General features: G+C 52.5%; 5 protein-coding genes and 2 long non-coding RNA genes across 21 annotated transcripts; 5 read left to right on the forward strand and 2 right to left on the reverse strand.

Annotated features, from left to right (window-relative positions):
* The first annotated feature begins 252 nt into the window (after positions 1-252).
* ZNF541 (zinc finger protein 541) lies at positions 253-37,503 on the forward strand. Its single transcript, XM_067718882.1, has 16 exons — positions 253-1,011; positions 11,073-11,477; positions 16,022-16,265; positions 17,930-19,802; positions 21,603-21,661; positions 21,868-22,027; positions 22,182-22,349; positions 23,230-23,554; positions 29,307-29,370; positions 29,986-30,128; positions 30,534-30,637; positions 31,872-31,947; positions 32,502-32,590; positions 35,847-35,987; positions 36,170-36,345; positions 36,463-37,503. The coding sequence occupies exons 2-16, from the start codon at positions 11,171-11,173 to the stop codon at positions 36,623-36,625; spliced, it is 4,092 nt and encodes a 1,363-aa protein (XP_067574983.1). The 5' UTR covers positions 253-1,011; positions 11,073-11,170; the 3' UTR covers positions 36,626-37,503.
* LOC137214738 (uncharacterized) lies at positions 32,565-42,241 on the reverse strand. The gene is made up of 3 exons (XR_010939019.1): positions 42,052-42,241; positions 35,797-35,890; positions 32,565-35,707 (listed from the first exon to the last, which is right to left on the reverse strand). It is a non-coding gene; the product is annotated as an uncharacterized lncRNA (long non-coding RNA).
* Positions 38,782-39,479, reverse strand: LOC137215348 (uncharacterized). The gene is made up of 2 exons (XR_010939268.1): positions 39,418-39,479; positions 38,782-39,106 (listed from the first exon to the last, which is right to left on the reverse strand). It is a non-coding gene; the product is annotated as an uncharacterized lncRNA (long non-coding RNA).
* Positions 42,242-42,523: 282 nt separating the features above from the next.
* On the forward strand, positions 42,524-68,672 carry NAPA (NSF attachment protein alpha). Its single transcript, XM_067718887.1, has 11 exons — positions 42,524-42,765; positions 53,482-53,561; positions 56,569-56,685; positions 62,058-62,104; positions 63,565-63,642; positions 63,837-63,892; positions 63,980-64,064; positions 64,907-65,011; positions 66,183-66,251; positions 66,689-66,739; positions 67,913-68,672. Exons 1-11 carry the CDS (start codon positions 42,668-42,670, stop codon positions 68,012-68,014), a joined length of 888 nt encoding a protein of 295 aa, XP_067574988.1. The 5' UTR covers positions 42,524-42,667; the 3' UTR covers positions 68,015-68,672.
* Positions 68,673-71,281: 2,609 nt separating this feature from the next.
* Positions 71,282-78,430, forward strand: KPTN (kaptin, actin binding protein). The gene is made up of 12 exons (XM_067718886.1): positions 71,282-71,598; positions 71,992-72,074; positions 72,178-72,262; positions 72,357-72,411; positions 73,643-73,718; positions 73,839-73,912; positions 74,125-74,234; positions 74,335-74,412; positions 75,202-75,277; positions 76,015-76,150; positions 76,237-76,419; positions 78,138-78,430. The coding sequence occupies exons 1-12, from the start codon at positions 71,376-71,378 to the stop codon at positions 78,264-78,266; spliced, it is 1,308 nt and encodes a 435-aa protein (XP_067574987.1). The 5' UTR covers positions 71,282-71,375; the 3' UTR covers positions 78,267-78,430.
* Positions 78,431-80,614: 2,184 nt separating this feature from the next.
* SLC8A2 (solute carrier family 8 member A2) lies at positions 80,615-110,569 on the forward strand. 3 transcript variants are annotated; one of them, XM_067718883.1, is made up of 10 exons: positions 80,615-80,773; positions 85,092-85,785; positions 90,287-90,951; positions 96,751-97,173; positions 101,715-101,818; positions 101,967-101,984; positions 103,299-103,423; positions 103,726-103,825; positions 107,898-108,176; positions 110,053-110,569. In XM_067718883.1, the coding sequence occupies exons 2-10, from the start codon at positions 85,108-85,110 to the stop codon at positions 110,427-110,429; spliced, it is 2,769 nt and encodes a 922-aa protein (XP_067574984.1). In that variant the 5' UTR covers positions 80,615-80,773; positions 85,092-85,107; the 3' UTR covers positions 110,430-110,569. The 3 variants fall into 3 exon arrangements, with proteins under 3 accessions (XP_067574984.1, XP_067574985.1, XP_067574986.1); XM_067718884.1 differs by lacking the exon at positions 107,898-108,176; XM_067718885.1 differs by lacking the exons at positions 80,615-80,773; positions 85,092-85,785; positions 90,287-90,951; positions 96,751-97,173 and adding an exon at positions 99,912-100,385.
* Positions 110,570-123,008: 12,439 nt separating this feature from the next.
* On the forward strand, positions 123,009-136,425 carry MEIS3 (Meis homeobox 3). Of its 13 annotated transcripts, none has more exons than XM_067721234.1 (14): positions 123,011-124,171; positions 124,484-124,583; positions 125,974-126,155; positions 126,375-126,534; positions 126,631-126,681; positions 127,838-127,888; positions 128,069-128,218; positions 131,009-131,120; positions 131,283-131,455; positions 132,397-132,473; positions 132,713-132,771; positions 132,878-132,961; positions 133,314-133,383; positions 135,953-136,425. In XM_067721234.1, the coding sequence occupies exons 1-13, from the start codon at positions 123,288-123,290 to the stop codon at positions 133,361-133,363; spliced, it is 2,133 nt and encodes a 710-aa protein (XP_067577335.1). In that variant the 5' UTR covers positions 123,011-123,287; the 3' UTR covers positions 133,364-133,383; positions 135,953-136,425. The 13 variants fall into 13 exon arrangements, with proteins under 13 accessions (XP_067577341.1, XP_067577335.1, XP_067577339.1 ...); XM_067721238.1 differs by having other exon boundaries at positions 128,120-128,218; positions 132,875-132,961; XM_067721233.1 differs by having other exon boundaries at positions 123,012-124,171; positions 132,875-132,961; positions 134,241-136,425.
* Positions 136,426-137,513: the final 1,088 nt, after the last annotated feature.

Below are 137,513 nucleotides of genomic sequence, written 5' to 3' on the forward strand. Positions count from 1 at the left end.
ACCGCGTCACGCACCCCTCGCACCGCGTCACGCACGCACCTTCTGCATGCCCGCAGCCCCTTCTCCCTTGGAGAAGACTCTCCTCAGAGGCCCCTGGCCGACTTTTCTTTCCTACCCCGTCCCCCCAGGCCCCAACTGCCCCCTCACAGCTCCCCAGCTCGCGCCTCGGGCCCTACCCGACCTCCGCACTTTCTGCATCTCGGCCTTGCATTCGCCCTTGGCTTTCTAGGCCCCTGGTGCTAAAATCTCCTTTCCTCCTGAAGAGACACCCCCCCACACACACACACACACGCCTTTAGGGGACCCAGATTTGTTTCCTTTTAGGATCTTCCAGCAAAACCAAAAAGCCCTCCCAGACTCCTTGATTACGCCTCTCCCCTCCTTTTAGGAGCTTCCTCTAGCAAAAAAATTATTTTTTCTTTCCCAGATTTCTCCTCCATTGAGGATCACTTTCCAGCAAAAATTCTTTCTTCCCACCAAGAGTCCCCCGTTTGGAAAATCTTTCCACTGATAACCAACTCAGTCCTTCCATTTTCTCTCTCGTATAATATTTATTTTTCCAACCCTCTTCCCCAACTCACCATCGAAAACCCCTTTTCATCACCAGTTCCACCCCAATTAGGCTTCTCCCAGCAAAGCTCTCCAGGTTCCTTCCCAAGGGAGAAAAAATAAGGAAAGAAAGAAAAAAATAACTCCTTTAACAACAAAATCCCTTTTCCGACCTAGATCTCCCCAGTTCAGTATTGCTTTCTTCTTTCTTCCAAAAATTGCCAATCTCCCTCAATTTCACACCTGTGCCCTTGCTTCTTTGGGTACCCAAGTTCTGACTGCCCCTGCCTTTCCACCACCTGCTTTCAGGGCAAAAGAAGTTGGATGAGTGTACCGAATTTATTATCCAGCATTCCAGGAGGAAATATCTAATGGTCTGTCACCTGAACCCCCTTCCCTGTGGGACCTAAACTGGGCCCTCCTGTTCCCTCGAGATTCTTTCATTCACTCGCACTTCTCCTGGTGAGTTTCCTCCCTTTGCACTTGTCCGAGGACATCCACTTTGTCAGATGGATTCCTTTCTTTCTCAGAAGGGTTTCTCGTCAATCCAAGTGTCTCTGTACCAATGATGAAACCATTAGAAGTTGCTGCTTTGGGAGGTCAGATGAGGAAAAGGGTTATTTATTGTACATGTTGACTGCTCTGTAGGAATGCAGACATTTATTAGATTGGTGTATGTTTTATCATTTATTGCAAAGAAACCCTTTTTTTTCCCTCTAGCTCAGAAACTTAGATACCTACAGGGGATGCGCAGGTAAAGGCCCAGACTGTGGCAAACCTAAGATTGTGTTCCCCATCTAAGCGATGGCAGCCAGTGGAAATGGCCAAGTGGAAATGTCAGGGCAGTGTTGCCAGAACTTTTACGTTCTTTTTTTTTTTTTCCAGAAGAAACCAGAACACTGTCTTTATGTGAAGCTTTTTGATCTTTAAATGTTGACAACCAATTTAATAGGTATTAAAAGACCTTTATTTAAATATAAGTAAATATAAGACCTTTATTTAAATATAAGACCTTTATTTAAATATAAGTAAATATAAATATTTAAATTAAATAAATATTTAAATATAAGACCTTTATTCAAATATAAGTAAATATAAATAATTAAATATTTAAAATTTAAATTATTAAAGTATTTAAAGACCTTATTAAAGACCACACCAGGGTGTGGGACCTTGCAAAACATGTTACTGGCCACAAGTTTGGAATTTGGGGTTTAGGTTAGACACATATACACACCTATTTGGGCCCATGCATACATGCTGGACTTTTTCTCTTCAGAGCAGCAGTTCTCAGACTTTTTTATCTTAGGACCCCTTTACGCTTAAAAATTATTGAAGACCTCAGGGTATTTTTGTGCATGTGAACTGTATCTGCTGATATTTGCTGTATTAAAAGTTTAAACAAAATTTTAAAAATTAATTCATTGCAATGAACATGCTTCTCATTGCAGTGGCTTCTCTTTTTGCAGAGCACGGGCTCTAGGCACATGGGCTTCAGTAGTTGCGGCTCATGGGTTTAATTGCTCTGCGGCATGTTCCCCGACCAGGGCTCAAACCCATGTCCCCTGCATTGTTAGGTGGATTCTTAACCACTGAGCCACCAGGGAAGTCCCGTTTTACATTTTTAGAGTCATCTGGAGTCTTATATCTGCTTCTGCATTCAGCCTTTTGAGATAAGTCCTGTAGCCCCTGGAAAGTTTCACTGAATAGGAAGGGCAGATAACATCTGAATATTGTTATGAAAATAATTTTGACCTCACACACTCCCTGAAAGACTCTCGAGGACCCCAGGGGTCCTCTCATTGTCCTCACTACGAAAATGTCTATTCTAGATTTTAACGATTATCTGCATTTTCTGGTAGGAAGAGCTTGTGGAGTGAGAAACTTTGATGTCTCTTTTCCTCGTTTAGTTAATTCTATGTAAGAAGTCTCTCTGGCAAGTGCAATCATAGCCTTCTGATTCCTCTATGTCGTTCTGTTTTCCAGCATAAGCTTTATATCTGCTTTTTAAATGAGCGATCAGAGGAAATGAGTTAAACTTATGGTTAAAATTATATATTGGTTACATGGCTAGAGGAGGAGTTTTCCTTGGTTGTTCAACTGAAGGATGTAAGTGCAGAGTATAGGGCAGGAATCCCAGCATCAAGCGTGGAATCACAGCACAGTGAGTGGTTAAGGGTGAGGGCTTTGAAGTCAGACTTCCCAGGGTTGAATGCTAACCTTGACTTGGGACAAGTTACTTAACTTCTGTGGACTTTATTCACCTCATCCATAAAGTAGGGTTAATAATATAGTTTATGCCTCAAAGGGATGTTGTGGGAATTAAATGAAGTGATATGTGAGTGATTGCAGTAATGCTTGGAACATGATAAAGCTTTGGTAAATGTCTGCTGCTATTCTTAGTATTACGATGGTGGTTATTATGGGGGCCAGGCTGGAAGTAAGTGGGGACTGTGGGACCTGGAGGCCATTGCCCCATCCAGGGATGGCCGTTGTCCCTCACTCTATCCTATTATTACCTATCCGGGAATATCAAATTAATCATTTTCAAGAGAAGCCAGAAATTCATATCTCTAGGTGCAATCTCCCCATTAAAAAATGTTGGTGACTGATCCAATTTTTTTTTTTTTTGGGTATTCAGGAAATCTGATGCAATTTTTTTTCTTTTCTTTTTTTTTTTTTTTGATCCAGTTTTTAAAAACACTGTGTAGGTTAAACAAAACAAGCCTGTAGTTTACAACAATGTTTGCAGTGGGAAAATAAGGAAAGAATTGACGTCGGCGGGGTAAAAGCTTCAAGTCTCTCCTACCTCCCAGCTCCCAACAACTTGATGTTACTGAGACATGATCACTGTCTCCCTGGTAACACTGATGCAGAGAGAGGAAGAGAAGGTGGCTCTTGGTGGGGAGGGAGAGGTGGCAAAGCTGACACACCAACAGGTTAGGGCTGCTCAAAGAGGAAGAGAGGTTGCCCAATGGAATCCTGTCACTCATAAGGAAAGAGATGCTGAGAGCCTTCTTTTATCAGAGTTCTGTGACCAGCAAGATGCTATAAGATGTATAAGATGCTATAAGAAGTATAGACACATAAGGCAGAGTCAAAGTCATCCTAGAGCTTATAGTCCGGGGGAAAATAGAAGAACCTGAAAGATAATTAAATTTTGAAGCCATTCAGGATGAGTGTTATGTGGATTGTCAGACAAGTGCTTATCAGAGTTCAGAGGAGGGGGAAATAATCTCAGACTTAGTTATGTTGGGAGTATTCTCTGCAGTAGAGGGGGCGTTTCAGTCTGATTTGGAAGCGTTTCATTTGGTAAAGCCGAGTAAAGAGAAGGTGGTCAAGGGAAACGGCACAAACCAGTGTCATAAATTCGGATGTCTTGAGGGGCTGGGCAGGGCATATAGATGAGTGGGATGGGCAGGTGTGAGAGGTTAGGGAGTGGTGAGGACTGTGGCAAACTGGAGAGTGCATGCTGTGTCTAAAGGCAGCTGTGGCTTCTCAGCTCCAGCCAGTTGTTGCTTTGTGGACTCAGTGTTGACAGAGCATCAGATATTTTCCCCCAGGTTTTTAAATAGAAGTTGGACAACCTTATTTTCAATGCAGTGTCCCAGGTGGTAGCCACAAGCCACTTGTAGCTAACTTAATTACAATTAAATAAAATAAAGAACTTAGTTTGTCAGTTGCACTAGCTGCATTTCTAGCGGCTCATTAACTGCATGTGCTGAGTGGCTATCATTGGACAATGCAGATTTAGAACATTTCCAGCAGCACAGGAAGTTCTTTTGGACAGTGATACTCTGTCCAAAAAAACTCTGACAGATTTTTCAACTTGATAACTAATTGAAAAATACTGAAATTTACTGCAGGCTGAGTAAAACATTTTTATAGAACAGGTAGATATTGAAATTGTTCTCTCCCTTCCCTCCAAACAAGGCCTCAGTAAATATTATTTACCTAATTGTGGATTTATGGCTGCGGTCTAGAATCTATGGTGGGTTACTTTCCCAAGAGGTTGTAGCATTTCGCAGGAGAATCTGTTTCTCCTCATACCCCACCAGTCGTGGAATGATAGGCCTTTTTTATTTGTATTTTTAAATTTTTATTATTATTATTTTTTTCTTTTGCAGTACGCGGGCCTCTCACTGCTGTGGCCTCTCCCGTTGCGGAGCACAGGCTCCAGACGCGCAGGCTCAGCGGCCATGGCTCACGGGCCCAGCCGCTCCGTGGCATGTGGGATCCTCCCGGACCAGGGCACGAACCCATGTCCCCTGCATCGGCAGGCGGACTCTCAACCACTGCGCCACCAGGGAAGCCCCGATAGGCCTTTTTTAAAAGAAAAAAAAATTAAAATTGCTTTGGATCCCCAGTGTCGACTTAAATTGTTTTTTAAACTATTAAACAAGGCTTAAATGATGATAAAATGAGGCACAAGTTCCTAAAGCTTACAGCTCTCGTGCCACCATAAAGCCAAAGTCAATTTGCCAATCAAATAGAAACAAAGCAACCAAACTAATGTAACTCAAATTACAAACATTAATTTAATGGGAGGGATGCTATTTTGCTGGAATTTAACTGCTTCCTTGAAACAAATACTTCGCAGTATTTGTTTGCCACACCGGGCCCTTTCGGGTTTAGCAGTCTCTGTGGTATCTCAGATCTCCCATCCCTTTTTTCAGTTTGAACTGCAGCAAAACCTCCACTTGTACCATGATGTCCGCTGTCTTTAGCTGAGCCCAAAAGCATTACCATGAGCTAAATCCACCTCTATCCTCTTCTCATTAGCCTGCAGCAATTAAAGTAGCCCTAGTCAGCGTTAGTGGCATTAGAGCAATTATAAACAAACCCCGGGTATTGAAACCAAATGGTAGCATTACTGGGTTATAAAATGGTAATCCAATAATCCAGATATACAGATTTTCTTGTTTTAGATTGTTCTCAAAACGAAAGCACAAGATTACAAAATTCTTGTAAAGAGTAGTTGGACGCTTGGGAATGTCTCCAGGGGACCAGAAACCCTGCCCTACAGAGACTAGCGGGGAGCTCTGTGCATAGAAGGTGCTAAAACTTGTTGAACTGAATTTATCTGTTGACAGAACAAGATCAAGTTCAATATTGGTTGGGGGGGGGTTGCTTTACTATCTGGAAAAGGATGTAAATATCAAAGCCCAGCCTTTGGACTTTTGGCATGCCTGCCTGAGGTTGTAACTGGACCAGTTTGTTCTATGGACTGTAGGAATATGTTGGAAGGAAGGCGATTCAGCATTGGGGAAATCCCGAGACATAATCCTGTCTCCCACCCTGCCCCCATTGGCACCTTTTGTGTTTTCTAGTATAATTGGTGCAGTGCAATCTACAGATTATAGGGAATCAGTATTGTGCAGCGGGTAAGAACACAAGCTCTAAAGTCAAAATATCTGGGTTTAAGATCTGGTTCAACTACCTGTTAGGTGTGTGACTGTGGACAAATGATTTACCCTCTCAGAGTCCCTTTTCTTCTCTGCAAAGTGGGAGTAATGATAGAACCGACCTCGGGGTCATTGTGAGGGGTGAGTGAATTAAGGCACGAAGAGCACTTGGCGTGATACCTGACAAGGAGAAAATGCTTACAGTTTTACTTTATAAGATGTTGCTTTATGTTACTTTTAAATAATGCTTTATGTTTTATATTATTTGCTTGTTTTTATAGTTGGGAGGTGAAGGAGATGGGTTCTTTTCCCCTTGGAGTGCTGGGAACACTTTATAGCAGCACTGTAGAAGAAACTTTGGAATTGGCAGAGAAATTCACTTTGCCTTAAAATATAAACTTCTGTCATCCACATTCCCTTGTCTGCAATTTAGAATCCCCGAAAGCTCTGAAAATGCTGAGGTGGCTCAAACCTCTTTGTGGCCATACCTGAACTCACATATTGCTCTTTACTGTCTTTATTTATTCTGTTCAGTCTGAGTTGTCAGGGTTTCAATGCAGAAAGAATGATTTGGTCACCAGGTGCTGCCCTGGACCCACTGGCGGTTACTTACAGTGTGGCGTATGCATTGATTTACCTTTCTGAATCCCTCAGATTCTGAATTCTGAAACTCACTTGGGTCCCGGAGTTCTGGTACAGAATTTCAGACCTGCACTGAACTTTAATTTGAGCGCCCTCAGTAGGCTACTTACACAGACACACAGGGGGACACATAATGTGACACTCAGACATTGCGCTTGCAGCTAGTCTATTACATTGCAACATGAAAGGTTTAAAAACAATCGAAACCTATGGCCTAGGAAACTAGCCCAAACTCCAGTTATTCTAGGATCCGCTCGATCTATCAGTGAGTCGTCAAGCGTTTATTAAATGTCTAGCTATGGACAGAATTACGCGTGATAGCCCAGAATGGAAACAACCCAAATACTCATCAGCAGATGAATGGATGAAGAAAATGTGTTCTATCCACACGGTGGAATAGTGTTCATCCATAAAAGGGAATAAAGTGATGATATGTGTCCCAAGGGGGGGATCAAACTCGAAAATGCTATGCTTCGTGAAAGCAGCGAGACAGAAAAGGCTGCATATTGTTTGATGCCATTTATATGAAATGGATGGCCCTCTCCATACTTTGCATACGTCATAATTTTTTGTTGAAAAACTGGACATTTTGAATATTATAATATGGTAACTCTGGGAATCAGATTCTCCCCTGCATCTCCACCCCAGGCTTTGCTGTTGTCCACTGTGGGTTGTAATTGTTTGTTCGTTTAGTGACTTCTCTAGGCTATTTTTATAAAAATTGTATTTTTTGTCATGGGTGGTCAGTGAAGTCTCTCTTCTGAGATTTGACAGAGATTTCCTTAAGTGTCCAAAGCAAAACAAACAAACAAACCCCACATCAAACAACTCACAGTCTCTACAGTTGAGATCTGGGTGAGTGTTGGGACAGGCCTTCAACATTCAGCAGGCAGCTTACAGCTTACGTTGGGTCTTCACTGCTGTGCGCAGGCTTTCTCTAGTTGTGGCGAGCGTGGGCTCCAGGCACACGGGCTTCAGTAGTTGTGGCACGCGGGCTCAGTAGTTGTGGCGCACGGGCTTAGTTGCTCCACGACATGTGAGATCTTCCCGGACCAGGGATCGAACCCGTGTCCTCTGCATTGGCAGGCAGACTCCTAACCACTGCGCCACCAGGGAAGTCCAATAGCTCTTTGCTTTTTATTGCTGGATAATATCCCATGGTATGATGTACCGCAGTTTGTTTATCCATTCTTCTATTGAGAGACATCTTGGTTGCTTCCAGTTTTTGGCAGTTATGAATAAAGCTGCTATAAACATTTGTATGGACATAAGTTTTCAGCTCATTGGGGTGGATACGTAGAAGTGTGATGGCTGGATGGTATGGTAAGGCCCTGTTTATGTTTAGCTTTGTAAGAAAGTGCCAGTGTGGAACCCTTTCAGAGCCCTTGTTCCCCAAAGCATCTCACTCTCCAGCTTTTCTCCCTGGCTTTCAGTGCTGTCTGTTGTCGGCCTCAATTAATATCCTTTGCCCCAGGCTGCAGTGACTGGTTGACTGCCTTGAATGTTTTTGACAAATGCCTTCCCCATGGCCACTCTCTGCTCTGAGCAAGTTCTGAGTTAGACGCAACTCAGAAGGCAACTCACAAAGGCAACACCTTTTCATTAGACCTTCAGAAGCTATTTGACAGGTCAGGACAGACAGCCTCAGTTCTTTGAGAACAAGGTCCTGTCTGCTCCCTCCCACACCAGGACCCCACAAGACAAGGTGGGTGCTGTCTTCAGAATCACTGCTGAGCTGGAGTGGGGAAGTGGTGGGGGCCGGTTCCTTCACCTTTCTCTTGATAAGTGTTTGCTTGGTTGCTGTAAACCTTACTATTTTCCACAGTTCAGGCAAGGTAGATTTTTTTCACTGTTTCTATGCTGGCATGGATGGGAAGTTTTTAAATTAGTAATTCAAGCTTTTTACCCTTATAGGTCTTTTCAGATAGTTTGTTTCCTCGAGTCAGTTTTGGTAATTTATATCTTTCTAGAAATCTGTCCGTTTTTCTCTGAGTTGCCTAATTTGTTGGCATGCAGTTGTTTATAGTATTCCTTTACAATCCTTTTAATTTTGTAAGATCCTGAGTGATGTCCCTTCTTTAATTTCTGATTTTAATATTTTGAATCTTTTCTCTCTTTTTCTTTTTAGGATAAATTCTACTAGTTTACATGTTACATAGTTTATTCCTTTTCTCTTGCGGTTATGGTTAGATTCTTTTAGTGTGAATACTTAAAGTATGAAGTTAATCTTCATCTTTCCTTTTGTTTTTACTAAATGATTCAAAACCTGTAGTAGTCTTTGAGCCAAAGTCTACAAGGTACAGTCTTATGGCTTGTCTGGAAAAGTCTGTGTGGACTCTTGAATACTGCTTTTCCTGCGCGTTGAGTTCTGCGCTGACTCCTGCCTTTCCTCAGTCTGCAGGTGGTGGTAGACCTTGTCTTCTAGCCTCGCTTCTGTTGAGAAGTTGTAAATGACCTGCCTCGTCTTCCTGGTAGTCTTTAGGGTTTTCTCTTGGTCTTTAGGGTTCTGCAGTTCTGCTTGTGTGTCGAGGAGTGAATTCATTTTTATTTGTCCTGCCCTGGCCTTGCAGTGCTTGTTCATGATTAACCATATACCTTCAAGAATCATATCTTTAAGTCTGGAGTCCTGTGTTTCCGCAGTTCTGGAAATCCCTCCACCATTCTCTCTAAGATACCATGTCTTCTCCATCCTCTCCTCTTCCCTTTCAGGACCCCTTTTAGGCATATGTTGGACTTTTGCATTTGCTTCTTCATTTGTATTTTCCATTTGTTTCTCTCTCTGCACTGAATTCTGGGGCGGGGAGGAATTATCTTCAGATTGCTCTGCCCGTTCATTATTTGTCTCTTCAGCACTGTTTAATCTGCTGTTTAACCCTCCCAGTGAGTTTTAAATTTAAAAGCCTTTCATTTCTAGAAGTTTCATTTGTTTCTTTTAAAACATGTCCTTGCCCCTTGTGTCCTCTTCTTTTCTCTGCTAGGTTTTGTTGTCTCTCATCCTATTTTTAACTAGTTCTTGTGATGCTTTTCAAGGCTTGTGTGCAGTGTTTTTCTTTCATTTATTTAGTTTTCCTGTGGATGGCTTGGCTCTTCCAGGGTCCCAGGTCTCCCTTTCCTGTGAACTCAAGTCCCTGTTTCCTTTTCCATGTGTTTGTTACAACCTCAGGTCCCAGCCTCCAGGGTAGTGCTCTTTAAGAGAAATGTAATATGAGCCATGTATATAATTTAAAATTTGCAAATAGCCACATTAAAAAATAAAGAGGTAGATGAAATTAATTTTAATAATGTATTACATTTAAGCCAATAGATCCAAAATATTATCATTTAAACATGTAATCAATATGAAAATGAATTATTTGGGGTACTAAGTCTTCCAAATCCAGTGTATTTGACACTCACAGCAGGTCTCAATTTGGGGCCACATTTCAAGTGTGTCATCACCACATGTGACTGGTGGCCGCCATATTGGATGACAGTTCCAGGCCCTGTATTGGAGTCTGACTTTCCCCTTGGGTCAACTTGTGCTCGCACCTGTGGCTTTGAGTTTCCTCATTGTTGCTGGCACTTGGGGTCTTACCTGTCTCTTGAGCTTGACTCTGTATTAAAAATGGTCTTTTCTCATATCTCTGTGTGTTTATAGTTGGAGAAAGAGGTCAGTTTAGTCCACTATGTTGCCAAAATCCTTTCATTTATTCCTTACAACAATCTTTTTTTTTCTTCTTTTTTTTTAAATTTTTATTGGAGTATAGTTGATTTACAATGTTGTGTTAGTCTCGGGTGTACAGCAAAGTGACTCAGTTATACATATACATATATCCACTCTTTTTTGAGATTCTTTTCTCATATAGGCCATTACACAGCACTGAGTAGAGTCCCCTGTGCTATACAGCAGGTCCTTATTAGTGATCTGTCTTATATATAGTAGTGTGTATGTCAATTCCAATCTCCCAATTCATCCCTCCCCCACACCATCCCCTGGTGACCATAAGTTTGTTTTCTACATCCATGATTCTACTTCCGTTTTATAAATAAGTTCATTTGTACCCCCCCTTTTTTTTAGATTCCACATATAAGTGATAGCATATGATATTTGTCTTTCTGTTTCTGATTTACTTCACTCAGTATGACAATCTCTAGGTCCATCTATGTTGCTGCAAATGGCATTATTTTGTTCTTTTTTACTGCTGAGTAATATTCCATTGTATATATGTACCACATCTTCTTTATCCATTCCTCCGTTGATGGACATTTAGGTTGCTTTTTCCTTGCAACAATCTTATGATGGAGGTACTCTTATGCTCAATTTACAGATGAGGAAACTAGGGCTCATGGAGCTTAAGTGACTTGCCCAAGGTCATGTGGCTGTTAAGTGGCCAAGAAAAAAACCCCCATACAGGTGTGTTTGAATTCCAAGTCCACGCTCTATCCGCCATGCATGTTGCCATCTCATAATTGTGATTCCTCCTCGTTCATTCTCAGGAATTAAACACCACCAAGAGCTCTCTCCTCCTTGACTCCTTACACGGCCTTGCTTGTCTAGAGAGTAGCTCTTGGCCGAGACCTGGTAGTGGAGAGCCATGGACCAGTGCAGCCTGGGGGACAAGGGCACCCTTCCATCTGAGATGCACCTCCCTTCGTTTCCCGAGAGCCAGGCGCTCAAATGCAGTGACACCCTCAACCGGGATCTGGGGCCCGGCTCACGAGACCTGCTATACGACGGCCTGAGCTGCTTGGACCTAGACCCCAGCCTCCCGATGCCCGATGCGCCCAGCGAGGTGCTGGAGGACAACTTGGATGCCCTGTCTGTGTATTCAGGGAAGGACAGTGACTCCATGAAGCTGCTGCAGGAGTATGCAGATCCAGAATCTCAGACTTCCTTACAAGGTGAGGCTGTCCACCCGGGTCCCTGGCCTGGCGGGCTGTTTGAGAGTTCCTGTGGCTGGTGAGGGGTTGAGTGTACCCGGAATGGTTAAGAACATTTTTCTCTTCCACGGGCGAATAGGGAACAGTCACTTTTTTCCTACTTGGAAATTGTTCCCAACTTCCTAGTCAAGGAAACTGAACACTGATCCTGGGGAATAACGTTGAGAAACTTGGATGTTTGGGGGTATCCTAATCTCGTGTGTGGTGTGGGCAGACCTTTGAGTTGATGGGACACTTTCCCATCCATCACCACATCTCAGAGCCTCCTTTCGCCTCTGAGATGTCCAGAATGACCCAGTATCCTGTCCACCTGCTCCTTGGTTGTCTAACCTACCTAAGCCTCATTGTCTCCATCTGTAAAGTGGGGGACAATAATACCCACTCTGCTTCCCCCCCAGAGTGACAGCAGTAAGAAGCAAAAGAAGAAATGAAAGTAAAAGCACTTTGCAGGCTGTGAAGCACTGGACAGATGGTAGTGGTTTTTACCAATACTGTTAGAATACCTTCCGACAGTCCATTGATGCAGTTCTAAGTCTTTCTCTTCCACAGCGGAGGAGCAAAGGGAGAACTAATGGAATAGTCAAAGACCTTGGTTAAATCACCTTTTGGTTTACCTTCAGACTTCCGCCATAGGATAAAGTTGATTTTTGTTTTTAACCCACTTCATGGGTTCTTGGGTAAGTTGCTTAGACGAGTTGACTAAGAGCTCTTTGATATTTATAATCACACCACACGCGTGGAAGGCCACATCCGGAACAGCCCTGCAGAACAAATGTCAATGTTAATTGGGATCAGCAGCTCAAGAAATGTCCTGCATACTCGCTAGAATGAAAAACTACTGAGGCCCGCACTCCACACAATGTAGACAAGCCATTAGCCTTGTCCCCGTGTTGGAACCATGGCTAAATGTGAAATCCTAGAAACCAAGGACATCCTTGGTATCGCAGATGCTGGGCGAGGCCTGGCTACAGTAATTAAGGTTCTCAACCTGAACCACAGAAATTACCTAAAAATGCTGCTAGGGTGAGTACGTGTGCGTTTTGCTGGGCAGAGAAACTGTGATTTTTCACCAGATTTTCATATGGGTCTGTGTCCCCCAGCGAATGTTACAAAACATTAATCTAGTTCAATTTTTCCTAATTTGTTTTAAACTTGAGGATTTTTTTTTTTTGGTTACCTTATTAAAAAAAATCCACTGAACGTTAAATTTTAACTCTTTACACTTCTCTAACTTAAATTCAGATTCATACAAATGGATATGCTTATATTTTTTAATTAGAAAAGTAATACATATTTATATAGAAAACTTAGAAAAGAAAGAAAAGTAATAACAAGAAAAATCCCCACCATGGCTCCCACACGTGGATTTTTAAAAAACGTAGGTGAAGCCACTAGGGTACGCATGGTTTTGCAGAGATGTATTAAGTGTCTAATTCATTTGAAGTTTCTAAAACTTACTGTGTCTGCTTTCTTATATGAAGGTAGACTATTCGGTTGTCATTGTGATGGTTATTCCATTGTATTGTCGGACCATATTCTTGCCTGATAGACTGTTATAGTGGATCTGTGAATAACTTTTCCATTGAGTTTTCTCTTGGATGAGTTCTTCGCACATATTCCTCCCTGTAGGCTTGCTGGTCGGAGAACACACACACTTTTAGAGCTTGTGCACATGCTTTCTGGGAAGAGCAAGTGGCTTCCCGGGCCAGTGACTCAGTGTGCCTGTTTTTCAGTGTCCCTGCCAATTTTTTTTTTTTTCTTTTTTTGCGGTACGCGGGCCTCTCACTGTTGTGGTCTCTCCCATTGCGGAGCACAGGCTCCGGACGTGCAGGCTCAGCGGCCATGGCTCACGGGCCCAGCCGCTCCACAGCATGTGGGATCTTCCCGGACCGGGGCACGAACCCGTGTCCCCTGCATCGGCAGGCGGACTCCCAACCACTACGCCACCAGGGAAGCCCCCTGCCAATATTTTTTAAACCACATTTTGTTCTCTAGTTTAACAGTTGCTTTAATGAGCATTTTATTTATTTATTTATTTTTAGAGAAAAACTTCTGTTTATTTATTAGGCTGCGTAGGGTCTTCGTTGCTGCACACGGGCTTTCTCTATTTGTGGCGAGCGGGGGCTACTCTTTGTTGCGGTGCGCGGGCTCTTCATCGCGGTGACTTCTCGTTGCAGAGCACAGGCTCTAGGTGCATGGGCTTCAGTAATTGTGGCACGTGGGCTCAGTAGTTGTGGCTCGCAGGCTCTAGAGCGCAGGCTCAGTAGCTGTGGGGCACGGGCTTAGTTGCTCGGTGGCATGTGGGATCTTCCCGGACCAGGGCTCGAACCCGTGTCCCCTGCATTGGCAGGCGGATTCTTAACCACTGCACCACCAGGGAAGTCCTAATGAGCATTTTATTTTATTTTTTTTATTTATTTTAAATACTCATCTTTTTTTTTTAAAGAATTAATTATTTATTTAGTTGCACTGGGTGTTAGTTGCGGCAGGCGGGCTCCTTAGTTGTGGCATGCGAACTCTTAGTTGCCACATGCATATGGGATTTAGTTCCCTGACCAGGGATCAAACCCAGGCCCCCTGCATTGGGAGCGCGGAGTCTTATCCACTGTGCCACCAGGGAAGTCCTCTAATGAGCATTTTAAAAGTAAGTTAGCAAGGCAAGGACTTTCCCACATGGGAGTCCTATTTTCCCTCATTTAAATTGTTAGAATCATTCGACCCCTCGACCCAGCAGTTTTTCATATGAAGAAGATGTAGACCAGGCAGGTTAAGTGACAAATGGCCAGAGACAGAGTTGGGATGAGAGTCGAGGTTCCTTTCTGCTGTGTCTCTCAAGCTACATCTCAGCCACAGAGAATTAGCATTTGGGGTCCTTTGGTGCAATATCCACGCCCTGACCCGTTGGATTCTTGGGGCCAGCCTCTGCTGCATCCTAGATGAAGGGCAGTTTCTAAACTTGCTGTCGCATGAGGCAGTCTAATCCGTCTTAAGGGGTAGAAAAATCTTCCATGATTCATCCACCCAACAGTTACTGCGTGCCTACAAGTACAAGAATGGGAATCCCAGGAGCTGGGAACACAGCAGCAAGCCTGCAGAGTTCTTAGTTCTTGTATCCACTGTCCTTACGTTTCTAGTGATTTAAAATCAGCTTCCCTATACTTTTCTTTTTGTACATCTTTTTAATATGAATTTATTTATTTATTTTTGGCTGCGTTTGGTCTTCATTGCTGCATGTGGGCTTTCTCTAGTTGCAGCAAGCGGGGACTACTCTTCGTTCCGGTTCATGGGCTTCTCATTGAGGTGGCTTCTCTTGTTGTGGAGCACAGGCTCTGGGCGCGTGGGCTTCAGTAGATGCGGCACGCGGGCTCAGTACTTGTGGCGCATGGGCTTAGTTGCTCCGCGGCACGTTGGGAATTTCCTGGACCAGGGCTCGAACCCATGTCCCTTGCATTGGCAGGCGGATTCTTAATCACTGCGCCACCAGGGAAGTCCCTCCCTTTACCTCTTATTCATCAAATCTAGCTCTGCCCCTTGTAGCAAGACAGAAGCAACCTGCTCCCTCCTCCACATCCTGTCCCTTCAGCTACTTGAAGACGTCTCCCTCTCCCACGTGGACATTCCCAGCCCCTTCACCTGTTCCTCTGATGACGTCATTCGTGGAAATACCTTTTATCATTTACCCAAGGAGTACAGAAACATGGAAAATTCAGATATACAGGAAAAGGAAAATTAAGTTGATCCATGATCCTACCAATCAATCCCATTCTGTTTGTTTCTATTCAAATTTATTTTTCCCTTTTAAAGACTAGATCATTCTGTTTTTCAACAGTCCTCTTGTTAGTGGCACAGCACTTAGTGGTACGGCATGAACATCCTTTCACGTCGTCGGATATTTTCCTACAGTTTTATCTTAAATGCCTGCGTCATAGACCATTGAGACCAGAATGCAGTCACCCACCTGCCCTTGTGTCAGTTATTAGGTGGTTTCTCACATTTCACCAGGAAAAACAATGCTGCAGTTAACTCACTTGCAGTTAACTGCAAGATCTCCGTTAATTTGTACAGATCTGCGTTAATTTCCTTAATTAAAAAACCCAGAGTGGAATTGGCTGGGAGAAAGGACTTAAACTTTTCTAAGATTTTGCATTGTACATTTCTGGATTGCACTTGCAAGTGTGCTGTTGATGTTACCGTCATGAAGCCCTGCCCGTCGTGTCACTCTGTCCTGGAAGTGCTCAGACTGTTGCTGTCCCTTCTCTTACCCCCCAAGTGTGGCTTCAAGATTGGGTGCTGCCCTGGAGGGGTGCCCTGACCAGGGTCCCTTCTCCCCCTCACCTGGTGCTAAACCTGGTCATCTCTGCGAGTGAAGCTGCTGAAGTTGGGGTTCTTGGCCAATTCCCTGAGTTGGACTCAGCTTCTGAAGTTGGTCCGAGGGTGGTAGAGTGCTTCCGCCCGGGCTCCAATGTCCCCGGATATCATAACCTGTGCTTTCTCCCTCTGTCTAGACCTGGGGCTAGGCGTGCTCAAGGTGCCCAAAGAGGCTGACAAAGGAGGCAGGGCCACGTCTGGGAGCACAAGGAAAGGAAAGCGGCAGCACAGTTCCCCTCAGAACCCACTCCTGGACTGCAGCCTCTGTGGGAAGGTGTTCAGCAGTGCCAGTTCTCTCAGCAAGCACTACCTGACGCACAGCCAGGAAAGGAGACACGTGTGCAAAATCTGCAGCAAGGCCTTTAAGCGTCAGGACCACCTGTATGTAGGAGTCTGGTCAGGACGTCTGTTTAGGGGGCTGCTGGGGGCTGGGCGTGTTCCTGGTTCTTTTGCATCCCCTCCCATCCACCTGCACCGCCCCCCACCGTCGGGTGTCCCAGGTGTGTGCGACCTGTGCTCCTCCCACGGCCAGTGTTTGGGGGCGCAGGGCCTACACTGCCCCGGACAGCCCGCCCTCCCCAGCCTCCAAATTCACTCCAGTGAGGAGAGCGCTGCTGCGAGTTGCAGACAGGACTCTTATGCTTTAAAAACACACTCCAGAGGCAATTTTGTCACAGAGGGAGTTGGGCTAACTCTGTAGAGAAATTTTCAGAGTCCCTGGTAGGTGTCTGAGCAGAACAGATATGCACTCCATGAGGAATATATGTTGGGAGAACACCAGGGCGTGAGGGGCTCTGAAATGCCTGTTTCTAGAACATGGCAATGGAGTGTTCACTCTTTCTTTTCCCTTTTTAATTCCCCCTTTTTTTAACTCGATTTTTTTTTTAACTTGACTTTAAAAGGCAATCTCAGTATAAGAGTTAGGAGCAGAATTCTGTTTGTTCTTCATGTCTTAGAAATGATAAGCTTTTCTTGCTGCTGAGGGAAGAGAGACAGACTTTCAAACCAAGAGACTTGTAAGTGGGAGAGGACGACCCCTTGCATTTTTACAGCTCGCCCAGCCTTTACTGAGGGCTTCGATGAATCCCGCTTTCATTTCATCCTCTCCCCTCTCCCCATTAAGAATGGGAAATGATTTACTCCTGTCACAAGCTGGTAACAGTTAGGGCTAGAAAGCGGGTCTCCGGATCCCCTCTCTGCTGCTTCCCTCAGATGGAGGCCAACGGTCCACATTTGGGAAAGGGTTTTATTATTTATTGGGCCACGTTGATTAGAACCATCCGGAGTAGGATTGTTGGGAACCCAGAGGGTGATTTACCCATTTGTTTATATTTATAATATATTAATGTAGATATAAGTATGATGTAAATATAATACATACTTGCATTCTTTTATATTTGCAGAAATTATAGGCAAATTTGGTGGGTTTTTTTTTTTGTTTTTTTTTTTTTTTGCTGTGGGGCTCCCAGGTAGCTGTCTAGAGGAATCCTATGGGAAGGCAAAGACTCCTTTGTTCAAGGAAGGATCATCCCCAAGTTAGCATTTCCTCAAGTGCGTTCTCAGAACTCTGGTTCTCTGGTTCTTGGGGATGCTAAAAGGGGCTATTTAAAAAAATGGTTTTGTGGGCAAATGAGTTTGAGAGACATGGAAATTTAAACAGATATCTCTTTATCTACTCTGTGGCTTTTCAGTTGGCTACTATGAACCTACAAGAAGTAAACAGTGTTTTTTCAAAACTTATTTGCCAGCTGAGCCCAAGTCCTCAGGGAGCAACTCTGGAGACTAGTGTTCCTTAGGAACCCACTTTGGGGAACTCCGACTTGGCTCCCACTGATTTTTTTAATCTCAGATTAGGGGTTTGCTTAAGGGTGGGGGAAAGAGCTCCCCCTTCCAGATGGCTTTGACTGTAGCAGGGGTCTTTCCTCATAGGGTCTGAGCACAGTTTCTGAGTTGCGATGCTGCTGCCCCCTGGGGACACGCCTGGGTTCCTGCAGTGGGTGACCCACGCCGAGACACCCGCTAACTTCCTCCTCATGTGATTCCAGGACGGGGCACATGCTCACCCACCAGAAGACCAAGCCCTTTGTATGCACTGAGCAGGGCTGCAGCAAGAGCTACTGCGACTACCGCTCCCTGCGCCGGCACTACGAGGTCCAGCACGGCCTGTGCATCCTCAAGGAGGCCCCCCCGGAGGAGGAGGCCTGCAGGAACTCACCCCACGCGCACGAGGTGGCCAGCCAGCCCGCACCCGCAAGCCTGTGGTCCCTGGTGCCCCCGGAAACCCCATCCCCCAGCTCCCTGTTGCCCAACCGAGACCTCCTGCGCTGTATCATGAACAGCATCGTCCAGCAGAAGATCCCTCCTTCCGGGCCAGCCCCGGGAGGGCCTTCAGACAGCGGCGAAGGGAGTAACACGGCCTGTTCCTGCCTGCCCTCGTCAGGGTCCTCCTTCTGCGGCCCAGCCAGCACCCCGGCGGCCCCAGGAGCCCTGGGCACTGAGGTTCCCGAGGAGCCCTGGCCCCCACGGAAGGAGCCTGCGACGGACGTGTTAACAGCCGTCCACTCGCGGGCAGCGGAGAACAGCGGCCCTGACCCAGCCGAACCGGAGCTGCCGCTGCTCCAGCCCCCATCATCCCTGGAGGGCTGGCCCGAGGGCGCTCCCCTGCCCACCTGCCTGCCTCTGTTCCGTGGCCAGACTGTCCCCACCAGTTCCCAGCCATTAAGCCACCGTTTCCAGTGGCTCCGAAACCTGTCGGGCTGCCCTAAGAGCAAAGGAAACAGTATGTTTGTTGTCCACAAGCCCTCTGCGGTGCCGTCCCGGGAGGGCTCCGAGCCTGGCCCCGGGCTCAGCAGCGACTCCCCTGCGGGGGAGCCCTCACCCAGCCGGGGCACCAGTCCGGAGGACACGCCGCCCTTCCCTCCCACGCTCCTGAAGGCACCGGAGGAAGCCTCGGGTGACCCCAGATATGCCGGCACCAGCGGGGAAGACGACTCCTCGGCTTCCAAGAAGAGCAAGTTTGACTGCAACTCCTTCTCGTGGCAGAACCCTGGTGAGTCTGGCCCCCAGGACGGCCTGAAGCCCAGCGGCCTCCCGTCGGATGCCACGCCGCTCTTGCGGCAGCTGTTCCTGAAGTCTCAGGAGTCTCTGGTGAGCCACGAGCAGATGCAGGTGTTCCAGATGATCACCAAGTCCCAGCGGATCTTCTCCCACACCCAGGTGACCGCCACCTCCTCCAAGCTTCCCACGCCCGACGGCAAGCAAGTTGCCCTGAAGTCACTGCAGGGGCTGTGGCCACAGCAGCCCCCGCCTATGGCGCCCACTGTTGACTCTCTCCATGCTGGCCCCGTGAACCCTGAGCCAGAGGGATCCCTAGCCTGCAGGAGAAAATCCACACCCGCTTTCCCCACAGAGGCCTCCCCCAGCAGCGTGAGCCAGGATACAAAGGGAAGACCAAAAGTGGCTGCCGCTCCACCTGCCCTCACAGCGTCATCCCTGGACCCGCCTGGGAACCCAGACATCTCCTCTCTGGCCAAGCAGTTGAGATCCTCGAAAGGGACCTTGGACCTGGGGGACATCTTCTCCCCCGGGGGCCTGCGTCAGACCCAGTTAGGAGGGGAGGAGCCATCCAGAGCCCGCCTCCCAGGGAAGCAGGCCCAGGCTGAGAGTGGCATGGCTTCCGGGGCCACGAAAGGTGAAAAGGGCCCAGCCTGCTCCCGGGGCGGAGGCTACAGGCTCTCCTCTGGCAACTCCAGGGCCCAGCGCTTTTCAGGCTTCCGGAAGGAGAAGGTGAAAATGGATATGCGCTGTGCGGCTTCTCCAAGCCAGGTAGCCATGGCTTCCTTCTCGTCATCGGCCGGGCCTCCAGCGGATCGCCCCTGGGACTCCAAGTCCAAGCTGACGATATTCAACAGGAGCCAGGTACCAGGGCCCTCTCACGGGACCTGACCGTGCAGGAGGCAGAGTCTCGTCCTTACCTGTTTCCGTGTTTCTAACTTGTCCAGGCACTGTATTTGACCTCAGCAAATCCTCAGATGCAGTTTGTTTACAGAGGGGGGAATGAAGGTCCAGAGAAGTGATGGTTCCTCCCATCACCCTCAGCCCTGCAACACACACACACACACAAAACAGAACAGGGTTTTAGAGTTGTCAGAGACACTTTGTGTCATGCTTCTTCACTAAACTTTTTCTATTTGCTTCCTTTCTGCCTTTCGCTTCCTTTTGGATTTGCCTCCTTCACTTCTTCAGAGAATGTAAAGGCAGAGCTCCTTTGCCGTTGACATTCATACGTGAAATGCTATGTCTTTTCTGGCTGTGAATCACAGGTCCACAAGTCCGACTTGGCCCCTGCTGCAGGCCTGGCGCCAGTCTGTCCTTGTGGAGCAGCTTGGGTCCTCCCACATCGTGCCCACGAGGTCCTGGGCGCAGAGAGCTTGGCCACTTCTCTTCGTGATGTTCCGAGGTCCAGCATCCTTCCTGTTACACCACAGCTACCTCCTCCTCTTTTTTTTTTTTTTTAACAGCTTTAATATTCACGTACCATCTAATTCACCACTTTGAAGTGTACCATCCAGTGGTTTTTAGTGTGTTTACAAGGTCATGCACCCATCGCCACTCTTTGCCAAAACCCTTTCATCACCGCAAAAAGAAACCCCACACCTTTGGTTGTCACCTGCAATCTCTCCATCCCTCCCAGCCCCTGGCAAGCATGCATCTACCTTCCGTCTCCATGGATTTGCCTCTTCTGGACACTTCACGTGATTGGAATCATAACGCTACATGGCCTTTTGTGTCTTTTGCTTCTTTCACTTAACAGGATGTTCTCAAAGTTCATCTGTGTTGAAGCATGGATCAGAACTTCATTCCTTTTTATTGCTAAGTAATTTGTCCATTGTATGGATACACCGTATTTTATTTATCCATTCATCAGCTGATAGATATTTGGGTTGTTTTCACTTCTTGTCCATTGTGATAACGCCGCTATGAACATTTGTGTACAGATTATTGTTTAGACATATGTTTTCATTTCTCTTGGGAAATACCTAGGAGGGGAATTGCTGGGCTATAGGGTAATTCTATTTGAGGGAGTGCCAGACTTTTCCAAAGTGCCAGACTTTTCCAAAAAGCTGTGCTGTTTTATATTCATACACCCAGAGTGTATGAGGCCTCCAGTTTCTCTGCATCCTCACCAACACTTGTTATTGTCCAGTTGGTTCTTTTTATTACAGCCACCTTAGTGGGTGGGAAATGATAATCTTATTATGGTTTAATTTGCATTTCCCCGATGGCTAATAATCCTGAGCACCTTTTAATTTGTTTATTGGCCATTTGTGTATCCTCTTTGGATAAGTGTCTATTCAGAGTCTTTGCCCATTTTTAAATTGGGTTGTGTTTTTATTATTGAGCTGTGAGAGTTCATTATGTATTATAGATACATAAATATACATAAATACATATAGATCCCTTATACATAAATATACATAAATATACATAGTCCCTTATCCCTTTCACTTCTTGATGATGTCCTTTGAAGCACAGAAGTTGTAAGTTTTGATGAAGTCCAATACGTTCTGTCTTTTGTTTGGTTTTGGAGTCATCCAAGAAACCACTGCCTACTCCAGGGTCACCAAGAATTACACCTGTGTTTTCTTCCACGTCTTATAGTTTTCACTCTTGCATCTCATTTCTGATATGTTGACTCAGATGTATTTTCGTCTTCAGGGTGGAAATATCTACCGGCTCCCCGACCCGATGAAGGAGGAGAACATGGCAGGTGGCTGGTAAGTTCAGAAGCCCCTCGGGAGTCCTCTGGTGGCTCTGATGTGCTGGCTGTGGGGGAGCGAGCTCTGGATGCTTCACTCCTGAAGGGGCGAGCACCAGGCCACGGAGCACCGGGGGCATCATCTCCATTTCTTAGGGTTCGTCCAGAGCTGTCAGAGGATCAGTGTTTGGGGACAGAGTCCCATTCTCCCTTTTTTCCCCACAGTAACCAGCACAATGGCGGTCCCACAGACTGGGCAGAGCCAAGGAGCACTTACGTCTGCAAGAATTGCAGCCAGATGTTTTATACAGAGAAAGGGCTGAGCAGCCACATGTGTTTTCACAGCGACCAGTGGCCGTCACCTCGAGGGAAGCAGGAGCCGCAGGTGAAGGGGCGCGAAGCTGCCATTCATCTCAGGATGGAGTCCTCCTGCGGGGAGCCTGGCTGGGGGCCAGGAGTCAGGGCTCTGCTGCTCTGGAGGGGCCCCTTGCTCCCTACCTATTGTGTCTCTTAAAGGGCTGGCTCTTCTCTGTGTGTAGGTGTGTGGCATGGAGTTTTGCAAGCCACCAAGACAGGTGCTGAGGCCGGAGGGCGACAGGCAGAGTCCCCCGGGAGCCAGGAAGTCCTTGGACAACATGACCGCAGCCCCTTTGGTGGTCCCTGTGTCGGTGCCTGTGGCTCCAGCGAACCATCCCCCGGGGAGCAAGGTGGGTGCACTTCCTTCCAGCTGCTTTCCACCTGCCAGTGGGAGCTGTGAGAAAAGCCCCCAAATCCTGACTCCAGAAGAGCTTGGTTTGCGTGTTCATTCATCCATTCAACCTGCAGTGAACTTCCTTTGTGTCTGGCCCTGTGCTGGGCAGGGCTGGGGACACTGCAGCGACCACAACAGGCCTGCCCCCGTCTCCTGGGGCTTCCAGCCCAGCGGAGTAGATAGACCCATCCCCGGACACTGACGACCCAGAACGGGCCGGGCTGGGAGAGGGAGCTGTGGGAGCCCCGGGGGCACCAGAGACCCTGCCTGAGGAAGCGGGTGTTGCAGCTGAGAGCTGGAGGATGAGGAGGGGTAAGATGGGCAGAGAGGAGGGGAGATTGCGTGGAGGTAAGAGAGAGTGTAGCAAGCTCAAGCCATCGTCTCTTCAGCCTGTGCTGGAAGACCCCACCTGGAGAAGTTCATGCTGGACTCGGGGACGGGGTGCATGGAGCCCACTGTTGGTCTCGCAGGAGCTGCTGTCATTTTGAGGAGAACAGGTTTTCCTTTTGTCATGCTGTTGCACCCGTCTGGCCCCCACACTTTAAGTGCCAGTCACTTTAACAACGGACATGAGTTTCCAAAATGGTCTGAGTGAGGGCCTCTCCTTGGGGGGTGTGGGTGCCTGAGAAGGCTCCAGCGTCAGAGGTCGCCCGGCTTAGGGTCTGGAGTCTGGCTCAGGCGTGGTGGCCCTGCCCGGCTTCCTGCGCTGAGGACTCTGCTGGGTGTGCGTCTGGCTGGTCAATACCCTTTCCCACTCTCAGGCCATCTTGAGGACTGAGCTGTGGGGCCGGTGGCCTCAGGTGACCCCCGTGGTTCTGAAGTCTCTTCTTCTCCAGGGACAGGAGAAGGACGGGGAAGAGAGAGACAGCAAGGAGAGCAGGCAACACAGGAAGCGGAAGAAGCTCCCCCGGCCCAAGGCACTGCTCATCCCTCCTCCGCCCTCCATGTCTGGGGAGCCGGGCCCGGGAGGATGCCGCCAGAGCTGCCTGCGCTCGCCCGTGTTCCTGGTGGACTGCCTCCTGAAGGGACTGTCCCAGTGCCCTCCCTACACGCCGCCCCCAATGCTCAGCCCCATCCGGGAGGGCTCTGGGCTGTATTTCAACACTCTCTGTTCCACATCTGCTCAGGCCCGTCCCGACAGGCTCATCAGCGCCATGCTTGGTGAGTGAGGTTGATCACCCCACGACGGGCCTGCGGGGGGCCAGACCCCCGCGCCCTGTAGAATTTGGTCCAGCCATTCTTTCTGGCCTACGCCTGGGTCTGGTCTGGGGGTCCCGTTGCTGTTCAGAACTATCCCAGGACCATCTGGGACCAGCAGCCTTCTAGGTGCTTATAATTTTGTAGCCAGAAAGAAAATAGACGCCATTTAGCCTAACCACCCTTCTGCCTGCCCTTTCGAGTAATTTTTTAAACAGCTTTATTGAGATATAATTCACACGCCATATGAATCACCCATTTAAAGTGTACAGTGTTTTTTTTAGTGTATTCTTAGGATTGTACACCCATCCCACAATCTAATTCTAGAGCATTTTCATCACCCCAGAAGATTATATCCACGAGCGGTTACACACAGGCCCTGTAGCCCCCAACTCCTCAGCCCTGGGCAACCACCCGTCTACCAACCTACTTTTTCTATGGGTCTCCCTATTCTGGACATTTCATATAATTGGAATCATACAATATGTGATATTCTGTGTCTAGTTTGTTCACTTAGAATAATGTTTTCAAGGTTCATCCATGTTGTAGTATGCATCAGTGCTTCATTTCTTTTCATGGATGAATGATATTCCATTCTCTGGATAGACGACATTTTATTTATCCATTCATCAGTTGACGAGCATTTGGGTTGTTTTCATCCCTTGGCTATTGCAAATAGTGCTGTCAAGAACATTTATGTATAAGTTTTTGTTGGACATAAGTCCTCATTTCTCTTGGGTATATACCTCAGAGTGGAATTGCTGGGTCGAAGGGTAACTATGTTTAACCGTTTAAGGAACTGCCAGACTGTTTTCCAAAATGGCCGGGTCATTTTAAATTTCCACCAGCGTTGTATGAAAGTTCCAGTTTCTCCACATCCTTGCTAACACTTCTTATCTGTCTTTTTTATTATAACCATCCTAGTGGGTGTAAAGTGGTAGCTCATTGTGGGGTTTTATTTTGTTTGTTTGTTTTGCGGTACGCGGGCCTCTCACTGTTGCGGCCTCTCCCGTTGCGGAGCACAGGCTCCGGACGCGCAGGCTCAGCGGCCATGGCTCATGGACCCAGCCGCTCCGCGGCATGTGGGATCCTCCCGGACCGGGGCACGAACCCGCGTCCCCTGCGTCGGCAGGCGGACTCCCAACCACCGCGCCACCGGGGAAGCCCTGTCTTGGTACCTTTATGGAAAATCAGTTGACCGTAAATGATTTGAGGCTTTTCTTCTTTTTAATACAGACGTTTTACAGCTATAGATCTCCTTCTGAACATTGCTTTAGCTACATTTTGTAAGTTTTAGTACGTTGTGTTTTTATATTCATTCAGCTAAAGTATTTTCTAATTTATCATTCCACTTCTTGTTTAATACACTGATTATTAAGGAATGGATTGCTTAATTTTCACATATTTGTGAATTTTCCAAATTGCTGCCTTTTATTGATTTGTAATCTAATTCTCTTGTGGTCAGAGAACATACTTTGTTTCTTTTTAAATTTAATTTATTCAATTTATTTTTATTTTTTTGGCTGTGCTGTGCGGTTTGCAGGATTTTAGTTCCCCCACCACGGATCAAACCCATGCCCCCTGCAGTGGAAGCGTGGAGTCCTAACGACTGGACCGCCAGGGAATTCCCTTAAATTTATTTTAAAATTTAAAATTTATTGAGGCATGTTATATGGGCTAGAATACGGTCTGTCTTGAAGAATGTTCCATGTGAATTTGAGAAGAATGTATTCTACTGATGTTTGGTGGAATGCTGTATTTTGTCTGTTTTGTCTAGTTAGTTTCAATTTCCTTGTTCATCTTCTGCCTAGTTGCCCTATCCACTGTTGAAAGTATTGAAATCTCCAACTATTATTTTTTAATGTTTTATTTCATCCTTCAGTTCTGTCGTTTGTTGCTTTGTGTATTTTGGGGCTCTGTTTTTAGGTGTGTATATGTTTGTAATTGTCACATCTTCCTCATGGCTTGACCTTTTATCATTATGATGTGATTGTGATATCATTTGTCATTATTACAATAATTTTATCATTATCTCTAGTAATATTTTTTGTTTTAAAGTCTAATGTGCCTGACATTAGTATAGCCATTCCATTCTCTTTTATGGTTGTTGTTTGCTTGGTATGTATTTTTCTCTTCTTTTACTTTCAGCCTATTTGTGTCTTTGAAAATAAAGCATGTTACCTATAGACACCATTAGTTGGATCATGTGTTTTTTTTATCCAGTCTTACAAACTCTGCCTTTTGATTGGTTTGTTTAATCCATTCTTGTTTAATGTTATATTGATATGGTTGGATTTACATCTGCCATTTTGCTTTTTATTTTCTATATGTTACATGTCTTTTTCTCCCTCTGTTCCTCCTTTCCTGCTTTCTTTTGTATTAAGTATTTTCTAGTGTAACATTTTAATTCCTTAATTTTTCACTTTTTCTTAGTCATTTCTTAGTGGTTGCTCTAGGACTTAAAATATATGTCTTATCAGAATCTGTTAGGTTGTGTAATAACTCATTAACAATGAAATATAGAAACACTGCCCCTATCTAGCTCTATTCCTTCTAACTCTTTTGCTATTATATGTGAGAGACCCAGTAATACCTTACTGGTCATGTTTACTGCTTTATATAATTTTATTTCGTGTAAAAAACCTGAGAGAATAAAGGAGAGCAAGCATGATTTATAGAGGTTGTTGTATTAACCTTCTTATTTACCATTTCTGATCTCTTCATTTATTCTTGTGGATTTGAGTTACTGTCTGAGGTGATATTCCTTTACTCCAATGCAGCTGTGCTCCTTGTGCAGTTACTGTCACATATATCATATTTCTATATGTTACAGGCCCACAATACATATTGTTTTATGCAGTTGTTTTTTAAGGCACTTAAGAAAAGAAATATGCAATCATACTGAGTTTTATAGTTACCCAGATTTACTAGCGCTTCGCTTTTTTTTTTTTTTTTGGTTTGAATTCAAGTTACCATCTGATGTCATTTGCTTTCAATCTGAAGAACTTTCTCTAGTATTTATTTTTATTAGGGATATATAATTCACATACCATACAATTCATCCCTTTAAAGTATATAATTTAATGGTTTTTAGTATATTCACAGAGCTGTGCAACCATCACTACCATCAGTTTTCAGAAATTTTCATCATCCCCAAAAGAAGCCCTGTACTTATCAGCAGTCCCTCCTTTCCATCCTCCCCACCCCCAGCCGTGGGTAACGACTAATCTACTTTGTCTCTATCGATTTGGCTATTCTGCGTATTTCATGTGAGTGGAATCATACAGTATGTGGTCCTTTATGAACGCCTCCTTTTAGTTAGCATGATGTTTTTAGGTTTCATCCATGTTGCAGTATGTATCAGTATTTTGTTCCTTTTTGCGGCTGAATAATATTTCACCTTTAATATTTCTTGTAAGACAGGTCTGCCAGCAACAGATATTCTCAGTTTTTATTTCTCTGGGACTGTCTTTATTTTACCTTCATTTTTGAAAGACAATTTGCTGAATATAAGATACTTGGTTGACCCTTTTTTACTTTCAGTAATTTGAATATATTATCCCATTGCCTTGTGACCTACATCGTTTCTGTTAAGAAGTTAGCTGTTAATCTTACTGTAGTGCTCTTGTATGTAACAAATTGTTTTTCCCTTTTTGCTTTCAAGATCTTATCTTTATTTTTGCTTTCAACATTTTGCCTATGTTATGTCTGGATGTAGAGCTCTTTGTGTTTAACCTTTCTTGGAGTTTATAGAGTTTGCTGGATATACATATTGTTTTTCATCAAATTTGGGAAATTTTCAGCCATTAATACTTTAAATATTCTGTCCCTTTCTCCCCTCTTTCTGGTACTCCCACTACATATATATTGTTGCATTTAATGACATCTCACATTTCTCTGAGGCTCTCTTCACTTGCCTACATTTTTTTCTCTCTGTTCTTCAGATTTCATAGTCTCCATTGTTCTATCTTCAGGTTTGCTGATCGTTTCTTCTGCCAGCTCAGATCTACTGTTGAGCCTTATTTTGATTATTGTAGTTTTTTAACCCCAGAATTATTTCCATTTGGTTCTTTTTTTTTTTTTTTTTTTTTTTTTTTTTTTTTGGCTGCATCGCACAGCATGCAGAATCTTAGTTCCTCGACTAGGGATCGAACCCGTGCCCCCTGCAGTGGAAGCGCGGAGCCTTAACCACTGGACTGCCAGGGAAGTCCACATTTGTTTCTTTTTAAAAAATAATCTCCGTCTCTTAATGGCATTTTCTCTTTGATGAGAAATTTTTATTTTATCCTACTTTAATCCTTTAAGCATGGGAGCCGGGGGAAGAAGCAGCCCCCATCTCCTTGGCTGCACCTACCTGGGTAGAGCTTCCATTACAAAGAGCTGGGGGCTAGGTGGGTAAGGGAGTGAGCCATGGCTCCAGTGCCACAGACTCTCACTGTTCTTACCAAGGTTTAGTAGATTTTCCTAAATGAGTATTTCTTAAAATGCTGTATGCCTTTAGGACAACTTGCAGAGACTTTAGCTTACTGTTCTTTTTTTTTTTAAATTATTTTTATCAGTAAATTTGTTGTTTTGCCGAGTTCCTTACTCTACTTTTTCAGAAGTCTTATCCCCCTTCCATGCAATCTTTTTATTTTATTGTGATGTGAACAGTTAATCTGTGATCTACCCTTTTAACAAATATTTAAGTGTGCAATACAGTATTGTTGACTATAGGTACAATGTTATACAGCAGATTTCTAGAGCTTGCTTAATTGAAACTTTATGCCCATTGATGAGTAACCTCCCATTTCCCACTCCCCCAACCCCTGGTTACCCCATTCCACTCTTTGATTACATTGATGTGAATTCAACCACTTTAGATACGTTACATAAGTGGAGTCATGCAGTATTTCTCTTTCTGTGACTGGCTTGTTTCCCTTAGTATAATGTCCTCAGTGGTCATCCATGTTGTTGCATATTGCAGAATTTCCTTTTTGTAAGGCTAAATGGTATTTCATTGTATGTTTATATCACATTTCCTTTACGTGCTCATCTGTCAATGGACATTTAGGTTGTCTCCACATCTTGGCTATTGTGAATAGTGCTGGAGTGAACATGGGAGTGCAGATATCCTTTTGAGGTCTTGACTGTGGTTCTCTTGGATGAATACCCAGAAGTGGGTTTGCTGCAGGATATGGTAGTTCTACTTTTAACTTTTTTTTTTTAACATCTTTATTGGGGTATAATTGCTTTACAATGGTGTGTTAGTTTCTGCTTTATAACAAAGTGAATGAGTCATACATAAACATATGTTCCCATATGTCTTCCCTCTTGCGTCTCCCTCCCTCCCACCCTCCCTACTACTTTTAACTTTTGAGGAAACTCCATACCATGCAATCGTTTTTTTCCTAATTTTTAATTTTATATTGGAGTATAGTTGATTTACAATGTTGTGTTAGTTTCAGGTATACAGCAAAGTGATTTCGTTATACATAGTCACATATCTATTCTTTTTTAGATTCTTTTCCCATATAGGTTCTTACAGAGCATTGAGTATAGTTCCCTGTGCTATACAGTAGGTCCTTGTTGATGATCTATTTTATATACAGTAGTATGTGTATACCATGCAATCTTGAAGAGCCTGCCTTTAGCTGCTCTGGAAAGGCAGGCAGAAAGGGCCTCGCGGGGCAGTTCTAGCCAGTCCTCTTGAGGCTCTTCTTTGGGTGTTTTCCAGATCACGTGGACGGCTCTTTTGGCATCTGTGTGGTGAAGGACAACACCAAGATCAGCACTGAACCGTGAGTTGGGACAGACTTAGAACCTGAGGATCCTTCCAAAGTGGGGATGCTTTCACCCTCCGTGCATTCCAGTGTCGGTTTTTCCCAAGGGAGCCTTCATCCCGGGAAAGTCAGGTCTACATCCAGAGCCTCTCTAGGAGAGAAGTGGTGGATTTTTCCAGGTGTTTCTCCAATATTCCTTCTGTCCAGACATACCATAGTTGGATCTCTGTGGACAGAATGCCCAGCACCCTGGGGTTCTAGGTAGAATTGGTGATGCCACAATGAGACACTCTTTTATAGCCACGGGCTGTGGCTAGATGGATGTTACCTTGGATGTGGAAGCATACCAGGTATCAGCACATAACTCCTCTGTCCTACCCCAAACGCCTGAGGCCAGAAATCTGGCTATGAAGCGAACTGGAGGAAGGAAGAGAGTATCCCGCAAGAGGTCTGTGGAATACGTGCGCGTGTCTATTGGGGTGATGGGCACTCCCGGTGTCTGAGAGATGGCCGAAGGGTTCCACAGAGCAGGGCTGTGGCCTGAGAGCAGGGCTCACCGCACATCTCTCTTTTATTTCCCATCTTGGTCACACACATATGTCTTGTATGTCCGTGTGTGTGGCCTCATTTCAGACACATCAACATAGGAAGCCGGTTTCAGGCTGAGATCCCAGAGCTCCAGGACAGATCACTGGCTGGAAGCGATGAGCATGCAGCTTCTCTGGTCTGGAAGCCATGGGGAGATGTGATGACCAACCCGGAAACGCAGGATAGAGGTGGCTGAGACTTTGGGGCCAGGTTCCCAAGGGCCCTCCTCCATCTCCAAGGGGTTTCTCCTCCCAGTTCTCACCTTGACCAAGAAGCAGTGACCCCCGGGCGGGGGTGGGGTGGGCAGAGCTGGCCTTCGGCGCAGTACTGCTTCGCTGTGCTGCAGTCCCTTGCGCCACCTCCCCTCTCACCCAGTAGCTGGCCAGGCCATCGAGAGCAGGTGCCAGGAGCAGGGTTTCTGCCCGTCCTCCTTGTCCCTCCCTTCCCTCAGCCTGCTGTTAACAGAGAGGTGAGGGAGATGGTGGCAGGAGCCCCCCGCCCCACCTGTGCTGTCGGGGAGGTTTCCTCTCTGGCACTTGCTGACCCTCTGTGCCTCCTCTCCTTCCCGTTGCCGGGCTGCCTGCTGGAAACAGTGACCGAGCTCTGCAATGTGGCCTGCTCCAGCGTGATGCCGGGCGGGGGCACCAACCTGGAGCTCGCTCTGCACTGCCTGCATGAAGCCCAGGGCAACATCCAGGTGAGGTGCAGGCGAGGGTGGGCTCAGAGGAGCTGTGAGAAGCTCCCTGCTCTCTTACGGCCAGGGGCTCTAGGCGCAAGACACGTGCCTTCTACTTGGGACTTTGCAGCTCACGAGAACCAAAGGCTGGCCACCCGTCCTTCTCCCTGGTCGCTTTGGGACTGGTGGTGTCCTTGTGAATGTAGGGGAAATGCACACATACGGGGTCAATCAGTTATTTATCTGGGGTGACAGCAGAGCACCAGGGTTCCTCCAGCGTTACCTCATCTCAGCGGCACTGGGGAGGGGGTGCCTAGCAGAAGCAACTCAGGGCCTGCATTAATCTGGTTTATTTACTGAACTTTAACTTTTTGATTAAAAATGGTGTGTGAAAACCTCTGATGCAACAGAAATGCCTCTGCCTCCTCCAAGGACCCTCCTCACAATCCTGAAGTTTAGCAAAGAAAGAAGTCCAACTCTGTGTAGTGGGAGAAGAAGTCACGTCACCCGAGTTGGAGACCCAAGAGTCAGGGCTATATGGTGCTTTTTCTCAAGCTGAGATGCAGTGGCTGGCACGTGGTGGGTGCTCAGCAGAGTAATCAGCACATATTTACTGGGTCCTCCTGATACCTGGTGATGTCATGGTATCAGGCTGGGGCCAGCTCAGGGGCCCATTCTTGGTTTAATGCTCTGCTGCCACCATCTTGAAATTCTTAACAGTTTTTCAACACAGGGCCCCGTGATTCCATTTTGCGCTGGGTGCTGCAAATTGCATAGCTAGTCCTGACCGAGGTTACACTGTTGAGCAAGACAGATGCCCTCTCCTTGCAGGGCTTACATTTTAGGAGAGTGAACACATGAAATACATTTTTTTAAAGTGATAGATAATGATTAGTGCTATGAGGACCATAAAATGGGATAGGGCAGGGGCAGTGCAACTCCAAATGCTGCTCCTTGAAGAAATAAGGAGCTTGTGCCAGAATAAGTCCACACGCTGTTTCCTTCAAGTAAATCTTGCTATGAAAAAGGTAACGTCGGCTGCACTCAACAGTACGCTTAGTGCTGTAGGCAATGTGTCCCAAGTGGTTCACAGCTGGTGGCCAGTCCACAGACCGACCACACTTTGAGTCGCTCTGGGGTAGGGGTGGCTTTGGGGAGGGCTGCACATATTTTCTGAATGAATGAAAGAATGAAGGCGGGCCTCTACCTCACCTTCCCTCCCTCAGAGAGTTGCCCGCCACTCCTCTCGTTCCAGGTTGCCCTGGAGACCCTCTTACTGAAAGGACCCCAGAAGCCACCGACTCACCCTCTCGCCAACTATCACTACACAGGTAACTGGAGCGTGGCTGCCCGCGTGGTTTTGGCCTGGCTGAGGCCCCTGTGAGCCAGTCAGTTTCCATGGCAAGCTCTGCCTCCAGGAGTTCTCTTGGGGCCTGCACCTGCCCTCCCAGAAGGGCCCATCCTCTCTGGGGGACTCAGTGGGTGCTGTTCTCTAGTTGGATCCAACCTTCCCCTTTCCACTGGTTCCCTCGTGAGCTCTGCCTGGCCAGAAGGGGGGTGCCAGGTTGGGGCGGGCTCAGGTTCCGCAGCTGAGCACGCCAGCCCTGGAGTCAGGCAACCTGGGGCCCGCGCCTGCACTTGGCAAGTCTCTTAACCAGCGGAAGCCTCAAGTTGCTGCACCCGTCAAGTGGGGAAGGTCATAGCCCCTACCTGCTACGGTTTTTGTGAGGATTGTGTGAGGTAAAGCAAGTAAGGGGCTTAGCAGAAATCTTGGCATATAATTGGCGCTCGGTGGCCTGAAAAAGGAGGGGAGTCTGCACTTCAGCCGTGGCTGCGGTCCCAGAAGGAGAAACAGCCTTCCTCCTCTTGGCTGTTTCTCCAATAGGTTCGGACATCTGGACCTCCACAGAGAAGAGGCTCTTTAAGAAGGCGTTCTGTGCCCACAAGAAGGACTTCTACTTGATACACAAGACGGTAAGGCAAACATGGCAGGCTGGTGTAGACAAGGCTCCCTCACACGGCCGAGGCGCTAAAACTGCAGGGCCTGTCAGGGGCGATACTCTGCTCATGCTGTGAACAGTTGACAACTAAAATGCCATTGCTTTGAACAACCCCAAACAGTACAGAAATGAATCCCATGTTCAAAATAAAGCCCTCCGGGCCCCTCCCCACAATCCTACTTCTGATTGACAACCTGACAGGCATTTGCTGCCCATATGGATTTTACACACCTGTATGCACTTTCTCAAAAAAGGATGAGATCATATATTTAATATCCTGCTGATTATTTTGCTCCTTTTTTAACTTGATGTACGCAAAATTGCACATAATCAAAGTGTAAGATTTAATGTTTTTGACATATTTATACACTTGTAAGACCATCACCATGATCAAGATAATGAAAATATCTGTCACCCCCAAAAGTTCCCTCCTGCCCCTTTGCAACCCTTCCTTCCTGCCACCCGGGTCCCTAGTCAACTCTTGTCTACTTTCTGTCACTATAAATTAGTTTGCATTTTCTAGAGGTTTATATAAATGCAATAATCATACAGCATGTGATCTTCTTTGTCTGGCTTCTTACACTCAACATAATGATTTTGAGATTCATCCATGTTGTCGTGTATACCCATAGTTCATCCCTTTATTGCTGAGGAGTATACCATTGTATGGACGGACCACCGTTCATTTAACCATCCACCTGTTGGCGGTTTCCAGTTACTGATGACTACAGATAAAGCTGCTCTGAACACTCACGTACAAGTCTTCGTACGGACATGTACTGGGTTCTTTTTTTTTTTTTTGCGGGGATGGGGGTGGGATTATAAATACCTAGGAGGGGAATGAGGGTAAGTTATAGTAGATGTATGTTTAACTTTTTAAGAAACTGCCAAACTGTTTTCCAGAGTGGCTGTACCACTTCCCATTCCCACCAGCAGGTTATGAAAGGTTCAGTTGCTCCACACCCTCGTCAACACTTGGTATGCTCAGTCTTTTTAATTTTAGCCATTCTAATGAGTGTACAGTAGCATCTGACTCCATTTTTCTAATGACTAATGATGCTGAGCATCTTTGTGTTTTTTTGCTATATGTGCACCTTCTCTGGTGAGCTGTGTGTTCATATCTTTTGCCTATGTTTTTATTGGAGTGACTGTGTTTTTATTGAGTTGTAGGAGTTCTTATTTTGTTCTGAACACCAGTCCTTTATCCAGATATATGCTTTGGAAATATTTTCTCCCAATATGCAATTTGTCAGTGTCCTAACAGTGTCTTTTGAAGAAAAGTTTTTAATTTTGATTAAGCATAACTTATTAGTTTCTCTTTTATAGACTGTGCTTTTCGTGTTGTATCTAAGAAATCTTTGCCTAACCCAAAGTCACAAAGATTTTCCCCTGTGTTTTCTTCTGGAGGTTTTATAGTTTTAGGTTTTATTTCTAGATTTATGATCCATTTTAAGTTTATTTTTGTATGGGGTACGAGGTGAGTTCATTTTTTGCGTATGGATATTTATTGTTCCAATACCTTTTGTTGGAAAGATCATACTTTCTCCACTCAGTTGGTTTTGTACCTTTGTTAAATATCAGTTGGCCATATATATATGCATCTACTTCTGGGCTCTGTATTCTGTTCCATTGATCTCTTTTATTAAGCTCTTCCCATACTGTCTTTATTACTGTAGCTTTATTCTAAGTCTTGAAATCAGAAAATGTTAGTCCTTCAACTTTGTTATTCTTTTTCAAAGTTATTTTTTGTATTCTAGATCCTTTTTATTTCCCTATGAATTTTAGAAATAACTTGTCAATTTCAAAATTAAAATTCCTGCTAGGAACTTGATTGGTACTGTTTTTGACTCTATAGGTCAACTGGGGAGAGTTGTTATCTTAACAATATTGAGTCTTCTGACTCGTGAACACGGTATATCTCTCTATTTAAATCTTTAATTTTTCAGCAATGTTTTAAAGTTTTTAGTGTACAGTTGTTGCATATTTTTTGTCAGATTTATTCCTAAGTACTTCTGTTTTTTATGATGTTATAAACAGTTCTTTTTTATTTCAGTTTCCAATGGTTTGTTGCTAGTATGTATAGAAATAAAATTGATTTTTATATTGATCTTGTGTTCTGAAGTGTTGCCAAACTAACTTACTAGTTTTGGTAACTTTTTTGTGGATTCCACTGGATTTTCTACATAGACAGTCATATCATCTGCAAATAAAGACACTTTTATTTCTTCCTTTCCAACCTGAATGCCTTTACTTTTTTTCTTGCCTTTTTGCACTCTAGAACCACCAGTACAGTATTGAGTAGAAGTGGTAAGAGTGGAAATCCTTGTCTTGTTCATGATATTTGAGGGAAAACCACTCCACCGTTAGCTGTAGGGATTTTGTAGGTATCATTTATCAGGTTGAAGAGAAGTTCCTTCTATTCCTATTTTGCTGAGAGTTTACATCAGCAATGGACATTGGATTGTATCAAATGCTTTTTCTGCACCTATCAAGATGCTCATATGATTTCTCTTTTTTAAGTTTAATATGATGAATTACATTGATTTTAGATTGTTAAACCAACCTCACATTTCTGGGATGAGCTCCACTTAGTCATGGTATATTGTCCTTTATATATATAGAGAGAGAGAGAGTTGGATTCTATTCGCTAAAGTTTTGTTGAAAATTTTTCATCTATGTTCATGAGGGACATTGGTCTGTAGCTTTCTTTCCTTGTAATATCTTTGTCTGGCTTTGGTGTCAGAGAAATGTTGAACTTATGGAATGAGTTGCGAAGTATTCCTTCCTCTTCAGTTTTTTGGAGGGCTCTGCCTAGCTGTCGCGTAAGGCTATGAGGTATCCACCACGTAAGGACACTCTGCTTTAATTAGTCCCAGTCGGTAGACATGTGGCTCCACGTGATGTCACAGTGAGCGTCCTCGCGTGTACCTTTGTGTGCGTTTTCCTGGAGAGAAGTGCTCCTGGGCTAGCCTTGTTGCTCAGAGCGTGCAGAGCTTAGATGGTGTTGACTCTGGTGGCTTCTCTCTGAACTCCTTCATCCCCGGGAGGACTTTGTGATTCTCCGTCCCCTGTAGCAGAGGAGCATACCAAGCTGTAGGGGAGAGACGTTTCAGGAGGGCTTTCAAAACGTGGCAGCTGGCCCCATGGGGAGGGGATTTAGGGCGTCAAGGCCATACTCACTGCTGCTCCTGAGGCACTGTCCTTAGCCGGCTTTTGTCTTCCTCCACTAGGTCCAGACAAAAACTGTAGCCCAGTGCGTTGAGTATTACTACATCTGGAAAAAAACGATGAAGTCTGACTGCGGCCGAGCCCCAGTGCCGGAAAAGAGGGCCAAGAGAGAGCCGGATGAAGCAGACAGGACCAAAGCGAAGGTAGAGGGTCTCGGGGTAGGGCTTCTGGAGTTCAGTGCGGATCTGGATGCCCAGTGCCCAGCCAAGATGGGCGGGGGTGAGGGGGTTGCACCCCACGACGTTTGTGCTCTGGACACCTGCTTCTCCCTTAGAAGGGCGGCAGGGCGGTCAGCACCCTTTCATCATCTCTGCCACCTCTGCAGGTCACTCGTAGCCCTCGGGATAGACCCAGCCACCGTCCAATCCCCGAATTAAAGAGAAAGACTGACAGGAGGGAGTCCACCCTCAACTCCAGCCCAAATGCCAGCTCGAAGCGGACCCCTGAGCTGCCGGGGAGCAGGGAGGGCCAAGGCTTCTTTCCCTGCCGGGAGTGTGAGAGGTACCGCCCTTTCCCTGGATGCTCCCACGCCACCTGCCCTCAGCCCCCTGGGGTCCCCCCCTCAGGGCTACCCGCCTCCCCCTGCTCTGACCCCTGTGTCCTCTGGTGCCTCCTCAGGGTGTTTGACAAGATCAAGAGTCGAAATGCCCACATGAAGCGGCACCGGCTTCAGGACCACGTGGAGCCCATCGTCAGGGCAAGGTGGCCCGTGGAGCCCTTCCAGCTGGAGGAGGAGGAGGAGGGCGAGCTAGGAGCTGGCATCAGCCCTCTGCAGCGGTGAAATCTGCACGGGCAGCCAGTTGGGACGGGCACCTCCAGCCCTGTCACGTCTCCTTTAGCCACTCCAAGGCACCCCTCTGCCTCCCTGGCCCCGTCACTGTCCCCACCGGGCAGCCCAGCTTGCAGACATGAAAGCCATTAGGCCACGAGCAGGCAGGGGACGCACAGTCATCTGACCGCTGTGAAGGCCCTGTCAGCTGTGCCAGAGGCTCTGTTCTCTTTAGGTTAATAGCCTCTCACCTTCTTTCAGTTCTACTCCTTCCAGAGCAGAGAGGCTTGGGGAGGGAAAGGTTAGATCTGGGTAGTTCTTCAATCTTAGCCTCAGTTTCAGGCTTTGGTTACATTTGTTAGATAAGGCCAAGATGTAGAGAATCAGTGGGAAATACCTTCAGATCTCCACGTGTTGGGGCCCCTTACCGGGGGTTTCTCTGCCTTCGAATTCTGTCCCTAGTCTTGCCATGACTTATACATTGTTTTTTTTGTACTGTCGACTTGTAAATCTTATTAAATTGGGTTCTTAAGCAGCTGTCTTACGGCTTCCCTGCCTGTTGATCCAGCAAAGGCTTTTGAGCCCCTGCCCCTCCCAGAAGCCACAGTGACGAGTAAACTGAGTCCCTGCCCTGGAGGAGCCTCATACATTAACGCAGCCAGCATTTATCAAGCACCTACTGTAGCTGTGCCAGGCAACGCCCAGTCCGAGTGATGGGGACACAGTGATGGAGGGACAAGGCCCCTCCCCTCACAAAGCAGGAAGGGAGCAGTGATAAATCAGCAAAAAGGCGACTTTAGATATCTATAGTGTGTATGCTTTTGGCCGTAATAACAGAGTCGTCAGCGTAGGTTTAAGCTCTCAGGACACGTGGTGGTGCCAGCGGCTCCACGGTGAAGTCAAGGCCTGCCAGCAGTGGCCAGCGTCAGCAAGTTGGCTGCAGCAGCAGCAAGAATCCCCTCTTCTACGCCGAGCACCCAAACCTTCAGAGGGTGCAGGGCAGAGAGCAGCTCCCTCCCTTCCTTGTTCCCCTTTTTAAGAGTGAGGAAAGCTTGTAGCAGCGCCCAACAGAACGCCCCCCACGTCTCCTCAGCCAGAACTGTAGCCCATGCTCTTTCTAAACTGATCCCTGGCAGTGGAAAGGGAAGTGGCCACCGTTATCCCGGACCTTCAAGATTTGTCTCCAGGACAAAGGCACAAGCTGTGTCCCCCCCTGGTTCTCCCCAGTTCCAGGACTGGGGAGAACCAGTGTGTTCCCTCAAATTTGTTGTCACCCGATCAAAACTGGAATCCCATTTGCCAGGAAAAGAAGAGGAAGCAGAAATAGCCACTGGGGAGTCAGACCTTGTGTCCACCACAAAGCGACATGAGGAAAGTACAGCAGGGGGCCAAGTTCAAGGGAGTGACAGGGAGTGGCAGACACTGGTAGGTGGATGGCGCGGGGGTGGGAAGCCACACTGAGGAGGCTGCTGAGGCTGAGACCCGCTTCCAGGCCACGGTGTGGCAAAGCGCAGACTCTGCCACGGGAACCAGGGGAGGCTGTTCAAAGCTCTAGCTGCTGTGTGGGGGCCGTGGGCGGTGAGACGGGAAGCCTGGAGAGTAGCTGGAAGGCTCTCAGCGGAGACGGTGGCCTGGGCTGGAGTAGCAGTGAAGAGGCCAGAAGCGCAAGGATTAGGGATCACGTTAGAAGTAGATTCAGACTTGCTGATGGGTCACACGTCACAGGGAGAGCTGGTAAGGAAAAGGACGGATCGAGGTTGGCATGGCAGGTTGGGGTTTGAGCAACTGAGTAGATGCTATTAACTGAGATGAGGAAGAGGGACACATCAGAGGATTGATGGCTTAAAGGCGTGATTGTGTCTATAACTGTGTGCTGCCTTCGGAGGGACTGGCTAGGGGAGCAGGGTAAATGGTGGTGTCAGGAGGCTTCACAGAAGGGCCAGCTTTCAGCTCAGTAAATCTGAAAAGACGGGGAGGGAGGAGCAGAGGAGGAAGTTGAGTTTGAAGTGGTGCGGGCATTGTGGTTGGGGAAAGGACTCTGGCATCAGATGAACCAGAATTTACGGCCTGGCTCTTCCTTCTTTGCCACCTTGGGCAAGTCATTTTCCCTGTTTGAGTCTCAGTTTTCTCATCCTGTAACTGGGATGGAAAACGCCTACCCCCATATATCTGTCTTGTTTTGTTTTTTTAATGCCTTTAACTTTTTTTATTTTTTTAATTTTTGCTGTGTTGGGTCTTCGTTTCTGTGCGAGGACTTTCTCTAGTTGCGGCGAGCGGGGACCGCTCTTCATCGCGGTGCGCGGGCCTCTCACTGTCGCGGCCTCTCTTGTTGCGGAGCACAAGCTCCAGATGCGCAGGCTCAGTAGTTGTGGCTCACGGGCCCAGTTGCTCCGTGGCATGTGGGATCTTCCCAGACCAGGGCTCGAACCCGTGTCCCCTGCATTGGCAGGCAGATTCTCAACCACTGCGCCACCAGGGAAGCCCCCCATATATCTGTTGATGAGAAAAATGTAAATCGGATATTGGCAGGTGCCCCGTATGACCTGAGCACTCATGCTGTTGAGCCGCTTAACAAGCACTCATGCTGTTGCTGTCACTGTGTGGGTCGCGCCCTCCATAACAAGTGAAGCCCGAGACACTGGAAATGAAAGTCTCTGGCTTCATGGTCGGGTGGTATATTAGTTATCTATTGCTGCGTAACAAATTAAGCTGAAACTTAACAGCTTTAAACAAATGGAAACTTTTACAATAGTGCTGCTTAGAGGGGCAGGGAACCCAAACTGTTCGTGGTTATCCAAACTCACCCCCATCTTATCTGCGGTCAGAATACAGTGGCAACCACAAGTGGGTGGTCCAGAAGAATCTCTGAAGGTAAGAAGAGAGTTGGGCAAAGGTTTCTTGTGAATTACCTCCCCCCAGCCAAACTCCACCCCCAGAAAACAGTGTTTTCTCAACCCCAAATTATCTGCATCCTAATCATCTAGAGGTCCTGTAAAAAATGCAAATTCCTGTACCCCACCACAGACTTTCCTAATCTGAATTATTGGAGGTAGGGCCCTGGAACTTAAATTTTTTTAAAGAAACTTTCTTAGAAGAATAGTTTATAGATATGCATAAAAGTTGGGAAGATGGTATAGAGAATTTCCATATACCCCACACTCAGTTTCCCCTATTATTATCTTACATTAGTATGGTACATTTGTTACAATTAATGAACCAATATTGCCATATTATTATTAACTAAAGTCCATCCTTCATTCAGATTTCATTAATTTTTACCTCATGTCCCTCTTCTGTGCCAGGATCCTCCCAGGACACCACATTACATTTAGTTGTCACATCTCCTTAGGCTCCTCATGGCTGTGACAGTTTCTCAGACTTTCCTTGTTTTTGATGACAGTTATGAGAAGTCGTGGTCAGGTATTTTGGAGAATGTGCCTCAACTGGGGTTTGTCTTATGTTTCTCATGATCAGAGGGTGAGGAAGACCGCAGAAGTGAAGTGCCACTGTCATCACATGTTATTAAGGGTACACAGTATCAGTGTGACTTATCCCTGTTGATGTTAAACTCCACCACCTGGCTGACAATGTTTGTCATGTTTCTGCACTGTAAACTTAGTCCCCGCCCACAATCCTCTCATCTGTGGAAGGAAGTCACTGTGCACAGTTCATGCGTAAGGTGTGAAGAGTCATGCTTCAACTTCTTGAGGGCAGAATAGCCACATAAATTATTTGGAATTATGCACGGCCATTTATTTACTTGTTCAGTCATTCATTTACATCAGCATGGGCTCATGGAGATTTTATAGACTGGGTTATTATCCAGTGCTACTTTGTTGCTCAAATTGTTCCAGCTTTGACTATTGGGAGCTCTTTCAGTTGGCTCTTGTGTCTCTTTGACATACCCCATTTGTGTGTGTGCGTGTGTATGAGAGAGAGAGAGAGAGAGAGACAACGAGATGGAGGCTGAGAGACTTCTGTTCTGGAACTACAAGATGCTCTAAGCACATCCTGTATAATTTCCTGCCCAGTCCTAGAACCAGCCATTTTTCCAAGGAGCCCTGGTTACTTTTATTGGAGAACAGTATTAAAAACTAAGATCTGGGCACTAGGTGTGTTTGAACCTGAATTTTTAACACAGTCTCACCAGCTATTTCTTATTGAAACCAGAGTTAGAGAACCTCTGCTCTCAGTTTTGACTCCCGTCACTCAAATATCAGCATACCTCAGAGGTACTGCAGGTCCGGTTCCAGATCACCACAATAAGGCCAGTCATAGGAGTTTTGTTTGTTTCTTTCCCAGTGCACATAAGTTATGTTTACACTATACTATAGTCTATTCAGTGTGGGGTAGCATTATGTGTAAAAAAAAAAAAAAAGTACATATCTTAATTTGATAATACTTTATTGCAGACTTCCCTGGTGGCGCAGTGATTAAGAATCCGCCTGTCAATGCGGGGGACACAGGTTCGAGCCCTGGTCCAGGAAGCTCCCACATGCCGCGGAGCAACTAAGCTCATGCGCCTCAACTACTGAGCCAGCGCTCTAGAGCCCGCAAGCCACAAGTACTGAGCCCGCGTGCCACAAGTACTGAAGCCCGCGAGCCTAGAGCCCATGCTCCGCAATAAGAGAAGCCACTGCAATGAGAAGCCCACGCACCGCAACAAAGAGTAGACCCCACTGGCCACAACTAGAGAAAGCCCGCGCAGCAATGAAGACCCAATGCAGCCAAAAAGAAATAAATAAAAGAAATAAGAGAAAAAAGTCTCCAAATATTTGGAAACTAAATAACACTCTTCTAAATAACTCATGGGTCAAAGAAAAAAATCAAAAATGAAATTATAGGGGCTTCCCTGGTGGCGCAGTGGTTGAGAGTCCGCCTGCCGATGCAGGGGACACGGGTTCGTGCCCCGGTCAAGGAGGATCCCGCATGCCGCGGAGCGGCTGGGCCTGTGAGCCATGGCCGCTGAGCCTGCGCGTCCGGAGCCTGTGCTCTGCAGCGGGAGAGGCCACAGCAGTGAGAGGCCCACGTACCGCAAAAAAAAAAAAAAAAAAAAATTATAAAAAAAAAACTGCTAAAAAATGCTAACCATCATCTGATCCTTTAGCCAGTCGTAACAGTAACATCAAAGGTCACCGATCACAGGTCACCCTAACAAATATAGTAATAAAAAACTTTAAAGTATTGCAAGAATTACCAAAACGTGACAGTGAGACATGAAGTGAGCCGACGCTGTTTGGGAAATGGCGCAGCTTGGACAGACTTGCTCAACACAAGGTTGCCACAAACCTTCAATTTGTGAAAACCGTAATTTCTGCGAAAGGCAAGAAAGCAAAGCACGATAAAATGATGTTCGCCTACTTCACTGGCCTTCCCAAACCAATTTCAGCGTAGGTCGACAGAGGGCGCAGGAAAGGGGATACCATTTTCCGTCTTACCACTTAGGCCTTTCCAAGTGAAGGAGAACGTCAGGAGGTAAAGAGCGAAGGCGGGGACTAAACTCTGCGCAAGGGAACTGTCAAACCCAGGCGTGGATTGGCCGTGTCTTCCGGCATGGAGCTGTCACGTGAGGATCAATGGTCAGCTGACTACGGTCCAAATTCCGCCGGGAAGTGCAGACGGAGCCAAGAGCTGATGTTGATTGGTGGAGGAGGATCCAGAAAGGTAGCACCTCAAGGCGGGTCCTTGGCGGTGAGGACTACGATTGGCTTACGCGGAGTCACGTGGTCTGTCCCGGTAGCACCAGGAAGAGAGTAGGTGCCGTACGCGGATGCATACGCATGCGTTAAAGCATCGGGTCGCCAATTGGAGGCCGTGAGTCACGGGGCGGCGCGCGGCGGCTGGCGGGGGCGTGGCCGACGGGGCGCGCGCCGCGCTACGACGCCGCTGGTTGGCCAGTGCGAATCACGTGGTTCTGGGCCGCATTGAGGCGCGCGCCGGTGCGACGTCAACGCAGACCACTAAGCTGTCCTGACCTGTGTACCGCCGCCCGGCCGCAGCTGAGTCCTCCGAGGGCCCGGGTCGGGCGGTTTGTTGAGTACCTTTGCGGCCGCCATGGACAACTCCGGGAAGGAAGCGGAGGCGATGGCGCTGCTGGCCGAGGCGGAGCGCAAAGTGAAGAACTCACAGTCCTTCTTCTCGGGCCTCTTTGGGTAAGAACCGCGCCGAGGGGTCCGGCCGGGACCTAGACTGAGAGGACAGAGGAGTCATAGACCGGGGCGGCGATAGAGACGAAGGGCTCGAACCTAGAGGACGGGGTGGGGGCGGCTTGCGGGGTTACGTGACATGGTCTAAGGCAGCAGAGGTGACACCGGCCGAGGGCCAGGGTGCCCGGGTTGTGGCATTGGCAGAATAGTTTGAGGAGAGTCTGTCCCAGATGGTAAAAGGGCCCTGGGCTGAGGACACCCAGGCCGAGGCGACACCATCTGGAGGCAGGAAGGGGACCCAGGTTGAAGATGGGCCAAGGGGCTGGTGGAGAACCTGGGCCGAGGGAGTATGGTCTCAGGCCTTGAAGAGGACCTGGCCTGCCGGGACTGAGGGAACCTGGGAGGGCAACCAGGTCAAGAAGCCTTTTGGAGCTCTAGGAGAACCTATTTGAAGGATCCCAGACGGGCGTCTTGGGTCCCTGGGACTGAGGACCACTGCCCGAGGGCTTCACCTTTCCAAGGCCTGGGGCGGTGGATTTGTGTGAACGCAGGGTCAGGGCGCAGGGCTAAGGTGATCCTGGGATGATGAGCCCAAGTCTGAGATGTGTGAGGTGTCTGGGATGGGTATGGCCTTGGTCACAGCTGAGTAGTGTAAGGGGACCTGACACCCTGAGATCTGAGCAGAGGAATCCTTGGGGTGATGGAGTTACGGCTTCTGAAGAAGCCTGGACTGGGAGGCTGGAGACTAAGGTGGGGTGAGGCTTGATTTAGGAACTGGAGGGTTAAAAGGGAGAGATGAGGGAGATGAGTAAACCAAAAGGGGCCGAAGGCCTGCTGTGTGATCCTTGAGTAAGGATTGGGTGGGCATTGTGAGTAGGATGAGAGTGGCGTGCCCAGGATACCGCTGAAGGGGTCTGGGAGACAGAACCAACACCTGCAGTGCGGCAGACATTTCTCATAAAGTTCACGTTGGCTCGTAGAAGTTGTTTGGCTGGCCATTCTTTGAGGAATTTTAGTGGCTTAGGAGTGTCAAAAGCCCTGGTTTGAAGTAGTTTCTGCCATTTCCTGACCTTGGGTAAGCTGTTTAATTTCCCTGTTACAGGGGAGCTTAGTGAAATCTATCTCAGGTTTGTTCCTAGTATAGAATAAGAATGCAAGTGCTTAGAATTGAGCCTGGGACGTGGTTATCACTCTGAGAGTGCTAGCTACCATTAGTGTTACTTCCAGGAAGGAAACAGGTGTGGAGCCTGTACGGGGCTGGTGGGGATCAAGGTAGGGGTCTGATGGGAGAAGTGGGGATGGGGGAGGTCAGAGCAGGGAGAAACGGTGTGATGAGAGAGGAGATGAAAGAGGTTGGGAACGGAACTCCAGGCCATGGAGACTTAATAGGGTGAGGGGAGGAGGCTTGAGGCCCCGGGTGGAGGGAGAAGAAGGCCACGGAGAACTGAGGAGGGTTGTGTTGCTCATCGGCCTGGGAGGAGAGCTGCAGTAGGCCGGGTGAGTTTGTAGTGAGTTAGGAGGAACTGTGAGGAGGGGGCCTCATGGAGCCTGGCAGCAGAGACAGGCAGAGGTTGGGGAGGACTGTGAGGCTGGGAGAGTCATCCAGAAGGCTGGGGAAGGGGCTTGCGGGGAGGACCAGGAATTGGGAGACATGGTGTTAGGAGGTTGGTAAGAAATGAAGTGGGGGAGGGTTCTTTCCAGGAAAGGAGATGGGAGCCGCTCGTTGTTATTTGAGGGTGGATTATGTTTAGTGAAAGAACTTGAGTAACCTGGCTGAGAATTGCCTGGTGTGGAGAAACATCCGGGGCTGATGGCCTGTATTGATTAGGTGAGAAATGTTTTATTTTGGAGGCTAAGAGTGGGGAGAGGGTATGTGTGTTTCTGCTTCCTTCACAAGGGGAGAAATAAAAGTGCAGTGTTCTGGGGTGGGACTAAGAGCTCAGTTTTCGGTAATGGTTTTCCTGGGTGGCTTTTGGTGTCTGGTCCCTTTGGACTGGGGGTTAGTGTACTGTTGGGCCGTGCTTGGAGGGAGCAGCTGAGTGAGACCCTGAAACACCTGCCACCTGGTTGGGAAGGCAAGATGAACGCTTGCTAAAACACTAGTAAAGCAAAATTGTCAAATGTGACTAAGGGCTAGATTCTGTCGTTTGTGGGAGGTTCCTGACCTGAGAGGAAGCTGCATGAGCTGAAGGAAGGTTCTGGTGAGGTGTGAGCTGGGCCCCAAGGAACCCTAGGTCATGCTAAGGGAGTGGGGGCTGGGGAAGGTGTTCTAGGCAGAGGGAATTGTGTGAACAGAGGTCTAGTGTGAGGGGAGGTTCTGCCCGAAATGATGGGGAACCAAGATCTAAAGGGAACAGGGATGGCTCCCCAGAGGAGAGACCTCCATCTGGGAGGATGAACAGGAGTTCCAGGGGTACCCTCTGGTGGGGGAGCACTGCTTCAGGCAGAGGATACAGTTTGAGCAAGGCCCAGATGAAGGTTTAATGCAGGGGCTTCCGTGTTAGCCCATAAACGTAGAATGGGCAGAAGGGGGTGAGACTGAACAAGAACCAGGCCTAGTCCTGGAGGGTCTTCTGACAAAGGGCTTGGATTTGAGGAGGTGTTGGAGAGTATTGAGGATTTTAATGGGGGCCTGTCTTAGCCTGTTCAGGCTGCTGTAACAAAATACCATAGGCTCGGTGGCTGATAACCAACAGAAATTTATTTCTCATGGTTCTGGAGGCTGAGAAGTTCAAGATTATGGTGCTGACAGATTTGGTGTCTGATGAAGACCTGCTTCCTCATAGACAGCTATTGTTTCACTGTGTTCTCACATTGTGGAAAGGGCGGTGGGAGGGGTGAACTAGTTCTCTGGGGTCTCTTTAATAAGGGCACTAATCCCAATCATGAGGGCTCCACCCTCATGACCTAATCTCCTCACAAAGGCCCCATCTCCTCATACCATCACCTTGGAGGTTAAGGTTTCAGCACATGAATTTTGGTGGGGGACCCAAGCATTCCATCCATAGTAGGGCCAGTGCTGGAGGGTTCCCATTTGCCTTGTAGAAAGGACTGCAGCAGCTGGTGTTGGGGAGAGTGAAGACGGTGACAGTAATAATAGCTGATAACGTTTATTAAGTGCTCACTCTGAGTCTGAGTCCGGCCTGGGCCAGGCGCTTTACCTGTGTCCTCACAGGTAGTCCTCACGACATCCCCGTGGAGGTGGACAAATGGGGGCTTAGAGATATTGGTATATTTGCCCAGTCCTCTGGTGAGTGGGAGATCGTGTTCACACACTGTCCTGTCTGATCCCAAAGCCCTCTTGCTGCCACACAAAGTTTGTCCTTGATGCTCGGGCCCATTTCAGGGCACTCCGTTTAGGGAGGATGTTGGCTAACTAGGCGTCTTAGGGAGCTTTCCTTCCTCTGATTCCCCCATCTTCCCCACCCACGTGACAGTTTTCTCCAAACATCTGAAAGAAAGAGCAGGTGTATTCATCCCAGACCCTTCAGCTCCAAGAGCGGTTGCCATGGTGCAAGGCTAGCGCACAGGACAGGGATGCAGACGGAGACCGAGACCCTCCTGACCAAAGCCTGTCTGCCGGAGGGGCCAGCCCGAGAGGACTTGCCTCATGGGCGGGAACCACTCCTGACACCTTCCCTCTGGAACCGGGATTGCTGGGGTTCAGCGTTTCACAACCCGCTGTGGCTTCCGAGGACTGGAGCGGGGAGTGTCAGGGCTCAGCTTGTCCCTCTTGCTCCTCCTTCCCCTTTCAGGAACCTCAGCGATGACAGCAGCCCAAACTGAGAGGTCTCTGCTCATGTCAAAAGGGCCAAGGAGGGTTGCTCCCGCCTGGGATCGGGGGCAGCCCCGTCACCTTAGCTGTTAAGGCCTTCTTTGCTCTTCGTTGTTTCTGGGCTGCCAGACACTAGGGGGCTTTGGTGCACCAGCAGCCTGGGAGGGAGGCTGTACCAGCCGGCTCACAGATCCGAGCTGCTTCTGTACCTTCCCTCCCCTCCTCAGCTCCCCTGCCAGGGCTCAGGAGATGGGAGAGCAGCCCAGACTTCTGCTCTGGAAGCAGAAAGGTGGCGATTTCCCAAAGACGATGCAGTTGTGGAAAAGGAGAGGGGAGATGCAAGATGCGCTTTTTCTTCCTTCCTGCTGCCTGTCTCCCGAGGGATCCAGACTTCTTGCTGTACCCCTTCGGGATTGCGCAGATTCCAAACAGTGGTTCTGTTCCTGGTGCTTTTTCTCATCCCTGACATCTCCCCGTGACCCCTTCCCCCAAATCCAAAATAAAAACTTCTTTCCACTCAGATACCAGTGTGTTTAGCTAAGTTTCTTCTTCTTTGAACTGAAGATCATAGTAATACCTACTTCGTAGGATTGTCCTAAGGAGAGAATGAGGTTATGCATGTGAAGCGCTGCGAGCATGGTGCCTGACCCTGGTGAGTGCTTATTAAGTACTTACTATTATCAACAGTATTAGTATTGGGTATTGTGATTGGAAGTTGAGCCCGAGGCGCTGGAGAACTAGAGATAACGGGGTGCTTTCTGTGCACAGACAGCAGCCTGCAGATCAAATGTTGACACAGTTCCTGCTTGAACCGCTCTTGGGCACCAGCAACCCCTGGGAGCCCTGGAGGCTGGCTTTCCTGAGGCAGAGATTGCGGCCAAGGTCCTCTGGGTAGGTGTCCCCCATCCAGGACCCCCCTGGGCCCTTGGCTGAGGAGTGCCAGCTTCCAGACCACCCTCCACCTGCAGAGCACGCAGGACCCCGGGGTGCCGGTGAGCTGGGCACCGAGGTGACTCGCTGTCCCCTGCCAGCTGCCAAGATCCACAACTTCAAACGCAGCCTCTCTTGCCTGGGCTCAGAGTGGAGGCTTTCCTGAGGGGACACAAGGCTTCCAGGGGAGCCGGCTGTCATTTCCCTGCAGTCTGAGGGTTCTGCCTCTCTTGATGGATGGGACCCTGCTGTCTGCTCACACAGAGGTTTCGACACTCCTGTTTGGAGTGGGGCTACTGAGAGGCAAGGGTCTTTCCAAAACATCTTTTAAGAATAGGAACCATTGGGCGCTCTGGCTGGGATGAAGGAATCCTGTTGGGTTGCAGAGGGCATCCATATAAGAACCGTGGGAAGGCCTGCTGGGCCGTGTGGGAGGCGTGGCCGCTGCCTTTGAGCTCACGGGCAGGAGGGCGATGGCCCGGGAACCAGCCCCATCAGTGTGGTGTTCAGTGGGTGGGGCAGGTGGGAGGCCCCCGGCTCTGTGGAAGCCAGGGGAGGGGCGCCGCTTAGCTAATCTGGAGGTAAGGCGATGAAGCCCACACTGCGATGCGAAAGGAGAACATTTCCAGAAGCTGCTCTCTCCGCCAGCCTGAAGCGAGTGATGCTCTCGTTGGCTGAGCACCTGCTGTGTGGCAGGCGCTCTCCTGGCTGCTGCCTGCGGGGGCAGGGGGTGTTCCTTGTGCCTCCAGCAGGCCTGCCGGCTGTGGTGTCTTAGCCCCACTTACAGCTGAGGAAGCAGAGGCCGGGGCACCACGAGCCAGCACTGGAGCCCAGGCCTGCCTGACTGTGGTCCTCGATTTTTCCACCCACACTGAGCGACTCTAGAATTCCCATTGCCGGGCGGCCGGCAGCCCTTGGGGTGTATTTCTCCTCCTTCATATAATAGCAGCTGTTTGAGCGCCTGCCCCGGGCCTCACTGTGCTGTGTGCCAGGTACTGCGCCTTCTCATCCTCGGGAGACGCCTCCCAGGTCAGGCTCATTGTCTCTGTGTTACAGATAAAGAAACCAAGGCTCAGGGATCACTAGCCCAAGGCCACACAGCTAGCAAAGTGCCCAAGGCTGACCTCAGCCCAGGTCTCTCGGCCCCCAAGTGCATTCTCTCTCTCCCCATTGCCCGTCCAGGCATTTCACAGCTGGGCAGTTAGTGTGTAATACTGGATTCTTCCGTCGTTCCTGGGGCCCTACGGGAGCTCGATGCACCGCAGAGCCAGAGGGGCAGCAAGGGGCTTAGCGCTCATGGACGATGGAGGAGGAGAGGCCGAGAGATGCCCAGAGACCCCGCGGCTCTGGCTCTGCCAGCCCCGGTGCAGTCGGCAGGAGGGCGAGGCTGGGGGGGCCGCTGCTCCCGGTGCCAGGGGCCTGTTTTCTGATGTACCTTCAGCCTGCCACTCCGTGAGGTGGGCTAGGGCTCAGCGGGGGGCTGGCTTAATGACTCCCTCGGGGCCTCGAGGCTGCTCAGGCTGGCTCCCGCTGAGAGCAGCATTTCCTCCTCAGATGAGGGAAACCTGAGCAGCGCTGGCTGTTTCATCGACCGGAGAGGCCGGAGCAGGCAGGGAGCTTGTGCGCCCCCTCCTTTTCCAGAAGACTCTCGGACACAGGGAAGGAAGCTTCCTGGATCACAGGGTGAGCAAGAGGCAGGGCAGGTTCCCCGGCCCTGCCGCTTCCCGGCAGCATCGGCTTGGGCCAGCCCCTTCACCACTGTGAGCCCCAGCTTCCTCCTCTGTAAGCCAGGGTCATACCTAGAGGGTGACTGTGAGGTTCTCTGTACTGCTTCAGGTGGCACCTGGCAGGCCACTGTAATGAGTCGTGAGGATGCACAGCAAAGGAGAGGAGGTCGGGGCCGGACCGGCCCTTGGATCCATTCTTCCCGGGGACCTTCAGGCCGAGGAGGGGGCTGAGGGCAGGTGTCTATGGTGCCGCAGAAGGACAGGGGTTTAGGGAGTGTCGGGGACCTAACATGGGAGTTACTCCACCTGCCTTGCCTTCTGAGGCCCTCAGGAGACTGCAGGTTGGGTGGGTGGCTTGTTTCTGGGAGCTGGGAAGTGCCCAGGGGATGGAGAAAGGAAGGAGGGAGGCTGAGACTCTGCCCTGCGGACCCCCTGGCCCGGGTCCCACCAGGCTATCTGTGCATGCCTGGCACCGCCCCCTTCCCTCCATATGGCAGCCACTGGAGGATGGTGGCTGTGCCTGGGAGACCTGAGACTGCTTCCTCCGCCTTGCGGAGGGGAGAAAGCAAAGCTGAGTGGGGTAATTATAGACAGCCCTGCACCAGCCCGGCCCAAACCAGTTCCCTCTATTCCCAGTGTGGCTCAGAGCTGTGTGATGGGAAGGACGGAGCAGAGGCAGTTTGGGGGGATCGGTGGGGGGAGGGACAGTCAGCTCTCACAGGCACTGCCACCTGGGCTCTTCAGAAGATGCAGGGCCAGCTAGCCCCTCTGGCCCTTGTGCAGGGGTCCGAGGGAGGCCTGGTTTCTTTCCCTCAGCGAGTTTGTGGGTTTTGTCGGGGAGGCCACTCTTAGATAAGTGACCTGACCAAGGAGAGAAATCCTGTAGTAAACAATGCAGGTGTATCACATGCGGAGACAGCTTGGAAAAGCAGAGGAGCTGGGCTCTTCTTCCTTCTGCCCGTTCTTGCCTTGCAGAACGCTCCTTATTATAGGGCCTAAACCCTTGTCCTTGCTTCCAGCATGGGGTCCCCCGTCCACCTCTCCAGCCTCAATGCCTGCCACTCCCTGGACCATAGCCATCCTGGTCCCCTTCTCTTCCTTGAACTGGCCGAGTTTGTTTCTGTCTCAGGGCCTTTGCACGTGCTGTGACTGCTGCCTAGAATGTGCTTCCCGCTTCACATGGATGGCTCCTTCGTCATCTCTGGGGACTAAGCTTAAATCTCACATAGTCACAGCAGCTTGCCCTGACCTGCCCATTCAGAGAAGCCCCTCGTCCCCCGGTCCCTCTGCAGTTGTCTTGCTGATGTCCTGTTCACTGAGGGTCAGGCCCTTCTCCTTTGTTTGCTACTGTTACCTGCAGTGCTTGGCACGTAATAAATGCTCAGATATTTGCTCCCCAGTTGAATAAATGGCTATGTGAATGGTTTCTCCTTCAGGATTCGCCAGGGACCCGAGCCATATTACTTTCCCCTTTGATGACTCCACTTCCATCTCTAAAGCAAGAGGCTAGAGCTCCAGAGATTCTCCTGTCATCGCCTGGTCATGGGAGTGGCCAGGACCCAAGCTTTGAGGGGAAGGAGAAGGCAGGCCTGGAGGCCTGAGCAGATGTTAATCCCTCTGGCTTTTCCACCCACAGTTAGAATCAGTGAGCCAGCACGGGGTTGGCCCAGCTTCGTCTGGGATCATAGAATTTCAGCCCAGCAGCTGACAGGCCTTGTGTTCTGAGTCTGCCCCGTCCCACTGAGCTGCGACAAGCCAGCTGGGGCTGACTCTGCTCATTGTTATCACTGGGCTTTGGGCCTCTCCGTGGTGGGACGGGCCATTTCTGCTCCTCCGGGAACCTGAGCTTTTTCAGAGAATGTCTGGGTCTGGAGAGGACTTAATTGCACCCATAAGGAAGGGAAGGATGCGCTAGGGGACCCATGGGGTGGGCAGATCTGGGGTTCGGCCTGTGAGTGCACCTGACTCCTTTCAGAGAACCTTCCAGAGAAGATCCCCCAGGGGGTTTTGTAGCCTGGCCCCCAGGGACCCTTCTGAAATCTCTTCTGCCCAAAACTTGTGAAAGTTCCTCACCTCTCCAGGGCCGGGAGTGGGTTCACTCCAAACAGGGGCCCCAGGCCCAAGGCGTCTTGTGCAGCTGTGGTGGGAAGATGGGGGAACCCAGCAGGGTGGAGTGTGGGAGGTGTGTGTCACCACATCCCTCAGGGCTGCTTTCTGGGGACAGCAGAGGGTGGGTGCAGTGTCAGCACAGCCCCAGAAGGCAGAGGGGAGACTTTTCATCTAAAGCAGCTTACCTGGTGCGATTTGGATTCAGGAAGCCAGGATTCCAGCCCCAGCCACCCTGCCAGCCCGCCCTGGGGGTATTGCCTTCCGATGTTACCTGACATGGGACAAGTCACTGGTGGCTGCTTCCCAAGAGGTCAGTCTAGGTCAGCTTTTTCCCTCCCAGATTCGCCTGATCATCTGAATCATCTGAGGCCATTGTTACAGATCTGGATTGCAGGCCCCACCCAGACCTGCTGAGTGAGATCTCCAGGGAGGGTGACTCCGGGGCTCTGGTTTGATTATTATAACAAACATCTGATGTGCATCCAAAGCGTGGGCACGCTGGCCCTGCCTCACCAGCAGTGCACAGGGCAGGGGTGCTCCCCATACTGCGTCCAGAATTATGTCGGAGGCCCTCACCCTCTGTGGCTGGTGTCGGCAAGGTTCCAGGGCCGGTTGACACAGGGCTGAGGGCTAGGACAGTGAAGATGATTTATTTGTGTGGCTTTATTTTTTTTTGTGGGTTGGGGGGGGCGGTGGCCGGTGGGCAGCCTCACAGCTTGTGGGATCTTAGTTCCCCAACCTGGGTTGAACCTGGACCCCGGCAGTGAAAGCGCCGAGTCCTAACCACTGGCCCACCAGGGAATTCCCATTATTTTGCCATTTTAAATAATCTTGTGCTGAACATCCTTGTAGCTTCTCTGCTTAGTTTCTTTGTTTTTTCTTTCTTTTTTTTTTTTCTAGTTTATTTATATATTTTTATTTTTGGCCGCGTTGGGTCTTCGTTGCTGCGCGTGGGCTTCTCTTTGTTGCAGAGCACAGGCTCTAGGTGTGCAGGCTCAGTAGTTGTGGCACACGGGCTTAGTTGCTCCGCGGCATGTGGGATCTTCCCGGACCAGGGCTCGAACCTGTGTCCCCTGCATTGGCAGGCGGATTCTTAACCACTGTGCCACCAGGGAAGTCCCTCTGCTTAGTTTCTTAGGATAAATTGCTAGGAATGTAATTCATTGCTGGATCACAGAACCCAACGTAAATGCTAATATTTAAAATATATACATATCTTTTTTCTCGAATAGGAAATATGCAAACGATTTTAAAATCCAGACAGTCCTAGCGAGGGATATGAGTCTGTCTCCCACACCTGGCACCCAGTCCTACAGACCCCACCTTAGAGAAAAATACTCTATTTTTTGTGTGTGTATTTTTCCAGAAATCTTCTATGTTTACATGTATGTTTCTGTTCTCACCCTCTTTTTCTGTTTTGTTTTAACACAAGTGGGAACTTTCGGTGTACATATTTAAAAACAGTATTTCTTTATATGTCTGTATCATTATATATCTGCCTAGTCGTGAATTGGCAGCAACACGCTTTTAGGGTTGAGACGTCTTCATTGGACAGCTGCAGTGTGCAAGGGACAGGGTTAGGGCATTGAGGAAAGGACAAGGTGTCCAAGGATGGACTCTTCCCCCAGAATGCTTTGCAGTCTTGTGGGGAAAAGGGATTTGCAGAGAGCCTGGGATCCAGTGGTCAGCACCGAGCATCTGAGCAGAAAGTGGAGGAGACTGTCAGAGGCAGGGCTCCTGGGGGTGGTTGGGAAGGGCCCCCCCCACACAATGAGGGTCCAGCCCAGATCTGCCCAGCGAGGGCCTAGCCAGCCTTTGCATGGGGGCTGGGGGCCACCAGTTCCATCTCCCTTGAGCCCGGGCAGAGGCCTGAGCTGTAGCTGGACTTGGGAAGCTGGCTTCATGGGGACATGCTGGGGCTGGGGCCACCATCCAGCGGGCGATGTAAGGACACATCTCCACTGTCGCTGGGGCAGAAGGCTTGCTTTTTCCTTTTTTGGGGGGACCTCACTGTGCAGCATGTGGGATCTTAGTTCCCTGACCAGGGATCGAACCAGTGCCCCCTGTATTGGAAGCTCAGTCTTAGTGAACCGCCAGACCCCCAGGGAAGCCCTGGCTTGCTTTCTCTTTGATACCAGATCAGATCTTTCTCTTACCTGTTTTTCCTTTCCCTTTTCCCAGAGGCTCATCCAAAATAGAGGAAGCATGTGAAATCTACGCCAGAGCAGCAAACATGTTCAAGATGGCCAAAAACTGGAGTGGTATGTGATCCCTGCTAGAGCGCCTCCTGGCTCTTTCTCCTCTTTCCCCTCAGCTTCCAGTCCCAGAGGCCTGGCTGAGGCCTCAGCCTTGCAGCTCCCCCACCAATGCCATCTCCAGCTTTACAAACCCACTGGCCTGCCATCTGGTCATTCCGAGCCCACTGGGTTGTTTTACAACTTGGGTCACAGGGCCTTGGAATGAGAACTTAGAGGATAAGGATAAATAGATTATTGAATTCAGATAGACCCATGTAGATTATGAGCTCTTTGAGGGGTTTCTCCTTAAATTCAGAATTTCAGGTTTCCAACAAGGACCTACTACTATATAGCACAGGGAACTGTATTCAATATCTTGTAATAACCTATAATGGAAAAGAATCGGAAAAAAGAATATATATATATGTAAAATTGAATCACTGTGCTGTACACCTGAAACTAACACAATATTGTAAATCACCTATACTTCTACTAAAAAAAAGAAAGAAAGAATTTCAGGTTTCCGTGGAAGCAGTTCCCTAATACTTCCATCAGAGTCTGAATTCTGGGCTGGGGATGATTCAAGTGGTTCCAATAATAACATTAATCATGGCTCCATTTATTGAGCACTCTCCTAAGCACCAAGCTTGCATTATTTAACTGAATCATCACAGCAACACCATGAGCGTCAGTACCATTAACATCCCCATTTCACAGATTTGGAAACTGAGGCTTGGCCCAGCCCTTTGCCCAACACGCCACGACTAGTGAGTGACTGAAGCAGAATTCAGAAACCAGAACTCTGACTCTGGAGCTGGAGGGCTTAACCTGCCCCATGTGGCTTCCTGACCTTTGGAGCCAGAGTGACTTGGATCTGTGTCACAGCTCAGGCTGGCCACGTGACCCCAGGGAGGTTACCTGGCCTCTCCAAAACTGTTTCCTCCTTAGCACGGCAACAGGGAAAGGAACGGTCCTGACCCTGCGGGGCTGTCATGTGGGTTCATTGAGATCAGTCGTCCCCACGCAGAGCAGTCAGCCCAGCACAGTGGCAGCTGCGAGCTCCATTTCCCACTCCTATTAGCAGCACCCCTCCCTCTAGAGTGGGAGGGGAAGCCCTTAGAGAACTCCAGTCAACAGACTGGCAGACTTCAGGAGCACTTACAAGGTCCCCAGCCATCTGTGTGCTCTCACTCCAGTTGGGGCAAGACACACACACACAGTATCATAGTATACTGGAAGGGCCTCTTCCCGGAAGAGGGCATCCCAGGTCACGTGCCTCCTGAGACTCTCACAGGCTGTGTTGGTGGGCGGAGTGGCCCTTCTGACTTGGCCAGGAGGGGTATGGTCAGACCCTGGCAAGGCTGGAGCTTGGGTGGCGTCCGCCAAGGAGAGGTGGGTGGGCAGGGAGGGGCTCTTTTTTCAATCTTTTGGCCACACGGTGCGGTATGCAGGATCTCAGTTCCCAGACCAGGGATTGAACCTGTGCCCCCTGCAGTGGAAGCTCAGAGTCTTAACCACTGGACTGCCAGGAAAGTCCAGGGAGGAGCTCCTGGAGGTCCAAGGGGCCAAAGATCTGTTTGGGAGCTACCTGCAGGCCTGGAAGAGAGGTTCAAAAAGCCAGCGCTCGAGCCCTTTGGGGGCTGACTTCATAACATGGCTTCAGACATCAGCAAGATTGGATCAAGAATATCAAGCAAAGACAGTGTTGAAACCCAGGGAGGAACTTTCCGACTACAAAGGAAACGAAACCTGGGATGGGGCTGTGAAGGCGGGGTGTGGAGGCACAGGGCAGAATGGACTGTCGTTTTCTGAGAATATTTTTGGTGTCCTGAAAATTAGAAGAGCTTTTTCCTAAGCTTTCATAGCATGTGTTATGCCTAGAGCCAGATCCTATGTGTATTTTTATATGCTCCTAAGGTAACAATACCATTAGAGAAAGAATATTTCTTTTTCAATCGCATAGATGGTGCTTCTCTCCTAAAATTTGTCACCTCCCTCCTTCCCCCAAATATTCAAACAAAACTCTTAGGCCTTTTTTTTTTTTTTTTAACTTTTCCCCCAATGATACTACTTCTCTGGAAATTCTGCACTCAAGTTTGGAGCCCTTAAAAACAAGAAAGAAATCATGCATAGTGAAAACCTGGGTGGCTTTGTCTAGCCTCCTGCTCTATAGGTACAGGATGGGGGCCAGGCCCTCTTGTCCTCTTCCAGCTCAGGAATTCTGTGATTCGGACTCAGCTGGAGGAGGACGAAGGGCAGGGGCCTCAGGACTGAGCTGGCATTGGCCATTGGAGCTCCCAGTTAGCACAGCCCCTACCCTTTGAGGAGAAGGGGTCCCGCTGTCTCCCACAAGTCAGATAGGTTAGGAGCCGGAGACGTGGGAACAGGATGGCTTGGGGCGCCTGGAAGGTGGCAGTTCGCAGCTGAGTACAGGACAGCCTGGGCTTCAGGTGTGGTCTCCGCCTCCCTGCACCCATGGGCATTGGTCCCCACGCTCTCAAGTTCGTGGCATCTCGTCCTGTTTCCCTTTCTGGACGTGAAGCCCCTGGGGGAGTGGACATTGTGAGGCCTCCTTGCCACTCAACCTGCTGCGACTCTGGACGAGGGACCGGCATGTGGACAGAGGCAGGGGAGCCGGAGAGTTAGATTGAAAGGGCTGGGGGCCGTGTGGGGAGAAGTCAGTCTTGGAAGGGGAGAAGCAGTGGGGGGTCTGGGGTAGCTGTATCCTGATTGCCACTCTCTTCCCCAGCACCCCCGAGCAGCCCCATCCCACGGTTCAGCCGGCACTCTGCCGGGGATGCTGTTTCCAGGTTTCCCTGGGCTGGGGGTGCGGGCAGCAGCTCTGGGGTCAAGAGGCCCGAGGTCGAGGCCCGAGGTCTAGGCCTGCACCTCGGCTCACCCCGGCCAGGCTCTTCCTCTCTCGGCAACTCTGCCTGCCCCTGGAGAGCTCGACCACCTCCCCGGGCCCTGTCTGAGCAACCTAAAACGTGGAGCCCCCCCCTAAGACGGGGATCCCCCTTTTCTGTTCCAGCTGCCGGAAACGCCTTCTGCCAGGCAGCCCAGCTGCACCTGCAGCTCCAGAGCAAGCACGACGCGGCCACCTGCTTTGTGGACGCCGGCAACGCGTTCAAGAAAGCCGACCCCCAAGGTGAGGGCCTCTGTGGGCTGCTGGAGCTGGCAGCCCAGAGCGCCAGCTGAGCCCCAACCCAGAGGAGGCCTCAGGTTTCCGACCCAAGATAGTAGGCAATAGGCTGGCCCGGAGGCGCTGGCGCTCTAACTTCAGAATTGGCTCCCTTCCGGCTGGCGTTGGCATCGCGCTCCAAGCCTCCGCCTCCCCTTCTGCTCTGTGCCTGCAGCTGATCGCTCCCCTCCCCTCCTGGAGCCTGGGAGCATTTGGGAGTGGGAGTTACATTTCAGACCCACCGCATGCCAGGAGAGAGGAAAGTCTGTTCTGTTGTCAGAATTAACATGCGAGAGGGGGTGGGAGGGGGTTCAGAGACCAGCCAGGTAGGAGTTGCTGCCGAAAAAGGAGCGGAAATTATCCTAACCTGGCTTCCCTACCCCCTGGGGGGTGGGGATGGGGTCAGAGAGAACTGATCCCAAAGATGTAGCTGCAGAGAACAAGTTCCTTAAAATGAGAGCGTGCTGGGGACAGAAGCCCAGTTTGGGACTGACTCACTGTGAGGAAACCGTTTTTGTCCCCCTGGGCTCATTCTGAAGTAGAAGCGCAACCCAGTGGGTACCAGACTTCTGGATTTCGTGGAGCTGGAATTTTATTTATTTATTTTTTGCGGTACGCAGGCCTCTCACTGCTGTGGCCTCTCCCGTTGCGGAGCACAGGCTCCGGACGCACAGGCTCAGCGGCCATGGCTCACGGGCCCAGCTGCTCCACGGCATGTGGGATGTTCCCGGACGGGGGCACGAACCCATGTCCCCTGCATCGGCAGGCGGACTCTCAACCACTGTGCCACCAGGGAAGCCCGGAATTTTATTTTATTTTATTTTATTTTCATTGATTTATTTATTTATTTATTTATTTCCCGCTTGCGTCTCCCCGGAATTTTATTTTTTAATCATGGTGCCAGACATTGGTTGCCAACTTTTAATTTTAACAAGCTCATTTTTTTTTTTTTTGCGGTACGCGGGCCTCTCACTGTTGCGGCCTCTCCCGTTGCGGAGCACAGGCTCCGGACGTGCAGGCTCAGCGGCCATGGCTCACGGGCCCAGCCGCTCCGCGGCACGTGGGATCTTCCCAGACCGGGGCGCGAACCCGTGTCCCCTGCATCGGCAGGTGGACTCTCAACCACTGCACCACCAGGGAAGCCCAACAATCTTATTTTTTTAAATGACCATCTACTATCACTATTCACTCATAAGAGAATGGGAAATATATGCATATTAATTTTTTTAAAAGAAAGGAGATGCATCACCTTGGGATAAAGGCCTATCCTTCCCAAGAAAGGGCAGTTGTCACCAGTGCCCGGGGGTCTCTCCAAGGATCTGTGAGCACTGGTTCACACACCAGCACTGGGGAATTGGTGGTGGATTCCTTATCGCCATCGGGACATCTAGTTCCCAGTGGAGGATTTGGCGTCTGTGTGGACCAAGTAGCTGTTCTCTGTTCCCAGACTTGACGGGTGGTTCCTGTGTAGCCGGGTGTCTCACACGTGTGAGCTCAGGCTCAGCAAGAACCGAGGGGAGGCCTTGTGACTGGGTGGGCCGCCGTCGCTCCACACAAAGCTAAGTGCACCTGGCTGGCAGCGCTGGGCCACAGGGCCATGTGGTGATGTGATGATGACCCAGGGTGACCTTGGGTTTGTTTTCAGCTCAAATCACCCAGGGAAGTCTGTGCGTCCCCCGCAGAGGGCCCCCACCCCCAGCCTGCCTTCTCTCTGGGAAACTGGTCAACCTGCAGACGCTGCCCTAGCATCTGTGACGTTCAGCTGCTGCTCCAAAGTGACTGGAAGGACTGATGTCTGGGGCGGGAGCTGAGGCCAGGCTTCATGGCATGTGCACAGCGCCACTTGCTCTTCAAACAAGCCCCTGTGCTTCTGGGGGACAGGCCCCACCTGGCACCGTGATGTCGCGTCCTTCCCCAGCTTTTGACCTGAGCCTTTTCAGCTAGCAGCAATGCTCTGCAGGGTGTGTGGGGGGTGCTAGGGCCCGGGTCTGGGGTGTGGCCCGGTGCCTAGCCTCCGGAAGCGTGGAGAGTGGCTGAGGCGTCGGTGGGAAGGCAGCAGTGGTTAGGTGTGGTGACGTGCCCATCTTGGGGCTCAGAGGCCAACTTGGTTTCTCTAGGGATCAGATCAGCGAGCCTGGTTCTCTGCCCTGGATGCTGAGGTGGGAAGGGGTGGATTTGGTGCTGGCGGTGGCTCTCAGGGAACAGGAGGCGCTGTGGCACAGGGGAGAGCCTAGTGTGGGCAGAGCCGGGAGCGGTGCCGGCTGGGGCTCCAGCTTTTTGGTGCTGAGCCGGGAGCGGTGTTGGAGCGGCAGCGTCCCTGCACCACCGCATCTCGACTGCCCACCCCAGTCAAGGAGGGTGGGGCTCACTGTGGTCTCTGAGGCCCGGGGGAGCCTGCTCCCCTGTGACCTCGGGGAGACACCTAATCTTTTGAGTCTCCATTTCCTGGTCTGGTAAAGCAGAGACCACACGTAAGATAAAGCACAGACGTGCCCAGCACAGCCCTTTGAGTGTGATAAACGTCCAGTACGGGGCAGCCCTCGGCTCCCATCAGATGGGAGCCTGGCCTGGACACCCCCTGCCTCCACCCCGCGCTGCTTGCCGTGTGAAGCAGAGCCGGAGGGCCCATGTGGATCACTGCCGCGTTTCCCCAAGCAGGCGGCCAGCTCCCCGGGGCCTCGCTGCTTGCCTCACCTGCCTCAGAGGCCTCGCCCTGTGTCAGCACTTCGTACAGGAGTCCTGGAAACGCCCCCCTCCCCACCACCGACAGGCAGCTGAGCCTGTGCCTGGGACTGCCAGGGTGGAAGGAAGCGATTAGGCGCATGTCACTGCTCTCCCTCTGTGAGTCTGCCCTGAGTGTGGGCCGAGGGTGGCCTGCTGCCTCCTTGGTGGCTGAGGGCAGAGGGGGCAGGTGATGACCACAGCTGTCATTGGTTCTCAGCCACTGCCGGCTGCTATGGGTAGACTCAGGCCAGGGAGGCCTCTTACCCTGCCCGCCTGATAGCTGGGCCCAGGGGTGCGTGTGTGCGCACACGTGCACCCAGGGCAGCGCAGTGGCCAGACCCCCACTTGCCCTCCCCCATGTGCTCCCCCAACCTCACTGCCAGCCTCACTGGATACCTGCTGTGTACCAGACACGTGGCGTCTTCCTTCTACCCATTCCACTTCTTCGTGGGGTTCTGCGATTTGCCCCCTTGTACTGAGGAGACCTGTCTCCCTAAGCCAGCGCCTTCCCCTCTCTGGGCCTCAGCCCTCCCTGCCCACCTTCTGGGGCTGGATCATTCCCAGAGCCCCTTTCTGGCTCCCAGTTTCTGCAGGTGGCTGGTCGGGGGCAGGTGTGCCGGGGTGCGCGGGCTGTTCACCCCCGGGGTCCTGGTGACCGGAGATAAGCTGGTTTAGCCAGTATGTTAGCAGGTAATCCGCTAGTGCTCTGGCTGGGGTGGCAGCTGGCAGCCTGCCGCTTTCAGAGACAGCTGTCCTGGAGCGAGGGGACTCAACCTTGTGACTCCATGCTGCTGCCTGCGGGTAAGCCTTCTTCCCCTATTGCCACCGCAAGGGCCGTCTTGCTGACGACACTCCAGGCCAGTGCCAGCAGGCCCGGGGCGGCCGCTGCAGGGGAGCCTGTCCTGCCAGGGGAGCTTCCGGCCTCCCCCTCCAGGGCTGCTAACCTCACCCGGGCAACCTTTGCCACTCTGCCCATAGGTGCCTACTTGTGCGCCCCATCGTTCCAGGAGAGGGAGCCTGTGAGTCGCTTGCAGGGGGGACCTGCTGGCCGCATCCAGCCCCCTGGGTGGAGAATGGAGCAGGGTGGGGTGTGCACAGCTCACGCACTGCAGCCCTACCCCTGGTTCCTTATCCTCCTTACCACTGGGTTGCCAGCTCATCAGTTACTTCCAGAAATGCTCTGTCACAAAATCTGTGTGTGTGTTTTAAAGTAACACTGCTTCGGGCTGTATTTGTTTGTGGTGTTCTCTCCCTTTTCTCCTTCTCTGCCCCTTTTTGCTTTCTTTCTCTCTTCCCTGCTGCCTCAGGCTTCCCCCATCAGCCTCAGAACCTTGACCCAGTGGTGTATGCTCTCTGAATATTTTAGGGGTCCCGAGGGGGCTTTCAGAATTGGACCCGACCTACCAATCCTCCCTCCCCCAGAGTAGTGCTCACAGACACCCCCTTTTGGCCTGTAAATTTGGGGAGGGCGCTTGTGGACTCCCTGAAGGGCCAGCCACAGGTCTGGGCCTAAGAGCCTCTGTTCACATGTCTCCCTGCGTGACGAGACCATTAGCCCCTTGAGAGCAGACACCGGGCCTGCAGTTTCTTTGCAGCATCTCAGCCCAGTGGGCCCTGCTGACTTTGGAGACCCCAGCGGCAGACCAGGGGGCTTACAGATGCTGGACTGTGGGGTGAATTTTCAACCTTGCCCCAGCTCAGAGCCCACCTGCTGTGGTCTGTCCAGGTTCTCTGTCCGTCTCCTTCCATCTCCCCCAACACCCTTTCCTCCTGAGATGCATTAAAATGGTGTTAAAAAAAAATCCACCCGAGAGCTCATCTCTATCTGCTAGAAAATGCCACCCACTCATGCTTCCCTCTATCCTCCAAATAACTTGTCAAAAAAAAAAAAAATGCCTTTCCCAAATTTAAAAACTTGCAAAAGGTGGTACAACAAAGGTACCCCAATTCTTCCTCCCAGGTGCCACCCCAGTGTGTGTGTTTTGTCGGTGAAACCTGTGGCTTGAGGAGCCAGCAGGCAGCAGTGCCAGGCGGAGGAGGGTGCAGAGGGCTCTGCTGCAGGCTGGGATGTGGGCAGAATAGTGGAGACCCCAACCGCAGGGGCCTCAGCATCACAGCACCCAGCCGCCTCCTGCCGCAGACGGAGGCCAGGGGATGCAGCTGGTTCAGGGTCCCACCGTGAAAGGGTGGCAGAGCCCAGGTGGGACCTGGCCGTTCCTCCGATGTCAGCCTTTGCCGCCTCTGCCGGCAGCTCATCCTCAAGGGCAGGGCCTTGGCAGGTCTGGCCCAAAACACCCACGGGAGTCTGGCCACCAGCTGGCTATGCCCTGTCCCAGGGGTTGCTGGGAAGGTGGTGGCGTCGTGTTGGCCCGGGGGAGAGGGCAGCTGTATCAGCAGGGCTCCCCTGAAAGCATGTGCCCGGCAAGTCACAGCAGAATAAATTAGCCTGACCAGGTTTCCTGCATCTCGGGGATCCCCTCACCTTCCCTCCCTGCTCAGGTGCGTAGCCCTGGCCTCTCCCAGTGCAGCCCTGCACCTTGCTCCTCTCCTCGGCCTCTGCTGAAATGACTTCACCTTCTCATTTCTCCTCCCTGCCTTCCTTTTTCTCTCCCCAGAGGCCATTAACTGCTTGATGAGAGCAATTGAGATATACACAGACATGGTAAGGGTCACTGCGTGTCCTGTCCACCCCGTTCCAAGTCCTACCATATTGCCCCAGCCTCCCCTCTCCTCCTCCGGCCCTGAGAGCAGGCGGGAGACTGGCAGGGTGAGGGGTGTCACCGGAGCCGGGCTGGGCTGGCTGGGTCCTCACACAGCTCCTCACCAGCCTGGCTCCTGGTGGCAGCTCCCAGCACGTCACAGGGGCTGGCGGCCCCTCCCCAGGTCCTGCCTCTGGCCCCCCACAGGCCGTCGTTGTCCTCACTCGTAGACGTCACTGCTGTTGGGGTCCTCGCGTATCCGGTGCGTTTCCCTTTACCCAGACACCCGCCGCCAGCGTCCCATTTGATTTGGGGAGGGTAGGCAGGGCCCAGAGTCAGCTCAGCCCCTGCCCTGCCCCAGGGAGCATCCCCATCGACAGATGAGGTCCAGAGAGGCTGCTGCTGGCCTGAGGCCAGGGAGCCAGGACAGTGGACCAGAGCCAGGCCCTGGCTCCTGTCAACTCCACTTTTTGCCCCTTCGCACTCTACCTTTGTCAGACCCCTCCCTTGGGCAGGAGCGTGGCCCCTGCCTCCTGCCGGGTCCAGGGCCATGCTGTAGTAGTGTCGTTACAGCGGTGGTAGCGGCTGCCATGTGTTGAAGCAGATGCTCTGAGCTGGGTGGTTTAGTCTCCCCTACAGCAGCCCCGTGAGGTGGGCATTGTTGTCATCCCGTTTGACAGTCAGGAAAGAGGGTCCCAGACAAGAGACGTGACTCGCTCAGGGCCCCACACCTACCAACAGGAGTCGCTGAGACCCAAAACTAGTCCTGGCTGAGCCCAGGGCCTTGCCTCTTCCTGCTGCCCTCAGCAAGGAGGTAGCCATGGACCAGGCTCGTGTGTGAGTGGCGGGCCAGGCATCTGGACCCCCACCGGGTGGAGGCAGGTAGGAGGTGCTCAGCCCCTCTGGGAGCTGGAAGGCATCCTTGGGGAAAGCCCTGGGTGCCTGCAGGGGAAGCTGGAGCAGGGGTTGACCTGTGAGAAGGGCTGTGTGGCCACACGGGACAGGGAGGCCAGGAGGGAGGCTGTCTCTTAGGCAGCGGGGAGCCTGTACCAGGTGACTCTGGGTTGGTCCTTCCGCCTCTCTGGACCATCTGTCACATGCCTCCTTGGGCCAGAGCTTCTGGCAAGTCCCTGTGCAAACGTTACCTCGGTGTTGCTCCATCTGCCTGTGTCCCCTGGAGACTCTGTGGAGGGACATGCCCACTGTCACCCAGTCAGGGCAGCACTCGGACCCAGGCCGCTTATGCTAGAGCCTCCCTTTTAAGCCCCGTGCCCCTCTGTCTCTTGGGACCTTCTTCTGCACACCTCCCCTCCCAGGGGCGGCTGAGGATCCAGCTTCGGGGACCCGGAGGGGTGTGGTTGAGCTGGGACGGGGCACTCAGGACGCCCTTCGTCCTGAGGGCTCCTTCCCACGTCTCACCCAGGGCCGGTTCACCATCGCGGCCAAGCACCACATCTCCATTGCTGAGATCTACGAGACGGAGCTGGTGGACATCGAGAAGGTCAGTGGCAGGTGGGGCCAGGCCAGTGGCCGGGGAGGGCTGCCTAGGCCAGTCCTCTGAGACCAGGACAGGAGCATGGGGCACCGGCAGAGCCTGGGTAAAGGGCTCCGGTGAGTCCCGGGCCATATTGCGCCCAAAGGTGATGAAGGCTGCATTGGCCCCTCGCCCTCCCCCCACCGCCCGTGTCTCCCCAGGCCATCGCCCACTATGAGCAGTCTGCAGACTACTACAAAGGCGAGGAGTCCAACAGGTACCCCTCCTGCCCGCCCCAGCCCCTCGGTGAGGGCCCCAGACCCTGCTACCACCCACCTCCCTCCCCTCTCTCTGCCCCATTCAGCTCTGCCAACAAGTGTCTGCTGAAGGTGGCTGGTTACGCGGCGCAGCTGGAGCAGTATCAGAAGGCCATTGACATCTACGAACAGGTGGGGGCAGGCGGGGCGGGCATGGCGCCCCATCCTGCCTGCCAGTGCCCCTCGTCCTGTCTCTCATCCTCTCTAGTGCCCTGCCCTCCCCCCCCCCATTCTCTGCACTTCCCTCGGTCATCCCCACGCCCTCACCCTGTGCTCCGCCTGGCTGAACACTCTCTCCACCCACGACCCCATGCGGTGTCACCGCCCTCTTCCTAGACGGGCCCTTCCCACACTCCTCACAGGGCGCTTCCCAGGCGGCCCCAGAGTGAGGCCAACTCTGAAGAACCAGAGTCAGGGAGAGAGTGGGAAGAATTGCAAGGCCCAGGGTAGCCAGAGGCAGCTGAGGAGCCTGCTAGAAGGGGCCCGGGAGGGGGTGTCCCCTGGGTATGCAGGCTCCCCTCTGCTGGGCGGGGAGGGCTGGGGTGGGGGGGGCCAGCCGCCCTGGTGGGCTCAGCCTGGCCAGGAGAAAGGCAGGCAGCTGGCCTCGGAGGAGAGCGGGGCGGGCGCCGCCTCTCATGTTCCCGCAGCCTGCCACCCCTCTGCCCACCGATGTGCCAGCCTCCTGTCGGGCCTGACAGCAGGGCCGCCTCTCCCTCCACCATCGCGGGCGCCTTGGGAAGCCCACGGACACCTGGCCTCAGCCCTGTGGCCACACCCCCACTCCCCATCATGCCCTGATCCTCGGTCACTCACAGACTGGTTGCTGACTTCCCCAGGGCCGGTCTCTCTTCTCCCTGCCCTCAGGGTCCTGGGTTAACAGGGCCCCACTGGGGAACAAACCCACTTCCCAGCTGGCCCCCAAGTGCCTGGCAGTGACCCTGGCCCTCTGGCTGCCCGCCTCCTCGTGCCTGCAGGTGGGGACCAATGCCATGGACAGCCCACTGCTCAAGTACAGCGCCAAGGACTACTTCTTCAAGGCGGCTCTCTGCCACTTCTGCATCGACATGCTCAACGCCAAGGTGAGCCCAGGCCCAGGGGCCCACCCAGAGCTTACCCCACCCCCCCACACACAGGGTGACTGCCCTTGGAGCACAGTGTCTGTCACTAGGCCGAGTCACCTCTTTCCCCTTCGGAGGGTAAGCCCCTCACTCACGTCTGGCCCCTGGCATTCGGCCTTTGAGCAGGAAATGCTTGTTTCTATCCCTGATTTCACTCGCTCAGTCCCTGTAGCCTTTGAGTTTCCAACTCCCGACTTGCTCAGTGCCAGGCTTTTTCCTTTGTGGGAGCACTTTTTGAGTCCTTACCGCACCCCATGAGGTTGATACCATGGTTGCCCCATTTTACAGTTGAAGACACTGAGGCTGAAACCAGAGTCCCTTGTTCAAAGCACATGGCTAGTAAACTGCAGCCCCAGGATTCCAGATCTTTCTGACTCCCAGTGTCATGATTTGAACCAGAGCCTAAATGCCAGACCCGCTTGTTCTCAGGGCTTCTTAGCAAGAGAGGGGTCCGGGCTGGGTGAGGGGTTGGAGAATGGCCAGGGAGAGGAGCTGGGTTCTCCTGGCGTCTGGGATTTCTTGGCGTCTCCAGCTGCCCCATCCTCAGCCACATGGTGTGTCTGAGCCCCACCCTTGCTCCCTTTGCCGGCATCCGGCAGGGCAGGTGAGAGCTTGGGCTTTGGGGTCAGGCCAGTTCAGATCCCCAACACGTCCCCTGTGCCCTGAGGTCACTACCATCTCTGGATCTGTTTTCTACTTTCAAAATAGGGTCACCATCGTTTGACCCTCCCCGGGTCCTCGTGAGGGTTAAACGTGAGAAGTGCCCGGCGTCAGGCCTGACACATAGGATGGGCTGTTATGAGGCAGTACCAGGCAGCTGTTGCCATTGCCCCTACCCTGGGTGGATCGGGTGCAGGAGAGGCACTGAGCACCGGCCTGGGGAACCCTCCTCCCTCCCCCAGGCCCCCGCCGCCCCCCGTCCCCTGCAGCTGTCTCTGCAGCCAGGCTTGCACTGAGCTCAGCTCCGTGAAGCACAGAGCCCAGTGTCACTGGAGGCTGGGGGGTGGCGCAGACAGCTGACTCGGGGCCAGAGCGGCCCCCGATCCCCTCGGCTGCCGGGCCAGCTGCTCCGAGGGCCCTTCTTTATTAACTTGTCCCCTTCGACCTCCCCTCCACCCTCGCCGACACTCAGCTCGCTGTCCAGAAGTATGAGGAGCTATTCCCTGCGTTCTCCGACTCCCGGGAGTGCAAGCTGATGAAAGTGAGTGCCGGGGGCTCAGGCCAGCGCTTTCCTGCGTCTGCGCTTGGAGCGGGGTGTGTGGATGGGAGTCTGGAGGCTTGGCTCTGGTTAGCACGATCACCGAGATTTGTACAGTACTTTTCAAGGGTCTTTTGTTTCCCCCTCGTCTGCCATTTGGGTCACCAGTTTCTGGATGAGACAAGTAAGATTCAGTCAACGATGGAGCTGGGGGCAGAGCTGGGAGGCTGCGGGATCTCACACGCACACGGGCACGCGTGCACACGTGATGTTCTGTGTTAGTGATGCGGAGGGCAGGGCTGGAACACAGCCCCTTTCTTCCTGTCAGCATGGGAGTCCCCCGGACTTTCACTCACCCAGATAGTGTGCGTGTGAATCTCATCCAGGTCAGGCCTCAGGCCAGCCTGGGCCCCTGAGCCCCACCTGCCATTCTCTTGCAGAAATTGTTAGACGCCCACGAGGAACAGAACGTGGACAGCTACACCGAGGCGGTGAGTGGCTGGCAGGGGTGGCTGCCCTTGTCAGATGTGGTCCCATGAATTTCACACTTTTTTTTTTTTTTTTTTTTTTTTGCCGTACGCGGGCCTCTCACTGTTGTGGCCTCTCCCGTTGCGGAGCACAGGCTCCAGACGTGCAGGCTCAGTGGCCATGGCTCATGGGCCCAGCCGCTCCGCGGCATGTGGGATCTTCCCGGACCGGGGTACGAACCCGTGTCCCCTAGCATCGGCAGGCGGACTCTCGACCACTGTGCCACCAGGGAAGCCCAATTTCACCCGTTTTTGTCTCCAGTCCCAGCCCCTGGCCATGAACTCCTTTCTCCAGTCGCTGCAGAATCCTCACAAGTAGCCCCAAGAGGTGCGGGGAGTGTTCTCCGCTTTTTAGAGATGATGGCACTGAGGCCTCTCGGGGCCAGAGCTGGGGTTGGAGCCCATATCTGTCTGTTCCTGAAGGCCAGGGTCTTTGCACCACTCAGAGTCCCCCTGGGTGAGCAGTTAAGGCTGTCTCACATCAGGCACTTCGGGTGGTCCTGGATGTGCAGGGAGGGAGGGAATGAGTCGCATCATTCCCTCTCCCCTCCCCGACAGCAGGAGGGAGGAGGAGCAAAGGGTGCCGGAGAGGCAGCATTGGGAGGGTCCCCCTTTCCAGCAGCTTCCCCGATAGAACCGTCCCATGGAGATGTTTCTCCCTTTCCTTACCCTGTTCTGAGCTTTCTGGAACTCAGTTACATCCAGCTTAGGCCCACGTTATGTCTTCCAGACTGTATCTGTCAAGCATGTCTCTCCCTGGGTGCCCATCACCAATCGTAGGCCTCTGAATGATGACAGAGACGAAACTTGTCAGGTCCATCCCGCCGCTTCGTCATGTCTCCAGGCCTCAATTTCCCATCCGTAAAACAAGAAAACTGGACTTTTTTTTTTCAACCATAAAATCTTTCTTCCCCCCAAGGGAAGCCTCACGCCCAGGCCAGTAAAGACACAGAAGGGAGCCGCCCCGGCTTGGGTTGGGGCCCACGCCTCCCCTTGCTCCTCCTCGGGGACTGAGGCTGACAGGGACACGCCTGGAGGCTCTTGGGAACAGAGACCATGGGCTAGGATTGGTGACAGGGCGGGAGCCAGGCGCGGAGTGGGCCGCCCCTCCTGACACCGGTCCCCCGGTGCACACAGGTGAAGGAGTACGACGCCATCTCCCGGCTGGACCAGTGGCTCACCACCATGCTGCTGCGCATCAAGAAGACAATCCAGGGCGACGAGGAGGACCTGCGCTAGGCCCGCCTGGCCCCCTGGCACCCATCTCCCTGCCCCGTCCGCTCTCCCCCAGCCTGGCCCTCCAGTGAGGATCGCGAAGAGCCCAGAGAGGTGGGGCCCGAGACGTTGGCTGCGAGACCTTCCCTCCTCCCCGCCAAGGAGTCTCGCAAGCCACGGCACAGGCTCCGCACTGCTTCGGGGGCCCCTGAGGCTAGGCCCGCTGGCCAGACGGTCATACTCTGTTCCCGCCGCATCCCTTGCCCCCTGCCCCTTTATTTAAGCCCCCGGAGGTACCCTTCTCCCCCCCGACACGCAGAGTCATTGATGCAGACCTATTTGCTGTGGGTGCTGCCAGGGGTCAGGGTCAGCATCTGGCCCCCCATCTCCCAACCAGCTGAGTCGTGAGGTTGGTGTCTCTCTCTCTACCTTTGTCCCCCAGCCGAGCTCTGAGCCCACGTAGCCACCGTGATTTGCTGTCACTGCTGGGGGTGGGTTCCTCCCCCAGCCAGCACGGGAGCCTCCCAGCCTCCTGCAGCCCTCACCTCTCAGGGTAGTCCCAGGCCCTGGAGCTCCGAGGGTCATCCCCATGCCCACCCCTCCATCTCCACCCTGCGCTTCGAGGTGTTGTTGGTGGGAAGCTGCAGCTGCCTGAAGAAGGAAATAAAAGACAACACTTGTGCATGAGTCTCTTCCTCCTCACCTCTGCTCCCTCCTCACCCTTCAGGGCCTGTGTCCCCTCTCCCTGGCCCTCCCACCTTGGGCTCTGGGTGTGCTTCCTGGGAAAGAAGAGGGCAGGCTTAACCAGGAGGATGGGCTGGGTCAGAGCCTAGAGAAGGGAGGCCCAGGGCTGGTGGGTTTGGGAGCCATGGGCTTGGGATCTTTGAGCTCTGGGCTTTCTGGTCCTTGGTTTCCTCAGCTGGGATGATGGGTGCCAGTGCCCCTCCCCCAGAGCTGGCGGGAGGATGGATGCATCACCGGTGATGAGAAGGGTTGGAGGAGGCCCACCAAGTCTTCCAGCCTCACACCCCACGTCCGTATTTCCCTGCAGGGAGGGCTGAAAGCCCCAGTGGCACTGTTCCATCTGTTGAAGGGGGGCAGGGAGCGGCTTTGGCGGGCGGAGTACAAGGAGGACCGAGTGGGTATGGTGAGTGGGAGAGGAAACAGCAGGAGCCCTTTGCCCAGGAAAGGAGGGCAAGAATCAGCCACCTCCTCCACACTCCAGCATGTGGGCCTGCCTGTCAGGTGGACAGTCCGATGTGCCTGTGCTTCCACCCGGCACTGGGCTGGGCAGGGCGCTCCCCACTTTGGAGTAGGGGAACAGCTGGAGGAGGGTCAGTGCCCAGTTGCAGACTCAGTGTCACAGTATGTGGCATGATGTCAGGAAGTGAACAGGGGCTGCAGAGGAGGTGCTGCCTGGGAAACCAGGGCAAGCTCCTCTGAGAGCTGCTCCAGCCTAGAGCCTGGAAGGAATTCAGGAAAGGTTCAGGCTCAGTGTGTGTCAAGAGTGGCCTCTCTATGACACCCTGTCCTGCCCCTCCGTCCCCTTCAGCTTTTCCCACAGCTCTAATCGATTGATAATGGCTGCCTAGAGCTCAGTTAAGACTCCTGAGATCTCAGTTTGATTACCAGTGTCTGCCTTGGCACAGGCTGAAGAGTAAGTAGTGTGAGAATCTGTTTGTGCCACCCATGACCTAAATAGTGATTCTCAACCCTGGCTGTGCTTTAAAATCATATTAAAAGTGCTCAAGCTTGGGTTGCGCTCTGATAAATTGTGATTTGATTGAGGTTCCCCACCCTTTTGGTTTTGGAGAGTTTTTTTCCATAGGTGATCCAAATGTGTACTTAGGGTTGGAAACCACTGAACAGGACAGTTCTTTCCTTTCCAACCCATTTGTTTATTCATTCACTCAAATATGAAGGGAATGTGGTTTTGCGGTTACCAAGGGAGGTAGAAGAAGCCTGAAGAAAACATTGTTCAGAAGCAGCAGAACCAGACCCCACCCCCATTTACTCAGCAAGTATCTACTCAGCACCTACCGTGTGCCATGCCCTAGCTCAGACCCTGGGATTACAGCACTAAATAGCATAACCAGATCTGGAGTGGACACGAACTCCTTTCTTTTCACCACCCTCCAGATCCAGTCTGCCTTTGAGAACTCTCCTCTCAGGGCTCTTATGCAACAGTGTCCCAGGTGCTTGGCAAAGGGCCTGGTGCATAGTTTTGGGTTCTTAACATACTTACTAAATGCTCGTTCCATGTCAGGCCTTGTGGGCCAGGCGTCGGGGATTTAACTGTGACCAAGGGAGATCCAGTCACTGCCTTCACAGATCTTGCAGTGTGTGTGTGTGCGTGTGTGTGTGTGCTTTCTTTCTGCATGGAAGGGGGTGACAGAAGATTACTCAAGGTGGCCAGGACAGCTGGCCAACTCATGTCTTCTGGAAATAACATACAGGTATACATAGAGTCCCCAAACCCTTGATGCCCTTCTGGAGACAAAAAAGTATATACAGGAATCCCAGAAGACCTCATCCTGTCTCCACCACTTACTATCATATCAGTCAAGGGACTTATTCTCCCCGAGCCTCAGTTTCATTCTCCAGAAACTGGGATAATAAACTTCTTTCCAAAGTTGTTGCAACAGTTTATGGAGATAAATTCATACAGTGGTCAATAAATGCTGAATAAATGAACGCGGGGTAACCAGAGCAGGGTAGTTGTGAAGATTCAATGAGCTAATCAGCCAACATGACTGATACAGTAGGCTTTCAGTAAAGAAGGTGGTGGTGATTAGCCAGGGTAGATAGCTAGAACTGTTTCCTTGGGGTAAGAAGAATGCATTTCACCATTTTAAAGGTGATGTGATTAAAACAAACTATGGAGCTTTTGTGTTTGGGTTCCAATACTGACTGCTGCTTCTAGCTGTGTGATCTTAGACAAATTACCTGTCTGTGCCTCAGTTTTTTCATCGGTAAAACATATCATAGTACCTACCTCAAGCCTGCCTGTGAGTTTTAACTAAAAATTGATCGATGTAAAGGCTTAGAACAGTTCCTGGCACGTAAGGGCTATATTGAGCATTAAGGTTCTTCTTATTCCGTCTTCCGCGCCACCCACAGCAGGGGCCACCACCTCTCATCTTCAGGCCTTAATCAGTGGGCGGCAGTCACCTCGGCCCTGAAAAGGACCAGGAAGGAGCGCGCAGGCGCATTGAGGCAAAGTCTGGTGGGAAGCCCAAGCGGCCCGGCTGGCAGCCATCTTGGTAAAGGGCAGCGTCGACAGCTTCTCTACGTAATCAGTCTGCGCGACCGGCCGGCGCCCGGCGGTCCATGGCGTAGAGTGGGCAGCCGCGGGGGCTACGGGGACCAGTGTTTGAGGGGCGTGATGGGGGAGGCGGCTGTGGCCGCGGGGCCTTGTCCGCTGCGCGAGGACAGCTTCACACGCTTCTCGTCTCAGAGCAATGTGTACGGGCTGGCGGGCGGCGCGGGTGGGCGCGGGGAGCTGCTGGCCGCCACCCTTAAAGGCAAGGTGCTAGGCTTCCGCTACCAAGACCTCCGACAGAAAATCCGGCCCGTGGCCAAGGAGCTGCAGTTCAATTACATTCCCGGTGCGTGGCGCCATGGGGCTGGGGGGCTTGGAATGTAGTGCTGAGAAGGCTTCTGAGGCTCTGTCTGAGCCAGGTCACCAGGATGGGAGAATGGGATCAGGGTGATGGTGATTGAAGGGGGTCAAGGCTGGTAATCTGGAGGCATTGAGGTCAGAGGACAGGGCTAATAGAGGCCTGAAGTAGTTAGGGTTCAGGATTCCTCAGACTCAGAAACCAGGATCCCTCTTACCATGGTGATGGTGATGGTGATCAGGACTCACACCGTCCCAGAGGTCATGATAATTTGTGCTGGTCAGAGATGACTGAGTCCTAGAGGTCAGGGCTCACTGTTGATTGGGAATATTGGGATCACGGGTCTGCCTGAAACGTGAACTTTGAACTGTCCTCTCCCAGTGGACGCAGAGATTGTCTCCATCGACACCTTCAACAAGTCACCCCCAAAGCAGGGCCTGGTGGTGGGGATCACGTTCATCAAGGTACCCAGAGCCCTCCACCTATCCATTTTCTCCTCCTTACTGAGTCTGACCCATATCCCTCTTGCTGCCCCTACTCTCCCCTGAGGCCAGTTTCCTCTCCCAGGATTCAGGGGACAAGGGCAGCCCCTTCCTTAACATCTACTGTGACTACGAGCCTGGCTCTGAGTACAACCTGGACTCCATTGCCCGTAAGTGTGGCCTGGAGGGAAGGAGGGATGAGGAAGGGGGTTGGGGGGGTGCTGTCAGGTCCCCTGTGCCCATCTGCCTGTACTCCCCCTGCAGAGAGCTGCCTGAACCTGGAGCTCCAGTTCACTCCTTTCCAACTGTGCCACGCAGAGTAAGTAAGCCACAGGTGTGATACAATAGGGAGTGTGTGTGTGTGTGTGTGTGTGTGTGTATGTGTGTTGGGAGGGCGGAGGCTGTAGCAAACTGGAGACCACAAACCTGCCTATAGACAATCAGACTAGTTTGTTTTTTAGAGCATCGTGCATTTAAGGTAGCCACGGACCAGACTTGGCTGACGGGCTACCATTTTGTTATCCCTGAACTAGATAATTTGAGAGTGAATGAGCTCCTGTGCTCCAGATGTGTAGAATTCTCAAGTTCTAACGATCTAGATTTGGGCATTCCAAGACCCAGAAATGCCAATTTTTCTAGAGTTGTGAGCTCTGGGTTTCCAAGATTTGAAAGTTCTACAGTTTGATGATTCTGAGATTCTGTAATATTAAAGCCCTAACATTGTCATATTCCAAGGAGATAGAATACAGACCGTCTAGAATACTGATGTTCTAGAATCCCAGAGTATAAGAATTCCATTCTAGAGCTCTGAATTCCAAAACACCAGTGTTCTAGCAGAGGGGTTGGCAAACTTTTTCTTTTAAGGCACAGCTTCGAGGTCAAATAATCTCTATCACAACTACTCAAGTTGGCCACTGTAGCAAGAAGGCAGCCATTGACACTGTGTAAATGAATGGGTGTGGCTGTGTTCCAATAAAACTTTATTCACAAAAACAGGCCGTGGGTTTTGGATTTGCCCTGCAGGTCATAATTTGCCAACCTCTGGTCTAGCAGATGAGAGTTCTAGAAACTGAAGGTTCTAAAGTACTAATGTTCTGGGTTCTACGATCTGGGTATTCTACCAATTCTGTAAATCTGAATATCCATGATGGCAATTTCCAGAAGCTCTAGCATTTCAAAGGAGACAGAAAACAGAACACTGGGGTTCTAGGGTAAAAGAGGTGCTAGTGTTCTGAGGTTCTGCAGCCCATTCTAGAGCTCCATGTTCATTCCTGAATCCACATCCAGAATGAAGATTCTAGCAAGTGAGGGCTCTAGAAACAGAAGGTTCGAAAACGCTGAGTTTCTGTGATTCTGAGACTGGAAAGTTCTAAAATCTGAGATTCTGTGAGGGCTAGTTTCTAGAATTCTACATCCTGAGATCCTAGCTCTGGATCCAGTGTCTAGAACCCAGAATGTTAGGGTTCTCGCAGGCAAGAGTTTCTGCAAGAGGAGGATTTTAAAACACACGGACTCTACCACACTGGCATTCTAGATTTTTCTGCTTTCAGGGTCCAGGTTGGGGATCAACGGGAGACCGTGTTTCTCCTGAGTGGGAATGACCCGGCCATTCATCTCTACAAGGAGGTGAGGCAGGGCGAGGCTTGGTGGGCAGAGCCCTGCCGGGGCCACCATGGGCTGGCACGGGGCACAGTGTGTGAGGCTGGCCACTGACTCCAAGCTCGTGGCGGGTCTTGGTTCCCCCAGAACGAGGGGCTGCATCAGTTTGAAGAACAGCCCGTGGAAAACCTCTTCCCAGAGCTCACGAACCTGACCAGTAGGTAGGAGAGGCCCTGACAGAGGCCAGTGGGAACCGGGGCAGGCAGCCTCAGAGAAATCAGGTGGTGGGAATTGACCCCTAAAGAGTCAGGCCCCGCGGAGGCCCAAGGCTCTACCGGAGGTGGGGTGGGGTGGATGCTTCTAGGGAGGTGGAGGTGGGGGCTGGGGCCTGGCGACGGCCCTCAGGCCCCTCTGTCCACCCGTCCACCCCCAGCGTCCTCTGGCTTGACGTGCACAACCTGCCCGGCACGTCCCGGCGGCTCTCAGCTCTCGGCTGTCAGAGCGGTTATGTCCGTGTCGCCCACGTAGACCAGCAGAGTCGAGGTGATGGCTGGGGCGGGGGCCCAGACACGGGGTGTGGGGCGAGGCCGGACTGGGGCGGGGGTGCTCGGGACGGGGCCCTGAGTCCTCGCCCTCCACACAGAGGTTCTGCAGACTTGGACGATCCTGCAGGACGGCCCCATCTCCCGAGTGATCGTGTTCAGCCTCTCGGCCCCCGAGGGTGAGCTCCGGGCAGGGGGAGGCCAGGCCGCGGGCTCGGCTCCTCCACCCGCATTTGTACCCCTCTCCCCACATGCCCAGCTCCCCACCGTCCCTCCCGCCCCGCTGTGTGCCCCACTCCAGCCCGGGAGCCACAGTGTGCCCATTCCCTCCCCACGACGCTCCTGAATTTCAGATCCAGCTACTTGCCCCTGTGGTGGTCTGATTTGAGCTTTCACCCTGGAGCTGAACTTCTGCCTTTCCCTTGGTGGTCTGACCTTCACCGCTCACACTGTGGCTTCCTCGGACCCCCCATCTGTGGCCTCTTCACTCTGTCTCTTGCTGCCATCCAAGTCCAGGCTTTTCTCACGGACTCAGCGCCGTCCCCCCACTCGGCGTCTCTCCTTTCGCCCCACATGTTGATCTGTTCCTCTTACTGCGGTCTGTCCTTCTCTGGCGTTTCTCTTGGCCTCACCTCTGTGGTCTTTCTTCTGCCCCTTCCACTGTGGTTTATCCCCTGATGCTCTCACTGTGGTCTAACCACGGACTTCTGTGCTGTCACCTAACCTTTGTCTCTTCTAACCTGGTGGTTTAACCTTGGACTTTTTAAACTGTCATCCAACACCTCTCCCTCCTCCTGGCATCTGACCTCCATCATTCGCTCGTGGTCTAACCTCTAACCCTCCCCCTGTGGCCCAACCTCAGGGGTCTAACGCGTGTTCCTCTCAGGAATGGACGGGTGGGGAGGAGGGAGGAGGAGCCTGGAACCTGGCCCCTCACGCCTCCCCCGCCGTTCACGTTCCTTCTCCAGAGACCGAGGACAGACCACAGCGGGAGGAGTACAGCGTGCTGGTGGCCAGCATGTTGGAACCAGCGGTGGTGTATCGGTGAGGGCCACGGGGCACGTGCGTGTGGGCTGACCCCATGCCTTTGCACGGTGATCTAGCCTTGTCATTCTCCACAGAGAGTAAAGCTTTGGGTGTAGTGGTTCAGGGCTGGGCAGGTAAAGGTGTCTGTGTCCCAGAGAGAAGAGCACGAGTGTTTAAGTCTAGAACTTGTAGGGCATGTGCTGAGGCCTCGGGTGGGAACCGAGATGTCCAGTCCCCCTGGGGTAGGTGGACAGAGCACGCTGGCAAGTGTTTAATCACAGGCTCCATGTGGGAGAAAGCCCTGGCTTATAGGATCTGCCCGTTTCCGTGGTGTCAACACTCCCGCCTCAGTGGATTGTGAGCCACCAGCGTGACGCCAAGCCGCTCACAAAGTTTCTGAAAATTTCCCCGTCGGCTCCCGTGAGCCAATGCGAGCCAGCTGTGGCTGGGGCTGAGCTCTGAGCCTTCAGGGGGCCTCGTGGGTGTCCAGGCTGGAGACAAGGGGCTCACAAGAAGGAACGGTGTGGGTTTCCATTTGGGAGCGAGACGGTCCCACCTCCAGGGGACAGTGTGGGTGTCCAGATCAGAGACAGTTTGAGCTCCCCTTGGTGGATATGAGGTTGTCTAACTTGGAGACGAGGGTGTCCAGGCTTCAGGAGGAACAGCACATCCAGACCTGACCCATGAGGGTCTGGTGCTAAGGGTGGCGGGCACCGCGGTCGACCTCAGTCTCCCCACCGTGGTCTGACCCTCAGGGACCTGCTGAGCCGGGGCCTCGAGGACCAGCTTCTCCTACCTGGCAGCGACCAGTTCGACAGCGTCCTCTGTGGCCTGGTCACTGACATCGATTTGGATGGGCGGCCGGAGGTCCTGGTGGCCACCTACGGACAGGTGGGACCGGAGGGATGGGGCTGCCGTGGCCTGTGTCCTCTGCCTCCTGCCTCTTCCCTTGTGACCCCAATCCCCTGCCCCTGCAGGAGCTGCTCTGTTACAAGTACTGCAGCCCAGAGCGCGGGCTCCCCGGGGCCCAGCGTGGCTTCCACTTGCTGTGGCAGCGGAGCTTCTCTAGCCCCCTGCTGGCCATGGCGCACGTGGACCTGACCGGGGACGGGCTGCGCGAGCTCGCTGTGGTCTCCCTGAAGGGCGTGCACATCCTGCAGGTAGCCAGGGGCCCCTGGGACGGGGCCTTAACACCCACCTTATTGAGGGCACGTTCTCACGGGAGAGGGGCAGTCAGGCCTTGGCCTGATCCCTCTGGAAACTGGAGCCTGGCCCCCCCTTCGGGCAAGGGGGTCATTGGCTGCAGGCCCCCTCTTGGGGGAGGCAGGCGGTTCCTATTGGTCAAGGAGAAGGGAGGTGCTGGGGGCACTCACAGCCAGGGGTGAAGGGCGCTCAGCCGCAGCATCCGTCACCCCCGGCCCCATGGCCTCCCTCAGCCTCCCGAACGTCTCTACTGTGTTCCACCTGCTTTGACCGTGTCCCTTCCCTGCGGCCCAGCCTGGATCTGCCCCCGGGACCTGACCTGCACTCTTCCACTGCGCCCTAACCTTGGCCCTCCTACTGCAGCCACCCTTTCTTCCACCTGTGTGACCGGCTTCGTTCTGCCTGTGGTCTGACCTTCAGCCTCCTTCTCCAGCTTTTTGCCATAGTCTAACCTCAAACCTTCCCCTTTGGTCTAACCACTGAACTTTCTACTGTGGTCACGCCCACAACCTGTGGTCTAATGTCCAGCCTTCTCCCGTACTTTGACCTCTCACCCTCCAACAGCAGCTTAACCGCCCTTACGGTTTAATATCCAACCATTCCAATGGCCCACCGTCCAGCCTGGAGCCTTCCGTTGCTGTTTAACCTCCAACTAATACGTCTGACCTCTGACCTTTTCACTACGGCCCGGCCCCAGCCCTTCAGCTATGATGTACCTCTGTTTCCTGATCTGGTGTTTGCCCACCCCTTCCCTTTGGTCTGACTCCAGGCTCCTTTCCCATGTGGTCTAACCTGGGTTCTTTCTACTGGAGTCTAACCTTACTGTCTCCGCTGCAGGCTTTGCTGGGGCCTTTTCCTTCAGTCTAGTCATCAGCGGAATGGTCCAGGTTAGACCTCATAGAGGTAGAGGTTGGACCCCAGTGGAAAAGTCTGAGGTTGAACCACAGTACGTGGGACAAAAGTTAGACCCTCGAGTAAAACGGAATGAGGAGAGGTCTGAGGTTAGACCGCAGTGGACAGGGCTGTGGTCCATCTGTGGGAGAAGGGGCTTCCCTTCTGCTGTGGTCTCAGCCTCCCAGCATCCCTCATTGTGATCTCTTTCAAGCCATTCCACTGTGATCTCCCTTCCTTCCCTTCTGTCAGGGGCTAACTTCAGACCCTCCAACCAGGGTCTGGCTCCGTCCCTTGTGTGGTGACTTATTCCTCTCTTTTCCACTTTGGTGTGCTCTTTCTCTGTCTTGTGGGCCTAACCTTTTCCGCCAGTGTCTCACCTTTGTTCCCCCTGCTGTGGACTAACCTCAGCCTCTCTCGGGTGGTCAAGCCTCACCCCCATGTAATGCGAGCTCTCTTTTATGTTTTTTTGTTTGTTTGTTGGGGTATAGTTGTTTTACTGTTGTGTTATCTCCGGTATGTTTTGATCCATCCCCGTCCCCTCCACTGAGTTCTAACCTCAGACCCACACATCTGGGGCTGGGCTTTGTCTCTTCCACCGGAAATTCACTGAAGGCCGTCCCCCTGGGTCTGACCTTCACCCCATCACAGAGACCCATTCTAAGCCCACACACAGACCTCCCACCGCGGCTGCACTCTCAGCCTCTGGGGGTTGGGGGGGGAGCGTGTAACCTGCACCTTCCAGCTCTGTCTCAGCCCTGTCGTCCTCTCTCATTCCCCACAGCACAGCCTGATCCAGGCCTCGGAGCTGGTTCTGACCCGGCTTCGGCACCAAGTGGAGCAGAGGAGACGTCAACCACAGAGGCTGGGGGATAGGGTGGGTGCCGGGCCCGCTGAGACCCCGGCCTCCTGAGTACCCACCCGCTGCCCACCCCAGGTTCCTTGGGGTGCCCGCCTCCAGCTCTTCATGGCGGGGGAAGCATCCTGAAGGAGGCACTGGTCTCCCCAGACACCCCAGGGTGGTGGAGCGGTGGGTCCTGCTCTGGCTCCGCCCCAGCATGCCCTGTGACCCCCACTCCCCTCTCTGTGTCCCCATTTGAAAATGGGATGATCCCACCCCACCCCGCCTCTGTCCCCTTGAGACTCGGTCCGTGGTGATTATTTCTGTGTCCAGAGGAACCAAACTTGCACTCGTCTCCATTCTTTTGTTCGGCACACGTTTGATGAGGAACAATTGTTGCCAGGCTTTGTGTCGGGAGCTGGACTCACCCGGAAGAATGGAGGGAGGGGACTTTGGGGATTGGGGATCCAAGGTCAGACCCAGCCGCCGGACTGAAGTGGGACTGTAGTGTAGATTTCAGAGGAAAGAAGGGAAGTTGGGCACTATAGGAGGTTAAACCTCCACAGGAAAGACTGTAGAGTATAAGGGAAAGGTTTGTAGGGTTAGACCTCCGCAACTGAGCTGAGGTTAGACCCCAGTGGAGAGCTCCAGATCTGAGGTCAGGGCTCAGTGGGAAGATAAGGAAATTGAGCCTCAGAGGAGAGGATGTGGGCGGAAAGGACTGTCGTGGGGAAGCCATGGTCAAATTGTAGCAGGGAGTCTGAGGCCAGACCCCCTGTGAATAATACTGAAGTTGGACCCTAGCAAAAATTACTATGGTTACACCTTGCGCCAAGAGCCAAGGTTAACACCCAGCAGAAGTGATCAATTTAGATCTCAACTAGGGAGTCCTGAGATGAGCCCCAGGCTACACTGTCCTGGAAAGGGCTAAGGGTAGGCCTAGTTGAAAAGCCCAGGGGATTGGGGGACCAGGAAGTGGGAGACAAGGCTAATTCCCTGCCCTGTGGCTGTAGTGATTGCCCCTCCTGTGGCCACTTCCGTGGCACCAGGAGAAGGCATTGAGGCCTACATCACAGGGACCAGTGGAGGGCGGGGACAACAGAACAAATCTTGCCAGGAATAGAATCGGGTCGGGTGGGTGGGGGAGCAATTCCTGAGTGGAGTCCAGGCTGGCTGTGGGACCTTGCTGCTGCAGGGTTTGGGTGGGACCCCTGCTTCCTGGGGGGGGAGGGCAGGCACCATGGTCGTTCTAGCCATCTGTCTACCTCCTGCCATGGAAGTCCACCTGTCAGTCTGACCATCTGCACCAACAGTGAAGACTAAGCTACCAGTGCCCCACAGTGGGTCTTCAGGAGGCTGGAGCCCACCAGTTCTTGGCCACCCTTGTCTTCACCTCACCTCCCAGAACCCAAGCGTGGGAAATCGCAGGGAGCCAGAGCTGGGTCGTCTCCCTCCTCTCCTGGCAGTGGGCCCGGGGGTGTCCAGCCAGGACTGGCGATGGGCATGGGCCATGGGCAGCATCAGGGTCTCTCTCCTGCTGCCCGTCTGCAGAGGCTGAGTGTTCCATCGCCTCTGTCCTGGACAGGAGTGGGGCCCTAGGGTGGGATCTGGGGCATTTAAGTAGTGATGTTCTGGGTCTGTGAAGTGTGTGCACGTGTGTGTGTGTTCAACATTTCAGGAATTGTGAGTTTGTGTTCCCGGCGCCTGCCCGGTCCTTCGCAGCTCGCTGCCTAACTTCTTGCCAGCCCCTCAGTCTGGGACAGTGTGTAGTGTAGCAGTTAAGGGTAGAACCTGAAGGCACACTTCACCACTCTGTGCCTCAGTTTCCCCATCTGTAAAATGGGGCTGGTAGCGTTTACCTCACAGGGTTTTTAGGAGGGTCAGTTGTGTCAACATGTGTCAAGCACTTATTTAAAGTGTAACAATGCCTGCCACGTAGTGAGGGCTGGAAGCCCCTTGTGAAAGGCAACTGTTGTTATTATTATTAATGGGTGCCTCTGTGGTTGTTTCTGGCTGGCTTTGTCAGCAGGCACAGCATGTGGATTTGCATCTGACTCTGGCTAAAAACATTCTTGCCCTCCCCCCAGTTCTGGGAGCCTGTGACTATTTGTAGCTGTTTTGCCTCGTTGGCCCTTGTATGGATCAGCGAGTGTGTGTGTGTGTGTGTGTGTGTGCGTGTGTGTGTGTGTGTGTGTGTGTGTGTGCGCGCGCGCGCGCGCGCGCCCTCCGCCACTGTCCCTTGTCTGTGGTGCTGAACCCAGAGGGTGGGTGGGAGGCTTGCGCTGCTTCGTCTCCCCCCACCCCACCCCCCGCCCCTCCTCTCTCCAGGCCCCGCCCCGGCTCCCCGCGCCGGCCTCCCCTCCTCCCTCTCTAGCCGACTCCCCCTCCCCCGAATCCCTCCCCCCTCCTCCTCTCCTCTCCTCCCTCTATCCCCTCTCCCTCCCCTCCTCCCTAGCTCTCCCTCTCAGTCCCCAGCTCATCCCTCTCTCTCTCTCCCTCTCTCTCTCCCTCTGTCGGGCGGAGTCGCCCACCACTGCCAATACAGTGCTGAGGGAACCTGCTCTAGGCTGTAGCTGCAGGTAAGAGACCCCCAGTTAGGGGGGGCTTGGGGGAAGGATGGTGTTACCCCAGGTGGGTGGAGGGGGGCATTTGAGGAGCCCGGAGCCGCTTCTCGCTGAGCTCCGTTATAGGGGATGGGGGGCTGCATATCCCGGGGCGCGGGTACCAGGGCCCTAACGTGCGGTAGGGGCGCCACCAGCCGTCAACATCCTCAACCCCTCCGGCGCTTCAGGGAGCATGGCGGGCTGGGGAGGGGGTGCCTCCTGGGCACTGAGGGGGTGAGAACACCCCACCCTGTCTGGGGCAGCACCCGCACTCCCGTTCTCCGCTTCCACCTCCGCCCCCGCTTTCCTGTGTCGGTCTCGTCTTTCTGTGTCTCCACATCTCTCAGGGGTCTCTGTCCTGCGGAGTCTGGACGCCTCTCCGAGTCCCTTTCCCTGTCTCCCTCAGTCTCACTCTTGTCTGTCTCTCTCTGTGTCTGGGTCTGTTCCGGCTTTCTGTCTCTAGGTCCTTGGTTCCTCTCCGCTTTCCTCTTTCGCCATCTCTGTGTGTTTCCCTCTGTCTCTGTCTCTACTGTCTCAGCTTTCCCGTGTCTCTGTCTCTGTCCATCTCCGCGTGTATCTTCCTCAGTCTTCCCTGCTTCTCATTCCATCTCCGTCTCTAGGACCTGGTCTCTGAGTCTCTCTCTTTCCTCTCTGCTTCCTCTCCCTGGTTAACTGCCTCCTACACACCTTTGTCTCCGCCCCTGGCAAGGGGAGACCTGGGGGAAGAAGACCCGCCCCGCCCCCTGCCGCCGCCGCAGAGTGGGCTCCCCCAGGAGGCACGGAGTCCCCCAGACTCCTCTCCCTTCCTCAGCCGAGCTCCCCCCATCCTCCCGGCTGGCATCCGCCCGTCCCTCCCCTGAGGATAGAGCGCCTCTGCTCTCCCCTGCCTTATTTCTGGCATCCTGAGGCCAGTCCTTCTTGCAGTCTAACCTGTACCCTTTGTAGAGGAGACTGAACCAGTCCTGCCTGCAATCTAACCCCCCATTCCTCTGCATACTGACCGGACCAGTCCCTGCTGCAGTCTAACTTCCATACCTCTTTTGCCGCTTGTCCATTTCTTGACTCATTCATTCTTTTGACAGTTACTGAGCACCTTTCCTGCTCCAGGCACAGCTCTAGGTACTGGGCCAGGCCAGTCCTTCCTGCAGTCTTGCCTCCATCATCTCATGGTGTGGCAGCCCCAGACCTGTCTCCCAGTCGGGCTGGAGCTCAAAAGCTTCTCCACCGCGCCTTGGGGGCTCTGAGAGGGCCCTTCTGAGTCTAGAGTTCCCAGGCCAATACAGCCTCTTCTTTTCTGTTGGGAAGGGGGCCCCAGAGAAGGCGGGTGAGATGAGAGGTGTGGGACTGAGTCTGTAGCCCACGCTGTGATGGGGTGAGGTCCCCGAGTGCCCACGTGGGATTCCAGGTGGGTTAAAACAAGCACCAGCTTAGGAGTCCCACACCTTGAGTTCCATCTCTTCTCTGCCCCTGACTTGAAGTTGCATGACTTGGCCAAGCTGTTTGCCCCTCCAGACCTCAGTTTACCCATCGGCGTACCGTAGCCTGAACACTGAGACTGTGTGTGTCTGTGTGTGATCCCCAGGCTGGGACACTGTGGGCAGGCGGGAGAGGCTGGCTTACCCCGGAGCAGTAAGCGTGCGTGTTTAGAAGGCCGTGTCCCCACCGAGAGCAGGCGGCGGGCACCCCCCGCGCCCAGGCTGAGCGCAGTCAGGAACCATCACCCCCCTTACCGATATGAGAGACTTGAAGGAGGGGGTCCCACCTGGCCTGCCAGACTGACTGCCCCACCCCGCTCAAGCGTGCAGTCCCACCCTACAGATGAGGTCTCCGAGGCCCCGAGAGGTGGGTGAGGCAGAGCCGGGGCACTCACCGCTGACCCAGCTGGCCACCGGCCCACGAGGGAGGGGAGAGATGGCCCCAGGAGATGGTGCCCGCCATCTGCCCTCCAGAGTCCCACCCTGGCCTCCACCTGATGCTTTCGCCCCTGGATTCTAAACCCAGATTAGGTTTCAGGGCTGCTCATGGAGCGAGAGAGGCAGAGGCAGGAGCCTCAAGAAGAGAGAACCCAGCTGTCCCCAGTGACAGGGCTCAGACCTCGTGGTGGTTCCTTTAACAGATATTTATCTAGTGCTTTCTCTCCCTGACCCCCTTCTTCCCTAAGGCCCCAGGGAGAGGAAACCAGGTTTTGCAGGAAAAGGCACTAAGCCAGGCTTGAGGACGGAGGCGGGAGGGACAGGTGGTTGGACTTGAGGGAGGACTTCCCAGCCCATGGCCCTTCCCTGAGAGAGGGAGTGAGATGCTATAGATGAATTCTTGACTCCCAGGTCGACCTGGTTTCTCCTGAAAGCTGGGGGGAGGGGAGGGAGAGAGAAGAGAGCGTGAGTCTTTGCCTTGGATCCTGGTGGGTTTGTAATTATGCCTAAGTCGTTGCTAATTAGGGGGCTGCTAATTAGATATATCATTAGGGGCCTTGCCGAGGGGGCTAATTGTGTGGTGGCCCTTTAAGAATCACCCCGCCCCCTGCCCCCCTACACACACACACACACACAGACACACACACTCTTCAGGGAAGTTCTGCCAACATTTTGCCTCCCTCCCCCAAAGGAACCAGCTCCCAATCTGTGAGGACATGGGTGTATGTTGGGGGCAGGCTGTGGGTTAGACCGTGAGAAGAACTTTTCAGACAGAAATGCACGTTACCGGGAGAACTGAGGCTGGTGGCCAGGAGAGGGGTCGGGGAGGGTGGAGGCCCTGAGGACCCCTGCCTTCCTCTCTCAGTTCCATTTTATAGCTACGGGGTTACCATGACAACACAAGGGTGGGGCAGGGGAGCTGGAAGTCAGGACCACTCTAGGAGAGAGAAACTGGGAGCTGCAGAATGGGTGCTGGGGGACGTTGGGCAAGTTATTTCGCCTCTCTGAGCCCTGGTCTTCTCATCTGTGAAATGGCTGGGGACTCCCCAAAGTGGGATGGTGTCATTACAGACAGAGCGGCCACGGAAGGTGACATCTGAGTGGAGAGCTGAAGGAGAAGAGGGAGCGGATATGTGGGGAACAGTGTCCCAGGAAGGGGGAACAGCAGATGCAAAGGCCCTGAAGCAAGAACTTGCCCGAGGAACAGCAAGGAGGTGGTGTAGCTGGGGCCAAGTGAGGGAGGGGGAGAGAGAGAGAGAGATGAGGCCAGAGAGGGAATGAGGGAGCCAGATTGTGCGAGACCTTATGAAGCGGGGAAGGGACTTTGGTGTCTGGGTGAGACCAGGGCCATGGAGGGTTCTGATCAGAGGGGAGAATGTGAACTGATTGGCATTTTTAAAGGAGACCTAGATCCAGAAATAGCCACTCGAACCCACGACCAGAGGCAGGAAGAGAAGTATTCACCCCACACCCACAGTGTGGGGTCCAAAAGCCCAACCTAGGACCTCATGTCACAGCTTCTAAGGAATCCTGCACCTGCCAGAGACCCGGGGTTGCTGGAGACAGAAACCTGCCAGCATTGCGGGGAAGGATGTGAGTGAGAGACCCTCCAGCAGCCCCTCCCCAGCCCTACCTGAGACAGACAGACAAACACCCCAGCACCTTCCACAGCCCAAATCCCAAGCAGGAGCCCTCTGACGCCAAGTTGGAAACCATAGGAATCACAAAATGAGTTGAGGGCCCCCCAGCCCCTTGCCTCTCCCACTAACTTATTCAGTCTGTGTTCTCTTGCGCCTGACTTCACTCTTCCATGGCATGTCTGTGAGATTCATCTGCATTGTTGGGTGTATCAGTTGCCCGCTCCCTTTTCAGTGCTGTATAATATTCCACCGCGTGCCTATTCCACCATGTACTTCTCCATGTTCTTGCTGATAGGCATCTGGGTTGTTTCAAGAGGGGAGCCATTATAAATGAAGCTGCTGTGAACATTTGTGTATGTGTCTTTTTTTTTTTTTTTTTTGTATGTGTCTTTTGATGAACACTTGACTTATTTCTCTTGGGTACATACCTGGGAGTGGAATTGCTGAGTCCTACGATGCTTGATGTTCAGCTATAGTCTCCTGCAGTGGTTTGACTCCCATCAGCAGTGCATGATGTCTTTATCTTTCTGTGTCTTTCTCTCTTGGTCTCTGCCTGGCGCTCTCTGTGTCTCTTTGTGACCCTGTTTCTTTGAATCACTGTCTCTCTTTGGCTCCCCCAGTCTCTCTCCTCCCTCTGTTAGTCCTCAGCTTCTCCCCTATTCTCCGACCCCAATGAACCTTGACTCCTGAGCAACAGGGAGGGGTTTGCTCCCCTCACCCAGACTTCCTCCTCCCCCACAGGACCCTGACCCCCTCCATGGCTACCCTGGCCTTGGTGGGGTTTGCACTCCTCCTGGGGACTCCCCCATGCTCAGGGGCAGCCACCCCGACCCCCTCCCTGCCGCCTCCCCCAGCCAACGACAGCGATGCCAGCAGCATGGGGGGCTGCCAGGGCTCCAACCGCTGCCAGCCAGGGGTCCTGCTGCCCGTTTGGGAGCCCGATGACCCGTCGCTGGGGGACAAAGCAGCGCGGGCCGTGGTCTACTTTGTGGCCATGGTCTACATGTTCCTGGGTGTATCCATCATTGCCGACCGCTTCATGGCATCCATCGAGGTCATCACGTCCAAGGAGAAAGAGATCACTATCACTAAGTCCAACGGCGAGACCAGCGTGGGCACCGTCCGCATCTGGAATGAGACTGTGTCCAACCTCACACTCATGGCCCTGGGCTCCTCGGCCCCTGAGATCCTGCTGTCTGTTATTGAGGTCTGCGGCCACAACTTCCAGGCGGGCGAGCTGGGTCCGGGCACCATCGTGGGCAGCGCCGCCTTCAACATGTTTGTGGTCATTGCCGTGTGCATCTACGTCATCCCGGCCGGTGAGAGCCGCAAGATCAAGCACCTGAGAGTCTTCTTCGTCACCGCTTCCTGGAGTATCTTCGCCTATGTCTGGCTTTATCTCATCCTTGCCGTCTTCTCCCCGGGTGTGGTCCAGGTGAGCAAGGACCCACAGACATCTCCCTGGTGCATGTATGTCAGCAAAATCCAGAGGGGTGGCTCCCCGGGCTTGGAGAGTCAATGCCTGTATTTGCAGAAATGCATGCTCACATTTGAGAGGGCCGCCAGGTATGGTTGTACAGGTCACGCACTGCACAAAGGCTTTGGGCCGGAGAGGGCAAGTTGGGACTGGAGCCCAGCGGGTGCTCCCAAGCCAGATCTGGATGGTGCTGCAGGTCCTGGAAAGGGCTCATCTGCACAGTATGGGGCGCCATTTTGCAATATGCCCATCCAGAACTCTCACAGGGGGGCCATATGTGCTAGCAGAGTCCTAGTGATCTGTGTAATGCATACGACAGTCTAGCCAGGTATTTGCCAGGTATGGTCACACATGTTTCCTATACTCCCTGCCTTTTGCATAATTTATTTCCACTTTGGCAGTAAGACATCCCCCATCTGCATAATTCACGTTACACTTGCATAATCCAGCCTTGTGTCTTCTGACAGTGCTAACTAGGGTAACTTGGTGTAACTCGGTGCAACTTGGTGCAATTTGCATAGTTTATCCGTGGACTTCGCATAGATCCATGCCCACATCTGCGTAATCTAGCTCTGTATTTGCCAGATATGCAGTCGTGGTTTGCATAATTCATTCATTATTAATAATTGATTTCTGATGTTAGGATAATTTATGCCACTTCACTGTAATTCATACTCACATCCAATCCAACCTAGGTATAAACCCAGCCCACTGCAAAGACCACTTTGCATAATTTATTCTAATAGTGAGACAAAATGTAGACCCACAGATGCATAATTTACACCCACATTCACATAATCATTTGCCTCTCATTTACGCAGTGTCTTAACGGGCATACTGCTTAGTCTTCCTTTAAAACATCTGCCCAATTTATTTCCCACAGCCCCCATGACCACCACCTACATTTGCATAATGTATTCATGGGCCTGGCTTAATTCGCTCACGCACGTGCATAATTTATTTGAGCCTAACCAGGATTCCTTCACACATGCGTATAATATACTCATGCATATCTGTCATGTTCTGCCAGTTATAGTTTCTTTCCAGGAAGGATCTAAAGTTAGAGCTATAAAAATTCTTTGCAGATGATATCAAGGCAGATCTGAGGGATTAGAAACCACAGTGAGGAAAAGGGGAGATGGTAGCACCAGAAAACTGGGATAAGAAAGGGAGAGAGACAGTTACTGTGACTGACTCACTACTGTAACGCTGAGTTTCCTGGCTGCCATGGCAAAAATTACAGAACGACGCTTCACACGATTCTCAGGCACTATTAAAAAAGGATGCTATTCTGACTCGGGTTCTCAAAGTGATCCCTGGCAAGGATTTACACCGAAACTGTGAAAGGAATTTTAGACACCATGGGTGGGAGGTGGGATAGGGATGGGATAGGGAGAGGGAGAGATTTCCCCTGAGAAGGAGCTGGCTCAGACATAGAGAAGACAGTGTAAAATGCCACAGCTCTGGGTAGAGAAGTGGCTACGGAGGATCCCTTCAGGAGTAAATGGAGACCAGACTTTTGGGATGTTTTCATGACATAATCGAAAGAACGGGCACGAGCTAAAGATGATGCCCGTCCCTCCTAGAGGCGATGACCTGGAGGAGTGAGAGATGGGTCTGGCTCTGGGTTTTCTCCAGAAATGATGTGTGACGTCAGGCAAAGCCTGTACCCTCTGGACCTCCGTTTACACATCTGAACCATAGAAGGGGTTGAAGTAGACCATTGGTTCTTGACTCTTCATATCCAATCCTCCCTTTTTATAACAATTTTTTTTATATCCCCTTTATTCTGCTGGTGTGAAATTCTTAGCTAATAGGAGAGAGGTTTTCTAGCCTCGGAGTTTGGTGTCTGGACTCTTGAACCTGAGGCCTGGGTTCAAATCCCATCTCTGTTGTTTCCTAGCTGTATGACCTTGGGCGGGTTCCTTACCTGCTCTGTGCCTCAGTTTCCCCACCTGTAATCAGGGGGTCATCCTAGTACCAGCTTCAGAGGACTGCATGAGGATCAGTTGAATTGCTACATGTGGAAGGGCTTAGAACAGCGAGCCTGGGACAGGGTAAATGTGAGCTCGTCTTCCCGTTAACAAACTTCCCTACACGGTTTGGCTTCCCAGAAGTCAGTATATTGCCCAGACCGTGATATAAAGGAAAGTAATATCTAATAGAACCATCTGCATTTCTACATGTAAACGCTTGGGCATGACCACCTTCAAAAGCATGACGAAGAGCCAGATGGTGGCATCTACTTACATATAATGAACAAGTTGGGGTTTAAGAGAAAAAAAAAATCAGAAACCATTCCCATGCACGGAGACCAGCAGAGGAGCGGGTAGCCATGAGATTGAAATCAGGCATATTCAGCGTACATTAAACCGTACAGGAAAATACTTCATACAGACATAAAACAGAATGGAGTGTAGACTCCAATTATCATAACAGGGTTTTCGCTGACGTGAACGTCCAGTGGGAGGTTCTGAAGTCAGGCAGGACGTGGGACAATTCTGCATTGTGTGGGACTGTCCCATGAGTCGCTGGATGTCACCAGGCTGGGACCATATCCCCCTCCCCAATTATGGTGGCAACGCATAAATATCCCTAGATCTGTGACAACCCCTCTTGGGGGCGTTCTATCCACTGAGACCTGAAGGTGTGTCTCGCTCCCCTCCCAGGGTGGGCGAGCCTGTGAGCCCATTTGCAGGGGAGGCCCTAGAAAGCAGATGTGAGTCTATCAGAATCACCTTTTGTTTACCTGCAGGGAAGAAAGCTGATCTCAGGTATTTGAGATCTCTCTTCTGATTAAGAGAGAATCGCCCACAGCATATACAGTGGCCAGTTCAATGAGCACAAGGCAAGAGTTCATTTTACGGCTTGCGTGGAAAATTCAGTTTCTTTTCACAAACCTGCTTGGTGGCTTTGTGTGGTACCATTTCCAAGTCCTGCCTTTCCTCTGAACCATCAGTAAACACAGCGACAAGGGCCTGTGGCAGTCGGAGCTTAAAGATCGTTCCTTCCCCTACCGGGCTCATTTTAAATATACCTCTGGGGCCATCTGATTTGTAAATACTCTTTAATCTTTTCTTCCTTATCTTTAATGAGAAAGGTAACATAGGAGTCTTTACATGAATATTTCAAGGCGAACTGTCAGGTGTTTCCTGTACGTGCCTGGACCTGTGCCAGACCACAGGCAGACTGAGTCCCAGACCTCAATGAGCCCAAGATAATAGCGCTAGTAATAATAATAATGGTAATGGTCATTTCATGTTTTGTGTATTTTCCACGTGTCAATAACCAGCAAAGCTAAGTGCTAGGGGTACATAAGCTCATTCAGTCTTGGGGATGTCCCCATTTTACAGACAAGAGGCTGGGCCAGGCACTCCTCTTCTAGAACCAGGATCTGAACTCAGCATTGCCTTGTCCCTCTGGGGCGGTAGCATGTAAATACGGGAACTCGCTTTATGAGGCTGTCAGACAACGAGCCGAACTTGGGCTTCTTTTACAGTCAGAGTCCTGTCCCTAAGGGCCAAACAAAACCGAAGGAAGGAGAATCTGGCAAGGGCTGTACTCACTCGTGGGGGGGGTGGGGGGGGAGGGAATACGACAGTTTGGAGAGGTGACCAGAGGGCAGACCCTGGGTGATGGGTAGGCTTTGGAGAAGTGGAGGCATCCTGGGTGAGGAGGGGCAGAGGGGAAATGGAGCAGGGAGAGAAAAGATAGAGGGAGAGAGAGGCAAGAAGAGACACCAGCTCTGCCCCTGGACAGGGGCTGGGACCACACGGTGGGGACGTGTCTCTGGCTTGGTGGTGGCTTAGGATGTCTGGGTTCCCGGCACTGGGGCAGCTAAGTGTGGTTCTCAGTGTGACAAAAGGTGGGTGGATGGATGGATGGATGGATGAGACCAGGAGAGAGACAGGAAGGGCGGGGAAAGGGGTGGGGGACATAAAGAGGGAAGAAGGGTGGGGTGGGAAACTGTGAAGAATTTCATGAGGGAGAGAGGTAGGTATCTACAAAAGATATGAAAGAGAGACAAGGAGACAGCGGCAACAAGAAAGGAATACACAGAGGGAGAAAGATAAAAAACCAACTGACATAGAGGATGAGACAGAGGCAGAAAGAGAAAGAGACAACGACCTAGAGAAACAGAGAGAGCGAGATATGGGGAGAGGCAGGAAGGAGCAGAGACAAGAGCCAGAGAGAGAGAGAGAGAGAGAGATGGAGGGAGATAAGGGAAAAGGGGAGAGACAGAGACACGAAGAGAAAGGCGGAGAGGCAGAGATGAAGAGAGACAGGAAAGAGGAAGAGACAGAAGGCCAGATGCGGACAGATGCAGGCGAGAGACGCGGGGAGCGCCGGGGGGTGGCCGGGACGGGGCTCTGGGAAGAGAGGCGCCGGGAGGCGGCGGGCCGGCTACGAACGCGCCCCCTCCTGGCGCGGCGGTCCTGACCTGCGGGGCTGCCCGCAGGTGTGGGAGGCGCTGCTGACCCTCGTCTTCTTCCCGGTGTGCGTGGTGTTCGCCTGGATGGCTGACAAGCGGCTGCTCTTCTACAAGTACGTGTACAAGCGCTACCGCACCGACCCGCGCAGCGGCATCATCATCGGCGCCGAGGGCGACCCCCCCAAGAGCATCGAGCTGGACGGCACGTTCTTGGGCGCCGAGGCGCCGGGCGAGGTGGGCGGCCTGGGCCCGGGGCCCGCCGAGGCCCGCGAGCTGGACGCCAGCCGCCGCGAGGTCATCCAGATCCTCAAGGACCTCAAGCAGAAGCACCCGGACAAGGACCTGGAGCAGCTGGTGGGCATTGCCAACTACTACGCGCTGCTGCACCAGCAGAAGAGCCGCGCCTTCTACCGCATCCAGGCCACGCGGCTTATGACGGGCGCGGGCAACGTGCTGCGGCGACACGCGGTGGACGCTTCGCGCAGGGCCACCTCGGCCGAGGGCCCCGGCGAGGACGAGGACGACGGCGCCAGCCGCATCTTCTTTGAGCCCAGCCTCTACCACTGCCTGGAGAACTGTGGCTCCGTGCTGCTGTCCGTCACCTGCCAAGGCGGCGAGGGCAACAGCACCTTCTACGTGGACTACCGCACGGAGGACGGCTCCGCCAAGGCCGGCTCCGACTATGAGTACAGGTGGGTCCCGGGCAGTGCTCCCCGGCCTGCCTGGAGTGGCTGGGCAGGGAGGGCTGGCTGTTCGAAGGTCATAGGTTCCGCCATCCAGCGGCCTCCAGGCTCCCCAGTCTCCTGGCTACCTCTGGCGCCCATCCTTACTTTGCTATGGGCAGACCTGCAGTATTCATTCATTCATTCACTCTTGAGAGTTTACTTTGTACCAGGCACTGTTCTAGGCATTTGGCAAACGCTGCTGGACAAGGCAGACAGCGGTGGCTGTCCATCTACCACAGGCTGCTCCTCCCATGTCCATGCTCTACCCGTGCATTCTTGTGCCTGACACTCCACTGTGTTCATTATTATAACTCCATTATATGTATCATACCTGGTAAAACAAGTACCCTCCCACACACCATTATTAAAGTAAAAATGTTTATTGAGCACCTACTATATGCCAGGTGTATACCCCGGTGAACAAGAGAGCTAAGGTCCCTACCCTCAAGTTGCAATAAGGTTATAAACTATGAAACATATAAAAACATCAGGTGATGGGGGAAAATGAAGTGGGATAAGAAGACAGACAGTGTCCAAATTGTCTTTGGGTCTTTGGTTCCACCATAAAGCTACCCACTCTTTGCACCCTTCTGTGTCTCACTGCCCCAGTCCCTCTCCTCACCCCTCTTTGAGCAGAACTGTGATCTTGTTCAGCAACTCCTACTGCACGCCTACTAGGTGCCAGATGCTTTTTTAAAAAAAATTATTGAAATATAGTTGATTTGCAATGTTGTGTTAACTTCTGCTGTACAGCAAAGTGACTCAGTTATATATACATATACATTGTTTTTCATATTCTTTTCCATTATGGCTTATCACAGGATATTGAATATAGTTCCCTGTGCTACACAGTAAGACCTTGTTGTTTATCCATCTGACAGATGCTTTTTTAAGAGGCTCGACAGAGAACAGTAAAGAAGATAGATAACTGCTGTGTTCTCATGGGACCACAAAATTCTTTATGTATTTGTAGTTCTGTCCATACCACACTCTTTCAGGACTTATAGGTTTACAGTATGTTTTGTTATGTTAACTGATGCGCAAGTCTCCCATGATTTCCTATAATAATAGCATTTATTGTGTGTCTTCTATGTGCCAGAAATGAATCTGGGCAATGGAGACCAGCAGTAAATGAAAGACATAAAAGTCCCTGCCCCAATGCAGCTGACATTCTCATGGGAAAGACAGGCCATTAGAAAGTATAATTCAATACCTTAAAATATCAGGGAGTGGTAAGAACAGTGAAGAAAAATAAAGCAGAATACAGGAGAGAGTGTTGATGGCCGAGCTTTTCATGGGTTCCACCTGCTAAGTTGAAGCTGAACTGTTCACAGATCTTTGGTTCTGCCATCATGCAGCAGCCAGCCCCTCATCCGCGAACTCTTCTCTTTCTGGGATTGAGGTCCCTGTTTCACAGATCTTTAGTTCCACCACTGTGCCTCAGCAAAGACCTTTGGTAGCCCAGGCTCCCCTCTGCCCCATCATATCTACATATCTTTCCACTGCTTTGGACATTTGTAGGTCATTCCCTCCACCTCAGTCAGTCCAGGATCCTTTAGCCTGCCCATCCTCATCCACCTCTCCTACCCTGCCCCTCCGCAGCCTTCCCTGAGTGGAGCACAACTGTTCACGGATCTTTGTTCCATCATCCTGTAGCATGGGATCCCTTTGGTCACCCATGACCTCCTCCCTCCATCCTCTCTGCCCATCCTACATCTCCAGCCTCCTTCGACTGAAGAAAAGGTATCCACTACTTGGGGGCTTGCTGTGACTCAGTCTATCCACCATTCCCCTCCTACCCACACCTCTGGGTCTGCATTGCCCCCATCAAAGCCCCAAGCCTTTGCAGAAGGAAGTGAGTACACGTGTCACCTGCTGGGATCAGAGGCTGCCTTCTCACCTGCCAATGACGTCATGAAGATGTTTGAAGTGAAGGAGTAAATGCTGTTCAGTGGTGGAACCAAAGAGCCAGGAAGAGTTGACACCTTCCTACCCATCCCTGTTCTCCCAACGCAGTTGATATTCACAGGCCTGGCATCGTTTATCAAGGCAGCTTAGGTCCAGGACTGGGAGGGAGGACACCTGGGCTCCAGTACAAGCTTAGCCCTGCCCCCTGTTCCTTGTGTAAGTTCCTGCCTCAGTCTGGGCAGACAGGGCTGTCACGTACAGTTGTTGAGGTTGTGCACTGCATAAGAGCAGCACATCTAAGAAAGTGCTATTCGTATAGTGGACATTGTAGATTTCTATGTCTATTAGGACAATTTCCAGATTCGTGGAAATAGTGTCTTGAAGAAGGGGAGCCGTTTTCTAATTTGCCCACAGGTATCACTAGGCTATGGTGGTCCTGTGGGGTCTTAGTTTCTCCAAATTAATAATGATCTCTGAGGCCCCCAAACCGCACAGCTCTTCCAAGACTCTGAGATTTAAGCCCCTATAATCCTAACATGCTAAGCGTCTAAAATTCTAAGATTCCAGGTTTCCCACATTTTGATATTCTAATCTGTACCCCAACCAGTCTCTGATCTGATGGTTCTAAGATTTTCATTTTCTCAGATTTTGTGCACCCAGTATTGGAATATGAGTCCTGTGAACCTAGCCTTCTATGATTCTGATATCTGGTTTCTAAAATCCGCATGTTCTTTTTCTCCCCAACTTTCTTTTTTCTTCATTTACTTATTTATTTATTGGCTGCATTGGGTCTTCATTGCCGTGCGCGGGCTTTCTCTAGTTGCGGCGAGCGGGGCTACTCTTCGTTGCAGCACGCGGACTTCTCGTTGCGGTGGCTTCTCTTGTTGTGGAGCACGGGCTTAGTTGCTTCGCGGCATGTGGGATCTTCCCGGACCAGGGCTCGAATCCGTGTCCCCTGCATTGGCAGGCAGATTCTCCCCAACTTTTTATTTTGAAAAATTTCACACCTACAGAAGGGCTGCAAATATAGTCTGGCGAGCCCTCATGTAACCTCCACCCAGATTCACCAATTGTTCCTATTTTGTCCTGTGTGCGTTCACTCTCTCTAATATATAATAATATAATAATATGTTTATTGAGATGCTACTCTATTTTTTAATTTTTATTTTATATTGGAGTATAGTTGATTTACAATGTTGTGTTAGTTTTGGGTGTACAGCAAAGTGGTTCAGTTATACATATACATATATCCATTCTTTTTCAGATTCTTTTCCTATATAGGTGATGACAGAATATTGAGTTTCCTGTGCTATACAGTAGGTCCTTGTTGATTATCTGTTTTATATATAGTAGTGTATATTAATCCCAAACTCCTAATTTGTCCTTCCCCCCCACCCTTCCCCTTTGGTAACCATAAGTTTGTTTTAGAAAAATATATAATAATATTAATAACTGTGGCACCTTATTAGAGTTGCAGGCAGCATGGCCATTCACCCATAAACATAAGTGTGCATCTGCTAAGAATAATGATATTCTCCTCCATTATCACAGTACGATGATCACACTTAGGACATCTGACACTGAATCAATATTATGATCCCATCTACAGTCTATGTTTGCATTTCCCCGGTTGTCCCTATCTCACCTTTCATGGCTGTGTCTTCACTCCCTCTCTTCCCATCCAATCTGGAACCACAAGGTGCATTTGGTCGTCATGTCTCTTTCACCTTCTTCAGTCTGGATCGATCCCTCAGCCTTTGCATGACTTTCATGACCCTGACACTTTTGAAGACGTTAGACCGCTTACTAGAACAAGCCTCAATTTGGGTTCACCTAATATTTTCTCACGGTTAGATTCAGGTGATGCACTTTGGCAGGACTCCGTGGAGGTGATGCTGTGCCCTCCTCAGTGCATGGTGCCGGGAGGCACATGACGCCCACGTGTCCCATTACTGGTGATGTCCAGGTTAACCGTTTCGTAAAGATGGTGCTAAAAGCCCAACATTCTACTATCCCTTAAGTGTCCACTTCTAACATGCCATTACTTTAGGACTCACTAGTTTGCTAGTGCAAATATCACTAGCTAACTTTTGTTGAGTGTTTCCCCTGTATTAACTCAATCCTTGTAACACTACCATGAGGTAGACAGGGTTATTACCTCCATTTTACAGATGAGGAAACCGAGGCTTAGAGGGTTGCGGAATCCTAACTGCCTGGAGATCCCACAGCTGGCACAGGTCGGCCCACCCAGCCGGGTGCCTTAGCCACCATGGATAGCGCCCCTAGGCTGACGGCTGCCCCAACAGGGAGGCCTTGTTCCCTCCATCCAGATCTTGTCATCCAGTTCTACCTCTGCCAGAATCTTGGGGTCCCTCTTCCCCTCCCACAGAGGGATGTGGGGGGATATTATAGACTTTTGACATCTGTTAACATCCCAGAGTCATTTTGATGTCTGCAGCCCTGCCAGGAGGAGCCCACTCATTCCCTGTTCCCTCAAAGTTTCACCCTGTCTCAGGCCCTGCCTCGTTCCCTCCCCCACCCCATAATAGAACATCTTGCATGTGCTTTAGAGAGTCACACAACTGATGCTCTTTTAAACCTAAGCCAGTTCACGTCCCTCCTCTGCTCGGAGGCCTCCCATGGTTCCCATCTCACTTGGAGTAAAGGCCAAAGTCCTCACCATGGCCCACCAAGGCCCCATGACATCTGCCCCTGTTCCCCCTGCTCCCTCAGCTGCAGCCACACTGGCCTCCCTGGTGTTCCTCAAACACTCCAGGCTCACTCCTGCCTCAGGACATTTGCACTGGCTGTTCCCTTTACAGGAATACTCTTCCCCAGATATCCTCCACGTGGCTCCCTTCCTCAGGCCTCTGCTCAGATGTCACCTCCTCAGAAAAGCTTTCCCTGACCACGCTAACACAGCCCCTTCTCCTCACTCTCTACCCTCCTTCCTCTATTTTCTCCAGAGCATCATCACCACCTGACATTATATGTTTTATTATTCATCTCCTGCACTGGAACAGAAGCTCCACCAGGGCAAGGATTTTTCTCTGATCTGGTTTGCTGCTGTTTCCCCAACACTAAGAACAGTGCCTGGTGTTTGTTGGATGAATGAACTGTAATTAAGTCCCTAGATGTGTAATTGTCGCTGTGATATGGCTCTGCCGTGGGGCTGTTCCCATGTTCCCAGCATTGCCCAGCAGTTACTCTGGGAGTGTATGTTGAATGACTGAATGATGCCAAGTTAAGGAGTGTGGACTTTCTCTTGGGGATACCTGGGAGCACAGAATGGTTTTTATGAGAAGCATGGCAAGGTCAATTCTGGGCCCTATGTCCCTGCTACTGAAAGCGTGGTCCATGTACCAGAACCATTCACATCCCTTGGGCGCTAACTAAAACTGCAGAGTCTTGAAACCCTGGTGCTACTGAACCAGAATCTGCATTTTAACAAGATGCCCCAGGGAATTCGTGTGCACCTGGAGGTTGGAGAAGCATGGCTGTGGACCACTCCAGGCTCCCTCTCCACCCTGGGACTTTGCATGTGCTGTTCCCTCTGCCTGGAGCTCTCCTGCCCACTAAATCTTCTCCCATGAAGCCTGCCCTGATCTGACCTTCATCATCAGATGATGATGTTGGGAGGGACCAACTCTGTCTTGTTCTCCCTCTGCATCTCCTGCCCCGGAGAAGCCCACCCTCATTCCCCCTCAGTATTACTTGTTTAATGCCTGTCCACCATTATATTTGTAAGTTCTTCCGTGGTGCGGCCCCCTCCTCTAGGAGGCCCCCCTGACTCCTCCCACCTCCCCCACAGCCTTTGAGCGACCTTCACCCCTTTCTTTCCCCTCTCCTCCACCGCAGCGAGGGCACGCTGGTGTTCAAGCCGGGCGAGACACTGAAGGAGCTGCGTATCGGCATCATCGACGACGACATCTTCGAGGAGGACGAGCACTTCTTCGTGCGGCTGCTGAACCTGCGCGTGGGCGACGCGCAGGGCATGTTCGAGCCCGACGGCGGCGGGCGGCCCAAGGGGCGGCTGGTGGCGCCTCTGCTGGCCACCGTCACCATCCTGGACGACGACCACGCGGGCATCTTCTCCTTCCAGGACCGCCTGCTGCACGTGAGCGAGTGCATGGGCACCGTGGACGTGCGCGTCGTGCGCAGCTCGGGCGCGCGCGGCACCGTGCGCCTCCCCTACCGCACAGTGGACGGGACGGCGCGCGGCGGCGGCGTGCACTACGAGGACGCGTGCGGCGAGCTCGAGTTCGGCGACGACGAGACCATGTGAGCGCGCCGGTCCGGCAGTCCGCCGGCCGGGGCAGACCGAGCGCGGCCCGCGAGAGGGGCGGGACCAGGATGGGACTGTGCCCGGGCGGGGCGGGGCCTGGATGGGCGAGGTCGAGAAGTGGGTGGACCTAGGAGAGGCGTGGTCTTGGAAAGGGGTGGGGCCTTGATGGAGCCTTGCTCTTGAAACGGAGAGGTCAGGGCAAGTGGGGCAGGGCCCAGGGAAGAGGTGAGACAGGGGAGAGGAGGGAGGAGACTGGAGTGACGGGGCGTGGCCAAGGTGTTGGGACTGGATGTGGGCGGGGCTTGGGAGAACTGGGCAGGTTTGGGGAGAGGAGAGTGGGACATCAGGAAGAAAGGCCAAGTGAGGAGAGAGGAGAGGAAATAGGATGGGGCCTGGGGAGAGGAATGTGGAAGGCTTAATTTGTAGAATGGAGGAGTGTGGCCTGAGGTTCCTTTCGAGGTGGGAAGGTGTCTGTGGAAATGGAGGGCGAGTGGGGTCTGGGTAGGGACTCAGGGAAAAGGACAAGGACATTAGGGGGGGGCGTCTAAGGAGATGGGGCAGAGACTGAGGAGGTGGATGGGGGAAGGGGTGAAGCTATTGGGTAGGCGGAAGAACCTGGGGAAATAGCAGGAGACCTAAGAGGAATGTGGGAGAGGCTTTGGGAAGAGGCCGAGTAGGAATATGGGGGCCTAGGAAGACACACGGGAAACTGGAGGGCTGGGATTTGGGAGGGTGGGGTGGAATCTTGGGAGGTGAGCTGGATACACAGGAATAAGTATGTAGACACACAGACACAACCAACACGCACACCGGCACATACGGACACACAAAGTCAAAGACACAGAGTCAGGGCTGTTCTCACGCCCAGACACCCGGCCACCCCTTACACAGATGCCCGAGTTCCCCCCATGTGTGCCTGCAGCCTCACATCCCCTCCCCCTCCTCCTCCTCCCCGCCCCCCACCCCCCCGCCTGCCTGGGATGCAGAAGGTGTCTCCCTTCCTTTGCCCGCTCCCTTCCGCCCCCGCACGCCAGTCTGTCTCTCTCCTCCTGCCGCCCACGCTCCTCCCACCTAGCAGAGCCCCCACCGCGCTCCCCTTCCCTCTCCTCCCCACTTCTGTGGCTAGGCCTCCCGCTCAGCTTCTCACTGCTCTATCTCTCCATCTCTCCGTTTGCGTCTCTGCGTCTCTCGCTCCTGGCATCTCCCCTCTGGGTTTCTGTTAGTCTCTAGATCTCTGTCCCCAGTATCTAGCTAGCTCTCTGACTCGGGTTGTATTTCAGTCACGAACTCTCCATACCTTTCCATCTCTCTCTCTGTCTGACTTGGGTTGAGAACTTAGCTTGGGGGCTGAGGGCACCATTCCAGGCCCCATGTCTCACACCCAAGAGGCCGAGGGGATGGAGGGCGTTATCTTTCTACTTGTTCCAGTCCTTCTTGTAGTCTATCGCTTCCAACCAACTTCCCGCCTGCCACCACAAACCCACAAGCCCTCTCCTCCCCCGCATGGCTTCCCCAGGCTGGGACACCCTCTGTCCCCCACCCCCGCCCAAGCTTCCAGCTGTGGCTTCAGGAGAGGGAGAACAGGAAATTAGCGTTTAGGGAAACACATCCTTCCTCTGACGGGCAGGCGCTAATTAGAGATGCTTCCAAGAAGCTGGGCTGGAGGGCTGGCCCCAGGCAGGATCAACACAGAGATGGAAGAGAGACACCCAGAGATGGGGTGTCGGGGAGATATGCAAGAGAGAGAGACAGACAGAGAGGCACCCAGAGACAGAAGAGACCTAGCGAAAGAGAGACAGAGCCAGAGTAAGGGAGAGTCAGAGAGAGAAACAGAGAAGAGAGAGAGAGCACGAGAGAGACAGAAAGACACAAACTTAGAGATGGATACCAAGGAAGCCAGAAACTGAGTGACAGAGACCCATCAAGAGAGGGAACACGGGATTGGGAGACTGGGATGGAGGAAGAGTAAAATGAAGAGAGACGCAGCGGAGATAAAGAGAGACGTTCTTCTCACTGAGAGGAACTCAGTGGGACTCAGGGAAGGAAAGGTCCTTCTGATGCTACAGAGAGAAAAGAGTTTGGGTCAGCAAGAGAGGATGGGAGACGGGATAAGAAAGAGACTGGGTCTGAAATTAGAGTGGAGTGCCCAGGAAACGAGGAGGGCAGGCGTGAGGATGACAAAATGTCAAGCTGGGGAGGAAGGCTGTTTCCTTTTTAAAAAATAATTAATTCGTTTTTATTTGAACTATAGTTGTTAGTTTCAGATGTACAGCTAAGTGATTCAGGTCCATGTATATGTATATATATGTATTATTTCTCAGATTCTTTTCCATTATAGATTATTACAGGATATTGAATATAGTTCCTTGTGCTCTACAGTAAATCCTTGTTGTTTATCTATGTTATACATTAATGGTGTGTATCCGTTAATCCCATACTCCTAAGGCTGCTTCCTTTGATCTCAGGAAGTCCTGCCCTTGCGTAGCTCGAGTCCCTCTTGCTGTCTCTTGCTAGTTGGGTTTCTCCTCCTTTTGGGCCCCATGAGGGCACACTTGTCTGGGCGCCAGTTGGCGCGTGTGTCACTGCGTGTCAGTCACTGCGTGTCAGAGGATCACGGCGTGTCTGCGAGAGAGTGAGCGTCGGAGGTGTGTGTGTATCACCCTGTCAGTGTGTCAACGTGTCAATAGCTGTCTGTGTGTCAGGAGACCCCCTCCTTGCTCTGGTGTTTCAGCACCTCGGACAGCTCCCAGCCCACTCCTGAGGTGGGGGGCACCCATGTTTTCCACCCACAGAAAATTTTAAATATCTTGAGACTGGGAGTGGGTGAAGGTGGAAGTAGGCGTATGTCTCCACGTGACCGTCTTGTGTGCGTCTGTCTTTGCATGGGTGTCACTGTGTCCTGTGCGTGCGTGTGTTGAGATAGGTCTGTTGATTGAGACCCCTTTGCTTAGATGGTGTTGACTTTGGCTATCCCATTGTGTTCCATTCAGTCTCTCTGACACTGACAGACGGAGATGGGAAGAGGAGAACAGAGAAAGAAAGGCAGAGAGCTGGGGAGAGACTGAGACAGAGAAGATCAGAGAGATGGAGAGAGAGACACAGAGAGGCTGACAGATGGGCAGAGAGACAAAGGAAGATTGAGAGACTGTGATGCAGAGAGAGAAGTTGAAGGGAATAAACAGACACCAAGAGGCATAAAGAGTGAGATGTAAGGAAGGAGAATCTACATGGAACCACAGCAGGGGTCTCACACGTTGGTGATGTCACCCAGGCTGCGGAGGGGGTGTCGTGCTAGTTGGCATCTGGTCCATGTGATTTTGCCACTGCATAGGGAATGGCTGCGGGGTATGATGGTGCGTGGGTGTGGGCGGTGTGACCGGCTGTGCTTCCTCTGCTGGGTGACTGCGTGGGCTGGGTGTTTGTGTTTCTGGGTTCTGGGGCCAGGCCTTGTGGTTCCTACAGCTGAAAGAGCTGCTAGTGGCAGAGCTGTGGGCTTTGGGGGGTTGTGGGTCTTCGTAATCGAGGCGGGGTCGGTTGTGTGCCTGAAAGGGATGGATAACTTTTGGCTGTTCTCCCCCGCCCACCGTCCTGGTTACCATGGCAGCAGGGATGCAGAGAAAAGCAATTAGCCCTCTGTTGCACCTCCGAATGTGGTCAGGACAGGGAACAGGAAGCCAAGGGTCTCCCGGACTGAAAATTTTGAGCGAACAACTGTTTAGGGAGGGCACACTATATGCCAGGCCCTGTTCTAGGTGTTGGGGATACAGCAAAGAACATAAATGAACAAAAATCACTGCCCTGGTGGAACTTACATTTTAATGTGAAGAGGCAAATGGCAAACAATAAACAAAATAAACACATTAGACGGTGTGTTAGAAGATAATCTGGAACAAGGAAGACATAGAGCAGGGGAAGGGGGTCAAGCGTGCTGGGGTAGGGGTAGGGATGGATTTCAATATTAAAGAATGCGGTGGGAGTGGGTCTCATTGAGAAAGAAGGTAAAGTTTGAACAGAGAGCTGGAGGAGCTGAGGGAGTGAGCATGGGGAAACCGAGCGAACAGCCGGTGCAAAGGCCCTGAGGCACAAACAGGCCTGGTAGGTTCAAGGAACAGCGAGGAGGCCAGCGTTGCTGGAGGGAGTGAGCGAGGGCGAGAGGGCTGGGAGGCCAGAAAGGGCACAAGGGCCGGATGGCAGGGGTTCTTGGGGGCCATTCTTGGGTCTTTGGCTCTTATCCTGGGTGAGATGAGAGCCAGGTGAACGTTCCGAGCAGAGGAAGCACCCAATCTAACCTAGGTTTTATCGGGATCCCTCAGCTTGATACTGAATACAAACGCAGCTTCGTCAGATGCTTCTGAGCTCGTTTCTGTAAAATGGGGATAATAAGAGAGCCTTCCCCCCAAGGGTTGTTGTGAACATTGAATGAGATTCCAGAGCCTGAGATGGAGCGAGTGCTCAAGAAACCGGGTGGCTAACGTGCGAGTTATTGGTGGTTCAGGGGGAGGGAGTCTTACGCTGCGTGCTCTCCCTCTCTGCTCAGGAAAACTCTTCAGGTGAAGATAGTTGATGATGAGGAATATGAGAAGAAGGATAATTTCTTCATCGAGCTGGGCCAGCCGCAGTGGCTTAAGCGAGGGATTTCAGGTAAGGGGCGACGGGTGGGCTGTGGGAGAGGTAAGGGCTCCAGGGCGGGGGGACCCCTGGAGGCTCAGTTGTGGGCAATCCTTCAAGCTCGTGGACCTGAGCTTCCCAGGGAAGATCTCACCCTCTCCCTGTCTCTGTCTCTCCCCAGCTCTGCTACTCAGTCAAGGTGAGTGGAGTTACTTCCAGACTTTGGCGGGGGGGGGGGGGGGGCACTGGAGGGAGGGTCTTGGGGGTGGGTCAGTGCCTTAAGTTCCCCTCAAGGTCAGGTTTGAGGCAGGTTGCAGGTGCGATAAATTTGGTGGAACATGTGTGAATGGGGGGTGACAGAAGTTTAAAGGCCCAGATCATGTTTTGGTTGTAGTTAAGATCGTGGGGGGCAGCAAGTCCCCAGCTTGGGTTTCTGGTAGGGTCCGAGGGAATCAGGTTTGAGGTTGGTTAGGACTGGGTTGAGGTTGGGATTTGGGGTCAGTATTAGGAACTGGGTCAAAGCTAGCATTAAGACGGAGATTGGCTTCTGGGTTTGTGGTGGGATCTGATTAGAACTGGGGTCAGATTTAGGTCAAAGCTAAGGTTGGAATTTGAGGTGAGTTTGAGGAATTTGAGGGTAGAGTTGGGGCCAAGGTCAGAGATTGGGGTGAGAGTTGGGACTAGGGTCAGGGGCTTGGAGATAGTGACAGAGTGGTTTTGGAGCTGAGATCAGAATTGGGGTTTGGGGTTAAGATTAAGGATAGACTGAAGATTATATTAGTCAAGGTAAGTGATACAAGCTACTATAACAAACAGGCCCCTAAATCTCTGTAACTTAACACAATAAAAGTCATTTCTCACTCAGGCGTAGTTTTCTGAGACTGTTCCTGGTTGGCGGGTGGCTTTCTTATGAGAGTTAGGATTGGGTTGTTGCCGGGCTTGGAGCAAAGGATCAACATACTTTGGGGAGGTCAATGAGCCCAGAGCCAACTGTAGATGGTTCTGGGTCCAAGATTTGTACCAAAATCGGGAATCCCCCTCTCTCCTCACCACCTCAGACACACTCTAGGATGTTTTCAGAGCTTGGATATAAAGACCAGGCCTCTTCCACAGGGTGGTGATAGTAATGATAATAATATGATAATGATAATAATAAAGTAACATTTTTGGTTATTGTGAGCCAGGCACTCTTCTAAGCACTTCACATGAATTAACTCCTTTAACTAGGAGTTAATAGGAAACCACCCTATGACGTAGGTACTGTTATTGTGCCCATTTTACAGATATGAACTCGGAGGCACAGAGAGACTAAGGTATTGTCTTAGGTCACACAGCCCCCACCACATGAACCTCAGAGCCCACCAACTGAACTTCGTGGACCAGCCCATGGGAGCTGGCTCTCAGGTTGGGGAAAGACAGGGTTTTCTTTATCAGTGGGAACAGGCAGTAAAGGCATCGCAGGCCCAGGTAGGTAGGTCTCCTTGGAGTCTAACTCCCATCCCTCGTGCTGCAGGGGATGGGGACAGGAAACTGACGGCTGAGGAGGAAGAGGCTCGGAGGATAGCAGAAATGGGCAAGCCGGTTCTTGGGGAAAACTGTCGACTGGAGGTCATCATTGAGGAGTCGTATGATTTTAAGGTGATTTTCTGGGACCTCACCTTCCTGGAGTCTTGCCTGGGTCATTTCCTTGGGGAGAGTCCAGGAGGGGATTGACCATGAGGGTCACAAGGGAAGGGCAAGCAAGGTCCGAGGCCACGTCTGTGTCCCTCCATTAGCACCATGGACAGCGCATGCTTCCCTTGTCCCTTCTTGCTAGAACTGGGGTATGGAAGGTTGAGGACCCCTGAGCATGGGGTGTGAGCCCGCATCCCCAGTACCCCTCATGGAGCTGCCCTGGGGTGATCATGGAACATGGTCTCTCCCCACCCTCTCATCCCCAGAACACAGTGGATAAACTCATCAAGAAAACGAACTTGGCTTTGGTGATTGGGACCCATTCGTGGAGAGAGCAGTTTTTAGAGGCAATTACGGTGAGCGCAGGTAAGTGGGAAGGGAGGAGAGAGGAAGAAAGAAGAGACGGATGGAGAGACAGAGGAAGAGAACTGAAAGGGAGAGGGAAAGAGTGACATGGAGAAAAGGACAGAGAGCAATAGAGAAGAGAAAGAAGACAGGAAAGGCACAGAGATACTCAAAGAAGAAGACTAAGAAACAGATACAGAAAGACAAAGTAAAAGATAGGGAAGGTGTACAAATAAGAGAGAGAGGCACACAGAATCCCAGAGAAGGACAGAGATGCGGAGAAAGCATGAAGGGTGTAGAAAATGAAGACGCAGAGGGCCAGAGAGAGAGAGACGCAGGTAGACACAGAGACGCAGAAAGTTGGTGGAGACAGGGGCGGAGGTGGAGAGCTGTGAAGCGGTGGGATCCCAGCCCGGTCTTTCTCCTGGCCTCAGTAATTGGAGGGTGGAAACAGGTTAAATGGCATGGCCTCTCCACACAGCCTGGGTTCCTCTGTTGCTATGGAGACAGTCTCCAGGGCACCTAGCTCTCCCACCTGAGCGGGTTCTCACCCCCTTAGGCCTCAGACAGGCTCACACTGCCCCCCTGTGGCCAGATATATGATGACATGGATTCACAGACAATCTTGGAGGTCAACACTGGCCATCTGTGATAGGAATTGGGGAAACTGAGGCCAAGAGACATAAGAGGGACTGGCCTGAAGTCCCTCAGGGAATCCAGAAAGGACCAGGGTGGAACTCAGGACTTCTGTCCCTTGAATAACATCAGGTTTCCTTCAGGGAGGCCAAGCTGGTGGGAACTGAAAACACACGAGGAATTGTGGGTGGAAAGAAACTGGTCGGTGGGATCAAAAGAAACCAGGCATCAGGGATGGAAGAGTACCTGGTAGCAGGCCTAGAGACACCAGATTGTAGGCCTAATAGAAATGGAGTGGCATCTCCCTCTGAAGCCACATTCTTCCAACATCTACTTCTGAAGGATCCTCTGGACCCGGTCCTATACAGGGCCATTGCTGGGGACAAAGAAATGATCATGACAGCTCGGGACCTGTCCTGACAGAGCTCACTGTCCGGTGGGGGAAACAACCTGTCACAAGAGAGTGACAACCCAGATTGGGCAGGACTGGGACGGGGTCCCCAGGGAGCTATGGGAGACCACATCGGGTGTCTGACCCAACATGAAGGTCAGGGAGGGCTTCCTGGAGGAGGAGTCTTCTGATCTGAGTCTTCAAATAGGAATAAGAGTTAGCCAGGAGGAGGGAGCCAGGCAGAGGGAAAACCAGAGTCTGGAAATGTGCAAGATTATGGCACATTTAGGGAGGGCGATTGGTTTCAGGCATGAAGAAAAGGCATGGGATGAGGCATGGGAGATGAGCAGGGTTCAGGCCCCAAAGGCCTTAGAGGCCACAGGAGAGGGCTTGGGTGTCATTTTATGTGCAGCGGGGAACCATGGAGCTTTTTTCTTTTCTTTGTTTTCCTCATGGAGTGTGTTTTGAATGAGGGGGACTCCTGGAAGTGGAGACAGCCTGTGGAAGGAAGAGGGAGAGGGTGGGATGGGGTGTGAGTTGGGGCTGTCAAAACTGGCAGGAGATGGGTCATGCAGGGTCTGAGAGGATGTGGTGAGGAATTTGAGCTTCAAGAACAGTGGGGAGCCAGAGAGGTCCCTCTAGGGGCTTAGTGAGGGTAAGAGGGTTGCATGAAACTGCAACTGTGGGTGTGAGATGGTGGTCGTGGAGGCCATGGGTCTATAGAAAGCAAGCGATTAGATCAGAGGAAGTAGTAGAGGAAGGATAAAACCATTATGGTAATAATAACAGTAATAATAATCACGATGATGACAGCGATGAAGACAGATTGAGTGTCAGGCAGCTTTGAAGTCCATTTCCTGTACTAACTCATTTAATGAACGTATCCCGAGTATCTGGGTTGGGGCTTGGTCATTTTGTACTTTGTTCCTTTTGGGTCCTCACGTGAGCACAAAGCTTTCTGAGGTGCTGAAGAAGGGTGGTTCTCGCTTCCTTAGGGGTTGAATCATGTCCCATCTTGCACTTAGAGGTGATTTTGTATTTCCTTTACCTCCCGATGGAAAGTTCTTTGCAGGCTGGACTTGGTTTCAGGCATCTTTGAATCCCCCCCACCCCCAGGCACCAGAACGGGCCTTCAACAATGACAGTCACAGTGGAGATGTTCCAGGCCCCATAGAGAGCACATTATATGGCCTGACTTGTGTAGTCATCACAGCCCTCTCTTGAGGCAGGTCTGATGATTATTCCCATTTCTCAAATAGACATTCAGAGGCTCAGACAGGTTAGGACACTGATTCAAGATCACACAGGGTTTGACACCAAAGAGTCGGCTCCAGAACCACAGGCATACCCGTGAGGCTCCCTCTAGATGGGAGAGGCTGGAGAAGTCAGCAGAGGCCAGAGCCTGTGGGTACTGGAATGCCAGGCTCAGGAGTGTGGGCCTGGATCTGAGGGCAGTGGGAGCCAAGGCAGGATTTGGAGCAGGGCGGGGAGAAGCCCCAAGAGACGGAGTGATAGCAGCCCCCTCCCTCCCAAGAGTGTGTCCTCCCTGCTCTGACCTCCGCCATGTCTCAGTATGGTCAATCAGGGATGCGTTCAGTGGCAAACAACAGAAAACTTGACCGTAAGTGGCTTAAGCACACCAGACTTTATTTTTTCTCACGGAACAAAAAAGTCTGTAGGAGGCAATCAAGAGTTAGCAGCAGCTCAGTAGTGTCATTAAAGGCCCAGGCCCCTTCTTTATTTCTCTTTCCCATTCCCGGGTGTTGTCCTCATGGTTGCAGGACGGCTGCTGTACCTCCAGGTGTCCATATTCCAAGCAGGAAGAAAGGAAGCAGGGAAGCAGGAAGGGGCAGAGTGCCTGTTGCATTTGAGTTTCCAGTTCTAGTTTCCAACTGCATTTTACTTGGGGTCGCAGCAAAAACATTTTCTTTGTGATGCAACATGCAGAACCGAGAAGCCTCACAAACCACTTAGTTAAGCATTTACAAATTCAGCCATTTATTTCTTTAAGAAGCCAAGTGGCTAAGTGAGCTAGAAAAGTGGGAAAGGGATGTATGACCCGAATCCCCAAATCCATCAGTCTCTCTCTGCCTCCACTGCCACCAGCTGTCCTATGCTCCCTGACATTCCAAGGAACCGTTGGGTGGGACCATGGAAAGTGGCTTCAGGATTTGGTGGCTGGCCTGGCTCTTATTTCCTGACTTGCCGTGAGCAACTGGTCAGGGGTGACAATGTTTCTAATCAGCATCCTTCCGGATGTAATTCGCGGCACACGCAAGTGTGTTCATTGCTTCTCATTCCTTGCTTTCTGCTTATGAGTTTCAGGTGAGGTAGGAAGACATTTCATTTGCACTTTCCCATTACACAAGTCACTGCAGGTCAGAAGTGGGTCAAATTCGGCCACAGTAGGTGACACAATCAGCTCTAAGGATGATGCATCCTTTACAAATCTCAGAAAACACATCTATAACAACAGTACCCCTATCAGGAAAGCTAGAGCTTTCCAGAAACCCTCTGTTTATGTCTCATGGCCAGACTGGATCACACGACCACTGCTGCAAGGTATTCTGGGAAACCACGTATTTAGCGGAGGACCTGACTGCTGTTGGCTGCATGGAATTCTGGGAAAGTGAATATTTTTATCTGAGGACAGTGCTGTTGCTAGCCTCAGGGGGTTCTGGGAAAGTGAGCACCTTTAGCTGAGCATGTGGCTACTGTCAGCTGCAATGAATCAGAGGAACTGAATATTTCTAGCTGCAGACCTGGCTGTCAGTAGCTGTGAAGGCTTCTGGGAAAGGCATATCTTTAGCTAGGGACATGGCCACCCCTAGCAGAAGGGATTCTGGGAAACTGCATATTTTTATCTGGGCACATGGCCTCCTCTAGCTTCAAATGATTCTGAGAAAATGAATATTGTTACCTGGGCCCGTACATTCTCTTAGCTGCAAGGGATTCTGGGAAAGCAATTCATTGGGGACTGGCTGCCTAGAAGTTGAACAAAAGGGGGGCTCTGTAGGCGAGGAAGGAGGCATGGGTGTGTGCCCCAGCTGGGTCGTGTGCCCACAGGAGACGAGGAGGAGGAGGAGGACGGGTCCCGGGAGGAGCGACTGCCGTCATGCTTTGACTACGTCATGCACTTCCTGACGGTGTTCTGGAAGGTTCTGTTCGCCTGCGTGCCCCCTACCGAGTACTGCCACGGCTGGGCCTGCTTCGGTGTCTGCATCCTGGTCATCGGGCTGCTCACCGCCCTCATTGGGGACCTCGCCTCCCACTTTGGCTGCACCGTTGGCCTCAAGGACTCTGTCAACGCTGTCGTCTTCGTGGCCCTGGGCACCTCCATCCCCGGTAACCCCTCAGGAGACCCCTTGTTGGGGGAGTGTCTCAGAGAAGCCAGGCAGGTGGACCCTAAGAGAAAGGCCCTGCAGAAATAAGGTGGTGGAATCATACAGAACCCATATGGTGGGGTCCCTTGGAAATAGGCAGGTGGGTATGATAGGAACTAGGCGGAGGGAACCCATGGATTCAACATGTGAATTGAATCCTCCCCAAAGCAAGCAGGTGGAATGTCCCATAGAATTAAGATGGTGGGAAATGGTAGAAACCAGACGATGGATTCCAGGGAAAGAAAGTGGCAGGACATTGAAGAGACAGGTGTTGGAAGGAGGGTCCCATAGAAATAAGGTGGGAACTTCATAGAAACCATGCAGTGAGTTCCACAGAAACAAGATATTCATTTTCCCTTTCCTCCCCCTGCCAAGCAACCAGATGAAAGATTCCATAGACCTTTGTTGCTGGGCATGATAGGAACCAGGCCAATGAATCTCAAAGCTTTAACTAAGAGGAGAGTCAGAGTAGAAACCACATGTTGGAGGAGATGCCATGGAAATAAGATAGTGAGGCCTCAGAGACTACAGTGTACGTGACCCCCTCTTTCCCCCAAATCTGAGGGAGGGTCCCTTAGAAACCAGGTGGAGGAGACTGAAATTCCTGTAGGAGGGAGGAGACCACGCGTGGAGGCAGACACCGTGCTTTTTCACATCAATGTGTTCACCAGCCAGGTGGTGGTGCTGTAGGCCCAGACAGCAGGTGATGGGTCCTGTAGAAAGCAACCATTGGTGAATGGGTCTGTGAAGCCTGCCCTCCACAACAGAGACTTGCAGTCTTGGCAAGATGTTCAGGAATGGGTGGAGGCCAGAGAAGCGAAGCCGTATGCTTGACAGAAGCCAAGTGGGGAACTGATGGGCGGGCAAGGGGTGCCACGTGGCTGGGGCCTAACATTTATTTTGTCCACCCAGGTGGCAATGGGATAATTGCGCCTGTAGAAACACAGGCAGTGGGTTCATGGGAAACAGCTAGTGATTCCCAGCAAAAGCAGGCAGCAAACCCCATAGAATAGAGTGGATTCCACAAAAATCAGGTGGTGTGTGTGTCCCACAGAAAGCAGATTGAGTCCCACAGAAAGCGGGCAGCAAGTCTTGTAGAGGGCAAGCAGCAGACCCCATAGAACATAGGCAATGGTGGGGAATAATAGAAACTAGGCAGGGGGGCCCATAGATTCAACATGTCAACTGAATCCTCCCCCAAAGCAACAAATGGGATGTCCCATAGAACTAAGGCGGTGGGAAGTGGTAGAAACCAGACGATGGATTCCATAGAAAGAAGGTGGCAGGGCATTGAAGAGACAGGTGATGGGATAGGGGTCTCATAGAAATAAGGTGAGGACTTGATAGAAACCATGTAGTGGGTCCCATAGAAAGCAGGCAGCAGGTCCCATTGAGGGAGGCGGTGAGTTCCAGAGAGTAGGTAGTGGATCCCATCGGACGCAGACAAATTCCGTAGAAAGCAGGCAGTGGGTTCCCTAGAAAGTAGACAGCAGATCCCAAAGAAAGCAGGCAGGGGGTCCCATAGAGAGGCGCTGAGTTCCAGAGAGTAGGTAGTGGATCCCAGTGGATGTAGACACGTTCTATAGAAAGCAGGCAGCGGGGCCTGTAGCCAGCGGGCACAGAGATGGCGATCGACTTTGCCCCCTGGGTGGGGTCAAAGGCACAGAACTCCAGGAGTGGGAGGCTAGACCCGCGCGACACTGGGGTGAGGAGTCTGGATCCTTGGGCCAGCGGGGTGCTGGTGGGTCTCTGGGGAGCAAGTGACTGACGAAGCCAGGCAGATGCTCGTGGGGGGCCCACGGAGCCCCCCCTGACCCGCGGTGTCTCTGCCCCTGCAGACACGTTCGCCAGCAAGGTGGCGGCGCTGCAGGACCAGTGCGCCGACGCATCCATCGGCAACGTGACGGGCTCCAACGCCGTGAACGTGTTCCTGGGCCTGGGCGTGGCCTGGTCGGTGGCCGCCGTGTACTGGGCGGTGCAGGGCCGCCCCTTCGAGGTGCGCACCGGCACGCTGGCTTTCTCCGTCACGCTCTTCACCGTCTTCGCCTTCGTGGGGATCGCCGTGCTGCTGTACCGGCGCCGGCCGCACATCGGCGGCGAGCTGGGCGGCCCGCGCGGCCCCAAGCTCGCCACCACCGCGCTCTTCCTGGGCCTCTGGTTCCTCTACATCCTCTTCGCCAGCCTGGAGGCTTACTGCCACATCCGGGGCTTCTAGGGTCCTCCCCAGGGACTCGGCCTGCCCCTCGAGACCACCGCCTCCGTGCTGGACTGGCTCTCCTCTGTCCTCCAGAGATTCGCCTCCTCTCCTGGGACTCGGCCTCCCTTCCTCCTGGGAAGCCATCTACCCCTCTCCTCGGTCCCCACTTACAGCCTCCTCCCTTCCCCTCGGGAGCCTCCCCAGGTCCTCCTGCGAAGAACAGCCCCCTCAGTTACGTGCATCTCCAGCCAGTCCGTCCCTGTTCGTTACTGGCTTTGTCACTGGAGCAATTTCCACCTCGAGGCCCCTCCCCAGAGAACCCTCCCTCATCCGTAATCCCCTACAGAGTCTCCCATGTGTCTCCCTAGACACCCAGCCTTGCTCCATGCCATAAGTCCCCCTTCCTCTAGGAGACCCCCTCACCACTTCCGCGGACCTGTGCCCCAGGGCCTCAGAACTCAGCCCTGCGGGGGCGGGGGGGGGGCTTGGAGGGGGCTGATCCATCCCAGGAGGTCACAGATCTCAGCCCTTTCCCCCAACCCTCAGGGAGCTCTAGTGGGCCTCGGGGGATGGGGGAGGAACAGATGGGTGTGTGCACAGGGGGGCACACCTTCCCTGATTTCTCCACTCAGGCCCTTGGGAGGACACTAATTCTCAAGGCTTGGAGAAGGGAGGGGAAAGTTTGGGGTTCCAGAGCTGGAGGAGGCACATTTTGGACCTGTAACTTCTCACCTTCCAGCACCCTCACTTGCCTCCAGTACCTCTGAGAGCCCAGCCACGCCTTGGAGGGGGGTGGGGCTATGTGTGTACATAGTGTGTTTGGGGGAGGGGGGACGTGGGAGGGTGCATGACTTGGGGAAAGGGTGAAAGACTTTTCCACTAAGAGGGCAGCAGACTCCCTCAGCCATGAGAATTGGCTTTGGGGAGGAGGCCAGGAATCCAAGGGAGTGCAGCCAATCTCACCTGACTATCTAGAAGGCTCATTTTGCCCTCAGTGCCAGCCAATCCGGGCAGGACCCTCGAAGAGGAGACCGAGGGTCCCAGAGGACCAATGCTACAAGCCAGCAAATGCTGCCACATCTCTGCCTGATGGGGAGCAGGGGTGGGTGGGAGGGTGGGACTGGGGCCGGGGGGTCTGGGTGGGCATTTTTAACTTTGGAGGCCACCTATCTGTTGGTAGGCCATGTGCATTTTCTTACTGTTGATGTTTCCTGCCCAAAGGACACACTTGGGGTGCGAGGAGTGCTGCCCACTTCTTGGGACCCTGAGGATGACCCCGCAACCCCCGTAGCACTCTTCTTCCCACAGGTTTTTAGCGTCCTATCGTCCTGCTGTGCATCAGCCCCAGCGTCCCAGACCTGTTGCCCACTTGCCTTCTCTACTCCTAGCTCATCAGCACCGGTCGCTGTCTCTTTCCTTTGTGATTTCTGTAAAAGTTGCCATAAAACTTTGAAATTCTGCCTGGAAAAACAGCCTCCCCGTGGGAAGTTGGGATTCACGAGGGGAGGGCTAATGAAGTCTTTGATGGAGATTTGGGCAACTGTGAAATACACCAAATAATCTGGGTTTTTCCATGCTCCCCTCTCCCCTCATCTGCCAGGACACACCGGCAGGCACCAGCCACTCTGAAGATCAGCCCAAAGTTCCCCCTAGCCACACCCCCACTCATTACCCACGAGCTGCACTAGCTCCTCATCCATCACCCAGTAGCTTCCCTAGCCACGCCCCCATTCCCTCAGCCACGTCATAGGGTATCCTGGGAACGCAGAAGAGAAGGACCTGAGTCGCCTGAGTAGGAGAGCCGGGGTTGATGCGGGTTTCCTAAAGAAAGCAGGTAACTGTCTCAGAGGAGGGGTGTGTGTGTGTGTGTGTGTCCAGATAAAGGGAACAGCCTATGTAAAGGTGTGCAGCCTTGTGAGTTAATGACTTTTTCATAGTCTTACAAGTGGTTGAATCCTGCAAGCAAGAATGGAGTGTGGGCACGTGGGGAGTGGGGAGTGGATCTGGGAGGGGGTGGACAGTTTCCAGCCCAGAGAGTGAGGTCTCCCCAGGTCTTGGGGGACCAAGTTGGGGGCAAGTAGAAAGAACAGGTTTGAAGGATATGCTGGATTCAGGTGAGTACACGCCGAACGTGAGATGCCTGGGGGACATCCAGAGGAGACGTCAGGGTGGGGAGACAGCCAGGGGACACCTGGAGCTCAGTAGAGGAGGCTGCACTTGAGAGAGATTTGGGATTTGTTGGCAGTGAGGTGTCATCGAGCCGCAGGAGGGGTTGGGCTGCCCGGGGCGTGGGTAGTGTGAGAAGAAAGCAGTGCCTTGAGGAGCCCCAATATCTAAGGGGCACGTGGAAGGTGGGAGACCTGTCGATGGAGAAGGAGCCAGAGAAGTATGTGGGAAGGCAGGAGACTGGGGCACCTGAAGCCGAGAGAAGTTTCCAGAATGAAGGTGTGGTCAGCAGGACCCAAGGCCATGGAGAGGTGGAGGAAGATGAGAACTTAGAGTCTACCCTTGGGTTTAGGTTTTGATGTGAGCAGTTAGGGGGAGGGTGTGGGGGTAGAAGTCAGGCTGATATAAAGTGAGGAGGGGGTGGAAGTTGGGGAAACTGAGTCAGAGCACGTAGACCTCGCTTTGGAGAAGCTTGAGAGAAAGGGAGGAAGCTACGGGACCTGAGAGGGCTTTTCCTGCAAGGTGGGGAGACGTGTGAAGCAGGAGGGCACTGAATGCAAGGGGGCTGAAGCAGTTAGGGAGCACCCACGATGCCGGCACTGTGCTGGGCTTCCCAGGGCACAGCCTCGTCCAGTCCCCTGCCAGTCCCCGGAGTACCCCCCTTCTACCAGTGAGGAAACTGAGGCTCAGAGAGGCGAAGCAACTTGCCCCGAGTCTCACAGTGAGGAAGGACAGAGATGGAAGAGGATGACATCCAGGGTGCAGAACGGGACCAGGACACTTGTATTTTACCAGACGTGAACAGGGAAAGGTGTGAGTCTGGGGACAGGGAGAGGAGTGAGGTCTCAGCTTCCAAGAGGGGCGTCTCCAGAGCTTGGGATGTGGACAAGACAAGGAACAGTACAAATGCCCCTTCATCCCACCCCAGATGCCATGATCTTCACCGGGATGCAAGGCGATCCAGGGGGCAGCTTGGGAGTGATTTGAATTATTTGTCATGGGGTGCAGCATAACGTAAAGATTTACTTTCTGGGTGCTTCAGTTCCCTCATCTGGAAAATGGGGATAATAGGAACTAATAGTACCTGTTTCACAGGATTGTTCTATTAAATATATACATATATATTTTTAGAATAACACCTGGCACATAGAAAGAGCTTAACAGATGGGAATAGTTATATTTTCCAAGTATTTCCCCCTTACTTACTTACACACACACTCCTGGAACAGACAGCCTCAGAAGGACAGAGAAATGCAGATTCCCCATGAACTGCTTTGCCACCTGAGTCCCAGTTGCTAAGTCATCAAACCCAGGGGACAAGAATTAGCCAAGGGGGAGTATTCCTTCCTCTCTCTCCAGACCTTGGGTTTCTTTAATTCACTTTTCCATTGGGTGCCCGCCCTGTGTCTGGCGCTGTGCTGGGGACACTGCAGTGACCACAATGTCTCTGGGCCCTGTTCTCCCAAGGCTTACACAGTAGTGGCGGGACATACGCCAGGGTGCCAGAGGTGGTGATCACAGTGGGACTGGTGAGGGCAAGAACTCTGTAGCAAGGCACAGCAGGACACTCATGGCACCAAACTGGGTGACTTAGGCAAGTGTAAAAGGGGACATTAACGAGGCTGTGCAGAGTGCAGGGAAACAGACAAGGGATGGTGGGGCACCTTGGGGCTAGCAGAGGTGGGAGGGGAGCTATTACTCCCCCTAGCCTGCTGGGCAATAGAAGGGGGGTGATTTCCAGAACCGGAAGAGGGTGGGTGTATGTAAGTCCTCGTAAGAGCTTCCTAATCAGATTTTTATTAATAGCAGTTAGATGTGGGTTTAGATGTGAATAACAAGGATCCAAAATAATAGTGGTTTAAATAAGATAAGAGTTTATTTCTTATGCAACAGTTCACGTCTGGCATAGCACCCCGATTGCAGGGGGGCAGTACAGAACCTGCTTCTACCTTGTTGTTCTGACGTAGCTAGAATATGACCCTCATCTGTTTAGTCCAGGATGGTGCACCTCCATGTCATCATCCTCCAACCAGAAGGATGGAGAGGGAAGGACGGGTCCCGGATCCACCGTCCTCTGTAAGGCTTTGACCCAGGAGTTCCACTTAACGATTCCTGCTACGTCTCAGTGTCCGGACCTGAATCATCTGGCCACGCTGAGCTGCAAGAAGAGCTGGAGAAAAAGTAGTTTTAATTCTGAGTCATTATGCTAAAAATCATAGAGAATTTGTAAGGAAACGTGGGAAATTGGAGGTTATCAGGCAGTGAACAGTCTCTTCTGCAAAAAGGTTTGAGGGAACTCACAGAGCTGGCGCTCCAAAAACCAATCAGATTGTGGGTACTGGATGAAGCCACCACTGAAATGGATGCAAAGGGGCCCTAGATCCTCTGCATCATCTGTTCTGGGACCCAGGCCTGAGCCTCTAACCTTCCCCAAATTCTGAAATGCACATTTCCTCTGCTTCATCTTTCTCACAGTTTCCCAAGTTCTTAATCGATTTCCTCCAACTAAAGCTTCAGCTTAAAACCTCCCCCGATTTCCTCGCTTGCCTTTCTGTGACACTCCATGCATCCTGTTCTGGGTATCTGTTGCTACAAAACAACCATCCAAAACCTAGTGGCTTAAAATGACAAGTTATTGTCTCTCATGGTTATGTGGTTGGCTCCAGTTGACTTAGGCTCTACGGGTTGACTTGGGGTCTCTCACGATTGCGATCAGCTGTCGGATGAGCCTACAGTTATCTGAAGGCAACTCACTAACTCGTGAGATAACTCACTCACGTGGCTGACAGTTGATGCTGGCTGTCAGCTGAAAGCTTAGCTGGGGCTGACATGAGCCCGTGTCTTTCTTTCTTTTTTCTTTTTCTTTAGCCCCTGTCTTTCTTGACAATTTCTGTTTCTCTCTTTCTTTGCACCTTGTCTGTGCGCTGCTGTCTCTCCCCGACCCGTCTCTTTCCAGAGGTCTCTGTCTCTTTTTGACCCTTCCACCTCTGTTTCTCTGCTTTGCTTCCTTGATCTGTATCTTCCGCCCCCCACACCTTATCTCTCCGTTTCCAAATGTCAGTGGCCCCTGCCCACTGCCCCTGTGTCTGTGTCTCTGTTATCAGTTATCTAGTTCTGAGTAACAAACCACCCTGAAACTCGGTGGGTTAAAACAATGATTTTAACGATTCTCTGTGTTGATGGTGGTGTTGGCTGACGTCATCGTGTGGCTGCATTCATCCTGGGGCTTGGCTGGGGCTCAGATGTGCAAGGTGCCCTCGTTCATGGCTGGCAGTGGGCGCTGTCTGTGGGCTGGGCCACCTCACTTCTCCCTGGAGCCCCCCTTCCTCTCCTAGTTGTCTAGACCAACTTCTTTGCAGCATGGTGGCTGGGTTCCAAGAGAGCCACCGTGGAAGCTGTAAGGCCACGTCTGCCATATTCTGTGGGTCAAAGCAAGTCACAAGATTCAAGGGGCAGGGTAATAGACACCACCTCTTGGTGGGTGGAGAGGGCACCCTTGAAGGAGGGGAGGAATAGTTGGTGGCCCTTCATGGTAGGCTGAATAATAGCCCGCCAAAGATATCCACATCCTAATTCCCAGAAACTGTGAATGTGTTCCCTTATATGACAAAACAGGATTTTGCAGGTGTGATTACATTAATGATCTTGAGATGGGGAGATGATCCTGGATCACATGGGTCCTTAGAAGAGGGGGGCAAAGAGGAGATCATACTACACACAGAGGAGGAGGCCATGGGAAGACGGGGCAGAGATTTGAGGATGCTGGCCTTGAAGATTGGAGCAATGTGGCTACAAGCCAAGGAATGCCACAGCCCCCAGAAGCCGGAAGAAGCAAGGAACTGATTCTCCCCTAGTGCCTCTGGAGGGATTGCAGCCCTGCTGACACCTTGATTTTGGCCAACCGGGACTGATTCGGGACTTTCAGCTTCCAGAACCGTGAGAGAATAAATTTGTGTTAAGTCACTGAGACTGCACTAATTTGTTACAATCGCAGCAGGAAATTAACACACCATCTCTAGAGCTAATTCACCACCGCCTCTTGTCTCGAGTTTCTATGGATCGCTACATCTTGAACTCTTTTTTTTATTTGTGGTAAAATACACATAACATAAAATGTACCATGTTAACCATTTTCAAGGGCACAATTCAGAGGCATTTAGTACCACCACGATGTGGCGCAACCATCATCACTATCTAGTTCCAGACCTTTTTCATCTCCCCTAAAGGAAACCCCGTACCCGTTAGGAGTTACGCCCCATTCGCACCCCACCCCACCCCCAGGCAGCCACTAACCTACTTCCTGTCTCTATGGTTTTGCCCATTCTGGACGTTTCACATAACGGGCATCCTACAACGTGCGGTATTTTTTGACTGGCTTCTTTCACTCAGCATGACTAATGTTTTCAAGGTCCATCCATGCGGTAGCATGGAGCAGAGCTTCATTCCTTTTTATGGAGGAATAATATTCCACTGGAGGAAAATACCACATTTTGCTTATCCATTCATCTGTTGAAGGATGCTACATCTTTTTCTTTCTTTCTTTCTTTGGCTGCGTTGGGTCTCCATTGCTGCACGCGGGCTTTCTCTATTTGTGGCGAGTGGGGGCTCCTCTTCCTCTTCGTTGCGGTGCGCGGGCTTCTCGTTCGGTGGCTTCTCTTGCTGTGGAGCACGGGCTCTGGGCGCGTGGGCTTCAGTAGTTGTGGCACTTGGGCTCAGTAGTTGTGGCTCACGGGCTGTAGAGCTCAAGCTCAGTAGTTGTGGCGCACGGGCTTAGTTGCTCCGCGGCATGTGGGATCTTCCCAGACCAGGGCTCGAACCCGTGTCCCCTGCATTAGCAGATGGATTCTTAACCACTGCACCACCAGGGAAGCCCCGAAGGATGCTACATCTTGAACCCTTATGTTCTTTTTATTTCTTTGTCATGCCTCACATGCTCATAGCAATTTAGATTTTTTTTTTTTAAGCAATTTAGATTTTGGAAGTATATTAGTAAGGGTTCCCCAGAGAAATGAAACCAATAGGATGTATAGATAGTTAGATAGGTAGATAGACAGATAGTAAAGGATTTAAAGAATTGGCTTATGTGATTGTGGGGTCTGGCAAGTCCAAAACTGGGAACCCAGGGAAGCACTGAGGTTGCAGCTCAAATCTGAAGGCAGGGCTTCCCTGGTGGCGCGGTGGTTGAGAGTCCGCCTGCCGATGCAGGGGACACGGGTTCGTGCCCTGGTCCGGGAAGATCCCACATGCCACGGAGCGGCTGGGCCCGTGAGCCATAGCTGCTGAGCCTGCGCATCCAGAGCCTGTGCTCCGCAACAGGAGAGGCCACAACAGTGAGAGGCCCGCGTACCGAAAAAAAAAAAAAAAAAAAATCTGAAGGCAGTCTGGAAGCAGAATTCCCTTTCTCAAGAAACCTCAGTCTTTTCCTTTTAAGACCTTCAACTGATTGGGTGAGGCCCACCCACATTATGGAGGATAACCTGCTTTACTCAAAGTCAACTGATTTCAGTGTGAATCTCATCTGCAGAATACCTTCACAGCAACATCTAGGCTGGTGTTTGACCAAACAACTGGGTACCATAGCCTAGCCAAGTGGACATATACAATTAACCATCACAGGGCGGGGGGGGGGGGGCGTCTCTTCTCGCCTTGCCCCCCTTTCTGCCCATCCTCCATGTCCCTGGCTAGCCGCCATCTCAGGCTGGGCTCCAGAGAAGTCAGCCCAAAGCAAGTGGCTTGTTTGGAAGGCGATTCCAGGAAACACTGGAGGGGAGACAGGGAAGGAAACCATTAAGGGGTGTGTTGACACACAGGTCACCCCCTGTAGACAACGAGGTCCGCTGGGGACTCTGTAGAACCCTCTTTGGGGGCCCAACCCAGGGTGAAGAAATTGGGGCGTTTATTTACTAACCCCCGGCCGCTTCATTCAGTGGGGGGCGTCCCAGGCGGCGGCGTGGGGACTGCTATTGGGTCAGAGGGGTGTGAATGGGGCATCCCTGTTCCCGTGGGAAAATCTGTGGGCACCAAGGAACGAGGGGAGGCACAACGGTGCCCAGGTCTCCCCCTCCGCTTGCCCCACGCCCCCCAGCCCCCTTCTCCCCGCCTCGCCCCTGGGAGCACAGAGCTTCTTGTCCCTCCAGGGAACAGGGAGGGCTTGCTCCTGGCACCTCATCTGCATCCTGCTGTCTCCCTGAGGACTGAAGTCAGACTCTAGGGAGGACTTCCAGGCACTCAGGGCTGGCAGTGGGGGGAGAAGGGACGGGCCTCCCAGGGCACCCGTCCTCCTCCCCCTGCCCCCTCGCAGCAATTTTCTCCCCCTGGGTGGGGAGGGAAGGAAACGTCTAGGATGATGGATTGAAAAGGGGCAGCTGGGGTCAGGAGAGGAGGGAGCGGGGGAGGGAGGGCGTCCAGAACAAAACATCGGGTTGGGGGAGGGCAACAGAGACAGACAGGAGAGAAAGAGGTCCCCAGAGATAGAGAGAGATGGGGAGGGGGAGGGGGAGAGACAGAGAGAGAGAGAGATGGAGACAGAGAGAGAGAAAAAGATGGAGGGAGAGACACATGAGAGACGGATGGATGGACAGACACACACACACCCAAGACAATGAGGGACACAGTGAAAGAGGAATGGGGGTGGGGGTGCGGGGATAGGCAGCAAGAGGAGTGAAGAGGGGAGACCCAGAAAGGAGACAGGGAGGCAGATGCGGAGAAAAAGGAGAGAGAGGCCGGAGAGACGGGAAGTGGGTGGGGAGTGCGGCCCTGTGCCCCTCCTCCGCTCGCGTCAGGCCCGGTCCTCCCGGTGGCCTCTGGCCAGCCATGGCTAATGGTACGATTGCTTGGTGGGGCGGCAGGCAGCGGGTGACAAATGAGCCTCCGGAGTCACCAGCTCTGGTGATGGATGGGCCTGGGCGGCAGGCGGAGGGCCGGGCCCGGGAGCGGAGGAGAGGGGGACCACCAGCATAAATGCTTCCTTCTCCTGGGGCCGGGCCAGGCACAGGGGAAGGAACTGGGGATTCGGTGCGATGCATCTATGAAAGGCCTGGGCAGTCGGGTGGAGGAGGGCTTGGACAGGGATGGAGGTGCAGAGAGGTGGAGAGACAAAGGCCCAGAGACACAGGTCCCCAGGGACGGACTGGAGGTGGGGGAGGGAGGGAGGCCTGAGACAGAGAAGGGGAGAGACTTGGAGTGAGAGAGAGAGATGGAGACAGAGACACAGAGAGATCGCCCAGGGAAAGAGAGACACAGAGATAGAGAGACAAAAATATAGAGGGAGAGACACATGAGGCAAACAGCTGGAAAGACAGACACCCAAGACCGAAACAGAGACACAGAGGCCCCCTCGTGTAGGATCCACTTTCCCCACCCCTGAGATACAGACCCTTGGGGAGAGACTAGGAGTGGGGGAGGAGGGCGAGGCGAACACAGCTGATGAGAAAGAGAGGAAACTGAGGTGGAGAGCTCGCAGGCCCACGAGGGAAGATGGGGGGCCCTGAGCTGGTCCTCGCTCGCTCCCTCGGCTCCCACAGCCTCGGAGCGCAGACCCTGGGGACCCCTGGGTTTCCCTGGGGGTCGCCGCTGCCTGGTGGGCACAGCCCCCGTGGCCCGTGCTCCGGTGGGGGGACCGAAGAGAGCAACAGGGTCCCGCCCAGCCACTGAGAGGTTGGTGGCCACGCTGGGGGAAACCAGCTCTGCAGAGGAGGCCTGAGGTCTGAGAGAGACGGGCCAGGGTGTGTCTGTGTGTGTGTCAGACAGAATGGAGGCAGCAGGAGTGAGAAAACCAGCTTCCTGCCTCCTCCCTCCAGTATCTTGCCTTCCCCAGCAGGTTCTCTCACAGACACTCCTGCTTTCCCCTTGCTCTTCTCTTTAATTAAAAAGATTTATGCCCAAGAGTTCAAGCCCCTCCTCCTTGTTTGGGGGCTGAGTGATGCAAGGAGTAACTCTGGTCTCTGTCTCCTGTCTTCTCTGCCTCTGTCTCTCCCTCCCTCTCCCCCCGACCCCCTCCTCTGTCCGGCTCGCTCTGGGCCTCAGTCTGACCCCCTTTCCTTCTTTCCCTCTTTGCGCCACTGTTTCTGCCTTTCCCCAGCCGCCCTGCCCCATTGGCTTCACCAAGGCCGCCACCCAGTTAAGACACAGCTGGTTCCTCCCCTCCATCCACTTACCACCCCCTGCCCCCCCCATCAGATCAGGCCACCCTCCTTGTTTTCAGAATCAGCTTGGGCCAGGGGACCTCAACACACATCCCCCAAGACCCAAAGAGAGGCTGGGGGCCCAGACCCCTGGCTCCCGCACCCTAAGCCTCTGCTGGGAGCGGAGGGGGTGCACCCAGAAAAGCTTTGCATCTTTAATTAAAAAGTTATTTAAATAAATTTTCTGCTCCAAAACCCCAAAACCCCTATCTGGGGGGCGGGGTGTGTGTGGCAGTGATTAAAGGCTCTCCCCTGCCCCTCCGCCTGCCTTAAAGGGCCAGCGTCACCCGCGGGACAGTGCGTGGGAAAGTTTCAGGGGGAGCACCCTTTGGCTTGAGGACACCGGACTCAGACAAGGTGCCCAGAGTCCTGGCATCCACCAGTTTAACCATTTCGCCATCACTCCTCACTCCTCAAGCCCAAGGCTCATCCAGCTGATGGGGAGATTGAGGCTTAGGGAAGGAAGAATTGGTCTGAGGTGGGTCTGGACCCCAGATTCCTGGAGGAGACCCAGGCATAGCCAGGAAGGAAGGTTGGTGGTGTGCCGAGGGGGGGTCAGAGGACAAGAGTCAGGGACACAGAGAAAGACAGGGATGGAGATCCTGGATGAGACAGAGAGAGTGAGGACCGGCGAGAAAGCGATCCAGGGAGAGACAGAGATGGGGGTGTGGGCTGGAGGTGACGCTGAATCCTGGGTGGACGAGGAACGGCCTTCCCCAGGCCTGAGGGGGACCAGGGCCATCATCCTCGCCCTCAGCCAGAGCCCTCCAGCTTGCCCTCTCCCTCTGGGAAGTGCCGCTGCTGTCCTAACCTCAGTCCGTCATGCTGTAGCTGCAGCTCTCTCACCCGCTTGCCTGGCCTGGGTGGTTTGGCTTAAGGTCCACAAGCTGGGAGGAGGTAAGAGCAGCAGGGTGGGGTAAGGTAGAGCTGTTTATGAGGGTCATAAACATAACCTTAGAGAGCCCAGCAGGGGTGGGTGTACGGCTTGCAGCTCTCTCTCTCTCTCTCTCTCTCTCTCTCTCTCTCTCTCTCCCCTCCTTTCTCTGGGTCTTTGTCCCCTCCTCCAATTTCTGTCCCTTTCTCTCTGGATCTCTGTCTCATTTCTCTCTGGAGCTCTTACTCTGGGGTGATGGTTTGTAACTTTTGGGGGGTCAAGTATCCTTTTTGATCATAGGATGAAAACTCTGGGCCATCTCCCTAAAGAAAACACATAAGCACCAAGACCATAATTTGCCAGGCAACCTGATGGAGTTCACAGGCCTCTTGATACCCACTTATACATCCCCTTGGGAATCTGCGGCCACCAGAGGCTAAAGACACTACTGTAGAAAAACCAGTGAGAGAAGGAATCCCAGGGGTATCAACCTCCCTCCCCCCAGCCCCATGCCCTCTCCTGCCCTTGCTGGCCTCCAAAACATTCCTGCCCCAGGGCCTTTGCACCTGCCACTCCTCTGCCTGGAATGATCTTCCCCAGACATCCATGTGGCTCCCTCCCTCCCCTCCTTCTGGTCTCTGCTCAGATGTCACCTCCTCTGAGAACTTGCCCTGTCCAGCTTTTGTCGTCCCCCTGTCCTTATTCTGCTTCGTCTCAGAGCACTTATCACCCCCAGGCATGATTTTACACTTACAGATTTATTTACCGGACAAATCTCTCTCCCCCACACCATCCCCAGTAGCATGTGAGCACCAGGAGACCAGGAACGGTTGTCTTTTGTTCCCTGCTACATCTCCAGAACGCCACCCAACACACAGTAGGCACTCAATACACTTTTGCTGCGGAAATCTTTCTTTCATTAGAACACCAGTTTCAAAGGCTGCCTGGGTCCCAGGCTCCTCCGGGAATCAGGTCAAAGCTGTGAACCTGCTCTCCAGCAGATGTGTAACCAGGCACATCGTTTACCCTCAATTTTGGAGATGCCATCACAAACTCCCTGAGAGCTGTTGAGGGGGTTTCAGGCTAAGAAACTTCCAAAAGGCAAAGGTGAAACATTGGCAGAGGGGCAGAGTGGTATTTCCAGGCATGTGCGCGCATGCGTGCGCACACACACCACTTACACACCCACTATATTCAGAAACAGAAACAACACACCCACACCAGGCATGATCCAACAACCAGACACACAGACAGACACAGCTGGGGACACACACACACACACACACACACACACACACAGATGGCTTCAGGCAAGCGCACAAGTGTCCCTGTCTCCCGGGGTGGGAAGTTGGGGGGGGGGCGGGGCTGGAGAAGGAAGAGAAAGTACATCATAGGGTTTGGTTACTTCCAGCCTCTGGTTCTCCTCTGAGCTGTCTCCCAGTCAGAGAGAGAGAGAGAGAGAACAGGGGAAGGAGGAGGGGGAGAGGCACTGATCAGAGGGCCTGAGTGGGAGCGTGGGCGGCCAGGAGCGGGGCAGAGCTGTGGGGAGCAGAGGATGGGAGAGAGACACAGACACAGAGACAGAGAGGAAAAGAGAGAAAGAAATGGAGAGAGAGAGACTCGAAGACCTAGCGAAAAAAGGGAAGCAGGGAGATGGAGAGAGAGAGAGACGGGGTCGGGTGGAAAGGAGGAGGAAAGGGGGGAGAGAGAGAGAGAGAGAGACAGGGACCTGGGGCGGCCGGGAGGGGGACAGGCGGAGAAGACCCGAGCGCGCGACGTGGAGAGAGGAAGGCAGGAGGGGTGGGGACCGAGGCAGACCAGACGCTGCGAGACTCCCATACAAAAAACCTCCCCCGAGAGCGGCCGCAGCCCCCGGGAGTGGGGAGGGCGACGGGAGGGGAGGGGCTCCGGGCGCTCCCGCCCCGCCCCGCCCCTCCAGCGGCCGAGCCGCCGGCGGACAGTGGGTTAAGCATCTCCGCTGTGGAACTTCCGGATGTGACCACAGAGAGAGGGAGAGACCGGGAGAGGGGGAGAGGGGGAGAGAGGGAGAGACGGAGCCGCCAGCATCCCTCCGGCCCGCCAACGCCGGGACCCCGCACCGCGCTGGGAGCCGCCGCGCGCCGCCCGCCCCCCGGGCCGGGCCCCCTCGCGCCCCCCTCTCCCCCGCCTCTCGGTCTGTGGATCTCGGGCTGGTTCCATCCTCCCAGGACCCGGGGGAGGGACTGGGGGCCCCGGGGAGGGGGCCTCGGGCGGCCCTCCCCCGCCTTCTCGCCCCTGCCCTCGCTGGCAGGAGCCCCTAGCTGTGACCCCCGCGGGGGCAGGAGGCTGGGGGTCCATGCTCGGAGCCTTCGTACGGCCCGGCGCCTGCCGCTGACGGCGGTGGGGGTGGGGGGGCCGGGCACCCAGCCTCCTGCCCCACCCCCTGGCGTCGGCCCCTCGGGCCATCTGGGGCCGCTGCCCCTGGCTGCGCCCTCCCCGCCGGCCAGGCCCTGGAGGGACCCGGGAGCTGCCGCCGGCATCAGCCCATGGCCCGGAGGGTAGGTCCGAGGGCGGACGATCCTGTGCCCCGGCCGGTGGTCGCATCCCCCATCCTTCCATCTCCTCCCTGGGGAGCTCTGGCCCCCATCAGCCCATCCCGCTCTCTCCACCATCTCTTTCTCTGCCTCCCCTCTCGCTGCCCCTGAATCTCCCCTCTTCCTAACCCTGGGTCTCCCCTCTCTCTGCCCCTCAGTCTCCCCTCTCTGCCCCTGGTCTCCCCTCCATCTCAGGCCCTTTATCCTACCCCCCCCCTTCTTTTTCGTCCCTCCCCTATTCTTCTCCCTGGTCTACTTTTGTTCCATGTCCTCCAGAGGGTTAGGCGTGGGGACAGTGCTGGGAGAGGTGGGTCTCACCAGGCAGGGCCAAGGGATTCTCTTCTGCTGTCCTGGGGTTGGAGAGACAGGCGAAGAGGTGAGCAGGCACCTTTGGGGGTGGAGGGGGGCAGGAATACCGCAGGATTCGAGGACATCCTGAGATGTGCGATGAACAGTGGGGGGGGGCAGTTGGATTTAACTTCAGTGCTCAGGAGAAGTTAGGAGAAAAGGAAAGACACACACACACACTCAGAGCCCTCCGTGCACACACCCGCTATGGCAGGAACACTGGTACCTCCCCCTCTCCAGTCCCTTTGCCTCTTTGAACCTCAGTTTCTTCATCTCCGAGGAAAGGATTGGACGTGGGTGATTTAAAGGTCCCCTGGCTTCACCGGTGCGTGTGCTTCTGTGATGACAGGACACAGAAATCTCACGCGTGATTTCTCTTTGGGGCTGTTGGCACAAGTGCGTTGGTGTGGTTGAGCCGGGTTACACTTTGGTTCAACAAGTGTTTATTGACTGTGCGCCAGGCACTGTGCTAAATGTCTCGCGCATTGATTCATTCACCCACTCATTCATTCCTGCGCCTGGCTTCTGGCTGTGTGTGTGTGTGTGTGTGCGCGTGTGTGGTGGGTCCACATGGGGAGTGGAGTGTGACAAGTTAAGATGCACTCAGACGTGCATATTCATCTGTGAAATGAAACTGAAGCGGGGGAGACTGTATGAGTACATTTGTGTACAAACAATACACTGCTTTGATGGGCAGTGCCCATGAGCGAGAATCGATTTCTCTCCCCTCCTCTCTCTCCCCTTCTCTGTCTCTGTCTCTGCCTCCCTCTCTCTCTCTCTCTCTCTCTCTCTCTGCCCCCTGTCTCCTGTCTCCCTTTGCCTGTTTCTCCTGTATCTTCTCCCTGTGTGTGTCTCTCTCCCTCTCTGCTCTTCCCTCTGACTCTACATCTCTCTTTATCTCTTGTCTCTTTCTCCACCTTTTTTTGTCTCTCTCACCATTTCTCTCCCTCCCTCTAATCTCTCCTTCCCTCTGTCTTTCTCTTGCATCTCCCTCCCAGTCTCTCTCTTCTCTCACATCTCTCTCCCTCTCTCTGAATCTCTCTCCCCTAACTCTCTGTGAGAAGCTAGCAGTTACCAGCCAGCCAATCCTTGACCCCCCTCAACCCTGACCCTCAGATCCAAGACCTGGGTCAGTCTCTCTCCCCTGGACCCTCCTGCCCACACACTGGGAATCTCTGACGGGACATTTTTCACAGTCCACGGGTCCAAAGGAAGGCTTGAGGACAGGGCCTTCAGTCCCACCCAGACAGCTCCATGGGACATCGGGGGCCTAAGGGAGCAAGGCTGGGACACTTGGGGACAGTAGGGCAGGTGACTGGGGCAAGGAGGGGGCATTTCCTGGGTGCGAGGGTAGGGAGGTTTCTTGTTGGTGCTGACACGTCCCTGGGGCTCTTCCCCTCTCACCTCCCCCGACCCAGTACGATGAGCTGCCCCACTACCCCGGCATCGTGGACAGCACTGCAGCCCTGGCTGGCTTCTCAGAGGCAGTGCCCTCGGCACCGAGAGCCCCCGGGCCCTACGGCCCCCACCGGCCTCCCCAGCCCCCGCCCCTGGGCTTGGATAGTGATGGCCTGAGGAGGGAGAAGGATGAGATCTACGGGTGAGTGGGGACAAGGCTGAGGGCTCCATGGGGTCTCGGGATGTGCCCCCGCCCTGTTTCTTTGTCTCTCTGGATATGTTTCTCTTCTCTGACTCTGTCTCACTCTATCTCTATCTCTCCACCTCTTCCCTCTGGGTCTCCTCTCCACCTCCCGGTTGCGCCATACTTCCCAGCCCCCCTGCCCTCCCCTCGTGAACTCTCACCCCCTGCTTTCCCCAGACACCCGCTCTTCCCGCTGCTGGCCCTGGTCTTTGAGAAATGTGAATTGGCCACGTGTTCTCCCCGTGATGGGGCTGGGACTGGGCTGGGCACACCCCCGGGCAGTGATGTATGCTCCTCCGATTCCTTCAATGAGGACATCGCAGCCTTTGCCAAGCAGGTGGGCACCCACCATCCGCTGTGCGCCAGGAGAACCAGTGAAGTGGGGTGGGCAGGAGACAGGATGTGCCCTCCCTGGCCTCTCTCTTTCTCCCAGGTCCGCTCCGAGAGGCCTCTCTTCTCCTCCAACCCGGAGCTGGACAATCTGGTGAGACCTGGGCCCTCCCCAACTCCTTCTCCTCCAAGGGGGTCTCCTGTTCCACTCTCCATAGCCCTGGGATTGGTTGTGGGAGCAAAGAGGAGACCGCCTGGCCCACGTCCTCAAATAGTGATCACTGTTGCCCCTTTGCAATGCAGTGTTGCCCAGAGTTTGAGAACAGGGACTCGATGGCCTGGGTTCGAATCCCAGCTCTCTACTTACTAGTTCGAAGAACCAGGGCAGGTAGGTCCAGCTCCCTGGGCCCCGTTTTCCTCATCTGTAAAGTGTAGCTAGTAATAATTTCTATCTTGTAGGGCTGTTGCGAGTGTATAATGAGTTAAAGAGAGTCAAGCCTGCAGCACAGTGCCTGGCACTGAATGGGGACTCATTAAGTGTTTGCTGTTCTATCAGTCAGAACAGGGCTCACATCAAAATGAATAAAAGCAGTTAGCTGTAAAGGAGAGAGGAGAGGAGAGAGGAGAGGGAGAAAGGGAAGAGAAGGAGGAGAGGGAGAGAGAGGGAGAAATACCCCGACTTGTCCCTTCCTTTTGCTTTCCAGCTCCCACCAGAGCTTCCTATTGGCTGAACCCTTTGGCAAAGGACTCTGGGAAATGTAGTTTTCAGGTGAAGGGTGGGAAATGGATCCAAGGGCAAGCAGGCAAAGGATGTGGTGCTATTATTAGAGCATACCTTAACTCACTCTTCTTGTGATGGGTCCTCTTCTGTCTCTTGCACCTCTTGCTTCTCTTTCTTTGTCTCTGATCTCAATCTCACACTCCCTTGTTCCTTAATTCTGGGTCTGCATCTCTGTTCTCTATTTCTCTCTGCCCCTGTCATTTTGTCTTTGTCTCTCTTTGCACTCTTTTTTCTGTTTGTCATCCAATGCACTTTTTCTGTTTCTCTCTCTTCTTCTTCCTCCTCCCCTTCATCTTCTTCTCCTTCTCCTTCTCCTTCTTCTCCTTCTCCTTCTCCTCCTCCTTCTCCTCCTCCTTCTCCTCCTCCTCCTCCTCCTCCTCCTCCTCCTCGTTCTTCTCCTTCTTCCTCTTCTTCTTCCTCTTCTCCTCCTCCACCTCCTTCTTCTCTTTTTTCGCCTTCTCCTCTTCCTTCTTCTCTGTCTCGCTCCCTCGCTCCCTCTCTCCCTCCCCTCTTGTGTCTCTGTTTTCAGATGATACAAGCCATTCAAGTGCTCCGTTTCCACCTGCTGGAGCTGGAGAAGGTGAGTGCTCCTCACTTCCCCTCACGCCCTCACTTGCCCCCCATCCCTTCCCTTCTTGCCCCCTCCACCCCTCCTTCAGGCTCTCTCCCCACCAGAGTTGGAGCAGAAGGCCACCCCCATCCCTATACACCCCAGCCCTGGCCCCCGGGTGGCCCCCCCAGTACCCCGGTGCCCCCTCAGGTCCACGACCTGTGCGACAACTTCTGTCACCGCTACATCACCTGCCTCAAGGGAAAGATGCCCATCGACCTGGTCATCGAGGATCGGGACGGCGGCTGCAGGGAGGATCTCGACGACTACCCGGCCTCCTGCCCGAGCCTCCCAGATCAGGTGGGCCCCAGGATGGGGCGACAGGCATTGCCCTGAAACCAAAGGCATGCCCAGAGAGCTGGGTTCCAGTATCAGGGCACACACAACACACCACACAGCCTGAGACAGGCACAGTCAGACATGGCCTGACCACAGGACAGGCACCAACTATGCAACAGCCACACAGACTGCAATACAGCTGGATGACAGGACTCACACACACCCCAACAGCTGCAGATGCCACACATAGACTTGGCTACACCCACATAGGTTCACAGACAGCCACAAAACCCATTACACTCACAGTAAGGTGATAGCATATGCCACATACTTAAACACTCACAGCCCAATGGCATAATAGCATCATAGATCACACAGCCTGATGGAGACACTGCCGTTCTAGAGAGAGAGAGAGTGTGTGTGTGTGTGTGTGTGTGTGTGTGTGTGTGCAGTATACACACCTCAACAACGTAACAGCCACCCAGCTGGAGATGGAGCCAAATGGCCCCAGATCCTACGACATAAACTCAGCTACAGCCACACTTAGACCCAGAGCAGCCACGGTGCCTGCACACACACACACACACACACACACACACACACACACACACGCTACCCTAACCTCTTTTTCTTTTTTATAAATTTATTTCTTTATTTTTGGCTGCATTGGCTCTTCGTTGCTGCATGCAGGCTTTCTCTAGTTGCGGCGAGCGGGGGCTACTCTTCCTTGCAGTGCACGGGCTTCTCACTGCAGTGGCTTCTCTTGTTGCGGAGCACGGGCTCTAGGCGCGCGGGCTTCAGTAGTTGTGGCGCACGGGCTTAGTTGCTCCACGGCATGTGGGATCTTCCCAGACCAGGGCTTGAACCCGTGTCCCCTGCATTGGCAGGCAGATTCTTAACCACTGCGCCACCAGGGAAGTCCTACCCTAACCTCTTAACAATTGGACTACTGTAGGTGTGGGCACACACCTTGCCACTCAGTGGCCACGTGGCCCCAGATTCATTCAGTCTCAGATACAATCAGACTATAGTTTCATAGACTTAGGCACCCAGGCAACAATCACACAACAGCTGTGCGGATCCCAGTGAGGCCCATACCCACAAGGCGGTCACGCTATCAACGCAGCAATTATACAACATGACACCCACACCCAAATACAGGCACGTGGCCATACCACGACCACGCAGACTGGAGCACGCGCACACAGCAGTCACAGATGAGCCTCAGGGACCCTCTGCCCCACACCCGTATTATGCACCCGCTCAGTAGCACCACGTGCGTGTGCTGATCAGTTACAACTCCCTCGGAGGCGTAGCCATATTCTATATCTTCACACAGCTGCCAACACACCCCTCTGGCCATCGTCCCTCGCCAAAGAATCACGGAGCTGCCTGCCCACTCATGCAGGACTCAGGATAACCACACACTGTCTCCCAAATAGGACCCCAACCCCTAGAACTACAGCCACAAGCTTAGAAAAATAAACGTAGCCTTGCATTTGCCAGGTATAGCCACCTGGCCGGTTGAGAGAGTGACACAACCACGCTCAAATACGGCTGCATGTCTCAGCTCTGCCCACGTGACACCTCTTCTCCAGGGACAACCTTGCCTCGTCGGGCACGGACATTAGCACATTCACACTCACATGCTGCATGACAGTCTCAGGACAGCTTCAGGTACACTGACATGGACGCTCATCCGATCAGATCCAATGCCAGAAGGGCAGGGTGACAGTTCCAGCAATGCTCAAAAGCCTTCAGGCCTCATGATTCTGTCGTTTGCACACAACCCATCCCCAAAGCCCTCAAACTCTAAATTGCACACAGATATTCTGAGCCCAGAGAAAGCTGCTCTAAGGTGCCGTGTCGCAGGCTGAGCCCTGGAAGGACACAAATGATGCATCCATTTGCAGGAGTGAGGGGCTAATTACCAAGCAGAGGGCAGGGTCTAGGACATTCACCAGGGGCAGGGGTGTACCCCAGGGCTCAGCAACAGCAGGCGGCTGTTGCCATCCCCACTTCCACCCAGTCTGCCTCCCAACAACTGAAGAACCTTAAACCAAATGACAAAGAAATGATGTATCTATACAGGTGGGTCGGCCTCCTGGGACACAGAGCTGGGGCAGGGGGTGAATTCAACACATTGTCAAGTTCCTCAAAGTGTGTAGGAGTTTGGATAAAGAAAATACAACCCCCGACTCCCTGATCTGCAATTTGGAGACCACCAAATCTCTGAAAACTAGAAGTTGGTGTTTTTTTCCCCATAAGTTTAGTGCAGATTTATTTGGCAGCAAAATCTGACCTGAACTGAGAGGCTATTTACAGCCTTTATTTATTCCACTTAGTTAAATATTCATCCATTTTGCTGCAGAAATGTTAATGAGTTTGATGACGAGGTTACGCCCCAGACACTGTGGAGGTGTTAGAAAATAGTGGCGTGTGCACTGCCTAAAGATATGAAAAGTTTTGAATTTTGAAAGAGCGCTGGCTTCCCGGGATTTCTGATCAGGTGCCAGAGATCTGTACAAGCTCACCTTTCCTGAGTGACTGCCGTGTGCCTTTACGTAAATTAACTCACTGAATCCTTACCACACTCTGTGAGGGGGGTGGGGATGGTTGTCCTCCATTTTTGCAGTGGAGGAAACTGAGGCACAGAGAGGTGAAGTGAGTTGCCCAAGGTCACACACAGCCAGGAGAGAGGCAGACACAGTCTTCACACTCAGGGCTCCTAGCTCCAGAGCCCGTGGTCTTAGCCACTGTAGTATATTATACCCCAAGCCTTGGCACTGACTTCCGAGTCTTATTTTCCAGAATACTACATGGATTAGAGACCAAGAAGACAGCGGGTCTGTATATTTGGGGACCCCGGGTCCATCCAGCGGGGGCCTGGCCTCCCAGAGTGGTGACAACTCCAGTGACCAAGGTGAGAAGCTTGAGAGGTGGAGGGGAAAGGTGGGAGTCAGTCTGAGGATTGAAGTTAGACAGCAGGTAGGACTTCCAGAGGGGCAAGGATGACTGGGGTGTGGAGTGGTGCCTTGGGGGAAAGTTCTGGGTCCCTCTGGTCCCCCACCTTTCCCGTCCACAGCACAGCATGCCTCTCCCTGCTCAGGAGATGGACTAGACACAAATGTGGCCTCTCCCAGTTCTGGGGGAGAGGACGAAGAGCTGGACCACGAGCGCCGGCAGAACAAGAAGAGAGGGATCTTCCCCAAGGTGGCCACCAACATCATGAGAGCCTGGTTGTTCCAGCACCTCTCGGTGAGAGCCCTGGGGCCCTGGTGCGGGGTGGGCAGAGAGAGAGATGGAGAAGGATGGCTGCACAGAAACTGAGGCCCGGAGAGAGACCCAGAGACGGGAGACTGAGGCAGCAGGGAAATATTGAGGGAAAATCTCAAGCAGATGGGAATTGACAAGAGCAAACATCCATGAGCACCACCTGTATGCCAGGTGCCACTCAGGGCTCTGGACTCATTCAGTCCTCTCCCCCACCCCAGACCCTCCCATCCAGTCACCCACCCATCAGTCATCCACCATCCAGCCAAACATACCCCATGAGGACAGCGATGTCGTTAGCTCCATTTCGCAGATGAGGAGACTGAGGCCCAGAGGTCTCACAGCCAGAAGTGGGTTCAAATGCAGGCAGTCTGGCCTTAATCAGCAAACCACCCTGCCTCAGGGAGACAGGAGGACAGACAGGGAGAGGCCGAAACAAAGATAGAGATGGGGAGTTATGGAGAGCATTAAGTCAGAGCAAGAGACACACAGGGGGAGACTGAGTCACACTGGGGGAGAGACAGACAGACAGACACAGAGAAAGGTAGAGATTGTGACGGGGAGAGACATGCACAAGGACCTATCGGACTCAGAGAAGGCTGGTGCTGGGCTTTGCCTCCTTTCCCCAGGGAGGTGGAGTTCCCCCAGTTCCCCCCTCCCGCAGCTCCACCTCCCTGATGAGAGCTGGCCAATTAGCCTCTAATTGCTGGAAGAGGTTGGGGGACACCCACCGGTGTAATTGCCCGAAGCTTGGCTCTGCCTCCCTCCATTGGGCCCCGGGGAACACGGAGAAGCTCAGACACACCGCCAGCTCTCCCGGCCTTGCCTCAGCCTGGGCTCACCAGCTCCCTGGGACCTGGGCAGGCCAGGCCTGGGGGATCAGAGGGCAACCAGGCAAGCAGGGTGACTCTTGCTGGTGGCCACAGCACCCGTACCCCTCAGAGGAGCAGAAGAAGCAGCTGTCCCAGGACACGGGGCTCACCATCCTACAAGTCAACAACTGGTGAGTGACACCGGAGGCCTGGGCGCTCCGTGGGCCAGCCCGGGGTGGGAGGCCGGGCGCTGTCCGCGGTGCTGAAGGAGGCCCCAAAGCCCCTCGGAGCCTCTCTTCGTCCTGCCTCTGCTTTGCCGCCCCTGTATCCGTCCTCTCTTGCCTGCTCTCTCTCTGTCCCTGTGTATTCATCTCTGCCTCTCTTCTACTCCCTCTTTGCACCCTCCTCCGTTTCCATGGCCCCCTCCCAGGTTCATTAATGCCCGGAGACGCATCGTGCAACCAATGATCGATCAATCCAACCGCACAGGTACAGGGAGAAGGTGGGAAGAGAGGGCCTGGTGTTCCCGGGGGAGTATCAAAGCCTGAACCGGGCATCCTGGGGCTCAGCCTGCACCCGTCAACTCCCCTAGCAGGGCAGGGCGCAGCCTTCAGCCCAGAGGGCCAGCCCATGGGGGCCTACACGGAGACTCAGCCACAAGTGACTGTCAGGCCCCCAGGTAAGCCCCGCCCCCTAACTAAGCCACACCCCCAGCACTCCAGGCCCCTCCTCCAAACAATGTGCTCCACCTTCTGGGATTAAGTTCTTGAAAAATACCTTGCTTCATTTGCTTAAAAGGGGAGTCGAAGATGCAAATGCAGATTTCCTGGTCCCCACCTTTCCTCCCAGAGTTTGCTTCTTCCAGGCTTCAACCACCCATTGGAAAGCTCCACTTTTCCTTAAAGGACCAGCACCCTCTTAAAGGATGACTCAGTTTGTCCTGATAGAGGAGTCCCCTGGGGAAGGAAGGGGGAGTGGGGCATATGGGGGTGTCTGGTGAAGACCACTAACACTCCTCTTTTGTCTTCCAGGATCAATGGGGATGAGTTTGAACTTAGAAGGAGAGTGGCATTATTTATAGAGGCTGGAGTCAGGAGAGATGTGAGTGTCCTAGGTCTAGGGGCACTAGGTTGGAGATTGTGCTATTCTCAACCCCTCGTAAGACCTCCAGACTCCAACAGTGAGCCCACCCGGAGCAGGGTCAGCCTGCGTCTCTGAACTGAGGGTTCTCCAATCCATCCATCCCTCCATCAATTCACCCATACATATATTTATCCATCCATCAATCATCCACCAACCCCCTCATCCATCCAAACATACATTCAGCCACTCATTCATTCATCTATCCACCCACCTATCCACTCATCCATCCACCTCCAAACTGATCCATCCACCCACACATCCACCCTCCTGTTCATGCATTCATCCACCTACCTACCTACCTGCCTACCCATGGATCCATCCATGTGTGTATCCACCACCCTTCATCCATCAGAAGATACATCTACCCACTCATTCACCCACCTCCACATTGATCCCCCCACCCACATGTCCACCCACTTGTCAACTTACCCATGCATTCGCGCACCTACCTACCCACCCACTCATCCACCCATTTCCAAACATATATTGACATGCCTCAGGTAGGGCACAGCTCTTGAGAGGATTCTGGGCTCATGAGGAAGTGGACATTAGAAACCAATGGCAATCTAGTCCAACAGTTCAAACAATAAAACACAGCTATCATTAGCTATCTCTGAGATATCAGGGAAGACTTTATAGAAGAAGTGGCTTCTGGGTAGGGCATTGAAGGATGAATAGGAGACCACTGGGCAGAAGGTTGGGGGCAAGGTAGCAGGGTGCATTCTTTTACTCTCCCAAGTCTTCAGTCTAGAGTATCTTCTCAGTCTTTACAATAACCCCAAAAGAGAGAAGCTATTATTATTTTCATTTTACAGATAAGAAAACTGAGGCTCAGAGAGAAGAGTTCACTTGTGCAGGTTCACTCAGCTTAGAAAAGCAGAGGGAACAGCATGTGCAAACGCCCAGGGTTGAGAGGCTGCCTGGAGTTTCTAAAGCAGCGGCCATGGCTCACAGGCCCAGCCACTCTGCGGCATGTGGGATCTTCCCGGACCGGGGCACGAACCCGTGTCCCCTGCATCGGCAGGCGGACTCTCAACCACTGCGCCACCAGGGAAGCCCCACAGATCAGATCTTGACTCTCCTTGGATTAAAACCCTTCTGTGGCTCCCTAGTGCCCATTGGATGAGGTCCAAACTCCTTGGTTTGGCATCTGTTCATTCATTCATTCCATACACATTCCCTGAGCAGCTGTGTGCCCAGCCCTGTGCTGGGTGGTGATGGGGACACAGCAGTGACCATGACAGCCCAGCCCTGTGCCCATGAGGCTCACAGTCCAGTGGGGGAGACAGATCTGTCCCCAGATAGTAATGACCTACAGTAGGCAGGGCTGGGAGGAGGGAACCCAAGAACTGGAAGAACCCAGAGTGGGCATCGGGCCTAGGCTGGGGTGTTCAGGGAGGACTTCCTGGAGGAGGGCACTTTGGAGCTGAGACCAGGAGAATAAGAGGAGTGAGACAGGAGAGGAAGGAACAGTATATGCAAAGGCTATAAGACAGTCCCTCACTACACACACACGTACATACAAAGGGACTGGGCTGGGCTGAGGCTGGTGTGTCAAATGGGTGAGTAATGAAATCAAGGCCCACGGAAAGGCTGGGATATGAGAGTGGAGACCTGCAAGGGCTTAGGCTTGGAGAGCACTGGAGGCCTGAGCCTGGGAGGAGAGGTTTGTTCAGTGCCCGGCAGGTCCATGGGGGGTCTCAGCTCTGCCCTGACCAACTGCAGACAGGTGAGCCCTGATCCAGAGTCAGGGGACCTCCGGGACCAAGAGTGATGGAGGGAGCTTCTTATCCTGCTCCCCAAGCAAGCTGCGTTTTCTCCCCACTCTTTTCTGTCTCTCCCAATCCCTGCCTTTTCCTCTTTGTCTCTCCCTTTATTTCTGTCTCTCTCATTCTTTCTCTTTCCACATCTCCATCTCTGATTATCTCCATGTCTCTTCTCTATCCTGCTCTGTCTGTCCCTCTCGCCTTATCTTTTTTTTTTTTTTAATTTATTTATTTTTGGCTACGTTGGGTCTTTGTTGCTGCACGCTGACTTTCTCTAGTTGCAGTGAGTGGGGGCTACTCTTCGTTGCGGTGCATGGGCTTCTCGTTGCAGAGCACAGGCTCTAGGTGCGCAGGCTTCAGTAGTTGTGACATGAGGGCTCAGCAGTTGTGGCTCACAGGCTCTAGAGCACAGGCTCAGTAGTTGTGGCACACGGGCTTAGTTGCTCCGCGGCACGTGGGATCTTCCCGGACTAGGGCTCGAACCCGTGTCTCCTGCATTGGTAGGTGGATTCTTAACCACTGCGCCACCAGGGAAGCCCTCCTTATCTTTATCTCTTTCTTTGTCTTGACTGTCTCCTTGTCTTTTTCTCATCTCTGTCTGTCTCTTTCCCCTCATTTCTGTTCTGATTCCCTGCCTCTGTCTCTGTCTCTCTCTCTGTGTCCCTCTCACTGTGGGGCTGGTGGGGACAGTGCAGAAGGCCTGATGTAGGTCCAAACGCCCTCTCCATCTCCTGACTTGGCCTCTCCTGTCCTTTCCACAGACCCCAACCTCTGGACTGTGACTGCCAGGTTCATACCTGCTTCTGGTCGACGTCTGGCCCTCTGGCTTCAGGACCCCACCTCCTATGGCCCCCCCCAACTCAATGCCTACCTCCCTGGGGCCCTGCCGGGACATGAGGGGCCTGAGCACCCACTCGAGGGTCTCTCAAGGACAAAGACAAGGCCTCCAGGCCCTGTGCCCCACTTCTGCCCTCACCTCTGCCTGGAACCTGAGCTGAGATCCTGGGCCTGGGAGTTCAGAAGATGGCGGCTGGGTACCCCCCACCCCTAGGACAGAGAAGAGATTGGGGGTGGGCTGGGGCCATCAGGGAAGGAGGGTCACCCAGATCCGACATTTAGAGAGGTTCCCTTCATCCTCCCAGCCCACCCTCTTTCCCCCTCCCCCACTCCCCTCTTGTGTTGTCTTCTACCTTTTTTTTTTAAGCATAAAGTCTTAAAAACAAAAGGCCACCAATCTGAGTTCGTGGGTCTCTTCCATGATTCAAATTCTCATCAGTTTGAAGCTCATGAATCACTAATTGTAATAATAATTGATGCTTTTTATCCTGCTCTCTCCTCAGGCCCTCTGTATGTATCGGTTAGCTATTGCTGTGTAACAAACCATACCAAAGCTTCATGGTTCAAAAGGCCAATTAATTTTTAGCACGTTAATCTACAGGTTGATGTAGTAGGCTGAGCTGGGCAGTTCTTGTGGCTTCAAAAGGGCTCTCTTGTGTATCTGTGGCCAGCCACAGGTCAGCAAGGGGGCTCTGCTGGCAGGCAGTGGGGACAACAGGAGTGACTGGGCTACATGGTAACATACCCCAGCAGGCTGACCTTGTTTGTGGAAAATGACCAGCTCAGTCCCCCTTCGGGGTGTCTGTCCTGGCTGTTCCCTTTGCCTGGGACACCTTCCTGGCTCAGAGGTTACCTCTGCAAAGACAGGAACAGCCAAACCAAAGCACCCCGCTCTGTCCACCACTCTCTCTCACCTCATTCCCTGTCCCCCGTCACCCCCTCCCTGGAATTCTTTCCATCACTTATTTGCCTATTCATTATTGGCTGGAACCTCAGCACTTCCAGAAGGCAGGAGTTTGTCTCTCTCTGTCACTGTGGTGACCTGGGGCCTCAGACAGCAAGCACCCTATACCCAGCAGGTGCCTGGGAAACAGGTGGAGAACGGAGGAAGAAATTCCATAGTTCTGAGACTCAGCTGCCTTCACCTCGTCATTCATTCCTCCTGGCCACGGGTATGCCCTGGACACGCACCCTCTGCTCGTCCCTGCACTTGAGTGAACAAACCCAAGACGCTGCCCTGGGGGAGCTGACGTCCTAGTGGGGAAGACCCACGATGGGCCAAATAAATGAGCACATCATTTAGTCTGTGAGAAGCTGACAGTGTCATGAAAAGCAGAGCAGGGTAGGGGTGGGAGTACAGGTGCCTCCTTTACACATTTCTTTACCCCTTCTCTAGTTCGTGCTGTGCCAGGCTCTGTTCCAGGAGGTTTATACCTATCAATCTGGTAAACGCTTACCACTAAGCCCCAGGAGGAGGTATGATCA

This window comes from Pseudorca crassidens, chromosome 20 (genome assembly GCF_039906515.1).
Source record: "Pseudorca crassidens isolate mPseCra1 chromosome 20, mPseCra1.hap1, whole genome shotgun sequence".
NCBI classification, from domain to species: Eukaryota; Metazoa; Chordata; class Mammalia; order Artiodactyla; family Delphinidae; genus Pseudorca; species Pseudorca crassidens.

Bases quoted from the DNA above. Each gene is read 5' to 3' on its own strand.
- ZNF541 (XM_067718882.1), top strand. From the start codon at position 11,171: ATGGACCAGTGCAGCCTGGGGGACAAGGGCACCCTTCCATCTGAGATG. The intron at 31,948-32,501 runs GTAACTGGAGCG...TTTCTCCAATAG, and splicing joins CGCCAACTATCACTACACAG to GTTCGGACATCTGGACCTCC. The intron at 32,591-35,846 runs GTAAGGCAAACA...TTCCTCCACTAG, and splicing joins TCTACTTGATACACAAGACG to GTCCAGACAAAAACTGTAGC.
- NAPA (XM_067718887.1), top strand. From the start codon at position 42,668: ATGGACAACTCCGGGAAGGAAGCGGAGGCGATGGCGCTGCTGGCCGAG. The intron at 64,065-64,906 runs GTGGGGGCAGGC...TCGTGCCTGCAG, and splicing joins CCATTGACATCTACGAACAG to GTGGGGACCAATGCCATGGA. The intron at 66,740-67,912 runs GTGAGTGGCTGG...CGGTGCACACAG, and splicing joins TGGACAGCTACACCGAGGCG to GTGAAGGAGTACGACGCCAT.
- MEIS3 (XM_067721233.1), top strand. From the start codon at position 123,288: ATGGAGAGAGAGAGAGACGGGGTCGGGTGGAAAGGAGGAGGAAAGGGG. The intron at 124,172-124,483 runs GTAGGTCCGAGG...CATGTCCTCCAG, and splicing joins ATCAGCCCATGGCCCGGAGG to AGGGTTAGGCGTGGGGACAG. The intron at 126,535-126,630 runs GTGGGCACCCAC...TCTTTCTCCCAG, and splicing joins TCGCAGCCTTTGCCAAGCAG to GTCCGCTCCGAGAGGCCTCT.
- SLC8A2 (XM_067718883.1), top strand. From the start codon at position 85,108: ATGGCTACCCTGGCCTTGGTGGGGTTTGCACTCCTCCTGGGGACTCCC. The intron at 90,952-96,750 runs GTGGGTCCCGGG...CCTCCACCGCAG, and splicing joins GGCTCCGACTATGAGTACAG to CGAGGGCACGCTGGTGTTCA. The intron at 103,826-107,897 runs GTAAGTGGGAAG...GTGTGCCCACAG, and splicing joins GGCAATTACGGTGAGCGCAG to GAGACGAGGAGGAGGAGGAG.
- KPTN (XM_067718886.1), top strand. From the start codon at position 71,376: ATGGGGGAGGCGGCTGTGGCCGCGGGGCCTTGTCCGCTGCGCGAGGAC. The intron at 72,075-72,177 runs GTACCCAGAGCC...TTCCTCTCCCAG, and splicing joins TGGGGATCACGTTCATCAAG to GATTCAGGGGACAAGGGCAG. The intron at 74,413-75,201 runs GTGAGCTCCGGG...TTCCTTCTCCAG, and splicing joins CAGCCTCTCGGCCCCCGAGG to AGACCGAGGACAGACCACAG.